This window comes from Nuphar pumila, chromosome 3 (genome assembly GCF_984573655.1).
Source record: "Nuphar pumila chromosome 3, dmNupPumi1.hap1.1, whole genome shotgun sequence".
In the NCBI taxonomy this organism is placed as follows: domain Eukaryota; kingdom Viridiplantae; phylum Streptophyta; class Magnoliopsida; order Nymphaeales; family Nymphaeaceae; genus Nuphar; species Nuphar pumila.
Window position 1 is genome coordinate 122855326 of NC_143251.1, and position 144179 is coordinate 122999504.

Genomic DNA, 144179 nt, shown 5'->3' on the forward strand with positions numbered 1-144179 from the left:
AGAATGGGTTTGGAAGTAGATATTCAGACTTTTCAAATTTGGATTCTGATTCAAATCAATATTTGTTTGTTGGATCCATATTTTGTCCAAATAGAATTTGAGGACTTTTGGTCCTATAAATTGTTCTCAAATATGGATCTTGAAATAATGTCCAAATGCAATCCGGATTTGGTTTGCCTGTAGATTATTAGAATTTTCAAACTAGATTCAGATTCAGATTGTTGTTTTTCTGTTATTTCCACACTTGAATCCAAAATGCCCTTGTTTTTAGATAAATCCAATTCTCATTTTTTCCTGGTCAATCCAATTTACTATATTCAAGTATAGGTTCAACTCTGCTACATTGGGTATATTTTAGGTTGGGATTCAGATTTCCCACTAAAAATTCAGATTCAAGTTAAGATCTACCATGATTCAGCACGCATCAGACCCATATTCTGTACCATTGTCATAAAGTGGCAAAACAAAAACCATTACAGAATTTGTAGAGCACTTTAAACAGCAACCCATCATTCACCCTATATTCCTGAAACAAACCCATGTTCTCAAATAATCACATGACAGAACCCAGCTTTTTGAGAAAAGTTACAAAGGGATGTTAAGTTAATTTAATGGCTAAGATGCATATGAAATGTATCCAACCAATTCACATGCGTGTCAATGACGATAATGATCGATGCAATGATGATAATTGGAGTAGGATTCAGGTCCAACGATTAAATCCAAAAAGAAATAATAGAGCTACTAATTATAGAAAGAGATCCGCCCTATGAAATTGGAACTTCAAAATTTAATTCTAGGAATTAGATTCTTGAAATTCAATTCCACTAAATTTCTTGAATCCATGTGCATTTTTTGGGTGTTAGGACGTAAGGGATTTGCTGAAATTGGACAAGGAGAATCAAATTCCAAAGTACACTAATTATTTTGCTTTGCAGTGTATTATGGTAGTAGAAATGAATTTCAATTCTTTTTTTTAGATAACTGAGAAAAACACCTCATTCACTTGTGAGAAAAAAAACACGTCATTCCAAAGTACACTCAGCTTTGTGCCGGCGAAAGGGGCATGCACTAACGAGTTTCGAACTTGTGAGGCCCCTTGCTGAAGTTCACAAATCGGCCCTACCAGATGAACAGAGACTTTCGTGGACAAACTTCAACTTTGCTTATACAAACAATTGGAATCTATATCCAGTCTCAAGGTTATGGTTATAGAGGTGCTGAAATTATTCAACTTTGTCCTCGTTGCTACCATGGCTATCTTATTATTATTATTTTTCAATCAACACTAACTAGGATTATGAATGAACTGGGTTTTACTGAACCAACTGAACTAGCTGGAACTCGGATCTTGAAAAGCAGTAGAATATGATAATTGTATCTGATTAAGAGGTTCCCAATACTGACTCGACAAAGACATGGTGTTTGAGAGAGAGAGACTACTCTTCTTCCAAACAAATTCACAGTAACAAACAGAGAAGCCAGAGCAACAAAATGGGCCTATCAACATTGCAATGAGGGAGAAAGACATACAGAGGAGATGGAGAGGCAAAATTGTACAATATAAGCATGGACCCACGTATATATCAGAAACGGGATGGAGGAGACTGATCTACAACCACACACATCTCCGGAATGGCTGGCCCTTGATTCTGGCCACTGTAAACAACTGGCTCCGCTCCAGCACCAATGGTGACACCCATTTCAGCATCTCCGTTGGAAGCCACATGCTCTGAGCGAACAGTTCGAAGCAAGCCATGCAAGCACATCTGATTACTCAGGGGCGTGGATTGCGCATGCACATAACGTGCAGTTGCAGCGATCACAGTGCTCCCAGAAGGTCGGCCAGAGTCAGCTCGGATGTTATTGAGTGCACTTAGATCAAGGTTAGGGAACACAGAACATCGACAGCGTGGGCATTTCACGTTCAGACGAAGCCATTCATCAATGCAGTCCACATGGAAATTGTGAGCACAGGGAAGTCCACGAACCTGCATACATGTCCGCACAATTCAACACACAGCATAATTGTCCAAAGTTTATGCTTATACACATCGTACAAAGCACCTCAAAGTTCATGTTCTCTCATAAACATGATGTATAGAGAGAGACTAATGGGTCCGTGCCAAATGAAATATGCTAAATGAAACATGTTAAATGAGTTTTTCAGGGTTTTTTTGTTTTATTTTTAAATTTTGATCGTACAAATGTGATCTATGTACTTGATTTTATAGGGATCAGCTCTTGAAGTGTTCGATTCTGACACATGGGTGGGGTTTTATAACGTTCAAAAAATCAACGGTCCAAAATCTTTGTAAATTTTTTAGGCTCCAAATATCATTTTTTCATCGAAAATACATGATCCAGGTGTAGATTCCTCGTAAATTGACCATACCCAACACATTTAAGAGGACGGAACAGCGAAAAAACACCGGAAGAGCAGATAAACCCATTCAGCACATTTTATTTAGCATATTTCATTTAGCACGGACCGATTACTAATATATATATATATATATAGTAGGTGGTAGCTGCTTAACAGTTTTCTAGCCTATCACCAGCTTACAGGGCCTTGAAAGGGTTTTTTCTATTTTTTCCAAAATCTGACCATACAGATGTGATCTACATGTTTGATTTTATAGGAATCGACTCTTGGATCACCTGATTCCGACGTGCAGGTAGGTTTTTATAAGATTTAAAAATTGATGGTCTACAATTTTCAAAAAAAATCAATGCTTAAAAAATCATGTTTTTTATCGGAAAAACATGATCCAGGTGTCATTTACTAGCAAATCGACCATGCCAAAGCAGCCAAACACATCTGGAGGGTCAGATTTGAGCAAAACAACCTGGAAACACCATTCACTGGTGGTAGGCTGGCAGTAGGCTCAAAAAGTAGTAGGCAGCTACCACTTTTCTTATATATATAAGAGAAATTACACAGGTGGTTTAGCTTGCTATTCTGAAGAAAAAAGATGACTTATCTGTGCAGTGGCAGATCACAGTAACACCACTTGGTCATCAATGAGAATAGTCTTTGGTTCATTTATCTTAAAAAGATGTAAGCAATCTCTATATTACTATCACAGATGCATTAAAAGATACCTCATTGCCAACACGAAACTCTTCGAGGCAGATTGGGCACTCACTGCAATCAGTGGGGACAGCCTTTAACTGGAACTTTGGGAGCTCCTGAATAAGTGCTTCTACAGCTTCCCTCTGCACAGAACCATACCCGTTACAATTTCTGATAGCAAGATGATAATGTCAATTGTGTCAGAGTCTTGTGTAAGTGCTTAACCAAATAGTGTTCCAGCTACTGATTTTCATGAAACTATGGAGTTAATACCTGCGTTGGGGTCAAGTAAAGTCCTGGATGATATGCAGCTGTCTCTTGGCCCATCCCCCGCAACTCCTGACCAGCAGCCTCAAATGCCCAGTCAGGAACCCGGATCATATCCACCAACACCTGTGAGAGAGCATTAAAGGGATCAGATAGGAAATAGAATGATTGAATTTTATACTTAAAACGCGGAAAGCAGTGTTATTAAAAACGCGCCTCAAGGCACAAAAAGCGCGCCTCGCCTCGAGGCGAGGGGCTTTTTGCCTTGAGGCGCACATATAAAGCGCAAAAGGCTCGAGGCGTGCGCCTCATACGCCTTGAGGCGCGCCTCAAGCCAAGGCGTATACGCTTCTAATTTTTTGGTCAAATGAGGGTCAAAGCCCCCATTTGACCAGAAATTAGGGGTTTTCACGCAGTTTTAAAAAGATATTTTCACGCTCCTCCTTCGCCTGCTCGATCTCCAGCTCGCGCTTCCCTCTCCTCTCCTGCTCGTGCTTCCCTCTCCTCACCTACACACGTCGCCACCACTGCCACCACTGAGCCGGCTCGCTCTCCCTCTCTCGGAGGTCAGGTGTGCTCTTCCCCCCCTCTCTCTCAATCGTTGATGCTCTTCCCCCCTTTCAATGAGTGTATCAGCAACTCTGCAACTGTTGTGCTGTTAGCGTGCTATCACAGGCATGTCTAGTGCAGTGTCCCATCTCCTTTAGATGAGCGTGGATGCTTTTAGCATGTCCAGCCCACACGTGAGTTCTTGCAGACCATTCGTTGCAACATTTGATGAATTTTGCAGCCCACGCGTGACCTCTACTTTCGATGGTACAGGTCAACCTGATGCCATTCATCCATGCGATGAACATCCCATATAGTGTCTGTTGAAAAAACTTAGCTGGTTTCTTGTGTCCTGATTTGTTTTTATATTGCTGAAATGAGTGTCGTTTGCATTTCATTTATAATGAATGGTTTTTATTAGCATGTGCAAACAGTAAATTGTTGTATTGTTCTACTTTCTGTTCCCTTGCTGTATTTGTATTAGCATTTTATTTTCATTGGATGTTCCCTTGTTGAAAAAAACAAAAATCTGTTCATTGGATGCTCTCTTGTTGCATTAAATTATAATGTGCTATGTCTTTATCCTCTTTCCTCCTTATACAGTATAATCTAAATGGTCTTTAAGATTTAGAATATTTGTTTGGACATTGATATCAACGTTTGGATGTTATTTATTGTTTGAATGAAAATCATTCTAAGGTGTTGTCAAATGACCTGAATTTTCTTCATAGATCACAATATTAATGACATGATATACTTTTAATATTGATTTTCACTTATCAGATTTTAATATTGATTTCTGCATAGATGCAATGTTCTCAATAGATGTTTTTTTAGCTCATTTTTTTTTTCTGCAAATGCGGCAAGAGATCATTTTAATTGAAGAGAATTTTGGTTTCTAATGTTTACATTTTCTAATTATGGCATGGTATTGTTAATGCTAAGATGCATTTACTTGTTAATGTTAATTTTTTATTTAATGAATGCCCATGTTTTATTTTTTAGATACTTACATACATTGTTGCATTAATGTTACTTTTACATGTTAATCTCATATTTTTCAGTATTTATTTACATGTTAATCTCATATTTTTTCAGTATTTATTTGAGATTTATTATTTCTTGTTGGTTGTTGCTTCATCAATAAAGAATTTTTTATTTATTTATAACTTTAGATATTTTTTATAGTTTTTTTAAGTTTAATTTTTTTTTTGAGGCTTACGCTTTACGCCTCGAGGCTTACGCCTCGCCTCAGATTTTGGTGGAGCGCCTCGCTACGCCTCAACGCTTTTCACAACACTGGCGGAAAGCAAGAATCTCGGGCTTCACAATGAGCATGCAGAAAAAGATCCACTGTCTAAAATAATTTTGGTTCTACTTACATTCTCTGGTAATTAAAATGGAATATTAACTGATGAACAAATTGTAACTGTTTCAATTTTTTTCTCTTTTTTTTAATCATAGCCAGAAGTTTGATCTGAAAAAGAATAAAATGCAAACTGACAATGCTTTTGTTTAGGAAGTTCTCTTTTAGTTTAAGCAGGGAGCTGCATAACTCTTAAGTTCTTAACACAACCTAAATAACCAATTGTAATTAGAGACATGTAGAGGAGTTGTGGGTAGGGAACTAGTAAACACGCATAAGTATCACATAAATTATACAAATTTGTATTTGCTAGTATCATCCAACAGGCTTGACAAGAAAGTGAGAGGGTGGCACGGCCCATCAGATCAGTTTCCAGCCAGGCTGGTCCTAGAAGAACACACAAAAGGGGGATATTGAGTGGCCAAATGAGCATAAGGCCAACCTAGCCACCAAAATTGGAGGCTATGTCACACGGACTCTTCTAACAGGGCACCGCACCCACGTCGCACCCGCACCTTGGCGGGTGCGACACTTGGACACAGCTTCCTTTGTGTTAGGTGAAGTCAACCACACAGAGGTTCATTTCTATCCAAAAGTAGATTCAGTTAACCCTAATCAAGTCCATTTTTATCTATCTATATATATATATATATACATAAATGCACACAAATACACGTAGTGTTAACTTAAAACTGTTAAAAATTATATATATATATATATATATATCCTCCCCGCACCCAAGTTTTTTTAAAGTGCCACATCGCCGCATCCACACCCGCACCTATGTGACATAGATTGTAGGTATGTAATGAAAAGAGGCGGAAGCACCAATAGAGCAAAAAGTCACTCTTTAAGAGTGACTACTAGAACCAAGAACACAAACACCCAATGTGCACACACAAAACTCACAAATATAGAAAATGACTTAAAGTCATAAGTTGGATGTTATTGAAGAAATGAAGAGAAGGGTGTAAAACCCATACATTTACAAGGGGGAACCTCCTCTTTATATAGAGGAGGGAAGCACTAAAGGGGAACCATAAAGGGGGCTCCCTTCTAGTCGTTGGGAGCCCCAACGGTCATAAATATGACTGTTGGGGCCCCAACGACTAGATGGGTGGGGCCCCTTTATGATTCCAAAAAGCAAAAAGATAAAAATAAAAAAGAAAAAGAAAAAAAGGGGAAAAAAGGAAAAAGGTAAAAAAGAAAAAGGTACATTTAGAATTACCAAAACACCCCTATCGGGTTTTTGGTTTATACAAAAAATAAAAAGGCTATATTATGTATATATACATATATGTGAGAAATCAGATGTGGGAGTCACCTTACTATCGTAGCAAGAGATAGAGAGAGAGGTAAGAGAGAAGAGAAAAAAAAAATGTTGGGCGGCAATGATGTCTTCTCCCCTTTCCATTGATATTTATATGTTGTACGAGTGGTACAATACAGTACAATAGTACAATACAGTACAGTATGCTGTACAATACAGTACAATACAATACAATAGTACAATACAGTACAGTATGCTGTACAATATAATACAATACAGTACAATAGTACAATACAGTACAGTATGATGTACAAGTGGTACAATACAGTACAGAAATATATTCATTTACATATACATATTTAACAGCCTCCCTCAAGTTGAGGATGATCTTCAATCATGCTCAACTTGCCCTTAAGTAACCAAAATTGATGACTAACCAATCCTTTGGTGAAGATGTCTGCTACTTGGTCTTCTGATCTGACATACGAAGCCTCAATTTCTTCTGTTTCAATCTTTTGTCTAACAAAATGCTGATCAATCTCAATGTGCTTCGTGCGACAATGATGAATAGGGTTAAAAGAAATATTAATGGCACTTTGATTATCACATAAAAGCAGAGAGGAAGAGATAGGTTCATTCAACTCTTGAAGAAGATGTCGTACCCAAGTGACATCAGCTGTCCCTGCTGCCATTGCCCTGTACTCTGCCTCAGTGCTGGATTTAGCAATGGCCTTTTGTTTCTTACTACTCCAAGTGACAATATTTGGGCCAATAAAAACACAATATCCTGAAACCGACCTACGCTCATCAGGGTCCCCACCCCAATCTGCATCACAATATGTAAGTAAACGGTGTCCTGTAGTGAAGCTTTCATCTTTGTGATAGAGCAATCCATCTCCAATAGTCCCTTTCAGATATCTGAGAATACGCTTAATACATTCCATATGACAATCAGTGGGAGCATGCATAAACTGAGATGCTTGATTTACAGCATAAGCAATGTCAGGTCTTGTAAATGTAAGATATTGCAACATACCAACAATGCGGCGATATAAAGTGGAATCATGATATAATTGGCCTTCTTTTGCACTAAACTTATGATTTAAGACAGATGGGGTGCTGAGAGGTTTACAATTAATCATACCAGTGGTGTGAAGAATGTCAAGAGTATACTTGTGTTGACTTAGAGTGAGTCGATCATCTTGTCTATTGACTTCAACTCCCAAGAAGTATCGCAATGGGCCTAAGTCCTTCATCTTGAATTTGGCCATGAGTAAAGACTTGACCAAGGCAATATGTGCATCATCACTCCCAGTGATAATGATGTCATCAACATATATAAGAACCCAAGTAGTAACATGATCATTCTTATACATAAATAAAGAATGATCAAGTATACTCTTAGAAAAGCCATGCTGCTGAATTTCCATGGAGAAACTCTCAAACCAAGACCGAGATGCCTGTTTTAAACCATAAAGAGACCTTCTCAATTTACAAACCCATGTAGCCGCATCATGTTCACTATATCCAGGAGGTTGCTCCATATACACCTCTTCCTTCAAGTCCCCATGTAGGAACGCATTCTTGACATCCAACTGGCTAAGAGACCAACCATGCTGAAGTGCCAAAGTGAGGATCACACGAATGGTGCCAATTTTGACAACAGGGCTAAAAGTTTCCTCATAATCTTGCCCATATTGTTGTGTGAATCCGCGTGCAACAAGGCGAGCTTTATATCTTTCAATGCTACCATCTGGTTTACGCTTGATCTTGTAAACCCATTTGGAACCAACAACATTTCTATCAACAGGTCGAGGAACAATATCCCATGTATGACATTCATGAAGTGCTGCCATTTCTTCGTTCATAGCTTCAACCCAAGCTCGAGAATGGGCTGCCTGATGGAAAGTAGACGGCTCTTTCTTTTTGTCCACATTGGTTAGAAACAACTGAAAGTCAAGAGAAAAATTGTTGTAACTAACCCAACGATGGATAGGATGCCTTTCACGTGTGGATCGTCGAAGAGGGGGAGCCTCGTGAGATGGAGTTGAAGGGGCTCCTCGACGGGCATAAACCAAACCTGAAAACCGTGAAGGTGCATCCTGGATGATGGAGTTGTCTGCTTCAAACTGAATTGGTTCATCAACAACAGGATCTCTGATAGAGTCATATAGCAAAGTATCACAAAGCCATGGATCATAAGTAGTTTGCTCATATACCTGAGAAGTATCACAAGTGCTGAAATGGTCATCATCAAAAACAACATTTCTAGACACCTTAATCTTACCCAAAATAGGATCATAACATCTATATCCTTTATACCCATCGGCATATCCCAGAAATCTGCACTGAACTGCTCTGTCCTGAAACTTGTTACGTAAAGAATGATCCACATGGACATAACAAATGCATCCGAAAGCATGCAAATCATCATAAGAAGGGTGAGAACCGTGAAGCAAATAATAAGGAGACTGATCTCCTAATAATTCCATAGGCAACCTGTTAATGATATGCACTGCAGTGTGAAAGGCCTCAGTCCAAAGAGAGAAAGAAATATCAATATTGTGCATCATACTTAACGCGGTTTCAACAATATGCCGATGCTTACGTTCTGCTACTCCATTCTGTTGTGGAGTGTAAGGACAAGAGGAGTTACGTGTGATGCCATGGTCCTTTAAATATTCACTAAAATCATGAGATATGTATTCTCCACCACCATCACACTGGAAATAAGTGATATTTGAATTGAAAAGGTTCTGAACAAGAGCATGGAATTGTTTGAAAAGTTTGAACACTTCAGATTTAGATTTCATAAAGTAAATCCAAGTGTAACGAGTGAAAGAGTCAAGAAATAACACATAATAACGAGAGCCAGATAGAGATGAAACAGGAGCTGGGCCCCAAACATCAGAGTGAATAATTTCAAATGGCTTGGAAGCTCTTTTATTGATACTTTGAAAGGGAAGTACATGACTCTTGCAGACATTACAACTAGGACACTTATAATCTAATTTGACTTTGGGAATAAAACCCTAAGAAGACAATTTGTCAAGGAACCCTTGACTACAATGACCTAACCGACGATGCCAAGAAACTGGCTTATTACATTGCATAACAGAAGAAGACTGACTCAAATAAGCAGGAAAAGATGGAGACACGGTAGATGACGTCTTCAAAGTCCCGGGGGCTGCTTCGAAGACGTACATGTTTCCGCGTCGTTCACCCTTAGCGAGCATCTTCTTGGTTCGAAGGTCCTTAAGACAAACAGAAGACGGAGTAAATTCCATGGATGAATTTGTTTCATCAACCAATTTAGAAACAGATAAAATGTTTTTCTCAATGGCAGGAGTGAGTAAGACATTTTTCAATGGTAGTGTAGATTGTGACAAAGAGAGAGATGCATTTCCAGTATGAGAAATAGGGTGGTGGGAACCATCTCCCGTGACAATAGTGCCAGTGCCAATATAAGGAACCATGTTGGAAAGTTTACCTGCATCAGAAGTAACATGTGCGGCTGCTCCAGAATCAATATACCAAACTCCATCATCATTCTGACGCAAATTCATGTTGTTAAATGCAGTCATCAGAATTTGTTGCACATCATGTGGCAACCCTGCACTCTGTCCCTGATCAGTACCCTGATGTGCTCGAAAATTTCCCTGCGGCTGCCCCTGAAACTGTCTAACATTCATCTGTCCAGCTCTTGGTCCTGGCCTCCCTGCCTTGTTGCGATTCTGTGGGTTGTGCCAACAATCTGCTTTCACATGGCCACGCTTGTTGCAATGGAAGCAAGTAGGGACACGGGTACCTCTAGTGGCAGGTGGAGCAGTAGGAGTAGGAAGGAGTCCTCCACGGCCCATATGAGCAGAGGTGGACGAAATGAGGTAGACCCAGATGTAAACATGACAGGATGAGGATCATCAATAAGATGATCTTGAGTCAAACTAACTTCATACTGTAGGAGTTTGGCCTGTAAATCCTCAAAGCATGGAAGTGTAGAGGCAACCTGTAATGCAGTGCAAAACATACGATATTGGGGCCCAAGGCTTCCCAATACCTGCTGAACAACATCTCTGTCAGAAACAGGATATCCAATAGCGGCCAACTGATCAATGATAATTTTGATATCCCCTAGAAATTCAGTAATGGTCTTAGTTCCCTTTCGCATAGATTGGAACTGCCATTTCAGTTGAAGTGCACGTGATTCAGAAACCTGTGAATAAGAGTGAGCAAGATGTCTCCATAGTTCTGCAGCAGTAAAATGGTCAGAGATAGTTTGTAATATACGATCAGATAACGTGGCAGTCAAATAGGCAACCACAGATTGGTCCTTCTGAAACCAAACATCATACGCAGGATTTGGAACAGAGTTACCGGAAACGCCTATAGAATAGGGGAAGCGCGCTTCCCCGGGACGCGTTTCGGAAGCGCGAAACGCAGCGCTTCCGAAACGCGAGGGGAAGCGCAAGTTCAATTGAGGAAGCGTGTCCCCCTTTAAAGGGAAGCGCGTCCCCCTTTAAAGGGGTACGCGTACCTCTTTAAAGGGGTACGCGTACCTCTTTAAAGTGGTACGCGTACCCCTTTAAAGGGAAGCGCGTCCCCCTTTAAAGGGGTACGCGTATCCCTTTAAAGGGGGACGCGTACCCCTTTAAAGGGGGACGCTATTATGGAAAGGTCGTGTTTGCCCTTAAAATTTTTTTTTTTTAAACATGAATATATTTTTTACCGAGGTTAAAATGGGTATTTTATAAAACCCGTGAAAAAATAAAATCAAAAGGGGCTTAGGGTTTTGTTTTTTCACGCGTTCCGACTCCTCTCTCTCTCTCTCTCTCTCTCTCTCTCTCTCTCTCTCTCTCTCTCAGTCTCTCTCGAGTTTTCGGCGAGCTCCGAGTTCCGGCGACCTCAAAAAATTCTGGTGGCCTCCACCGACTTCCGAAGATGAAGATGTTCACCTTCAGGTACGCTATCCCCCTCTCTCACGCTCTGTCACTCTCTCTATCTCTCTGTCGTGCGAGCTCCCCTCCAGTCAGCAACACTCTCGGTGTAGATCTATCGCAGGGTTTTTTTTTCAGGGTGTATATCAGGGTTCCTCTGTCTCCACCCGGCACCAGCACCAGCACCATGAAGAAGAAGTGCGAAACATGGGGGGTGCCCTTGCCTCAGCCACCAGCAGCCATGAGAGAGGGAGAGTCCACGGACAGAGGTCATGACCTTTGTCTTAGCCATTTAAAGACCACTGACCAACTTGGTGTGGGTCTGAACTCTGAAGACTCTGAACCAGACTGAGTCGACCAAGGCCACCTAGTCCAGGTCTGGCGGGTTTGCACCCAGACCAACTTGATCTGGGTGTGACCCAAACCGAGTGTGGTCAAAAGAAAAAAATAATAAAAATAAAAACAAAAAAATATGGAAAATTGAGGCAATGACTATTTTCTTCATGGTGCTGGTGCTGGTGCCGGGTGGAGACAGAGGAACACCCTCTATCTTCCGCCCCCTCTTTTCCTCACAGTGGGCGATAGGGACAGAGGGTGGCCCTATGTCCTCCCCCCTTTCTCCCTTTTTTCAGACGATGTTGACAACCACTGTGGTTTTTGACTCGTCTATTTCTCATAACTATCAAGGGTTTTTTTGTTCCTGTAGATCAAGGGTTTGTTTGTAGTTTTTTTAGTTTCTGATTCATTATCGCAGCCGTTTTTTTTATTCATTCTGCATGAAGCAGTGGGTTGTTTTTTATTGTCTCCATGATACTAGTCTATTGATAGCGTAAGAAATGTAATATTAACTTCTTATCTAAACAGATGGTATGCATTCGTCACAAAACTTTTCTGATATAGCTGGCTGCTGGATTGTTAATTTGCATTGGCCATTATGTGTTGTAGCTTCTTATTTAACTCTTCAGTTGTTTATGATATGATGGTGATAGTGTATGTGGAAGTTCATTTTATACTTCATCAGTTGGCAAAGAAAATCAGTGCACCGGATGGGGTGGAAGTATCATTAGAGATAACATGATATTGTTGATGGTTTTAATGATCTTAACTATTCTACACTGATGAATAATTTTTTTGCTAATTGGTGTATAACGGGTATAATATGCAATATTATTGTTTTATTGGAGAGCATTTGAGTGTGCTGTTCCCACATTTTAAAAGCTATTTCTTCAGTCCGACGTACAGTGAGAGGCTGAGAGCTGCTGGAGGATGTGAGCTGGTACAAATAGTAAATGAACATTATCATGAAGAAGATAACCGTAATGATTTAGAACCTCAGTTCTAAGTCTATTGTCTCAGAGATCAATGTTTGCCAAGGCTGGTAGCACTTTAATGTTCTCCATTTGTGCAAAATTAAGTTGATGGGTACTTGGAGAATTTCCCAATGAGTCGGGTATTGAACTTTAGTGGAGTCCTGAAAGAAAACTGGATTTATATGTTCTTGATCTGATTTAGCAGTTCAATCAAACTATTCTCTCTCTCTATATTCTCAGTTATTTATGTTGCTTGTTTCTTATTAGAACTTGAAGTGCCTGTTTGAGTATTTAGTTCAGTGATAGTCAGATTGCACGTAATTTCCCCCCCTTTTTTAGCTTAGTCTTTTGTTTACATCCCCATGCTTTGTGTTCTTCACTCTCCATTATTTACTGTTAATAATAGCTTTTTTTAAGTGTTTTAGGTTGATTCTGATACTTTTATGATGCAGATATATTTGCATGTTCTTTGCTTCATTAATGACCATCTCAAGCTATGATCACGATAATTCTGATGACGATGACGATTCTTTGTACAATTTGGAGCATGAATCATCTAGTGGTGTTGGGAAGGGCGAGAAGAGATCTTCTGCTTGTCCATATCAGTTTGAGGACCGAAACGAAAATTTTTTTGATGAGGAAGATGAAGAAGAATATGACTTGGATGACTACTATTTTGAAGATGACCAAGATGATGAACCGCCTAGCATGCATAAAACAACAGTGCTATGGCGCCATGTATTGAAACAAAAGAAGAGTGGGCAAGGAAAGCAAGGTGGAACCCAAGTTTTTATGTGCAGGCACTGCAAAAATATTTATCATGGGTCATATACTCGAGTTTTTGCACATCTCATGGGATCTCCAAAGGGACAAAGTGTTGGGATTGCCTTTTGCCCTGAAGTTGCAAAAAATGCAGAATTGGCAAAAAAAATTAAGAGGCAAGTTCGTCGAGTGGAGGTTTCATCAAGTGCATTTGAGTTGAGGAGATCAAGAATTGATACTCCGAAGAAGCCTATTAGTATGACTACATCATCTAGTGGAAGCCAAAAAACAGTTGATATTCGTGATACCTTTAAAAAGGTAGAAAGAGATGATGTAGATCACAAAATTATCAGATTTTTGTGTGCAAATGGCATACCTTTCAATGTGCTTCGATCACCATATTGGGAAGAGATGATATCTGCTGTTAGTAAAGTGCCTGGATATAAACCCCCATCATATGAAAAAGCGCGAACAACGTTGCTTGACAGTGAGAAAGAGTGTGTTCACAGGGAGTTAAATGAATTTCGAGAAAAGTTTGAGGAGTTTGGAGTTTCCATTGTCTCAGACGGTTGGACAAATATCAAGAACAAACACTTGATAAATATATTTGCCTCAAACTGTTTTGGTTCGATGTTCTTATATGCAAGCGATTTTTCTAATGTGCAACAGTCAGCTGCAAACATTGCCGAGTTTTTGAAGACGGGATTTAAACTTGTGGGGCCTTCTAATGTAGTGCAAGTGATTACAGACAATGCAGCAAATTGCAAGTTAGCAGGTGAAGAATTAAAACAAACGTACAAGTATATTTTTTGGTCACCTTGTGTTGTGCACACACTTAATTTGATCTTCAAGGATTTGGCACATGAGTTTCATTGGTTGGGAGAAACATATTTGCAGAGTAAAGAAATTGTGAAGTATATCACAAATCATTCAAAAGCACTAGCAATCTTTAGAAGCAATGAAAAATTAGAATTAATAAAGATTGCAAAAACAAGGTTTGCTTCACATTATACTACTTTGAAACGCTTGCTTGATGTGAGGGAGAGCTTAAGGCTCACAGTAATTTCAGATAGATGGAGTGATTGGAAGCAATCATGCACAGATGAAATTATGAAAAAAAGGGCTTTTACAACAGAAACAACTGTTCTTGATGAAGAATATTGGGATTCTGTACGTTTAGCATTATTGATTACAAAACCCATCTACAAGATGATTAAATTTTGTGATCAGGAAGGCCCTATAATTGGTGAAGTGTATGAAGGCATGGACAACATGTTGGAGGAAATCAAAGACAATCTAAAAGGACAACCAGATTTATATGAAAAGATTCATAAGATTGTCTCAAATAGATGGGACAGAATGAATGTGCCTCTCCATAGTCTAGCCCACATGCTTACTCCAAAATATTACGAGTCGGAGTATCTCAAAATCCCAGCAGCAGGAGGGGTCAAACGAGTTTCTCCTGGTAAAAAATTAATTCTATCTATTTAATAAAGTTTAAAGTTAAATGATTTAATTATTTTATTATTTCATTTGCATTTCTCTTGTTATAGTTACTAAACATTTTTTTTTGCAGAAAAGGATAATGATATCTTAGACGGTGCAATGCTTGCGCTTGAAGTCATATCTTCTGGAAATGAAGAGTTATCTACACTTTATAGGTCACAACTTATGGCTTTTTCATCAAGAAGTGGAAGATTTAGCCGAAATGCAGCACGAATAGATGCACTGAATCCTACAATGTCAGTGCTTAATTGGTGGCGTTTTTATGGTGGTGATACACCGGAGTTGAGAGCATTAGCCATTAAGGTTTTATCTCAACCTATTAGCACATCTTCTGCAGAAAGAGTGTGGAGCACCTATAGTTACATTCACAATGTTAAAAGAAATAGGCTCAATGAAGATCGTGCTGATACCTTAGTGTATATTCATTCCAATCTTCGATTGATTGACAGGTATAATTAAACTGTGTTGTACTTTTGTTTTGGTATTTTTTTTTCTCTTTTTTTATCATTGATTGTTTATTAGCATTCATATTTTATATTCTTGTTATAAAAGGTGCAACAATCGCTATAAAGAAGGGCCTAGTCGAAAATGGGATATCAATCCAGAACTTCCTATTGTAGAAGAAAATACGTTGAGATTAGAGGATATGCGATGGAGAGATTTGGATGATAGTGCACAACAATCAAGCACTATTTCCAAATCCAAACATAAAGATGCACAACCAAGAGCTCCATTACCTCCAATAATTATACGTACAAATGAAGTTCAAGAGGATACAAATCAATCCATCAGAGCTAGTAGAACTGCAGATATACAAGAGCGACCATCAGTTCCTCATGGTCGGATTGATCGTTTCTTTAGCCGGAGACCTAGGCAAGGTATGTTGATATTGTGTTTTTTATATTTTAAATTATGGTTTTTGAACATTTTAACTTTTTAACGTATTCATTATAGGAAATGAAGGAAGGAGCAGAAGACATGGACGTGGAGGACAAGATGCACGTGATGATGCAGAAAGTTCGCGATCTATTGCTGACTTGAAGGGGAAGAGAAAGATGACAGATTAATGAACTCTTGAATTATTTTTTTTTTTTTATGATGTAGTTGGAGTTGTCCAACTTAAAAACTTTTATGTTACTTTTTTGTCATGGTCTTATAATATTTTTTTGGTATACTTTTATTTTGAATCTTGCATGATGAAGTGAAGTAGTGGATTATGTTAATTTTAAGGTTAGACTTAGAGTTTAGAACATTGTAGCTTATAATTTATAATTTAGAAATTTATAGTTTCTTAGGTCGCTTCCGGTTCGCTTCCTATGTCGCTTCCGAGACGCTTCCTATGTCGCTTCCGAGACGCTTCCCGGTTCGCTCCTAAGTGGTCCCACGCTTCCCGCTTCCTAAATTTTTGAAAGTGCCTCGCTTCCCGCTTCCGCTTCCCGTATCGCTTCCCGCTCCCGCTTCCTCGACTGGCAACTCTGATTTGGAATAGCAATGCAACTCACCTTCCCATCATTACCAGTTACCTCTTGCGTAATAGTCATAGGTGGGGCGGGTGATCCCCCATCCAGATGCCCGGAAAGACCATGACTTCGGATAAACGGCAGAATTTGGCGTTTCCAAAGTAGTTATCATGAGTTAATTTGTGAGAAACAAGTTGAGAAAGAAATTCGGGGCTGATTTTAGAATCCATAAGGAAGAAGATCAAAGATGAATCAAACAGCACGACAGAAATTCGTAGGTTGTACGGACAGAACCGTACGGACAGAAATTTTTGAGTTTTGGAAATCACGATTTTTTAGTTAATCGTGCAGAATGTACGATTTATCAACTATATTGCAAGAAATAGATAAGAAATCACAAGAAGTTTGAGAAAAGAGGCACTTTTGAGAAATGAGGGTTCCCAAATTTGGGGAAAACAGAAATTAGGGTTGATAAAATTGGGGATAACAGAATATGTAAGAAGGAAAAGATGCACGATATGAGGAAATGAAGAAACGACGTCGAAATATAGTGATTCAACGGAGAAACAACAGAGAAAAGATGGAAAAAAAAAAACACTTTCCTTGAGAACGCCCAAAAACGCACGTCAAGGTCCTTAGGGGCCTTCCAGATGATCGTGATTACCACGCCCTTGGCTCTGATACCATGTGAGAAATCAGATGTGGGAGTCACCTTACTATCGTAGCAAGAGATAGAGAGAGAGGTAAGAGGGAAGAGAAAAAAAAATGTTGGGCGGCAATGATGTCTTCTCCCCTTTCCATTGATATTTATATGTTGTACGAGTGGTACAATACAGTACAATAGTACAATACAGTACAGTATGCTGTACAATACAGTACAATACAGTACAATAGTACAATACAGTACAATATGCTGTACAATATAGTACAATACAGTACAGTAGTACAATACAGTACAGTATGATGTACAAGTGGTACAATACAGTACAGAAATATATTCATTTACATATACATATTTAACAATATATACGTATATATACTTATATATATATATATACGAATGTATATATATAAGTATATGTATATATATATATTTATATATACATAATTTAACACGCCCCCACAAACTTTACGGGGAGAAGACCGAAAGTTTGCCAAGAAGAAACATGAATCGTGGAGTTGGGAGCGCCTTGGTGAAGAAGTGAGCCAGTTGATACTCTGAAGTGACATATGGCAATGTGATGGTCCCTTTGAGATACTTGTCTCGAACATAATGACAATCCATTTCGATATGTTTGGTCCGCTCATGAAAGGTGTGATTGCTGGCAATGTATATCGCACTCTTGTTATCACAACAGAGCTTGGTGGGAGTGGAAATGGGAACGCCCATGTCGCCAAGAAGACTTCTGAGCCACACAATTTTCATAGTTGTCATCGCCATAACCCGATATTCAGCTTCTGTAGATGATAATGAGACCTTCTGCTGCTTCTTGCATCTCCACGAGATGAGAGATTCACCTAAAAAAATGCACGGACCCGTAATTGAGATACGATCATTGGGATTACCTCCCCAGTCAGCATCAGTAAAAGCAGTCAATTCAAGAGATGAGGAAGAGGATAAGAAGAGTCCCTTAGAGATGGTATTTTTGATATATCGCACAATTCTCATTACAGCCACCATATGAACCGTAGTAGGTGCGTGCTGGAACTAGCTCGCTGCATGAACTGCATGAGCAATGTCTGGACGGGTAATGGATAGATAGGTGAGGGATCCAATTAATTGACGGTAGGGTGTTGGATCTTCAAGAAGAACACCATCTTCAAGTCTTAGTTTCGAATTGATAACTTCGGGAGTCTCAACTTTCTTTTCATCAGATATTCCTGATTTGGTACAAATTTCTGCAGCTAACTTCATTTGAGATAAGATGTATCCTCGCGCGGAATAAGCCACTTCAATTCCTAAAAAATATCTCAAATAACCAAGATCAGACATATCAAAAGTATCTTTTAACATAGACTTAATATCATTTACTCCCTTTTTATCATTTCCAGTGATGATCATATCATCAACATACAGCAGAAGCATAATAATGGAGTCACATGTCCTTTTAACAAAAAGTGCAGTGTCAGTATAGCAAGATAAAAAACCTAAATTGATTAATACATTACTAAACCTGTCATACCAAGCTTTAGGAGCTTGCTTAAGTCCATATAAAGCCTTTTTTAATTTTAAAACTTTTCCATTTAAATTCATACCTGGAGGCGGTTCCATATAAACTTCTTCATTTAAATTACCATTCAAGAAGGCATTCTTAACATCAAGTTGAAAGATTGACCATTTTTTAACAGAAGCTATAGCAATAAGTGCTCGAACACTAGTCATTCGAGCAACTGGGGCAAAAGTTTCATCATAGTCTACCCCATACTCTTGGGCATATCTTTTGGCTACTAACCTAGCCTTATATCTTTCTAATGAGTCATCACTCTTAGTTTTAACTTTAAACACCCATCTACATCCAATGGGTTTCTTGCCATTGGGAGGATCAATGATTTCCCAAGTTTGCGCCTTTATAAGAGCATTAAGTTCAAGTTCCATAGCTTCATTCCAATGAGCATATTGTTTAGCATCATTGTAATAAGATGGTTCATAAAAGGAGTGAAGAGTCATAAGAGACAAATCTATTTGGTATCTTGGGAATGCGATTTGATCTTCTTTGAGAGGTCTCTTCTATCGACTCACTTTGAGAAAATCTTTCAAGAGCACAAGGAGGATTTCTTTCATGCCTTCTAGAGTAGACTTGTATTTGTCTTGAAGCATTTTCTTCTACGTTTTGATCATTATTTGGATGTTCAACAAGATCTTCATTAAGAGGTTCACTAGGATCAACATGATCATCTATGATGTTTTCTTGAGGTAACAAGTCAAACAAGAAGGAATAGTCAACATTTTCACTTGGTTGATGCGAAAAACCGTTTTCTTCTTCAAGGAATGTGACATCTTTTGAAATATAAAGTTTATTTTTAAGTATGTCAAAACATCGATATCCTTTTTGTTTTTCGCCATATCCCAAGAAAATATATTCAATAGCCCTAGGAGAAAGTTTATCATTTTTGTGAGTTAAAACAAAGCATTTACATCAAAAAATTCTTAATATTTTATAATCGGGAGACATATTGTAAAGTTTTTCAAATGGAGAAAGATTTTTCAAGGAGGATGAAGGGATTCTATTGATGAGATATGTTGAAGTTAGAACCGCTTCGGCCCAAAAGGATTTTGGGATATTTTTTGAAATCAATAATGTTCTTATAGTTTCTATTATGTGCTTAACAAAAAGAGCAGTGTCAGTATAACAAGAATGAAATCCTAATTTCATCATGATATCACTAAAACGATCATACCAAGCCTTAGGAGCTTGTTTAAGACCATATAATGCCTTTAAAAGCCGAAGTGTTTGACCTTGCTTAATATTTATTCCGGGTGGTGGATCCATATAAACTTCTTCACTTAAACTTCCATTTAAAAAAGCATTTTTTACGTCAAGTTGATAAATAGGCCATTTTTTGGTTGATGCGACAGCTATTAAGGTTCTGACACTTGTCATACGAGCTACGGGGGCGAATGTTTCTTCGTAATCAATACCATATTCTTGAGAGTATCCCTTAGCAACCAATCTTGCTTTATATCGTTCCAACGAGCCATCGCTTTTAGTTTTAACTTTGAAGACCCAACGACAACCAATAGGTTTTTTGTGTGAGGGTAGATCAACTACTTCCCAAGTATTGGCCTTTTTTAAAGCATTTAATTCAACTTGCATTACTTCAACCCAATGAGGTATAGATTTAGCTTGATTATAGTGGGTTGGTTCAAAATAAGAGTGTAGAGTTATCAAACATGCCCGATAGTTGGGAGTTAAAGAGTCATAGGAGACAAACCTATTTGGGGGTATTGATATTCTAGAAGAATGCCTAACTTGTGGTTCCTCAATGGATTCGGAAATTTGAGAGTATTTTTCGAGGGCACTAATAGGTTTTTCTTGATTTCTTCTTGAGTAAACATTTATATTGGCATTGCTATCATGAACATTTGTATTTAAATTATTATCATTTGAGAGTGTTATGTCAAGAGGGGATACCTCGTGAGTGTCATCTATGTTTTCAAGAGAATCTTCTTGTATGTCATCAATAAGATCATATAAGAATACATAATCAATTTCATTTGTCTCTTCTATTTTATCAAAACCGTTTTCGTCTTCGAGAAATGTTACATCTTTTGAAACATATAGTTTATCATTCTTAAAATCATAACATCTATACCCTTTTTTATTTTCACCATATCCAAAAAATACACATTCAATTGCTTTGGGAGATAACTTATCCCTTTTATGTAGTAGGACAAAACATTTGCAACCAAAAATACGAAGTCGATTAAAATCGGGTGAAAACTTAAAGAGTTTCTCATAGGGAGAAGCATTTTTTAACTTAGAGGAGGGCATTCTATTGATTAGATAGGTTGAGGTAAGAACGGCTTCCGCCCAAAAATTTTTTGGAATATTTCTAGACACAAGCAATGTTCTAGCGGTTTCTATAATGTGCCTATGTTTCCTTTCCGCTAGGCCATTTTGTTGGGGAGTCCTAGGACATGACTTTTGATGACAAATGCCATTTTGGCTTAAATAATTTTGGAATTCGTGAGATAAGTATTCACCACCGGAATCGGATCTTAAAATAGATATGTTACTTTGAAATTGATTTTGAACCTTTTTATGAAAATCTTTAAAGAAAGTAAATACTTCTGACTTATGACTAAGGAAATAAATCCAAACATACCGAGTAAAGTCATCCACAAACGTAACATAATATGAATAACCCCCTTTAGACATAACCGGAGAAGGACCCCAAACATCCGAATGCACCAATTCAAAAGGCCTTGATGAGAAAAAAGATCTAGTTGGAAAAGGAATAGACTTCATTTTTCCAAAAATGCAATCTTTGCAATTAATTTCTTTTTCCTTACAAAATTTGTTTCCAAAAGGAAAGAGATACATTTTGGAATAACTTGGATGACCAAGTCTTTTATGCCAAGTTTCCATATTTTTTTCTTGGACATAAGAACAAAAAAAATTTGTAGGGAGATCAAGATGGTCCATATAATAGAGGTCTCCCTTTCTATGGCCTTGCCCAATCCGCTTCCCGGACCGGAGATCCTGCACAAAGCAACCATTAGATGAGAAAGATATTTCACATCCATGGTCGGCAATTTGAGAAACCGAAAAAAGGTTTAAATTTAATTTGGGAACAACTCTTACTTTTGGAACAAAAAAATTTTGAGAATCCTTAAAAGAGCCAATACTTGAAATTTTCAAAAAAGTTCCATCGGCCGTTGAGACACAAGAGTCTTTTGAATTGATGCAAACATCACTAAGTGCATTCTCATGAGGGGTCATATGAAAAGAAGCTCCGGAGTCAAGGATCCAAGAATACGTACCGGGTGATGATGTCGAAGCAATGGCCGCACCCGATGTGGAGGAAGAAACTTTAAGCATTTGTTGGAGAGCCATAGATATTTGTCCAAGAGTTTCTTTAATGTCATTGTTTTTGCCTTCATCTTCTTTGGAGGTGGTTTCTTCAAGAGAGGCTACTTTAGGCTTGAAGGCTCCCATAAGCTTTGGACAAACGGGTCTAATGTGACCCGGCTCATTGCAATAATGACAAACAATCATTTTTCTTCCTCCATTGTAGTTCCCTTGTTTCCCAAAATGAGGAGGCTTATAGGTTCTAACATTGTTACCCGGTTTGGATACGGCAAGGACTTCATCAACATGCTTACTCATGCCAAGCCTTGTCTCCTCTTGAGTGATTTCGGCAATAGCATCCTCAATAGGAGGAAAAATAGATCTATGGAGAAGTGAGGATCTCACTTGCTCAAATTCGGGGCGTAGCCCAAAAAGAAATTGAAACAATCGCTCTTGTTCCATTTGTTTTTGTCTTAAATCAACATCTTCCATAGAAACCCACTTTGGCTCTAAAAGAGCCAATTCATCCCATAGTGGGTTAAGGGCACTATAGTAATCTTGAATGCTAGAATCACCTTGCTTGGTGGTTCTAACTTTTTCTTGCAAGAAGTATGCTCTTGCAAGATCCTTTTGGGTATACATACCCCTCATAAAGGACCAAGCCTCATTGGCTCGACGAAATTTAGCTATATTAGCACATACCTTAAGCTCCACATTGTTCATAAACCACGCAAGGATTTTTGCGTGATTGCTTTCCCAATCTTCTACTTCCTTTTGATGATTTTCAATGGCCTTGAGACGAGCATCTCCCTCAAGAGCTTTTTCTTGATCTTCTTCCATTTTTGTGAGCATAAGCTTCGGTTCCGGAACGGTCCCCATGACATAACCCCAAAGCTTCTTCCCTTTGAGATTATTCTCCATTGCCGATGCCCACATCATATAGTTCTTTCCATTGAGTTTGAAAGAAAGATCAATCTTTGTCTCCATGATGTTGCCAAGAAGTGAGAAGATGTCCACCAAAATAAGAGATACACGAACCACACCTTTCCTTCAAGAATCGAGTGGCTCTGATACCATGTAATGAGATATTGCGGAAATATAAAGAGTGCATACAAGCACATACAACAATGAATAAAAGAGAAAATATCACAAGTCCACGAAGGGACAATACAAGCACAAGCCTTTAAGAAGGCAACAATATACAAAGCCTCTTATTGAAATGAGAGAGGAGCTCTCCAAGATGAAAATACACAAGGGGATCACCCCTATTTATACAAGAGAAGGAGGAGGAAAAAGGAGGGCCAAAGGGCCTCAAAAGGGGGCTCCCATAGAGTCGTTGGGAGCCCCCAACGGTCACATTTGTGACCGTTGGGGGCTCCAACGACTTCTATGTTGGAGCCCCTTTTGGTCCTCAAAAATAATAAAAATAAAAATAAAAAAATAAATAATAGAAATTACATTTGATCAAAAAGAAAAAAATAGTTGTTTTCTAAAACAACTGTGAAATTACAAAAATACCCCTATCGGGTATTGATGTAATAAACAGAATATATATATATATATATATATATATATATATATATATATATATATATATATATATATATATATATGTATATATATATATGTATATATATATATGTAATAGGTACATTTTAACAGGAACCTCCTCTTTATATAGAGGAGGAGAGCACTAAAGAGGGACCATAAAGGGGGCTCCCTTCTAGTCGTTGGGAGCCCCAACGGTCATAAATATGACTGTTGGGGCCCCAACGACTAGATGGGTGGGGCCCCTTTATGGTTCCAAAAAGTAAAAAACAGAAAATGAAAAAGGAAAAGGAAAAAAGGGAAAAAAGAAAGAAAGGTAGAAAACAAAAAATACATATGGAATTACCAAAACACCCTTATCGGGTTTTTGGTTTATACAAAACAGGAAAAAGGTATATAATTATGTATATATACATATATACATATATATACTTATATATATATATACGAATGTGTATATATATATATTTATATATACATAATTTAACATGCCCCCTCAAACTTTACGGGGAGAAGACCGAAAGTTTGCCAAGAAGAAACATGAATCGTGGAGTTGGGAGCGCCTTGGTGAAGAAGTCAGTCAGTTGATACTCTAAAGTGACATATGACAATGTGATGGTCCCTTTGAGATATTCGTCTTGAACATAATGGCAATCCATTTCGATATGCTTGGTCCGCTCATGAAAGGTGTGATTGCTGACAATGTATATCGCACTCTTGTTATCACAACAGAGCTTGGTGGGAGTGGAAATGGGAACGCCCATGTCACCAAGAAAACTTCTGAGCCACACAATCTCCATAGTTGTCATCGCCATAGCCCAATATTCAGCTTCAGTAGATGATAAGGAGACCTTCTGTTGCTTCTTGCATCTCCACGAGATGAGAGATTCACCTAAAAAAATGCAAAGACTCGTAATTGAGATCCGATCATTGGGATTCCCTCCCCAGTCAGCATCAGTAAAAGCAGTCAATTCAAGAGATGAGGAAGAGGATAAAAAGAGTCCCTTGGAGATGGTATTTTTGATATATCGCACAATTCTCATTACGGCCGCCATATGAACCGTAGTAGGTACGTGCTGAAATTGGCTCGCTGCATGAACCGCATGAGCTATGTCTGGACGTGTGATGGATAGATAAGTGAGGGATCCAATTAATTGACGGTAGGGGGTTGGATCTTCAAGAAGAACGCCATCTTCAAGTCTTAGTTTCGCATTGATAACTTCAGGAGTCTCCACTTTCTTTTCATCAGATATTCCTGATTTGGTACAAATTTCTGCAGCTAACTTCATTTGAGATAAGATGTATCCACGCGCGGAATAAGCCACTTCAATTCCTAAAAAATATCTCAAATAACCAAGGTCAGACATATCAAAAGTATCTTTTAACATAGACTTAACATCATTTACTCCCTTTTTGTCATTCTCAGTGATGATCATATCATCAACATACAGCAGAAGCATAATAATGGAGTCACCTGTCCTTTTGACAAAAAGAGAACTGTCAGTATAGCAAGAAGAAAAACCTAAATTGATTAATACATTACTAAACCTGTCATACCAAGCTTTAGGAGCTTGCTTAAGTCCATATAAATCCTTTTTTAATTTTAAAACTTTTCCATTTAAATTCATACCTGGAAGTGGTTCCATATAAACTTCTTCATTTAAATTACCATTCAAAAAAGCATTTTTAACATCAAGTTGAAAGATTGGCCATTTTTTAACAGAAGCTATAGCAATAAGGGCTCGGACACTAGTCATTCGAGCAACTGGGGCAAAAGTTTCATCATAGTCTACCCCATACTCTTGGGCATATCCTTTGGCTACCAACCTAGCCTTATATCTTTCTAATGAGCCATCGCTCTTAGTTTTAACTTTAAACACCCATCTACATCCAATGGATTTCTTGCCATTGGGAGGATCAATGATTTCCCAAGTGTGCGCCCTTTTAAGGGCATTAAGTTCAAGTTCCATAGCTTCATTCCAATGAGCATATTGTTTAGCATCATTGTAATGAGATGGTTCATGAAAGGAGTGAAGAGCAAGTAGGCATGCTCGATAGTTAGGAGAAAAAGAGTCATAAGAAACAAATCTATTTGGTATCTTGGGAATGCGATTTGATCTTCTTTGAGAGGTCTCTTCTATCGATTCACTTTGAGAAAATCTTTCAAGGGCACAAGGAGGATTTCTTTCATGCCTTCTAGAGTAGACTTGCATTTGTATTGAAGCATTTTCTTCTAAGTTTTGATCATTATTTGGATGTTCAACAAGATCTTCATTAAGAGGTTCACTAGGATCAACATGATCATTTATGATGTTTTCTTGAGGTAACAAGTCAAATAAGAAGGATAGTCAATATTTTCACTTGGTTGATGCGAAAAACCGTTTTCTTCTTCAAGGAATGTGACATCTTTTGAAATATAAAGTTTATTTTTAAGTATGTCAAAACATCGATATCCTTTTTGTTTTTCGCCATATCCCAAGAAAATATATTCAATAGCCCTAGGAGAAAGTTTATCATTTTTGTGAGTTAAAACAAAGCATTTACATCAAAAAATTCTTAATATTTTATAATCGGGAGACATATTGTAAAGTTTTTCAAATGGAGAAAGATTTTTCAAGGAGGATGAAGGGATTCTATTGATGAGATATGTTGAAGTTAGAACCGCTTCGGCCCAAAAGGATTTTGGGATATTTTTTGAAATCAATAATGTTCTTATAGTTTCTATTATGTGCTTATGCTTTCTTTCCGCAAGACCATTTTGTTGCAGAGTGTTGGGACAAGAACGTTGATGACAAATTCCATTTTCTTTTAAGTAGCTTTGAAAATCATTAGACATATATTCACCTCCCGAATCGGACCTAAGGATAGATAGATTTCTCAAAAATTGATTTTTAACCATTGCATGAAATTCTTTAAAGAAGGAGAAGACTTCGGATTTGCGATTTAGGAAGTATATCCACGTAAATCGAGTGAAGTCATCAATAAAGACCACGTAATACGAAAAACCTCTTTTAGATAAAATAGGGGAGGGTGACCATACATCAGAATGAACAAGTTCAAATGGCCGAGTGGTAAAGTAACTTCTTTGAGGAAATGGAGTAGCTTTAGATTTCCCAAAAATGCAATCTTTACAAGTCATGTGATTGTCTTTACAAGTATTGTTCAAAAAAGGGAAAAGAGACATTTTTACAAAATTTGGATGACCAAGTCTCTCATGCCAAATACCAATACTTTTGTCTTTAACAAGATTGCAAGAAGACTTAGATGGAAGCGTCAAAAAGTCCATAAAATAGAGATCACCCCTTCTATGGCCTTGCCTAATCAGCTTCCCTGACTGGAGATCCTGCACGGTGCAATCTTTAGGTGAGAAAGAGACTTGGCATCCATGATCAGTGATTTGGGAAACGGAAAAGAGATTTAAATTAATTTTCGGAACGATTCTTACTTTAGGAACGAAAAAGTTTTGAGAGTTTTTGAAGTCAAGTGTTCCAATACTTTCAATTTTTAATGACGTTCCATCGGCCGTTGAAACATAGGAGGATATAGATTCGGAAGAAACATTTGAAAGAGAGTTTTTATGAGATGTCATATGAAAAGAAGCACCAGAGTCTAGAATCCACATACCTGGAGGTGATGAAGAGTAGGCGATGGCGGCTCCGGATGTTGAAGGAGAAGACTTGAGCAGGTGTCGGAGAGCTTCGGAGATATGATTAAGAGTTTCTTTGATATCTCCTTTGGTACTTTCTTCCTTCTTTGGAGAACTTTCTCCAACCGCGGCAACCTTTCCTTTGAGCTTTGGACAAACCGGTCTAATGTGCCCCGGTTCATTACAATAGTGGCATATAATTCCCTTTCTAGGCCCATTGTTATTTTTGTTAAAGTGGGGAGGTCTATATGCTTTAACATTCAATCCGGGCCTAATAACGGCCAAAACTTCATCACTTCTAATGCTTAAGCCAAGTCGAGTTTCTTCTTGACATATCACGACAAGGGCATCTTCAATAGGAAGGGCTTTGCTTCTATGGAGAAGAGATGCCCTCACTTGTTCAAAATCCGGGCGAAGGCCATGAAGGAATTGAAAAAAGTGCTTCTTTTCAATTTGTTCCCTTCTTAGCTCAATATCTTGTGGAGCAACCCATTTAGGCTCAAGAAGGGCAAGCTCATCCCAAAGATGGGTTAGAGAGCTAAAATAGTCCCGGACACTCATATCCATTTGTTTGGTGGAACGGATTTTTTCTTGACAAAAAAATTGTCGAGCAAGATCCTTTTGGGTATACATACCCTTAAGGAAAAACCAAGCTTCATTGGCCCTTCTAAATTTGGCAATATTAGCACAATTTTTAAGGTCTAAATTGTTCATAAACCATGCCAAAATTTTGGCATGGTTACTTTCCCAATCCTCAATTTTGGATTGATGTTCATTAATGGCTTTGATGCGCTCATCGCCATCTAAAGCTTTTTCAACTTTATTTTCAATTTTTGTAAGAACAAGAGAGGGTTCGGGAGTAGTTCCCATAACAAAGCCCCAAAGTTTCTTACCTCTTAGATGATTTTCCATAGCGGAGGCCCACATGAGATAGTTGGACCCATTTAGCTTAAAAGAAAGCTCCACTCTAGAGTCACGTTCCATCGACACCAAATATACTTCCTTCCTTCAAAACTTTGAGAGGCACGTGTTCCAAGGTGACAAAAGTAAAAGCCCAATCACCAACCGAGCTCTGATACCATGTAATGAAAAGAGGCGGAAGCACCAATAGAGCAAAAAGTCACTCTTTAAGAGTGACTACTAGAACCAAGAACACAAACACCCAATGTGCACACACAAAACTCACAAATATAGAAAATGACTTAAAGTCATAAGTTGGATGTTATTGAAGAAAGGAAGAGAAGGGTGTAAAACCCATACATTTACAAGGGGGAACCTCCTCTTTATATAGAGGAGGGAAGCACTAAAGGGGAACCATAAAGGGGGCTCTCCCTTCTAGTCGTTGGGAGCCCCAACGGTCATAAATATGACTGTTGGGGCCCCAACGACTAGATGGGTGGGGCCCCTTTATGATTCCAAAAAGCAAAAAGACAAAAATAAAAAAGAAAAAGAAAAAAAAGGGAAAAAGGTAAAAAAGAAAAAGGTACATTTAGAATTACCAAAACACCCCTATCGGGTTTTTGGTTTATACAAAAAATAAAAAGGCTATATTATGTATATATACATATATACGTATATATACTTATATATATATATATATGAATGTATATATATATATAAGTATATGTATATATATATTTATATATACATAATTTAACAAGGTATTCATCTAAAATAACATCAATTGGGAGTTGCCTAAAAAGCCACAAAACTGGAAGAGTATCAGACGAGTGAATAAGAGAAAAAGATAACATAACTTAATTAATCAAGTTTAATGAAAATGGTTTTTTTATCAACCCAGAAGCTTTCCTTCAAAAAGTTTCTCCAGGCACCACTTTTTACAACTACCATTTACAAAATTCTTTAAAATTTAAAAAAAAAAAAAGCCCGAGTCTTAACTGACTCTGACCAGCAAAGGCAGCCAAACTTGCACGAGATTGGGCAAGTCTCTTGACAAAATATTGTGTCCACGTGCTAACTCAAGGCACCAACCAAGTTTCTCACAGTATGGATGTCACTCGTAAGTTTGGCTCAAGGTTGTACCATTCATGCACCTCTCTCTCTCTCACTCTGATGTTTCAAATGTTTCAATCAAATGGCCTTAAGGCTCTTTTACATTCTTTGTTGTCATATTGAGAAATCAACATGCCAAAATGTGTTGGAACATGACATATTGACGTTTGTTAGTGACTTTGACCAGTCTTAGGCCCAGGCATTTATTATTAGTTGAGCCATCAGATAATAAATGATGGCTACCACACAAGTTTAAAAGTAGATTAGCATTTTAAATGAGTGCATGCTTTGATGAATAACATATTCATATCCAAGCCAGAACTCCTCAGGACATCAGGCCTCAGATTTTTTTTTTTTGAAAGGCTAGCTGGGGTTAGGCAGACCCTTACCAGATATCTCTTAAGCCCCATGTGGCAGAGGGATTCGAACCTGGGCCTTTAGCCTGGCACAAGACCCCGCTTACCACATGGGATACCACCTCGGTTGTTCCATCAGAATTCTTACCCCACTATTTTCTCCAAATTATATAACATCAAGGATATATATGAGGGTCAACTCTGTGAGAATCTAATTGACAAATGACAATCTAAAGAGGTGCCCCAAGTGATTCACAAGTAAAAAGGGAAACATGGGCCCGCTTTTGTTACCTTTTTTCTCATCCCAAGAGGATTCTTCCCTCTAAAATTCAATTGTACTATCATCAAGCCTTTATCTAAACACAGTCCAAGTATTTTCTCCAAATTATATAACATCAAGGATATATATGAGGGTCAACTCTGTGAGAATCTAATTGACAAATGACAATCTAAAGAGGTGCCCCAAGTGATTCACAAGTAAAAAGGGAAACATGGGCCCGCTTTTGTTACCTTTTTTCTCATCCCAAGAGGATTCTTCCCTCTAGAATTCAATCGTACTATCATCAAGCCTTTATCTAAACACAGTCCAAGTATTTCAAATGTATACAGTTAAGAAGGCAACCACAATTACAAAGAATTTCCCTGCAATATGTATGTAGAATATTGTGTTTTGGACAGTCTATAGCAATGTCAGTTTTTTCACTAGCTAAATATAACTAATAGCAAAACTATATTTGATACTTTTCCTCATTCTGCAACAAGCAGTACATGTAACACAACACCCTAATTTTCTCTGACTATAGGACTTAAATCTACCTCAATCAAAGCAATTTATATAAATGTCAAACCAAGGTCTTTATCTGTCCAAGTGTTGTAAAGAGTGCCTATAGAAGGAACTTTTAGTAATTAAGTTAATGAGAATTTTTCTCTCTGACTTTTAAAACGAAGTAATAATATGTAAAAAGCCAATAACCCCCAATACGCAGAGTCGGCTGCTGTATGATCTCATTTATAATAACATACAAAGTATATGACTAGGGTACAAAAGTGCCCTTTTTAAAATAAGATAAATTACACACAGTGCCATTAATGACACGTTAATGATCACGGGTCTGGATCTCCAGACCCGTGACCCGTAACAGGAGAATACACTTCTTTTCACCCTCCCTCAAGTTGTGCATGATCTTGGACCATGAACAACTTGCCTTTTAACATCCAAAATCTGTCTTTCGTCAATCCTTTTGTAAATATATTTGCCACCTGATCTGTGGTTCGTACAAATTCAGGCTCAATTTCTTTCTCTTCTACCTTTTGTCTCACAAAATGTTGATCTATTTCAATATGTTTGGCACGACTGTGATGGATTGGATTAAAAGACATACTAATGGCACTCTGGTTGTCACACAAAAGAAGTGATCGAGAGATCGATTCCCCTACTTCTGTCAGTAAATGTCTAATCCAAGTAGCTTCAGCAGTGGCGGCTGCCATTGACCTATATTCAGCCTTTGTAGTGGATCTGGCAACAGCGTTTTGTTTCTTACTACTCCAAGAAACTAAATTCATCCCAACAAACACACAATAGCCGGATACCGATCTGCGTTCATCTGGATCTCCTGCCCAGTCCGCATCAGAGTAAACAGTGATCTCATGTGCATTTTGCCCATTTGTCTTTCTCTGATATATGAGGCCATCCCCAACAGTTCCCTTTAGGTATCGAAGTATCCGTTTAACTGCTTCCATATGCCCTTCACATGGTGCATGCATAAACTGAGAGACTTGATTCACCGAGTAGACTATATCTGGACGAGTAAAGGTGAGATATTGTAACATACCTACTATGCTACGATACTGTGTGAGATTATCAAATGGATCCCCATCTTGAGACCTAAGCTTTTGATGAAGGACACTAGGAGTGCCCAAGGGCTTGCAGTCTTTCATACCCGCTTTATTTAGAACATCAATGGTATACTTATGTTGGGTGAGAGTCATCTCTTCAGAAGTACTGTCGACTTCAACTCCAAGAAAGTATCGTAGCTTGCCAAGGTCCTTCATTTTGAACCTTTGATTCAAGAGATGTTTCACTTCTTTAATGTGCTCATTGGAATTACCAGTGATGATGATATCATCTACATATATCAACAACAGAGTAATTGTGTCTTGGTTCTTAAAGATAAATAAGGAGTGGTCAAGAAGGGATTTCTTAAAACCATATTTTTGAATTTCAACAGAGAAACTGTCGAACCAAGATCGAGATGCTTGCTTCAAACCATATATCGCCCTTTTTAGTTTGCATACATATTTGGTAGGATCACCTTCTGCGTAGCCAGTGGGTTGTTCCATGTATACTTCTTCTCTCAAATTTCCATGAAGAAAGGCATTCTTCACATCAAGTTGGCTAATAGTCCATTGATGTTCAATAGCTAAAGAAAGTATAATCCTGATTGTTCCCATCTTCACCACTGGACTAAAAGTTTCATCATAGTCCTGTCTTTGCTCCTGTGTAAAACCTTTGGCTACAAGTCTCGCCTTGTATCGCTCTATAGACCCATCTGGTTTATACTTTATTTTGTACACCCATTTCGAACCAACAACATTTCTGTCAGGTGGTCTTGATACGACATCCCACGTACCACATTCATGTAGAGCTTCCATCTCCTCATTCATTGCTTTAATCCATCTTCTGGAATTTGATGCTTGAGAGAACGTTGTGGGTTCATCTTCTTTATTCAATGCTATTAGAAAGAGTTGAAAATCCAATGAGAAATTTTCATAACTGACCCATCTTTCAATTGGATGACGAGTACGTGTGGATCTTCTATTATCAGCAATATTGGATGTAGAGGATGTGACCATGTCTGAATTAACTATGGTGGGCAGCTCTCTTTCTCGTCGAGCGTAGACAAGACCTTTATACCTTTGTGGATTCGAAGTTGGGTCTGTATTTTCATGAGCAATCACTTCATTAGCAAACATAGATTCTTTATTCTTTTGAGTACAGTTCGAGCAAACCTCACTAGTTCCGGGGAGAAGTTCATAATTCAACCAAGGATGATAAGCCTCAACTTCAGGTTTTGATTCTGAAGAACTAATATATCGACAATCAAAATTCAATTCATCGAAGATGACATTTCTTGATATTTTGATGCGCTTTCTCACTGGATCATAGCACCTGTACCCTTTATAGTCATCGGCATAACCCACAAACCTGCACTTCAGAGCCTTGTCCTGAAAGTTATGTCTCATTGAACTATCAACATGAACATAGCATAAACAACCAAACACATGCAAATCATGATAGTTGGGATGTACACCAAAAAGACACAAGGAGACTTGTTTTCCAAAATAGTCATGGGCAAACGATTTATCACGTGAACTGCAGAATGAAAAGCCTCTGTCCATAAAGTGATCGGGAGACTGCTGTCATGCATCATGCTCATCGCACTCTCAACAATATGGCGATGCTTTCTTTCAGCAATCCCATTCTGTTGAGGTGTGTGTGGGCAAGACACCTTTTTCCTTATCCCGTTGCTTTGGAGAAAGTTAGTAAAGTCAATGGAAGAAAATTCACCTCCTCCGTCACATTGGAAACTAAGGATGTTTTCAGAAAATTGGTTTTTGACAAAGGAATGGAAGTTTCGGAACAACTTGAAGGTCTCAGATTTGTGTTTCATGAAAAATATCCAAAAATAACGAGAATAACTGTCAACAAACAAAAGGTAATATCTTGTTCCAGATATGGAAGCAACTGGAGCAGGCCCCCAAACATCAAAACCAATAGTCTCAAAAGGTCTTGAAGCTCTTTTATTAATAGAATGAAACGGTAAGACATGACTCTTACATAAGAGACAACTAGAACATTTGGTGTCATCGACATTTATTCTTAAACTTGACTTGGGAATGAGGTTATTTGAAACAAGCTTTTCAATGAAACTACTACTGCAATGACCTAAACGACCATGCCAAAGATTTGGCTTATTGATTTCAGAGACACTGAAGACACAAGTAGAATTTTCAGAAGGCAACGATGATTGGAGCTTCAAGTTTGGATCTGCAGGGCGAATATGTGCTGAAAGATCTTCTTGAAAGACATACATATTGCCTTGTCGTTTTCCTCTAGCGAACGTCTCCTTCGTGCAGAGATCCTTGACAAGAACAGAAGAGAGAGTAAATTCAACTGAGGCTTTGATATCATCAACAAGTTTAGAAATTGAAACGATGTTTTTCTTGATTTCAGGAACATAAAGGACTTTTGAAAGATTGATAGAAGATTCAGACAGGGGTATAATGGAGTTTCCAATATGAGAGACAGAGTGGTGTGATCCATCTCCAGTAACTATAGTTACTATACTGCTTTTACCAATGTAAGGAACAAGTTTTAGGAGCTTACCTGCATCACCAGTAACGTGAGTCGCCGCGCCAGAGTCCACGTACCAAGTACCTTGCTCATTTTGTTTCAGATTCAATTCTGCTAAAGCTGACAACAATAACTCATTTACTTCTTCATTGGTCCTTGTACTGTCTGTGTTTCTTTTTGCTTCAGTTTGGATTGATTTTCCTTTATTTAAAGGATTGAACCAACAGTTAGCTTTGATATGTCCCCTTTTATTACATAGAAAGCATGTAGGGATTGGCCTCTGTGTTTGTGAGTTGGTATATGTGTTGGGTGTAGGTAATAATCCACGACCTCCTTGACCATTTCTTCCTTGTCCTCCTTTTCCCTTGATATCATAGCTTCCTCGTCCTCGTGCATAAGTAACCCCTGTAGCAAGAACTTCTTGTGCCCCAGTATGCATAGATGATTCTTCAGAAAACCCCTTTAGGTTCATCTCATATTGTAACAATTTTGCACGCAGATCTTCAAAGTTGGGGAGCTCAGGTAAACATAACAATGAAGTAACAATCATATGATAGTTGTGTCCCAATCCACTGAGAGTTTGTTGTACCAAATCTTTATCAGTTATTGTACTTCCAACAACTGCAAGTTGATCTGTGATAACCTTCATTTTGTTCAAGTATTCCATGATGGTCATGGAATCCTTTCTTAAGATTTGAAATTCTCTTTTAAGAAACATAATTCTGGCCTGAGAAACCTGTGAGTATGTCTGAACAAGTCTGTTCCAAAGTTGCATGGCAGTACAGTCATCTGGAATTGCTACAAGTACCTCTTGTGACAGTGTAGATGTGATATAAGCAACAAGCGCTTGGTCTCTTTTCATCCAAGCCACAAATTCAGGATTTCTAACATACACTGTAGTAGGTTCCCCTTTATTGTCCCTTTCTTCTTGTGATATGAATTCAGGAGGAACTGGAATAGATCCATCCAGATGTCCAGAAAGATCCTGACTCCTAATAAAAGGTATGATTTGTCTCTTCCAAGTCAAGAAGTTACCATTGTTTAATTTTTCAGACACAAGTTGACTGATGAAACTTGAAGAAAGAACCGACTGACTAGGAAATGAATCCATGGTTTACAATGTTAAGAATGTGTTTAGCACAGTCTGTCTACAGTTTCTGTAACCTTTTTTTTTTTGCAGAAACTAATTCAGATCAATGGCGGACGACAGTGGCTGAATTTGAAGCAGAAATTAAAAATCTGTCAGATTTCTGATTTTCACAAGTGATTGAATATTGGATTGTGAAACGAAAAGCAGAAATTAAAAAAAAACGTGAATATGAATTCACACTGTGAAACGAAAAGCAATGTGGCTGAATCAAAATAAAACCCGATTGTGTGATTAGGTCACGCTGTGATCAAAGACAACTAGCAAAATATAGGAAAGGCAAAATGAAGAGATATTCAACTGGGTAACTCAGACAAGGAGAAGAAATGAAGTTTCTTCTGTGGCACAAGCAATATCTAGTCAACCTTGTACTCTTGCACAAATAGAGGCAACAGAAGCTGATATAAGGGCACTTACTGAACTAACACGTGCTCTCGATAAAAAGGAAGCCTTGTTGATGGAGATGGAAAACAAGTGCAGACGATATTGGGGAAAACAAAAGATTGGGGAAACCACGAGATTGGGAAACCAGAAAACTACGAGATTGGGAAATACGAGATTGGGGAAAGACGAGATTGGGGAAACCACAAGATTGGGAAATGGGCAAACCACGAGATTGGGAAAGATGAGATTGGGGAAACCACGAGATTGGGGAAACCAGAAAAGAGATGCAGACGAGATTGGGGAAAACAAAAGTATTTTTCTTGACTTAAGAAGAAAAAAAATATCGAGGAGAAAAGGATCTTTCAGACGTACCTTTTTTTTGGATCGATTCCAGCTTCAGCTGCAGCGTAGCTCTGATACCATGTTAGATTTTAATCCACTCGTGAGAGCTGAGAGACAGGGAAAGAGAGAGAGAGAGAGAGAGAGAGAGAGAGAGAGAGAGAGAGAGCAGAGAATGAAAAAAGCCAATAACCCCCAATACGCAAAGTCGGCTGTTGTATGATCTCATTTATAATAACATACAAAGTATATGACTAGGGTACAAAAGTGCCCTTTTTACAATAAGATAAATTACACACAGTGCCATTAATGACACGTTAATGATCACGGGTCTAGATCTCCAGACCCGTGACCCGTAACAGGAGAATACACTTCTTTTCAAAGACAACATTTTTAAAAATATAAAAAAAAAATACTTAAGCTGTCAAGAGGAAGGAAGCTAGGAAGGCTAGGACCTAGGTGCGAAGGGGCCAAGGCGACCTGCAACTGTAGTTGTCAGCTAAGTAGTTAACTATAATTTTAATGGTTAGACTTTTTGAAATTAGTTTTGTAAGTAGTTAGCATATACCCATTTGCTAGTTTCTGAACAGAGCTTGGATACATCATTCTATTGTTCAGGGTTTACTAATTACAATTAGATTTCCAAAATTAGTTTGATAAATAACTATAATTTTGATAATTAGGATTAAGTAAACTTTCTCAACTTAGTTCTTGATAATGATGCTCATAGCTTTGATACATAAGTTATTGTAAGTACTTGAATTTAGTAACTCAGTTTTTGTTTTCAATAATAAAAAATTTTATCGCTACTTAATTAGGGAATTAGAAAGTAAATACCATAAACTAAATAATTGACCACAACTTTCATATTGTACTGTAAGCTGTTAGAAAATAATATATATATGTATATACTTGAATATATATATACTCTTCTTAATACAAGAGTATGTACATGTATAAGTATATATATAAATACATATTTAAAGTATATATGTATATATTTGTAATCTTTTTCCTTTTCTTTATTTTTTACTTTATTTTTCTGTTTCTTTTTACTTATTATGTCTGTCGGTTAATGACAGACTGTGTGCAGCTAACACAGTCTGCCAAACAGTAAGAGACGTTGGGACTGTAGAGACGTTGGGTACAGCCCAACGACTCCCTCTCTTTGGTTTTCCTCTATAAATAAGGGCATCAGCCCATTGTAAATGTAATCAAATAAAGGGTTTTTACTCCCTTATGTTCATTAATGAAATAGTGCATTTGAAGCACTTTTCTCACGTTTTCGGTGTGAATACTTGAATGCTATTTTGTGCTAGCATATGCTTGTAAATGTTTGAAGTATCAAGTTAGTTGGAAACTTGATTGCATGTTAGGCTCTTTTCATGGTATCAGAGCAAGGTCTATGATCAACGGTACATTGGTTGGCTATCTCGTAAAGTGCGCTTACTCTACTTCATGGTGGTGATTCCTTTTTCTCCTCCAATTCACCATGGGTGAAGCTTTTCCACACAATACAAGTAATTCCAACTTTATTCCGCCATTCAAACTTGAAGGAAGTAACTATAACATTTGGGCGGGACACTTGGAGACGTTCATCAAAGTTCAAAGGTTTGTGGGGATTCGTAAGAGGTACTATTCTTGAACCCACTCCCAAAATTTCATTAGGTGAAAATGGGGTTGAGACTAGTATTGAAGAAAGAAACAAAGCCATGAAAGAATATTATAAGAAATTGGATGAATGGGAAATGAGAAACGCAAAAATTCTTCCATGGATGCTAAGTGGAGTTGAGACAAAAATTGTCTCAAATCTATTATGCTACAAAAAGGCAAATGAAGCATGGGAATATCGTAAAGGTATGTTTACCAAAAAATATATGGCTCACAAATATTATCTCCAAGAAAATGTTAGAAATATCAAACAAGAAGATAAAAATGTAAGATATTACTTTATGGAATTATCTTCCATTTGGACCCAACTTGTCCAATTTGAACCCAAATGGGAAGGTAAGTGTATAGAAATACGAAGAATTCAAGTTGAAGAAGATAGACTCTTCGCCTTACTCTTTGGGTTGAGACCCGAATTTGAATAAACAAGGGCCTCCTTGCTATCATCTTCATCACCTCCTCCTATTTATGAGATTCTCACTAAACTTAGTGTATAAGAAACTAGGCTAAACATGAGTAAAAATATTAGTGTTCTTGCTACCTCTAGCAATAGTCAAGAAGAGGATTGCGCTCTTGCTCATCAAAACCAGGACATTACATTAAGTCATATAAACCGTCTCACTTTAATAGGAATAGAGAATCAAAAATCATTTACTATAACTATAATGAGCCCGGTCACATTAGGCCTCAATGTCCTAAATACAAATATAGGCCTCAATGTCCTAAATACAAATATAGGCCTCAAGAAAAACGTGTTGTCGCTGCACCATCAAAATAAGATTAGGAGACTTTGAATCTCAAGGACCTCACCAAATCTTTATCTCAACTGACGGAGGCATTGCAACCATAGCTTAAAGGATCTACCTCGGGAGCGGCCATTACATCATCTACCACTCTTGGTATGTGCTCTTGGCTCCTTAATTCAGGAGCTTCTTTTCATATGACTCCACATAAGTCTGCCTTAGAAATAGAAGGTATTGAAACTTTTAAAAATGATTTGTCAAAACATAGCAAATTTTATATTTCAAAAATAAAATTTATACCTAAACTTCATCTTAACCTACTTTCAGTTTCACAAATCTCGGATCATGGATGTGATGTCATTTTCTCATCAAAAAAATATTGAGTGCAGGATCGTCAGTCTAGAAAATTGATTGAGGAAAGTTCTAGGCAAGGAGATCTCTATTATATGGATTTTCTTTGTATTCCAAAGGAGGCATTTTATAACATTGCCCAAACAAAAGATATACGGACTTGGCATCATAGACTTGGGCATCCAAATATAAAGAAATTAAATTTTGTACATGTTACCAAGAATATTTGTAAAGAAAATTTTGAATGTAAAAAATATTTACTTGATAAAATGACAACCTTGCCTTTGGTCAAAGAACCTTTTATTCTTCAATGCCTTTTGAATTAGTTTATTCAAATGTGTGGGGTCCTGCACCCGTAGCATCTAAAGGAGGATTCTCCTACTATGTTGTGTTTATCGATGATTTCACTAGATATTGTTGGATTTGTTTTCTTAAATTTAAATTTGATGTATTTGCAATCTTCAAAACATTCCATAACATGATTAAAAATCAATTTGAAAGTAAACTCAAAATCATCCGAACTGACTCTGGAGGAGAATATTTGTCAAATGAATTTAAACAATTTTTAGAAAATGAAAGAATTTTATATCAAAGATCGTGTCCTAGAACTCCACAACAAAACAAAATTTCAGATTGAAAACACAGACATTATAAAAACTACAAGGACTCTCCTTATTGCTAAAAATGTTCCAAAAAATCTTTGGGTCGAAGCTGCGTTAACATCAATATTGTTAAAAAATGTAAAATACATATATATAATAATATTATTATTATATATTTTTGTATATAATCTTTTTTTTGTTTTCTTTTATTTTTTTTCTTTTTTTTTATTATCTAGTTTGATTAGAACTAGATAATAGAATTTGGTCAAGTTCCGGTTGGAACTTGACCAAACTTCTAGTCGTTGGAACTAGTCCAACGGCTAGAATTCTAGTCGTTAGACTAGTCCAACGACTAGAAGGAAGAGCTCCTTATGAGCTCTCCCTCTTGCTCTTGTATAAATAGGGGTGCAGCCCCTTATGTAAAACACTTCTCCAAAATACTTTTTAAGCATTTCATTTTATGAATAAATCCCTTTCATTATTGTCTTTTTCCATATTTACCCTTTTGTGGGTTTTGCTTAGAGTGTTTTTTAGACACTTCACTTGCGCGATTCTAGTGCTTTCTTGGAAGAGCATCATTTCATTACATGGTCAGAGCTACGAAATTATTAGATTTTGAAAAGCTTCTGCTTCGATTTTCGTGCTTGTGCAAAGGTGTGTTATCACCTTGTTCTTACAAAAAGTGTCTTGTCACTTGGAGAGAAGTGTTTTATCACTTGCTGAAAGAATGTTTTACCACTTCACTATCGGCTACGAGAGGATTCATTTGAAGGACTTTAACAACATCGTATTGTATTTCTTCCTCTTCTCCTCTATTCTTTTTCTTCTTTCTCTTCTATCTTTTCTACTTCATACCCTTATAAACGATGGATGACAATGATAAAGTCACTATCATACCCATAAAATTGAATGACACAAACTATGTAATGTGAGCTTCAATCATAAAGCACCACATATGGGGAAAATGTTTATGAGGAATCGTGGATGGTTCTGATTCAGAACCCAAGCTATCCCTCACCAAGAAAGAGGGTGATAAGGAAGTTCCGTTAACGGAAGAGGAGAAAATCAAAGCTCTAGCCTCTTACGAAAAGAAATGGAAAGAGTGAAGGATGGGACATGCTAAAATAATGTCATGGCTTATTAATAGCATAGACATTAAAAAATGTTCTAACCTTGCTAAGTTTGAACATGCCGACAAGGCCTGTGAATACCTTAGAAATATGTATTCTCTTAAAGATATTACACGTGTGCAATCTTCAAGAGAAAGTTCGGACAATGACTCAAAATGACAAATTCATTCGTCAATATTATAATGAGTTATCCAAATTTTGAAAAGAATTGGCTTTTTTAGAGCCAAAATGGCATTGTGCCGAAGATATCGAGCTTCACCAAATGCAACTCGATATGGAACACTTTTATTAGTTTGTAAATGGGTTAAGGCCAGAGTTTGAATCCACTAAATTGGCCCTCCTTTATCATGGAAAAATTTCCAATATTGTGGACACCATTGAAGAATTAACTATGGAGGAAAATCGTCTTAGAAAGAGTACTCCAAAATCTGATGACGATTCTGTTCTACCTGTATCTGATGAGGATTTTTTGGAACTACCAAAGAATGTTTTTTGTCTAAATGTTCAAAAATTGAAAACAGAATTATGGCACAAAAGACTTGTCATCCTCATATGTCTAAAATCCAATACTTCCCAAGTTTGGAAAAATTTTATAATCCTTAAAATTTTGCTTGTAAAGACTGCATTCTTGGTAAAATAAAAAGATTACCTTTTCCTAGTAGAACCTTTGTCTCTACAAAACCTCTTGAGTTAATATATTTGGATGTTTGGGGACATGCACCAGTTATCTCTAAAAGCGGCTATGCATATTATGACATCTTTGTTGATGGTGTTTCTAGACACACTTGGATTTATTTTCTTAAACATAAATCCTAAGTTTTTGCTCACTTTCAAATATTTCATAAGATGGTTACAAACAAATTTCAGAGTAATATCTTCATTTTTCGCACAGATCCAGGGGGAGAATTTATGTCTAGAGAATTTAAAAACTATCTTAATCTATATGACATTACTCATCAACGATCATACCTACACACCCCTCAACAAAATGGTTTTGTAGAACGCAAGCATCGCCACATTATGAAAACCACTCGGACTTTGCTAATTGCAAGTCAAGTTCCAAAAAGGTTTTGGGTTGAAGCAGCTCTAATTGTCATCTATCTCATCAATAGAATGACATCTTCTTCTTTAAAAAATATATCTCTAATTGAAAAACTTTATGATTCAGCACCAGACTACTCTAGATTAAGAGCTTTTTGTTGCAAGTGTTTTGTATTTACAAACAAAAATGATAAATTCTCCCCTCGTGCTATCCCATGTGTCTTTTTAGGATATACCGAAAATAAAAAAGGCTATCGGTGCTATGGTATTCAAAATGGCAAATTATATGTATCAAGAAATGTGTCTTTTCTAGAAAAAGAAAGTTCTTTTGAAAGTGAAAAATCTAAGGATATTACAGAATATTCCTTTTTAATTGATTTAACTTTAAAATTTGATGAAGAAGATTTTGAATGTAACTTTGACAACGATCAAAGTCCTATTATCTTTGAAACTGATAGTAAAGACCAAACCAGTAGAGATGTTGGTCTGCAATATTCAAGACGAAGAGTTGGAGAGCAACCCCCTCCATGTGCGTTAGAAAGGTTTTCTGAAGTTTCCCCTCGAAGGACTTCTAGAATTTCTAAACATCTCGACAAATTTATTTCATATGACACTTTTTTACCCTCGTATAGGGCAGCCCTTGCATTAATCCAATCCTATGTTGAACCTTCCTCCTATTCTGAAGCCAAAAATCATAAAGAATGGGTTGAAGCCATGAAAACGGAATTTGATGCATTAGAAAAGACCAACACTTGGTCCATTCAAGACCTTCCTCTTGGAAAGAAACCTATAGGCTGTAGATGGATCTACAAAGTCAAAACCAAAAGCGATGGGACCCTAGAAAGATATAAGGCACGACTCGTAGCCAAAGGTTATGCTCAAGAGTATAGAATTGATTAAGAAACCTTTGCTCTTGTGGCCCGTATGACTACTGTTAGAACTTTAATTGCTTTGGCTTCTATCAAAAAATGACCTATATTTCAAATGGATGTCAAAAATGCTTTCTTAAATGGGAGTCTTGTTGAAGAAGTCTACATGGACGCTCCGCTTGGTATTTTTATCCTAAGGGCAAAACTCTTCATTTTGAAAAGGTTCTTTATGGTCTCAAACATACACCAAAAGCCTGGTATGACAGATTTAGTCATGTTATGACTGATATTGGATTTCATTCTTGGTTGACTGACACTGCCTTGTTTACTAAGAAATTTGATGCAAGTATCACCATTGTTCTTCTTTATGTGGATGATATGATCATCACCGGAGACGACAAACAGGGAGTTGTCGATATCAAAACTCTTCTTAAAACTCATTTTGAAATGTCTGACTTAGGATTATTGAGATATTTTTTAGAAATTGAAGTTGCTTATTCTCCTCGTGGGTATTTGATGTCTAAATCTAAATTCGCATTTGATATTGTTTTCAGGTCTGGCATTACAGACAATAAGGTAGACACTCCATAAGTGGTCAATGTTAAAATAAAAATTGATGATGGAGAGCGTCTTGATGATCCTACTTCGTTTAGACAACTTGTTGGAACACTTTTTTATCTCTCCATCACTCGGCCAGACATTGCACATGTTGTACACACAGCTAGCCAGTTTCAGCATGCTCCCACTTTTGTTCACATGGGAACGGTTTTACGTATTATTAGATATTTAAAGAGTTGTCTTTCACGAGGACTCTTTTTGTCTGCTTTATCATCATTAGATTTAATTGCTTATATTGATGTTGATCGGGGAGGTGATCCTAATAATAGGCACTCAACCACTGGTTTCTGTGTGTTTTTAGGTGAATCTCTAATATCGTGGAGGTGCAAAAAGCAACATAAGGTTTCTCTATCCTCCACTGAAGCTGAATATAAAGTCATGGCAACCACCACAATGGAAGTCATATGGCACAGGCGACTGCTTGCTGATATGGGAGCTGCAACAACACAAGCTTTACGGATGTGTTGTGACAATAAGAGTGCAATCTGCATTGCAAGCAACCGGATGTTCTATGAACGCACCAAACACATTGAGATGGATTGTCACTGTGTCAGAGAGGAGTAATTTCATAGAACCATTGATCTGCCATATGTTACGTCAGAGTACCAGTTAGCATACTTCTTCACCAAACCTCTTGCAGCTCCCTGATTTCACTTCCTCTTAGACAAACTTTCGCTCATTGTACCGTAAGTTTGAGGGGGGAGTGTTAAAAATGTAAAATACATATATATAATAATAATATTATATATTATAATTATAAATTTTTGTATATAATATTTTTTTCTTTTATTTTTTTAGAAATAGATAATAGAATTTGGTCAAGTCCCGGTTGGAACTTGACCAAACTTCTAGTCGTTGGAACTAGTCCAACGACTAGAATTCTAGCCCCGTTGGACTAGTCCAATGACTAGAAGGGAGAGCTTCTTATGAGCTCTCCCTCTCGCTCTTATGTAAATAGGGGTGCAGCCCCTTATGTAAAACACTTCTCCAAAATGCTTTTTAAGCATTTCATTGTATGAATAAATTCATTTCATTATTGTCGTTTTCCATATTTACCCTTTTGTGGGTTTTGCTTAGAGTGTTTTTTAGACACTTCACATGCGTGATTCTAGTGCTTTCTTAGAAGAGCACTGTTTCATTACAAGTATATCTTATAAATAGAATGCCTTAAAAAACATTATCCAATGAAATTCTCTTTGAAAAATTATTTAAATATGAACCTGACTATCAAAGACTGAGAATCTTTGGTTGCAAATGTTATGTTTTAAATGATAAAGGAGATAAACTGGCCTCTAAGGCTATTCCCTGTGCGTTCATTGGTTATTCTGAAACACAAAAAGGATTTAAATGTTATGATATAAAAAATGATAAACTTCTCGTCTCAAGGAATGTTAATTTTGTTGAAAATGAAAGTGGATTTGAAGGAAACATGTCGCAAGATGTAAATTTTGATTACTCATTCTTGTTTAAATTGTTGTCTAATGATGAAAATATTTGTGTAGAACCTTCTATTGAGAATAATAACAACTGAACCAATAATATACACTAGAAGGAATCAAAATGCAACCAATGAAGATAGAAATCAAAGTAATCATAAAGCATTAGAAATATTGTCAGAACAAACGACTATTTGTAGATATGAACGAACCTCAAGGATCCCAAATAAATTTGTGTCTTGTGACTCATTCTCCCCTAAACATAGAGCTTGTCTTATAGCTATTCATTCTTACTTTGAACCCTCGTGTTACAATGAAGCAAAAAATTTACCCAAGTGGATAAAAGCTATGCATATAGAATTAAATGTTCTTAAAAAGCTAATACTTGGGAAATTCTAAATTTACCCATCGGAAAGAAGACCATAGGTTATAGATGGGTTTTTAAAGTAAAAACCAAAAGTGATGGATCCTTGGAAAGACATAAAGGCAGGCTAGTTGCCAACGGAGTTTATTACGAAGAAACTTTTGCTCTTGTTGCCAAGATAACCACAGTTCGGATGCTTGTAGCTATTTCAGCTATTAAAAATTGAAATATATTTCAAATGAATGTTAAAAATGCTTTTTTGAATGAGAATCTCAATGACGAAGTATACATGGATGTTCCACCGGGATTGATAATCCCTTCAGGTAAAATGCTTAAATTAAAAAAGGCATTGTATGGCCACAAACAAGCACCTAAAGCTTGGTTTGATACTTTTAATAATGTTATTACAAGATATGGTTTTAAACCATGCTATACTGATACAACTTTATTTATCAAGAATTCTTGTGCAGGTATTATAATTTTATTTTTGTATGTTGATGATATGTTGATTACAGGTAGTGACAAAGAAGGAATCAAGAAAGTAAAACAATTTTTGAAAAATTCTTTTGAAATGATAGATCTTGGGTTCCTAACATACTTTCATGGTATAATCCTACTCTAATAGAGGATACATATTGTCACAAACAAAGATTGTTTCAGATATTATTGACAGGTCAGGACTATCAGATAATAAAGTTGTTGACACCCCCAAGAATGAAGATATGAGCCGATGATGGAGTTCCCTTGGACAACCTAACCCCCTTCAGACAGCTCGTGGGATCTCTTATGTATCTAAGTATTACAAGACCTAACATAGTTCATGTTGTACATATAGCCAGCCAATTTCAATCCAACATCAACTCATATGAGTGCAGTCATGAGAATCATTAAATATGTCAGAAGTACAATAAATAAGGGAGTTTTTTTATCCTCTTCATCCTCCTTAGATCTTATTGCATGCTCTGATGCTGATTACGAAGGAGATCCAAATAATAAGCGCTCAACAATTGGTTTTTGTGTGTTTCTAGGTGAATCATTGATTTCATAGAGATCAAGAAACAACAAAATGTGTCACTATCATCTACAAAAGCGGAATATAGAGCAATGACAACTACTACCATAGAAATCGTGTGGCTCAAACAACTAATTTCAGGTATGAAAATTCATCTTTAGAATCCTACAAGATTATGTTGTGATAACAAGAGCTCTATATACATTGCTCGAAATCATACATTCCATGAAAGAACTAAGCATATAGAGATGAATTGTCATTTTGTTCGTGAATATTTAAAGAAGACTATTGATCTTCCTTATGTAACATCAGAATATAAACTTACAGATTTCTTCACCAAGGCACTGTGATCACCAAGATTCAACTTTTTACTTGACAAATTTTCGGTGATTTTACCATAAGTTTGAGGGAGACTGTTAGAAAATAATACATAAATGTATACACTTAAATATATATATATATACTCTTCTTAATACAAGAGTATATACATGTATAAGTGTGTATATATATATATATATATTTGTAATCTTTTTCCTTTTCTTTAATGTTTACTTTTTACTTTATTTTTTTGTTTCTTTTTACTTATTATGTCTGTCAGTTAATGACAGATTGTGTGCAGCTGACACAGACTGTGTACAGCTAAACTGTGTACAGCTAACAGAGTCTGCCAAACAGTAAGAGACGTTAGGACTGTCGTTGGGTACAACCCAACGACTCCCTCTGTTTGGTTTTCCTCCACAAATAAGGGCTTTAGCCCATTGTAAATGTAATCAAATAAAGGGTTTTTACTGTAACGCCCCGAAATTTTAACCCAAATTTTGAGGACTTTTTTTTTATAACAGCGGAAACAAGAAATACTATAGGGTTAAGCATTTCGAAACATTACAATAGAGAGAAAACCCAACACATTTATTTCATTCCCTTTATCAATGAAAATCATCAGAGTTTTAAATGATATGAACAATTAAAAATTACAATAAACCCAAGCGATCCCTAGAACAGTAAATCCAAAAATCTCGATCCGATGCCTCATCCCGTAGCCGCTCATAAACCTTATTCTTTACCTGAAAAATAGTAAATTGATTGGAATTATACTACAACTGTCTAAGTAGGAATTACTGTAAATTTGACAAATATACTAAGTAATAAGTATGCAAGGGATTTGTTTAATTACAGACAATAAAGCATAGCATGAGAATATGAACATGACTAAACTACTACATATTGTCAATTTAAGTTTAACTAGAATATATGAACACTACCAAGATCAAATCAACCTTCACAGGAATAAAGAATTCATTTCATGCTAAGGTAACATCATTAGCAATATTTAAATATATCATGGCCACCGATTCCATTGAATGCTTAAAAGTAAGTGAAGCAGACTATGCAACAACTATAACAGACATATACATAAGCAAGTAAAGCGGATTATACAACAACAGCAACATGCATAACTTTCGTGTAACAGTCACAACAAGTTTCGTGTAACAGTCGCAATATGAACTCAATTATCTCACCGTCACAATTTTTTTAGGCATACTGGAATTTAAAGAATACACATTCGGCAAGACAAAGACAAGACTAGCAATGTAGTAAGTCTACTCAATGTGATACCTAACTGTTCTAATTAGATGTTTATCTTTAATTATCCCGCGGGTACACGCGGGCCGAATTACCCGTAACGGAAGAGAATATTCGGGGGCTTATTATTCATGGGTGTCTTATTAACCAGAACGTTCTAACCGAAACTGTAAATCCTAAGGGAGCGGCCAGTGACCGAGAGAACCTCCCAAAGGCCGAAACCAAAACAGGATGCATCCTTAACTTCTGCAGAAGAACATGAAGCTACCACCTAGGACACATTTGGTAGTCCAGGTCCCCCAACTCTGAGGATTGGGGACCAACGAGTCACTTTAGCTCGAAACAGATAAACACATATCCCCGGAGTTTTGTACCACCTACCATCTCCAAGGTAAGCCCGAATCTGAGTGGGTTAATCTTTTCTTTTATTTAAATTACCCAAAGTACCTCCTACTATCATAGTAGTAGGTTCATAACCTTAGTCCTTTTACCAAGGCATCCACATCCCAATTTTCTTTTCATTTTGATTGCACAAACCCACTCAGAGTGCTCTAGTGCCTTTAAACCAGTCAAGCACGAATGCCCCGATGCCTTTAAATCAGTCAGGCTCACAAAAATTAAATTTAAGTTTTTCACTAGTGTTATTGACATTGGGTGCAAGCTCATCAACCCAAGTACCTGCATTAGTTACTCAACCCATATTGCCCAATTAGTCAAGATTTCTCAAACACCCTATCATTCATTTTGACTTCACAGTGGACAAAGAAGAGCAATTCACATAACTTGACTGCATGCAGCAAACATTTTCAATAAATGACATTTCTTTAATATGTCTCACAGCTCTCCTACAGAAAGCAGTCAAACTCAGACATTTCACATAATTTCATATATAAACAAATTGCACATACGCCCATTTCTATATCAAGTTACAATTCCTTCTATCACTAAAACGTAAAACATAGTGTTTCACAAATGTGTAGCATCACATATTTTCCACTACAATCAGGATGTCATATACATGTTCATAATGGCAATAAAGATTAAAACACACTTTGTTCTCCTCCTTTTTTCAAAGTAACTAGCACATAATAGTAGTTGATTTACTTAGGGAATATGCATTGCATAAATCAGACATGCAGTTTCAGAGATTTAGTAATGACCCTATATGACAACATTTCGGAAAATATGTGGGTTCTTTCATGTATAACACCAATATACTTCTGTGTACGCACCCCAATATGTGCAGTAAGAGTAATGTCGCGTAATGAGTGTGTGAGTACTGTGAAAATGCGCAGAAAATTTAAACACGAAGTGCATATCCATTTGGTTTGTGTACATAAAGTTATAGCCAAGGCTCAATGTACTCACAACTTATAACACATAGACCGTTCAGGTTATACAGCAATTAGCAAGGAAATACATAGGGCAATCTCTATTATAACTACCCAGATATACATGTAGATATTGTCATGCATATGGATAGGCATATACTTGTACAACCTAACAGATTGACAGGTGTGTACAGGTTATTGTTCTACCAAAGCTAAAAAAATTATCTATCAATCAATCAATATGTGCATGCTTCTATTCTAAACCACGCAGTAATCTGGCATAACAATTTTAGGTGCCTGAGAAAAACCAGGACATACAAAACACCCGGACATGTAGGCTCCAGTGCAGTGGCATGTTCAGTAAAATATGTCACTAGTTGAGTGGTTACGAACAAAAATAAAATAAAGTCAGCTACAGGAGTTTCAAACGCTCATTGGAGTTCTAGCCACTGTCACACACCTGCTACCAGATTTTCACGACTAAATTGAATAACAGATCAAAATAGTAGTAAGAAGAGAATATGAAATAAAGTAGCACACATTACAAAGTCTGTTTGCAGAATTCATATTTCACGAATTTTCACTACTGTGTTAACTCTACTGATGAGGAAAATAACAAAGATAAGTCTGGGAAGCAGTATAGGAGACGTCTACGGCAAAACAATTATAGATCTGGGTGGGTGCCAGGTTTCCTAATGACATTGAATTAACAAATATTGATTGTGCTCGTCCTAATGTATTCATTTTAAACACCAACTTGGACAAGGCAATTTGGAAGGTGACGAAAATCCAAGATTGAGTGTACTAACGATCCAGCAGATTTGGGTCTTTCTCCATACATAGATACATTTGGCATCCCAGTTTTTTTTTTGAAAACTCGTTTCGGTTGTTGTGACAGACCTATATTGCAGCTCCTGATATCAGAAAGGAATTAATCATAATGTGGCCAAGACAAAGGTGCAAAGCACGATAGAGGACAACACAACCATAGGTAAACAACATAAATAGAAACAAAAGAAATGACAAAGAGGATAAAGATTGACTTATACCCAACAACACGGACCTATACTCTAAATTCCCAAAACTTTTTATTTGGGAATTCACGGCAAAACCCCAAACCCCCAATTCTTGAAAACTTAGCAAATATGCAAACTCACAGTAAAACCTACCTTGTTTGTTGATTTCCCCTCTTGTTCTGCCGTGCATCTGGGTGCAGCCTAACTCCTGCTCACCGACGAGTGTGAGAATGGAAGGAAAGGAGAGGAGAGTCGTCGTCGGGTGGTGCTGCCGGAAAAAGGGGAAGCGAAGGTGGCAGCGATGTCACCAGAGCTCGCAAAGGGGAAAAGTTGCAGGGAGGTTGTCGTGCGAGGCCGCCGACGGCATTGGCCGGCGTCGAGCTATCGTCAAGGTGCGCCAGATAGCAGGAAGTGAGGGAGAGGCGAGCGTCTGGTTCACTGGGGTTTGCAGAGGGGAGGTCACCGAGAGTGGGAGCGAGGGCACAGCCGAGAGGGAGGCGAGACAACGAGTGCCAGAGAGCACGAGAGGGAAAGAGAGAGCGTGAGAGGAAGCGGGGTGTGGGAGGGGAGTAAATAGGGAGGGTGGCCCTAAAACGGAAGGAGGCGATTACCTTCCTCCCTTCGCCCGGCGGCTGCGCACCCAAAACCTTCTCTCAATGTGTTAGGGTTCAAAATGAACCCTAACATGTGATTTATCGTTGTTGTTTTTGTTTTGTTTTTTTTTTTTATTTTTTTTTGTTTTTTTTTCGTGACTGGGTTTTAACGCACCGACGGGTGCAAGTTTGGTTCGACTGAACCCGAACCCGTGACTCGCGACCCATCACAGCGGGGTCCAGGTTTTGGGCATATCCGGATCCACCAGAGGATCCGGACCCGTTTTTAAATGTTTAACTTATTAAATATTTAAGTTTTTAGAATGTAACCCTAATAAAATTCAGTGGATCCAGTTACATTATTATGGATCTCTACTAACTTATTATAGATCCAAAGTCCATTGTGCTTCGTAAGTCCCCTTACTAAATCTGGATCCAGGGATCCAAAGTTTTGATCATATGATTTGGAGTTGTGGATCCAAAAGAAATATTGTGGGTCTAAACTTCGCATAAGCTACTACGGATCCCATGAAAGTTTTATAGATCCGATATAGAAATTTTCCTCATGAAATCCGATTTCAACATCGTGGATCAACTCCATTCATCCTGGATCCAATATCCAATATGACCCTGATATGGAGGATCCAATATCAGAGATCCAATCCATTTGCTTAAAATCCCTTATTGGTTATCCAATTAAAATGTTCGAGATCTATTAACTAAGATTCAAATGGAAAAATCGAAGTTCTGAACAGGGCATTAAGGTTCCAACTTCCAACATTGAAGATCCAAATAGAATATTCGAGATCCATTTACAAATAAACAATTAAAACAATAAAATAACCTTGTACCCGCTTAACGGCCTAAATTTCAAGTTTATTTATCTCATAAAATTCACAGGTATTACATTTACTCCATTATGTTCATTAATAAAATAGTGCATTTGAAGCACTTTTCTCGAGTTTGTGGTGTGAATACTTGAATGCTATTTTGTGCTAGCATATGCTTGTGAATGTTTGAAGTACCAAGTTAGTTGGAAACTTGATTGCATGTTAGGCTCTTTTCATAAGCCATATAATTGAGTACAACATTCATATTTTAAAAATTAATAGGATTTCATAAATCACAAAGTTTTATTGTTATCAAATATGGTTTAACAACCTCCTTCAAGCTAAACTAAATTTCCATATTGTTTTAAAAAGTCATTTGATTTTCAAAATTGTTTTAAAAAGTAATTTACTACAACTTTTATGAATTTGATTATTCTTTTAATTCTATGCACTTGACATTTTTTGTTTTAATATTACCCTTTTTGAGATTATTGAAAATTGTATTTTTCAAAAAAGAGAATTTAGCATTGAAAATCAAATGAAAGTTTTGTTTCAAATGATCTAAAAAACTTTTATTATGAAAAAATGTTGTTTTTATTGAATTTATGTATTTAAATTTAAATAATGTTTTTAAAAAGTTATTTGATTTTCAAGATTGTTTTAAAAAGTAATTTACTACAACTTTTATGAATTTGATTATTTTTTAATTCTATGCACTTGCCATTTTGGTTTTAATACCACCCTTTTGAGATCATTGAAAATTTGTATTATTCAAAAAAGAGAATTTAGCATTGAAAATTAAATGAAAGTTTCATTTCAAATGATCTAAAAATCTTTCATTATGAAAGAATGTTGTTTTTATTGAATTTATGTATTTAAATTTAAATATGCATTCACATAAATGCAAGTAGACTGCTAACCAGATGGTATATTGACTCTCGACATAGTCAACGGGAAAGTTGAAGTCTCTAACCAGTTATTGGCACATTGAAGTTTCTAAGAGTGATGCAGAAATCTTCAAGCCTTTTTGGATATCCAATGGGCGATGAGACTTGTTACTAGTTATTGTTATAGACTCATTTCAAGTATGAAGAGATTTTATCAGTCTAAATAGATTTTTGGATTTAGTCCTTCAAAGCTTAGATGAGAATGTGAATTGGATATAAAGGAATGATTCTAAAAGTTTAACAAAACAAGTAATTGTATAATCCTACGCATTTCAAACATGTTTCATGAATTTACAAAGAGTTTTATGACCTATTTTGTTGTCTTTTATATGTACACATTTTGAAAAGTTGGTTCCGTAGTTGAATTTGATTTTGCAAAAAAGATTTAAGATATATTGTTGTCTTTTCATGAATACCTTTTCAACTATACAATTGTAATACATTCAAAAAGCAAGTTTCATAGTTCAACTAGAATTTCCAAAACTGATTTATAACAACAACAACAACTACGCCTTCATCCCAAAACAATTGGGGTCGGCGATATGAACCAAAAAAGAAAATCATTCTGGGTCCTCCACATGAATCCTTCTCCTCCAATCATTTCTATCCAATGCCATGTCCTCGATGAGGTTCAAAGTGGTTTAAAATGTAACACTCGTGATTTAAAAAAAAAAGTTTTGGATCCAAGTTGGATCCGACCGGATCCGGGTCCATCTCCCCCCCCCCCCCCCGTATTCTATTTAAACCCCCCACGGGGGGGGTTTCCTTTTTAAAAACACTGAGACCCCTGTCCTGACTCTTTACCTGCGCAACCCCGAACCCCGCCTACACCCGACTCCCATCCCTCTCTCCTGTTCACGGGAGCCCCCCCCCCTTTTCACGCTGGACACCGGCCTCCACAGGGGAGCTCTCCTGTCTTCCTCTCTCGCTCCGCCTCCACAGGGGACCTCTTGTCGGTGCACGAACCCTGCCAGACCCCCCCCCCCCCTCAGGTACGAATCTCTCCTTCTCTGTCTCATCGGTTGCAGGCAGGAGGGTGCCACCCTCCTGCCCCCTCCCTCTCGCTCGCCGGTTGCCGGCAGGAGGGCGCCGACCCTCCTGCCCTCTCTCTATCTCCCTGTAAATCAAGGCAGAGGAGGGGTGTCTCCCCTCCTGCCTTAATCTCTCCCTTCCCTCTGTTAGTAGGCAGGGGCGTTGCCCCTCCTGCCTCCTTCTCTCCCTTCCCTCTAATAGCAGGCAGGAGCGTAGCCCCCTCCTGCCCTCTTCTCTTTCGTCCCTTTGTTAACCCGACAGAGGAGGGGCGCTGCCCCACTCCTTCTCGCCCGCCTCCTTGTTAAGGCACGACAGGAGGGCGTCAGCCCTCCTGCCCCCTCTCGTCTCTCTTTTGACAGCAGCAGGAAGGCGTCAGCCCTCCTGCTCTCTTGTAGGTGACTAGCAGGAGGGTGTCACTCTCCCACTCCTTTTATCGTAGGCAGGTGGGACGGCCCACCTGCCCTCTCTTGTTCTCCTGTTTCCTTCAGCTGCAGCACAGGACAACGAGTTGTTCTCAGTTTGAACCGAGCCTAGGCTCGGTCCCGTCCAGATTAGGGGTTAGGCCAAGCCCGGCCTGACCGTCGAGCCCACCCCCTTTGTTTCCCCGCCTTCAGCCAGTCAGGCACAATCGAGCTAAGCCTGGCTCGATTCACCCTTGGCATGAGCCCAACTCAGCTCGGTCGGCTCGAACCAGGTTCGGGTTCGACCCCTGCAACGCAAGCATTGCTTACTTCAATGAATTTTAAAAAGGTTTCATCATTTACTTCGCAGCACAATAATATACCTCTTAACGCACTCCATCAGCGCAACGGATGTAGCGCGTGCACCAAGACATGCATCCTTGATAACCTACCCTTAGAATCGTCAGCGAATTCGATCGTCTCCGAGGTAGAAAAAAGTTGCATACGAGGGCCAATGACAGAATACCTCTAACTTATATATATATATATGCTTTTAAACTCAAGGACGCAGTTTTGTGTATTCTTGTCTATTTAAAATTTATGTCATTTACTTTGTCGCTGTGTTGTTACGTGCAGAGGCTATTGCTTACGCAATTTACTTAGCTGATGTACAGTTTCGTACATCGTGCACTGCTTACGCAATTTACTTAAACGATGTACGGTTTCGTACATCGTGCATGGCTTATACAGTTTATTTAGCTCGATGTGTGGTTTTGCACATCGAGTATGGTTTTATGTCATTTACTTTATTGTCGCGTTGTTACGTGCAAAGGCTACTGCTTATGCAATTTACTTAGCCGATGTACAATTTCGTACATCATGCATGACTCATGCATTTTATTTAGCTCGATGTGTGATTTCACATATCGAGTCTGGCTTTATGTCATTTACTTTGCCGCCTCGCTGTTACGTGTTCCGGCTACTACTTACACAATTTACTTAACCGATATACAATTTCGTACATCGTGCATTGTTTACGCAATTTATTTAGCTGATGTACGGTTTTTTATATCGTGCATGACTTACCCAGTTTATTTAGCTCGGTGTGGTTTCGCACATCGAGTCTGGCTTTATGTCATTTACGTTGCCACCACGCTGAAATGTATACAGACTTATGCTTGATATATATGTATCATATATACATATATATGACTTCATAAGGTACACAGTTTTGCATACTCCTCCCTACCTTGCATTACGCTTACATTTAAAGACGCAGATTTGCGCATACTCGCCAAGTCTTTAAAGAAAAAAAGAATTTCATATGTGAAATTCCAAAGCTCGTAATATTTATTATTTCAAAAAGCAAAAACGAATATTTGGCATTTGCATATTCGCAACCAAGTCTTTCCCTCAACTCTGCATAGCCCTAAGTGGTACGTACGGTCCTTTGTTTTGATATCCGAAATGACTCGGATATCCCCGGCCTAAAGCACGGAACTTTGATATTTCTAAGAAAATGTTGAGGTTTTTTTTTTTAGAAACCGATACCTGTCTCATCGTAACAATACCATCAGACATGCACAGCATGTTAGTACTACGATGATTGGATGAGAGGTTTAGGGTAACCTCGTAGCGTACAATTACATAATGATAAAAAGGTAATCACATAAATGGTGATAATCAGGATTTTGAGATTTCTAAATAAATGTTGGAGTTTCTTTCTTAGAAACAGATACCCCTCTCATCGTAAGGGTACTATAAGACATGCACGGTATGTTAGTATTATGATGATTGGATGAGAGGTTTATGATAACCTCGTAGCGTGCAAATGCAAAATGATAAAAAAAAAATCACATACATAGTGATGATCACCCTCACAAGCAAGAAGGTTGAGTTGGTTTAAAAGACCAGAGCATGTACAATAGGTTGTCAGTTAAAATAAAACTTGACATACTCATTCGTCTCTTTGGTTTCGTTAAGAAAAATGATGGGTTGGTACAAAAACTCTGATGGACATGTTAACAACTACGCTCCTCGAGTATCAATTGAACTCAGTGTCCCCGGTCATCGGAGTTAGGGGATTGGACTACCAAAAATTATCCTAGGTGGTAGGTCCCAATTACTTCTGCAGAAGTATGGATGCATCTCCTTAAACGAGTGGCCTATGGGAATTTCTCTCTCGGTCATTGGTCGTCCTCCTAGGAGCAGACTCAACTAGTTGTTCGGGGTATCAAAATACATAGAATAACAAACCCCCGGGCAGTCTCAGTTGTTTCTACGTTTCTCCTATGCGTACCCTCATGACAGTTAATATCGAAACAAGATTATTATGTTCATTTTGCTTATTCTGAACTGCACATCACGAAAGGAACAACGCATATATTAGTTTTGTTATGAATTTTGATATCTATGCACCTACCAGATTTTTATCAATCTGACCCGTTTCATGGGTACATGTGATGATTAGGTCAGAATGACAAGCGATGGCACGATGACATGATATCAAGATGAGATTATTTCCCTAACATTTCGCTCTTGAGGACATTTTTGTAATTTGGTATAAGGGTTTCTTGGAAATTTCACTTTTCGTATAAACTTTAAAACCTCGTTTTGAATCTATTTGGTTTCAATGAATGTACTGAGTTACAAATCCGTTGTGTAAAAGAAGGTTCGCCTGTAATGCACCCAAGGTTTGTTGACTTGTCATTTTAAACACATTTTCCGCTGAACTACTATTTTAAACTCTAAAAAAAGGAATGATTACAAAGCTTTCAAAATTTTCCTAAAAAGTTACAAGTCTAGGATTTTGGGGGCGTTATATAAAATCTATTTTTGTTTTTTTTAATATATTTTTAATTGACTCTTTTTGAAAATCTTTACAAACCTAATTAATTGGTTACCGAGCATTATAGATCATTTGGTTGCTTATTATTATTTCAGAGTGAGAATTTTGATAAAAGTAGCAAAAATTAGAGTCGCTAACAAGATACTTCGACAAGGATATCGACAAGGAAGTCAAGCATCTTAACCTACAGCTGAATCATTAACTATTAGTTTGAGCTTTTGGAGGTCAGTGTAATCACCTATAGTTGTATTTTGTCTTGTATTGGAGATTTTAATAAAGGTTTTGTTATTAGATATAGTTATATGAAATACTCCATAATGTTCATGTTCTTTTTTTTTAACAAGGTTGTTGGGTTTATTTGATTCATGGATATCCAATGATAGAAATGAACAGCCGGCTAGTCACATCCTAAGACAAGATGATAGGTCGGTTTCGAGGTGCGATAGTACAGTTATACACAAAGTGAAAACATTTGAAATGATAACTATATTAAAACATCAATGAAAACAGTATAAGAACTAGGAAAAGAACGATTAATAGACAATATACAATGCAATCACGACACTTATAAAAGACAAATGAATTGACTGAAGAGAAAGCAATGCCACATAAAGTCCCGTGTCCAGTAGCTTCAAGTTTTATAGCAACCAAAAAGTGACTTTGCTATGTTTCAAATTCCATCAACAACTGCATTTATATTATATAATTTGTATACATCTAAAATCGATACTTTGAAACGTTAAAATGATATATAGTGAAACTTACCCCATATTCTGAAATTGGGATTCCTTGTTGGGCACGTTGTAGATGAGCATGCCTTCGTGTCAGCCACTAAAAGGCAAACTTCAATCACTAAAGTGCATAAATGAAAGTTTACATCACAAGTCTCAATAGGAATTACAATGGATCAGAACTGAAGCATTCCTGCTGCATTGAGAAGGAACTAAAGATTCATAACTAACCACTAAGATCATCAATAAAAGCCTTGACCAAATCACATGATTATACTTTTGACTATGACTGTCAGAAACTGAGTGATCTACTGAACATATCATCGGCCTTGTATAAAAATTATGATTACATAGTAAAAAGGGAACAAAAGCTCAGGTAAACTTAGCAAAAACAGGAAGACCAGAAACTATTTATGCAATCAGCATGACATCAATTATAAAATCAAACTTTCTAAACATTCATGTGTACCCCAGACTGCCATTCTCAAAGATATCACTTCGAACTTAGTTGGCATCCCCAATTATTTTGAAAGAACAAAAGTAAAACAAAATTTAAAACCATCACATGATAGCACATTAGTCTAAGACCCTATGGGAAAGCACAAAAAATTGCAAATCAAGTGTTCAACCAAGTATTATGATCTTGGTAGCAAACACATAGTATGCACTGTATTAGAAATATCTTTGTACTGTCGGTAAACAAGGGAAGAAATAAATTTCACAAGCAAATCTATTTCTATAAGTATCTAATGAAGATATTGTCCAACGTTAAATCCTCAAAAAGGGCTTGATATTTGCTGCCAAAACTCTTCTCCTTCCCTCCATTATGTCTTCTTATCTTCTCCCTTATTCACATAGTATAGGGGTCCATATTCCAATGACAAAATTAGCCAATTGAAAGGCAATCCAAAGCTTTTTCTTCTATACCCCATCTAAAAAAAAGGTACAACATAGTTGAAAATGCACACGATTTACGATATGCTAGTGGGCTAAGGAAAGATCTTTGGTAAGAAAATTTTCATAAGGCAGTGTTTTAATTAATCACGTCTAAAACAGCCTTTGGACACAAAAATGCCACACCATATACTTATGAAAAAATCCAAATTATCTTTTATATAACCATGCCATTTCCCTTCAAAATAGACGTGCAACAGTGCCCTAAGAACATCCCCAAGAACAGATGCGTGAAAAAATAGTTGGACAAAGGAAAAGAGTATACATGTGTACGATATGTACTTGTTAAACCTCTGAGAGACCAATCTTGACAACAATAAACATAAACAGGGAAGATTTTACAATGGAACAAAAGGAAATGAGATTACACATATATAAGAAAACAAAGGAAAGACTAAGTAGATGAGAAAGAAGATAGAAGCAAAGGTTCTCCTAATCATATCACACCCAAATTTAACACCCCAACAAGCACCTGAACCTAGTTAATTTTCTTTTCTAATAAAGGAACCCTGCTGATGGTGATTTAACCTCAAGTCTTAACATAGGAAACATTAACAAACAAATATGCCATATTAAGACTCAGAATAATGTCTGAAACTCCAAATATCATCATGGTTTGTGCACACATGCAAGGTCACTTGCATTCAGCAAATTGTTTAAAAAATGGCGATTTTTGGAAAAACAGTGCCACAGATTTTATGTGATGGCAGAAATCATGCAACTTTCTTCTTCAACATGATTGTGAATTCGTGCATTAGTTCCCAAAGATCAATGTTGCCATGAGAGCCTTATCTTTTCTTTCCTCTTTTTTATTTTCCTACTTTTTCCTTTTTGTGTTATGAGGTTGAGTTGGTGTGGAGTGAGATGGATGGTGTGTGGAAGGTTTCCATGCTAGCTTACAAAACAAGGAACAATATCAGGAAAAAATGAAAACAATAGATACTTAAAACGGTAGGAGTTACAAGAAACAGAATTAAGAGAATGATAAACAAGAAAAGTACGGAAAGGGAAAAGAGAACACGAAAATGAGATATTCCCTCCCTTGGTTGAATATGAATTCCTTGCATACCTTGCTTTTAGTGCCATGTAAGAAAAGTATGCATGTTTTAAGAAAGCGAGAAGACAAGAAGTCAGGTGATACACTTAATACGGGCAATCATGAAACATTTATCTCAAACTTCAGTTCTTTATAGTTACAGAACTTCACCAAATAAATGTGGAATTACAGAAGTGCACCTGACAAATGTACTTACATCGTAAATTTAATCTGTTAACCTAAATCTTATATTTAACATATAGACAACTTATTTGAGTGTAATTGCATATTATCCTAACTTATGTGAATAGAATATCCAACAAAGATCTGACCTTAATCCATTCCCGCACAGCCACTAAATTGTTTATCATCAAAGATACAGGATAGGCACAAGCCCTCCACCTCATAAAACCAAGATAAAAGTGAACCTGTAATAAGCTAACTGCATTCTTCTGTATTAAGCACACATCCAATGATAACACAAACTATGAACTGCAAATGGTTATGCTTTTTCAACATTCTCAGTCATTTTCATCAGAGGTAATCTTGGAACATTTCATTGTCATTTTCAGTTTCATACATATAAAAGTTCGTGTGGTCTCTGAAGATTATTGTCCATGCCAATTTAACCTTTCTTTTACGTAGCACTCATATAAAAACTGAATATCCATTCACGAGGGAAATAGCATTGGCAAACCTTTCCCATTGACATGAAAGCAATGCAGATGAGTCCACAATAGCTGAAAAGCAGCCAAATCAGGAAGCCCCATTTCTGACCTTCCTCAGGCAACTGCAAATATTTCAGATTGGAGAAAACCATCATTAGAATAAAACATGTAAATCCAGGGAATAAATGAAGAGAAAAAGAGAGGGGAGGGAGAGGAAGAGATGGACTTACACAACTTCTAGCCCTAGTGAACCATAAGCTACCAATTACAGTCCACACCCATAAAAACGGGTAAAGAAGTAGTGATAGAATTGACAGCACCACAACTCTTCCACAAAAACGAGCATATCTTTGCTGCCAACCTAAATCCCTGAAAGAATCAGAGGGACTTAAGTATTGAAAGAAATTGGCATATAAGAATTTGAAGGTTGCAGCTAGTTGAGAAGAAATATTGCTAATTAAGGGATAAATAGTTAAAAGCAATAAGTTTCCCTTGAATGGATGACTATAAATCTAAAGCAAAAACCACAAGTTTTTTGCGAATTTGTGGGAATCTTGTTAAAATACGTAGTTCTATGTAAATATATATTAATATGTATACACATTAAATATGTATGTATATTAGGTCTTATGTATCTTTTTATTTTATCCTTGTATATCATTTTTTGCATTTTTCTTTTTATTTTATTATTATTTTTATGTGTAATAGGTTGTGCCCATTAGGGGCACTTTTGGCACTTGGTTATAGTCGTTGGAGCTAGTCCAACGGCTAGCTCAACCAGCCGTGGAACTAGCCCAATGGCTAGTTGAAATCCCTCTCCCCTTCACTGTATTTTTTTTATATGTGTGTGGGGGGGTAGGGGCTTTGCCCACATTATGCTAGGCTTCTCTTAAGCATTCTAATCAATAAATAAATACATATTTTTTTTGTGTTCTCTTGCCCATTAGTGGCTTGTGCTTGTTTATGCTATTGTGATCTCGTATTTGCCATTAGAGGCATCTTGTATTGCCTTAGTTGCTCTTGTATTTGTGCACACACATGTATTTGTAGCTCTTAGTAGCCTTTTGTGTTGTGCACATGTTTTTTTGTATTTGATAACAAATCCAACAATGAAGATATGCACTTAGCTTGGTGCTCTCTCTCTCTCTCTCTCTCTCTCTCTCTCTCTCTCTCTCTCTCTCTCTCTCTCTCTCTCTCTCTCTCTCTCACACACACACACACACACACACAAACACAATCATCAAATGGATGGAAGGAGGAGGGTTCTAAGAGATAGGCATTGGAGAGAGGCACACAAGACTACAAAATTGATCCAAACTCTCCATCCATGGCTTCCCTAGATTAAATCATGCATTCACCATGTTATTTCAATCGTTCACTATCCCTGAACCCCAAAATGGAGCCATTCTACACAGATCCATTTTCCATTTTGCAGCCCCAATGTATTTGTTTCCTCATCCATGGCCAAGGACCATCCACAAATGTTAAGGTTCATGAACTTGGCAAAGCATCCATTAAGTTATCTAAATCTTCCCTTATTTCCTTTGATGCTGAACACAAGTGTATTTCTTTCATCTATTAGTATCTAGCATGCATGTCATTTTGGTTCTTTGCTGGATACTCATGCACATATATCCAGCACATGTAATCTTATAATCCTTTACTTATGGTAGTGCATGTGAAGATCTATATAACACTTATAATAACCCCTATCCTAACAAAGTACCATTGGTACAAGCATGCACACGGTCTCATGCTACTAACTAGGACTGTTAAATCAGTGAGATAACCTGAGCTTGATGTGTTCAAGCTTGGCTCATTCTTGTGGCGAGCTGCACCAAGCTCAAGCTTATAACAGGCCCCAACTAAATGAGCTTGAGCTGTCTCATTTCCAAACAAAAAAAACAAGTATTGTTTCAAAGCTGGAACCAGTAAGATTTTATCTCCAAATGTATTGCTTGCAAGCCAAATACTTTAACCATTTGCTCTACACCACAATATGTGATGTAAAAAAATATCAAGAATATGTCTATTACTGCTTAATGGGCCTATATGAATTGAACATCTATTGCTTGTATTCAGGTTGCCGAGCCTATTTTACAAGTTCGAATGAGCTATATACGAGCTAAACACAAGCCAAGCCATAAGCAGCTTGTCTCATTTCTAAACCCTACTCCCATCTAGTTGGAATGCAAAAAGGGAGGTAAACTCTTGACCCAAGAAAAATAATCCAACCATTAAATTTAAAAGTATATAACCAATCCAAAGGTCTAAGAACTCCGAAAACATCTTTCACGTTTGAGTCTCAAAATCTTTCTGTCATTGTACTACTAACCAGTAGTCTATGTGTTCATAAGTCAAAGTTTGCTAAACTTATTCCAGACTACCTACAGGCATTCTTCTCAAAACTCAGGTTAGATCGAGAAAAAACACCTCTTTTATACTTCCCTTTCTAGTGTGTTGAGACATTCTCTGACACAACTCTTCTATCTAGTAAAATAGTAATGTTGTCTTTCTACAGAGAAATTCCTGATTTTATATACCTAGCTACCCTGTTTCTGATTCAGAACATGTTCAATTTCCTTGTCATCATAAATAATCCATATGACTGCCTCAAATTGATATTACAGATTACTATTGTTTATGCTTGCTTCAATGGTAGACCCATGGTCGGTCCCAATTTATTTCTTCAATAGGTATAAGGTGTATTTGTAGATAAGACAATATGTGTAATTATACAATAACTTTATAGAAGAAATTTTAAAACTGAGATTGATGATCACAAATATCTTCAATTAGAAACACAGGCTTGATTACTCAACATTATCCATGTTAAAGAAAATAGGAAAAAATGGAAACATATGTCACATGGATACGGCTGCAGATATGGGGATATGGCCATCTTTATGAAGTTTCCAGTATGACTTGTATATAAAGTGATAAGGAACTGCAGTCAAAATGGAGTATCCATGTGACATAGATGGAAACTGTTGAAAGTATGCATTGACCATTTCGATCATTCCAATTTCTTCACAAAGGAAGAGAAGATGATCTAAATACTCTAAGGAAACACATTTCTATAGCCTCTAAGTAACCTGAAGGAGGATCTCAGAAGGGATATACTTACAAACCCATTCCTGCAGCTAGACCATTGTCTACAAACATTAACACTCGAAAAACAAAAACAGTTGTGTAGTCAACCTGGAAAAAGACAGCAGATGGAAGCATAATTCAGTTCCTTTATGAAACATACATGCATTTTCTTAAATATGGTCAGCTCAAGTGAAAATAAGAAAAAAGGGCTTTGAGGCTTACCACAATCCATATGTGCAATGGATATGTACAAAAATGGTATCGCTTCCAATTTATGGAAACAATGATCCTAGATTCGTCAAAGAATACAGCATACTAATGTATCAAAAGAAAGCAACATATGCAAGCAAGCATCAGATAAGCACTCAGACAAAACATACATATACAATGTGCGGAAAGGTGTATGAAGCTTTTTAAGCAGAGGCATGCATGCCAACAGAGGGGTATAAGTCCTTAGAAAACTAGTTTGAATTATGAGAACACCAAGTAAAATATTCTGAATATTGTAAAAGTATCTCCAACAAGATACTAAGATCAAGACCTTAATATTCTTGATAATAAACTCGGCACACATGCACAATAAGAACACTTTAGAACACTTGTGCACAAAAGCACAACTCACAAAATCTCACAAATGCACAACGGCATAAAAAATATTGGAATCACTTTATTGAGCACTTGGACTTTGACTCAAAGCCATAAGAAAATACAAAGAGGAGAGCCCCTATTTATAACAACCAAAAGGGGCCTTGGAGGGGCTCCACTCATAGACGTTGGAGCCCCTCCAACGGTCACAAATGTGACCGTTGGAGGGGCCCAACGTCTATTTGAGTGGGCCCCCCAAGGTACCTTTTGGTACTTAAAAGAAAAGAAAGAAAAAATACAAAGAAAATAAAATAAAATTAAGTTACAATCACATTCATAAAAGTGAATGTGCGTAAAACAGTGAAAAAGACTAAACTACCCCTATGGCTAAACAAATAGAAATATATATTTTATATATATAATAAGTAGATACATATACATATATATTAATATATGTATATGTATTACCTTATATATATATATAATATATATTACATTACATGATTAATTACATAATTTAACACCCTCCCTCAAACTTAGGGCAGGATGACCGAGAGTTTGCTAAGAAGAAAGTTGAAGTGCGGAGCACACAAAGCTTTAGTGAAGAAATCCACCAACTGATATTCTGGCGTGACATATGAGAGGTCAATGTCTCTTTTGAGGTACGTCTCCCGAACATAGTGACAATCCATCTTTATGTGTTTGGTCCGCTCATGAAAAGTGTGATTCTTAGCAATATAAATCACACTTTTGTTGTCACAGCATAGCTTGGTAGGCTCTTCAGATCCCCATGTCTTCCAGCAACTGATGAATCCATACAATTTTAATGGTAGTAGTTGCCATAACACGATATTTGGCTTCAGTTGATGATAGGGACACTTTTTGTTGCTTCTTGCATCTCCATGAAATCAATGAGTCTCCTAAGAACACACAAAAACCAGTGGTGGAGTGACGGTTATTTGGGTCACCTCTCCAATCAGAGTCAGTATAAGCAATTAATTTTAAAACAGACGAAAAGGATAGAAAAACTCACTTATTTAGAGTACCCTTAATGTATCTTATGTCTCGTAAGATAGCACTCATGTGGACGGATGTTGGTGCATGTTGTAACTGACTTGCAGTATGCACTACATGAGAGATATCTGGTCTGGTAATACTCAGATACATCAACGATCCTACAAGCTGTCCGTAGGAAGTAGGATCAGAGAGAAGAACACCATCATCAATCTTCATTTTAGCTCCTACTATAGCAAGAGTTTCACAAACCTTATCATCTGTAATACCTGACCTGTCAATAATCTCAGATGCAAACTTAGTTCGAGACAAAAAATACCCTCTATAAGAGTATGCTACTTCAATACCCAAAAAATAAGTTAGAAATCCCAAGTCAGACATTTTAAACCTATCATTTAAAATTGTTTTTACGCTTTTAATCCCTTTAGAATCACTTCCGGTTATAAGCATGCCATCCACATAAAGAAGTAAAATAACAATCCCTGCATTGGATTTTCTAACAAACAAAGCAGTATCAGTAAAACAGGATGAAAAACCATTTTCTAACATTACGGAGTTAAACCTATCATATCAAGCCTTGGGGGCTTGTTTCAAACCATAAAGTGTTTTTCGAAGGCGCAACACTTTTCCTTTAGGAGACTCCATTCTAGGAGGAGCATCCATATACACTTCTTCATTTAGATCTCCGTTTAGAAATGCATTCTTAACATTTATTTGATAGATGTTCCACTTGTTGATCGAGACAACGGTTATAAGACATCTGACGGTGACCATTCGAGCTACCGGGGCAAAGGTTTCTTCATAATCAATCACATATTCTTGACTATATCATTTTGCAACTAAACGGGTCTTGTATCTCTCGAGGGACCCATCACTCTTAGTCTTAACCTTAAACATCCATCTATACCCTATTGTTTTCTCACCTTTAGGAAGGTCTTGAAATTCCCATGTCTTGGCTCTTCTTAGAGCTTCGAGTTCATTATCCATTGCGACTATCCATTCAGGACATTTTCGTGCTTCCTCGAAGTTTCTAGGTTCTATGTAAGAATGAATGACGCTTAGACAGGCTCTATGTTTAGGTGAAAAAGACTCATATGAGATGAACCTAGAAGGGGTTTTTCTATGTCTTTCAGTCCTACGAAGGTTTTCTTCACTTTAAGGAGCAGTCTCACTAGCATCATCATATCTTTTGAGGGCACTTCTGAAAGTATTTCTATCTCTATGAGTGTAGGTTATGGGATCTCTATGTGGTTCCTCATTGATATGTTGATGAAATAAAGAGGACACAGGACTGGTTTCATTATCACTTGAGTCATTCTGGTTCGACTCATCATCACTAGTTTCATCACCTTCAGTTAACAGATCAAACAGAAAAGAATAGTCTACATTCTCGTCATTAGATTCAAATTTTTCGAAACCACTGAGACTTTCCAAAAAGCTTACATTTCTGGAAACATATAGTTTATCATTTTTAATATCATAACATCGAAAACCCTTTTGAGTTTCGGAATAACCAAAAAAGGCACAAGGAATGGCCTTGGGGGAGAGTTTGTCATTTTTATCAGTAAGGACAAAACATTTGCAACGAAAAACCCTCAACCTGCTATAATCAGGTTCTTTTTCGTACAATCTTTCAAATGGGGAAACCTTGTTCAAAATTTTTGATGGGAGTCTATTTATGAGATAGACCGATGTAAGGGTTGCCTCAGCCCAAAGACTTTTCGGAATATTCTGTGAAATGAACAAGGTTCTAGTTGTTTCAATGATATGCTTATGTTTTCGTTCAACCAACCCATTTTGTTGCGGGGTTTTTGGACAAGATTTTTGATGGAGAATACCATGACTTTCAAGATAACTTTTGAATTCATTGGAAAGATATTCGCCACCAGAGTCGGTTCTAAGAATTTTTAAACTTTCATTGAATTGATTTAAAATCATCATATGAAATGTTTTAAAAATCGAAAAAACTTCATGTTTATGTTTAAGAAAATATATCCAACTAAATCTAGTATAATCGTCCACAAAGATAACATAGTATGAGAAACCTCCTTTAGATATCACCGGAGCCGGACCCCATACATCGGAGTGAACAATTTTAAAAGATTTTGTTGTAAACATGGATCTTTGAGTAAAAGGTAGGCTTTTCATTTTCCCAAGAATACATTCATTACATACAAAATTTTTATTACAAACATGCTTAATAAAAGGCAAATAAGAGATTTTAACAATGTTGGGATGCCCCAATCTCTTATGCCATACATGAATATCTTTGTTTTGAGCAATATTACAAAATTGGTTCTTGGGAATTTGGAAAAAATCAACATAGTAGAGGTCTCCTCTCCTAGAGCCTTCCCCAATCAACTTCTCAAACTGGCGATCCTGTATCCAACATTTATTAGAAGAGAATTTTATATCACAACCATAGTCCGAGAGTTGAGAAACTGAAAGTAAATTTAAGTTTAGTTTTGGTATAAGACGAATTTTTGGAATAAAGAAGTCTTGTTTTTCAAAATTGCCCATTTCTTTAATTTCAAGAGGTGTTCCATCCACCGTTGAGACAAAAGATAGAAGAGAATTTTTAGAAAAATCGAAAAGAGAACAAGCACTTGGAGTCATGTGAAATGATGCACCGGAATCTAGGAGCCAAGATGTCTTACCGATAGATGAGGAGGATGACATAGCGGCTCCGGAAATGCCTCCTTTGAGAAGAGGTTGTAGAGCATCCACAATTTGTTGAAGAGAAAGAGGCTCATTTGATGAAGAAGGTCGTTCCTTTGGTTGGGATGCCATAGCTGCGGCAAATATTTTCTTCCATTTGGGGCAAATGGGTTTGATATGCCCGGGTTCTTTACAAAAGTGGCAAGTTAATTTGCTATAGTCTCTTTTGCCATATCGATCATTTCCTCCTTGACCTTGATTTTTGAAATGAGGAGGTTTGTAGGCCTTCATATTATTCCCGGGTCTTGACACAATATTAACCTCTTCATAATCATTTTGAGAAGAAGGTGTAGCAAGGATGCTAGGATTATTCTTACTAATCCTCATACGGATTTCCTCACCACTTAGCTTAGTGATTACATCTTCGATAGAGGGAGATGTGAAGGCGAATAGAAGAGATGACCGAATTTGCTCAAATTCGGGTCCAAGACCATTTAGAAAATTAAAGAATCGATCTTCCTCTAGTTGTTTGTGTCTTAACTCAATTGCTTCTCCGCTCTATTTTGGTTCGAGCATAGCAAGCTCGTCCCAAATAGATGATAGTTCGGCAAAATATTCCCGAATAGACAAATCGTTTTGTTGAAGGGTCAATGCCTTCTTTTGGAGGTAATACTTGTGTGATAAATCCCTTGAAGTATACATTTTTTCAAGGTACAACCAAGTTTCAGAGGCCTTTTTGAACTTAATGATGTTGGCGTTGATCTTGGTTTCTACGGACGAAAAAATCCAAGACAAGATCTTGAAGTTCTTCATCGCCCACTCATCATGTTTTTTTTAATAATCTTCTAGGGCTTTTTGTCTATCTTCCCCCTCAAGAATCTTAATATTTCCTTTTTCAATGATTGTAAGTTTGGGTTCGGGTTCCGGTATTGAACCTTGAACGTACCTCCAAAGACCCTTTCCTTTGATATGGGCTTCCATATTGCCGGCCCAAACATGATAGTTTGAACCACTAAGTTTAAAACCAAGGGAGAAGTGAGAGTCTTTTTCACCCATTAGAGAGGGTAGAAGATAAAAAATAACACGTACCTCAAAAGATTTTCAAGTCTTTCTTAATAAAAGAGGCTTCTAAAATATTGCCCGAAGAAGATGATCCACTTCAAACTCCAATAGCTTGAAGGCACATTTTTCGAGGTACTTCAAAAATGAAGAGATGCACGATTTCCCCTCTTCAACGAGGCTCTGATACCATGTAAAAGTATCTCCGACAAGATACTAAGATCAAGACCTTAATATTCTTGATAATAAATTCGGCACACATGCACAATAAGAACACTTGTGCACAAAAGCACAACTCACAAAATCTCACAAATGCACAACGACATAAAAAATATTGGAATCAGTTTATTGAGCACTTGGGCTTTGACTCAAAGCCATAAGAAAATACAAAGGGGAGAGCCCCTATTTATAACAACCAAAAGGGGCCTTGGGGGGGCTCCACTCATAGACGTTGGAGGGGCCCAACGTCTATTTGAGTGGGCCCCCCAAGGTACCTTTTGGTACTTAAAAGAAAAGAAAGAAAAAATAAAATTAAGTTACAATCACATTCATAAAAGTGAATGTGCGTAAAGCAGTGGAAAAGACTAAACTACCCCTACGGCTAAACAAATAGAAATATATATTTTATATATATAATAAGTAGATACATATACATATATATTAATATATGTATATGTATTACCTTATATATATAAAATATATATATATATTACATTACATGATTAATTACATAATTTAACAAATATTTCATCTGAGAACTTGTATCAGGTTGATTATCTCAAAAAAAATTTGTATCAAGTTAAACAAATAAATCAAGATGGGAGCTAAGAAATTTTCAACAGTACAATAATGCTTGCAGACTGTAAAGTCAGAGCAACGGCAAAAGCAAAACCAGATGAATTCTTTAGATGAGAGAGGACGGTCTAAATTTTGCAACATTACAGTCATTAGAATACAAAGTCGTCTCACTAGGAACTAGTTGATCACCTAGGCCGATAGCTAAGTAAATTGAATCCATCAAACAGATCAACTCAAGCTGATCCAAAATACAAAAAAAAAATGTGCAACCCCTGAGCTCAATGTGAACTAGGTCAAGTAGCACGATGCCATCTTACAATAACTTCCATGTCTACAAACGGTAAGGCTGGCAAAATCCAAGTCATTCTATGAAGTTCTAAATCCTTATGTGAAACATTTTCCCAAGCATTTTCCTACCCTACCTACAAGCAATCGATTCTTACTGACTCTTGCTAGTTAATACTAGTCGCTAAATCATCCCATAGAACTTAAGCTCACTTCGATCGATATGAGTCACAATTCTTGAAGATCCATGAAGATCACAGAAGCACAGGCTAAGGAAGCAAACCCTCCTTCTAGATCAGTTTCTTGTTCAAGATTAACGTAAGTACCTCAAAATCCAGTCCACGGAAAGAATGATGGCATGACAAAACTCACTCAAATGCCTGGAAAACAACAAAGTTCAAACAACCAATAGAACCGATTCAAAAGTAACTTAAAAACAAAAGAAAGAAACGAAAAGAGAAGAAGTAGACGCAATAAACTTTATCATTCGTTTGCACAAAACCAAGATTAACAGAAAGCAATAACTCATATGCACTCACCCAACACAAAAAAAGATACAAGAAAGGGAAACCCAAAAGAAAAGCAGATTAAATCCAACTAAGAGAGAAGGATACGCGCTCGTCGCGAGCATCGACAAGAAAAAACCATCGTACCTGCCAAAAATCATCAAAACCTCACGGAAAAGAAAGTGAAGAAAAGCAGAAATCAGTCAAAATTGAAGGAAAGAAATTATCCAAGCGCAGCTCTCACCACTTGAAATCGACTCCTCTGATAGCCATCGAGTCGACCTAAATCCCCAGCCCCCTCGAGAAACTCATCGATTCCGAGCCTTCCAAGAAATTCAAACCCAAGAAACCCCCGAATTTTACGACCATAATCGATCCCCAAACCGGAAACGAACAAACATTCGGGAATGGAGAAAATCGTGAGAGGGTTAGGGCTCGAAATTGGGGAAAATTAAGGGTACGAATCGGAAGAAATTAGGGTTCCGGATTGGAGGAGAGGAGGGAGCAGAGAGAGTATTTGAGGAGGAGCCGACGGTTTCCGTTTGCGGAAAATAGCATGTTAGGCGTCTCTCCATTAACACCATAAAATCAAGCCCAGATCATAAGACGTTCGATTTGATGGGTATTCGTAGAAGAATTGATGCTTGTTTTCAAAACTCACTATCAGTTTTCTCTCATTAACGGCGTCTCGGGCGGTCATCCCGGTTAAACGGAGGCTGTGTCCTGTTCCTTTTGGTGCTCGATAACGACGTCACTCTGCCGTTGGTGGTGACTGTGAGTGATAGGAACTCACCGGGCCACGTCGGTGATTGAGCTGACGTGGCCATGTTGGGGTTCAGGGAGTGAGTCCCACCGAAAGTCTGGCCTGGCTCAGACATGAGTTTTGGTTGGCCCGTCCCGTTTGGGTCGAAGTCACAAATCCCTTTCTCGAGAAACCAACTTGTGCTCACAGTCAGCCTCTTCTTTATCCCTGAAGCCTTCCCATACTACGTTACGTACCTTAGTGACAAAATTTAAAAACGGCAAAAACTCGGGAGATTTTGAATTTTTTCATAAATCTTGCATTTTTTTGGCAATAAAAAATAAATTTAAAAATATAAAAAATTTATTTTTATAAGAAAATATAAATATAACACATTTAAAAATGAAAATCTCGAAATAAATATCTGATAAAACGGTAAATATTGCGATATTTGTCATGGTTTTAAAATCTCATGAGAAATTGCCGTTTTAAACTTTCAGGCAATTTCTCGTGATATTATCACGAGATTTTTTATAAATCTCACCATATTTGTTACAGAGGATACACCCTCACCCCTTCACCATATGACCAAATCACTTATATGAGGGTTCCACGATTAATGTTCAACAATTCCCTTCACCTCCGGTGGAAGGCAGAGGCCCTCCTCCTTAAGCCGGACTTAGGTGAAATAGTTGGCGTGAATAACATCATTAGTGCATATGTGAAGAAGATTTGAGTACATCACTGATTAAGTATTCGTTGGAATTATGGTGTTAAAAGCATGATATTTTAAAAAATATAGCAGATATTTTTTACCCTGGTTTGGGTTGTGTTTTGTTGGTCAAGAATAGTTAAGAACCTCCAAACAAAAAATAAATTGACAAGTTTTGGCACTTCGAGATTTTATTAAAAATGGCTTTGAGGGACTCCTTCCCCCCCTCTCTTTATCTTCCAATGGGACTATGAATTGTGTCCAAAGGCAAAGCAGACAACTTGGAGCCCATTAGAGTATCAAACTATAGTCACTAGAAGTCTAGAAGCTTCTTAAAAGTTTCTGAATCAAACTGGATTCAAAACCATGAAACTACTTTCTTCCTTTACGCTTCTTAAGCTATATACAAAAAGCTGCCTTTCCAAAAGGGAGAAAAGCATGCTTCTCAATATACAAAATGAACTTCCATGATATTGAAAATATCTTTTAATATCAAAAGAATTGTATTTTTTCAAAATTTATGTTTTCATTATAAATTGATAAAATGCATAATTAATTTTTTTTAAATGAAAAAATAGAGGTTCTAGGTTTTAACTATATTTTTTATGTTGTTTCCTGCTTTGAAAGATATAAAAACTCTCACCAGGGAGGAAGGGCCAGGATTGAATCCCTAGGACACATGCGGCGGTTGTTGTTCTAGTAGGGGTCCACCTAACCCCAGCTTGCCTTTCAAAAAAAAAAGATAGAAAAACTCTTATAGGAAAAGAAAGTTTTGCCCATGAGAGTTTTTTGAGAAGTTTTTCACTTGTTTGTGTAGCATGAGAAAAACTGATTGGAAAAATGTGAAAAAAAGAGAGAGCGGATGAGAAGGGTGGTGGTGAGATAGATGATAGTGCTGATAGTGAGATGGAGGAACCAAGTCTGGTACACGATTCGTTTTCCAAAAAGATTTATTCTGTTGGAAAAGTGCTCCAATTCATCCACTAACAATGACTAGTTGTTTCCAAACATAATGTTCGTGTGCATTATAAACTTGAAAAGGACATCCTCCTTAGTTTGCCCACCTGACCAACTCTTGGCATTGATCCATAAAGTTCAAACCTTGGCTAAGATTAAACCTTACAAATCTTAGTCCCAGATGCCTTAACCTTAGGTGCCATACTGCATGGTACCATGCTACTTTCTTGAGCCAAGGATTAGGGAAGCAGATCAGGTCATGCTGAAAATGAGCGTTTTCGCTCATGCTGACATCGTGGCCATCCGATTTGCATTTTAAAAAGCTCAAAAGTCAATAAAACCACGTGGCATTCATCCAAAATGCAAACAGACGGCCACGATGTCCGCATGAGAAAAAACACTCATTTTCAGCATGACCTGATCTGCTTCCAAGGATTAGTGCCTTATTAGCCATGAAAATTCTTAGGGCCAAATTTGCCTTACAACTATTTTTGTTACTTTTCTTTTTGATTGGCAAGTTGGGGGATAGCCTGTCTCCACAAGGTTGCCCAGTTGGTTAGGGCAAGCTTCTGCATTAGGTATGGAGCAACATTATGGGGCCAGTTCATAATACCCTCTTGGTTATGATAGTGCAACCTAACCATCCATCCATCTCATTTGGTTACTTTTTTATAAAAAATTGTGGGGTTTTGTTTATGATCATAGAGAAAACTCCCACAGAGAACTGGGTCACTTAATGAGCCCGCCTTCCTGCGAGGTAAAACTCCAAGTTCAGGACACAACTACCCAGCCTTACTTGCCGGAAAAAAATGTGGGTCATGAGCCCTAATTCAGCTAGCTCCCCGCACTGGCCTAGATTTGAAGGGCATCATGTGAAGAAATGCAATGATGGACCAAGTTCAATAAGCTTCTAAGTTCTAATGTATTGTTTGTATAAGATGCCACGCGAATAAGTCAATGCACCAAAAGGTGAGAGGGACAATACGCCAACCCAATTGATAACTTGTGGAGAAATAGATGGAAAAGCTGCAAAGAAGGGTGGCCCATATAGTCTCCAAGATATAGAGCATATGGAATATTCTGCCATAAGTTTGGCAACTAAACTCACATGAGCTTAGTCAAAGTCAAACTGAGCTCATAGGTTGCAACTGACACACTTTGCCCGGTTAGTTCGACCAGTCAAACTGAGCTCACAGTTTATGGCATGGGTGAATAATAAGGGACATAAATGGTTTGGATTTGGTTCAGATCTGGATCATGCTATAAAATCTAATTGGGAGTTGTCAGTGAAGAGGTCGTATCACAACCCGATTGAATTGGCTATTCAACCCAACTGATTCCAGTTATTTGGATCATGAACCCAATCAAATCAGGCTAGCTCTTCTTGGATTCGTTCATGGAAAAGCAAATCCCAGACCATTCCTATGGTCAGTTCTTGAAAGGGCCTAGAAACCAAACCCAGCTAATCAGGATGGGGGTCATGTATTATGAGAGCATATCAGGTGGGTCAGAGATATTGATATAACATATTCCTCAGTTATGTTCAATCCTCACTGCACATCTCGCATGATGGAAGAGATGTTTGTGGGCCCCAAATCCCAATCCCATGGCTCCCAAGAAAGAAGTGATGAATATTGAATAGAGGCCATTTTTTATACTGCGTCGCAGCATGCTTAGCATGCAGCTCTACTACTGTTGACCATCCATCTCAACATTTCTCGAGATCGACAACACACCCAGCTTGAGAAATGTCAAGATGAGGATGATTGTCAGGCAGGGGCATGCAGCGATGCTGCATATTATGTGAAGTCTATTAAATATAATCGACGATCAGATATGTACAATACTGTTTGTCCCAGTATAAAAGCAGTATAAACTACAAGAATTAGAATTCTTGTAGATATCAGAACTTATAGGGGAAGACACTGATTTTTTTTTTTTAGATAAGCAAGCTGGGGTTAGGCAGAACCCCACCAGTTATTCAACATAGTAACATACCGTTGGGTTTTGAACCTGCAACGTCGTGACGTGCGCTGAGAGCTCCTACAAACCAATCTGAGCCCCGTTGGTGAAGAAACTGGGGTTATGATAGCATGACCCAACACACACGTCCAAAATTTTTCTTTCTTTCTTTTTCCGGATAACCAGTGGTATTCGAATCCAAGACCCTTCAGTTATGAATCATGATGGTGCAACCCCACCATCTAGATAAAACATTCACACTTTATCCAATTGTTTACCTAAGAGAGTCACCTTTTCTTTTAAGAAAAATAATAAATCATGTTATGTGATGACCTAGAGCTTGGATTAAAGTGTTGAAGAAATGGATCGTGTCCAAGATATGGATCTAGTACAAGATCCATCTAGTTCAAGCTTACAGTCAATGTGGAGGAGACCTGTCAAATGATAAGATCAAGAGTATAAGTTTGTGCAACAAGAAAGAGATCGCATCTGGAAACCGTTAGCAGCAAAAGAGATAAGGTTGTTGAGATTAAAAACAAACCGTTATCCTCTTGTAACCTTCAACGTGGACTAATTGTATGGGATCTACCAATCATAGTGGATCTCCTATCATTGTGTAACTCTCTAATATAAGAAGGAGATCTCCTCTCTTAAAAAATCGTTGAGAGTCAGAATCGTGGAGGTAGGGGTCTTGACCTGAACCACGTAAAAAAATCATGTTTTTCTTCTTGCTTGTTCATTGTGTGATTGTTAAGACAAGAGAGATCCAATAAGTGTTTATTAGATCTTTACATGGTATTAAAGCCAATGGCATCCGCTTCGTCTGCTCCCTTCGGATCATTGGTCCCAAATCAAGCCATTTAGTGGATTTCAAGTTTGGTTTCCATCAAACTTGATTGAAATAACTATCCTCTATGAAAATCGCAGATAGAGTCACTGATGTACTCTCAGGATCTGGTCAAGTTTGTGGACGGGACATCCCAAGCTCCTGCTAAATTTGTTCAAGGTATCAACTCCCCTCAGTTCCTGAATCTTGAGTATGCTGTTTGGAAGAGGTCAAATCAGCTTACCCTGAGTTGAATTAAGGCTACAGTATATAAATTTGTTCTTTCTCAAATCATTTGCATACCTATTGCACGTGAGGTTTGGATTGCCTTAGAATGTGCATATACCTCTCATTCAAGCCTAAGAATCTTGCAGCTCAAGAGAGACTTGCAAAACATTAAGAAAAAATAAAAAAAATCATGACTGACTACTTGAATGAAATCAAGTTTTTGGTAGATTCATTAGGCGCAGTTGATTAAAAAGTGCCAGACAATTATTTAGTCAGCTATACTCTAAATCAGAGGCGGAGCTGCGGGGGGCGGGGGGCAGGACTGGGCCTCCCGAAACAGTTAATTTTTTTTTTTTTAAAGCCCAGTCCTAGCCCAGCCCTGATTCCATATGAAATAGATTTTTATCCATTTTTTTAGCCCAGCCCAAGCCCAGCCCTGACTGCAGCAAATAGTTTGATTTGTCCATATGAAAAAGATTTTTATTAATAATTGTAGTCATTTTTTATTTTATCTCAAAAAAAAAAATCGGGGCCGCTGCCCCCGAACCCTCGACTATCACACCAAATTTTTTTTTCCCTACACCCCTGTTTGCCCCCCCTCTCACATGAATCCTAGCTACGCCACTGCTCTAAATGGTCTGTCTCCTAAATATGGGAGTTTCCTGACTACAATCACCACTGCAACGTCTCTCTTGTGTTTTATTGATATTTGTGATAGGCTTTTGAACCAAGAAAAATGCTTTAAAATTTTGGCTCTTAAGTGGACCATGAATGATTAAAATTCAAACACGGCCTTCTTAGAGGAAGAGGTCGTGAGTAGCAGTTGACAAAATAGAAATTTTGGTCATGAAAATCAGAATTTCTATCAAAATGAAGGCATGGGCGACTCAAGAGAAGTTGAGGCCCAAGGTATATTTCATTGGAGGCCCATATTTTCTTTTCATTGGAAGCCCTCATCATGAGGCACATGCACGTGCCATGTTTCATAGAAGGCCCTTAACATGTGAAATATAAGCATTTTTTTTTTCATTTGAGGCCCTAGGTGGTGGCCTCAAATATCAACGAGGTCAACCCACATTGAATGAAGGTGAACATGATAAATCTAATGGTATGAATCATAGTGAAGTCATTCATCAGTTTTGTGAAAGAAAAAATCATACCGTTGGACAATGTTACGATATTCCTAAAGCATTTGGGACTACAACTATGACCCTAAACAATATGTCATATCCAATATCTAAATTGATACTCTGATAGTTGAGCATCCCATCACATGACTACAGATGATAGTAACATGACTAGCAAGAAAGAGTATAATGGTACAAATAGAATAATGGTGGCAGATGACAACAAAATACCAATAACTAGAATCGGTAATGTCCTCTTACCATCAAAAGATTATAAATTATTATTAAAGAATGTATTGTATGTGCCAATTGTTAAAAAAAAAATGATTTAAGGTTCTAAATTTGATAAGGATCACAATTGTTTCTTTGAGTTTCATTCTCATGGGTTTTATGTAAAGGACGATCATAAAAGGAGAATAGTGCAAAGCAGTGATTAAGGGAGGAATGTAAGTATGGCCAACACACATGGTGAACACAAGTTTTGATCTAGAAAAGATTTACTCTTCTAAAGTTTGGCATGCCAAGCTTGGTCATCCTGGACATAATACTCTATCTATTTTAAGGCACAATTATTATTTGAATTTTTTTTATAATAATGATGATTTATGTTCCATATGCATGATTGAAAAGATGCATAAAATTCTTTTTGATAGATCAGAACATGTTTCTAATGCACCTTTGAAAATCGTTCAAGCTGATTTGTGGGGGCCAACTCCAGTTGTATCAAGTGAGGGTTACAAATATTACTTGCTAATGATCGATGATTTTTTAAGGTTTTCTTGGTTATTTTCTTTTGTTAAAAAAATTAGATACTTTCAACTGTTTTAAAAACTTCAAAAATATAGTTGAAAAACAAGTTGGGTATTCTATTAAGCTCTTTCACAGTGATGGTGGAGGTGAGTTCGTCAATAAAGAATTTGATATGTTATTAAACCATCATGGAATCCGAAGATGGTTGTCTTGTCCACATACACCACAACAAAACGGTGTGGTGCAAAAAAGCACAGACATGTGACTGAAAGTGGTTTATGTTATGCTTTGTTAAAATTTGATCTTTGGGTGGATGCTTTTAGATATGTTGTAGACTTGAAAAATCACCTACCAAGTTCTAACACGAAAGAGAAGACTCCACATTAGTTACTTCTAAGAAAATGCCCTAGGTACAATCACATAAAAAATTTGAAAGTACATATTACCCATATCTTATTCCTTGCAATAGTTCGAAGATGAATCCTAAGTTTAGAGCCTACGTGTTTATAGGAGTTGGTTCTTCATATAAAGGATTTTTATGCTTAGATCTGGTTTCAAAAAAGTATTATATTTCGAGGCATGTAAAATTTGATGAAAATGATTTTTTGTATAATGCAATGTCCAATTATTAGTAAGGAGGTATCAAAGTGGTTGAAAAATTATTTTCCTTTTAAGTCTGATCTGAGTTCAAGTCACTCTCACAGTTTGGTCAACCCTAAAATAGGACCTATAGTAGTGGTCAGACAATCATCCTACACTATCCAAATGTAGGTATTCAATCTCGATTATTAGAACCAACTCAGAATGAGGAGTCATGACTTGTTAATATGAATCAAGATGAAGCTGTTTTTGAAAACACCAAACAGATCATAGAACCTTCATGTGAACATGATGATGGGGTTTCTAGCCAGATTAATGATAGTCTTTCCTTTGGAACCCATGAACAACTTCCACAAGGTCGAACTCACTAAATGGTGACTCGGTCTCAAGATGGAACACTCAAATCTAAGGACTCAGAGTCTTCTCCATATGGTTTAGGTTTTGGATTAGCAGGTCAACTTGTTCAAGATGATGAACCCACTGATTTTAATCAAGCCAACAAAGATCCAAAATGGCATCAGGCCATGAAAGAAGAATATGATGCCCTTATTAAGAATAATACTTGGACTTTGGCTCCACCAGAGAAAAGGTCTAATATCGTTGGATGTAAGTGGATATATAAAGTAAAAAAGCATGTTGATGAAACAATAGTCAGGTACAAGGCTCGCTTAGTGGCCAAGGGATATAGCCAATAGGAAGGGATTGATTATTTTGAGACCTACATATAGTCAAACCAACCACCATTTGTATGATTCTCTCAATCACTATAAGTAGAGGTTGGCATATACATCAACTTGATATGAATAATGCATTTCTTTATGAATATTTAATTGAATCGAGTTCTCTACGATCTTAAACAGGCTCCATGAGCTTGGTTTGAGAGACTCAAGCTATATCTAAAAAAAATGGGTTTTACGGGTTCCAAGGCCGATACATTATTTTTCAGAATCTTACTTGAAGAAACTCTATATGTTCTAGTTTATGTTGATGACATAATAATAATAATAAAGAATTTGTAGGACATGATTCAAAGACTCATCAGAGAGTTTGGTATAAAAAATTTCATTAAAGATTTGGGTGCCTTGCATTTCTTCTTGGGTGTAGAAGTTACTTAGTCCGCCTTTGAAATTTTATTAATTCTGAGAAAATATATATCTGACCTTCTTGTCATAACAGCAATGCAAAATTGAAAATCTCTTCTGACCCATGTAGCAGCTAATGTTAAGATATATCTAGATATGAAGGTGAAAAGCTTAAGGATCCAACTCAATATCCTAGCATTGTAGGAGTACCCCAATATGGAACAAATCCATGTATGAGGCCAGGCAAAAATGAACAATTTCCCCTTTCTTCTCATGTATGGGTAGGGGTGGCAAAACCTGACACGACCCGCCAACCCGCCTCTTAGGCGGGTTCGGGTTGGGCTTAAACTAACCCGTTTAATAAACGGGTCGACCCGCCTAACATGTTTATTAAACGGGTTGGGTTCGTGTTAGGGGTATGCCAACCCGGCTGACCCGTTTAATAAATGGGTTAGGCGGGCGGGTCAACCCGCCAACCCGACCCGTCAACCTGCCCGCTGACCCGCCAACCCGTTTATAAACGGGTTGGCCGGTTGTGTTGGATTACCTATTTAATAAACGGGTCGGGTTCGTGTTTGCCACAGTCGACCCATTTAATAAACGGGTAGGGTTCGGGTTGAGGTATGTTGACCCGCCAACCCGACCCGATTGCCACCCCTATGTATGGGCAATGTCCAATAGGGTAGCCTCGTTCTTTTCTTTTGTGATTTTCATTCTTCCATTCTCCCTCCAAAAGTGGTTGAACAATTAATAATAATGGTGTACAATGTGCAATGGTGCTCTTCAATACTTTTGAAAGTGGCTCCAATTATGGAGTCCTTTTCACCTTGCACTTTTGCAACCTTTGAAACACATGCTCTTTGAAAACTTGGCCGCCATAAAGGCTTTATTTTCAGATGATTGGTTGAATCATTATTGATCTTCATGTGGTTTCATCGTTACAAAATGCCATTAATTGCCCACTTCAATGGCCCACAAGTTTTAGTAGTTTATTAAAATTTAGATGATTTAATAAGGGTAGTGACTATAAAGTAGGGAACAGTAAATTCTTTATCAATTGGAAAAGTTGCCTTTTCGGAAGATCATGACAGGATATAAAGAATCAAGGCAACATAGTATGCACCCGTGAATAAAAGAGCAGAAAGAGGTGCGGTCTTGTACTCCCTGGTGCTGGGGAGGGTCGGACTGGGGATGGTCCTAATCTTCTGCCCTTTGCAAGAAGTGGCCGCAGGACTTGAACCCATGATCTCTCACTGGCAGTCCAACTAAGACTTGTATAAGCATCAGTTGAAATTTCAAGAAACAAACTTGGTGTTATATAACAAATGTCTGTCCAATTCCATTAAAAATGACTACACCAAACATTAGTTCATGATCAACTCAAAATAAAGCCGACTCCCTCAGCACAGATAGGACCACCACCCAGCCATCACATTTTGTACAGGAAAGATGATGTTATGATATCAAGCATTTGTCCTTTCCCTTTAATTTCTGAAAGCTATGTCGGCTTCAAATCCCACAAGCAGTTTCCCTTGAGCTTGGCTATCAAAAAAAGAACAGAAGCAACTCCCCCAACACATTGCAGCTTTTCTCCCAAAACATCTGATGCGCCATCGAACCCGAAGAAGTGGAAAATGTCCGCATTACAGTATCATGCGAAGGAAAGCAGGAAAATACAAAACAATTACATAAAATTCAGAAAAAAATTGTTTTAATCATCCATTCATCCCTAATCCCCCACATAACAAGTATTTATAGAAAAATAAAACTCCAACTCTATGATGAATCTTGGATAAGATCCAAATACTAAAGCAAACCCAAAACAAAATTCCAAATACTAAATACTGACTACGGATCCAATTGAATCCTGGACCCCAATCCCATCACTCATTCTTCTTCTTCTTGTTTGTTTGACTTGGATCTGATTCCAAATCCACTACTGCATCAACAATCCATCACTCTACGAGTAACACTTCCATAAATTTCTCGAATATTCAAGAGATGCGATGAAAATCATAACTGAAGGGGGTGTTTGCGCCACAGAAACAACCACATTTGTAAGAGCCCCACATTGCATACAAAAATGTGAGATCCGCTTTCCATGGTTAACTCTCAACAAGACATTGGGAGCGCCCAACTTTTGAGAAAGTTGGGGTTAGGGAGACCCCAACCAGTTATACAATCATATACCATTGGGATTCAAACATGCAACGTCCCAACACAAGGTGACAGGCACTAAATTCTCCTGCCAGACAAGCGGAGACCCCCTTAGTGCGAAGCATGTTATATGTCATCTCCCCCCCCCCCCCGAAGATGGTCGTTAGCTACAGTGTGTGTTTGGGGGTCCCAATGAGTACCATGTATATAAGCTTGTGGGACTCGTATCCCCGTATGTGTAGGCATCACTTAGCATCGTAATCCAGTGCAATTGCAAAGACTTAAGTACCCTTCCCCGCCATTCTTGCCATGAAACGATGATTTGGGAAAATGACAAAAATGTCCTCCATTTAAAAAAAGGGAAACGACAGTTCGAGATCCTCCATCTAGAAAAGTGAAACGCTGGTTCGAGAATGATGTTAACTCTTTAAAGTCCAAACGTTCTATTTTTGCCCCAAGCAGTAAACTTTTGCACCATCTGCTGTAACAGGAACTTCCTTTGACGATGCACCATTTGTCGTCGTCTGTTGCCACCAGACCCTCCTTTGTCGTCGTCTGCTATCGTCGGAGCATCCTTTGCTGTTGTCTGTGACGAAGCACCCTTTGTCGTCGTCTGCTACCACCAGAGCACCCTTTGTTGTCGTCTGCTACCGCTGGAGCACCCTTTTTCGTCGTTTGCTGCCGTCAGAGCATCCTTTGTCGTCGTCTGCACAGTGGCAACATCGTTGCCACCATTGGCTGTGTCTACCTTCTAGGTGTTTCTTCTCCATTGTCGGATTACCAAGGTTTCATTATGCAAACAAATCGATTTGTAAATCTAAATGCTAAATCTTACAACTGGTTTTACTATTCATGCTAAATAACACCTATTTTCATACTGAAACCAATCAATTTATACCTATCCACCTTCTGGGCGTCGAAAAACAGTTAGCACAATTTGTTCTTATGAAGGCCAAACATTTCAACGATATGTACTTATGAAGGCTAAATTTCTATAACGATTTGTAGGTTTGAAGCATGAACGATTTATACATTTAAATCAGTAGCGATTTGTATGTTCGATGTAGCAACAATTTATACATTTGAAACAATAACAATTTAATGAAATTACCACGATTTGTACTTAAGTTTGATAAATCGTAAAATAATGTTTACGTATGAAGCCAAACGTTACAACAATATGTACTTATGAAGGTTGTGATTTATACAACGATTTATAAGTTTGAAGCAACAATGATTTATATATTTAAAGCACTAGCGATGTATATTTATGAAGTTACCTCGATTTGTACTTAAGTTTGCTAAATCTTACAACGATGTTTACTTATGAAGCCAAATATTGCGATGATTTGTAATGTTGGTGATTGTGTAACGAATGAAATAATTTATATTATTATATACTTAAGGAGGCGGTTGTAACATATAATGATGCGGTTAAATTTATGTGTTGTGTAGGTTAGCAATGTCTACAGCTCGTCAGATAAGAAATCCTTTGTTGTTCTATGGAATGATTATTAGAGAAGTTATCCGACAATCTCATCTATATGAGCATTATGAAAGGTACCAAAATATAATAAAGATTGAGAATGATAAAAACACAGACAAAGCATTAGAATTGTATTATGTGGAGGATTATCCATCAGATATTGAGGCTGAAGAGAAAAGAAAGAATGAGAAATAACTAAAAATAAAGAAGAAGAAGGATGACGAAGAGAAGAAAAAGCAAAGGAAGAAGGAGAAGGAGAAGGAGAATGAAAAGCAAAGGCAAAGGAAAAAGGCGGAGGAGAGGGAAAGGCAAAGGAAGAAGAAGGAGATGGCGAATGAAAAGTAAAGGAAGAAAAGACAAATGAAGGAGGAGGAGGAGATGAAAAGGCAAAGAAAGAATAAGAAGGAGGAGGAGGTGAGGGAAAGGCAATTGAAGAAGGAGGAGAAAGAGAAAGAAAGGCAAATGATGAAGCATGAATATTTTAAAAAATAAATGAGGATAAGGCAAATGAATAAGGAGGCGGAGGAGAGGAAAAGACAAAAAAAGAATAAGGAGGAGGAAGAGAGAGAAAGGCAATTGAAGAAGGAGGAGGAGGAAGAGAAGGAAAGGCAAATGATGAAAATGAGGAATTTGGGAGGGAGAATAAGGACTTATGGAAGGAGGTGAGGAATTTGAGAAGACAAATGCAGTCACTGGTACACATGATGACCAATGTTTATAATAAGATCGAGGGAACCAAAAGGCCACCGAGGATAGGGAGTCCACCAAGAAAAAGAAAGAGACGATTTGTATGTTGTCATAGTCCATCTGAGTCATCAAGTGCCACTAAATAAACGATAGCGATTCTTTTTATCCCGATAATTATTTATTGTAATTCTATAATTCTTTGTTGCAATTATATAATTATTTTTTGTAACGTGACATTTTTTAATTGTTTAATTTTTTTTTAATATGTGTAACACACAAGTGCCACTGAACAGATCGTTGTAATGTTTGACCTTCATAAATAAAAGTGATCACATTTGTTCTTTATAAGAGATCATAATTGGTTTGCAACCAGTTGTATATAAGAGATCACGATTTATTTTTTATAGAAGGTGTTCTATCACGATCTATACAGCCATCCCACCTAAACCCATCAAATAATCGAACCAAATCTGTTTGAATATCCTATTGTGATTTTCCTTCATGAGCTTTAACCTAGGGAACGATATGTTTCATCACGATTTACATAATGACATTCGAAAATGGCGAAAAAGAAAAAATAAACAAATCGACACAATGTTTATACTTAGTAAAGAACAAATCAAGTTAACTTCACTGATATAAACATCATTATGTACATCGCTTTAGGATAATATCTGGTATAATGATTCAGATATAATATATGCACAATAATTTGTCTTATCGTGATTTACACAACGACTGATAAAAAACAAAAAGTAGAAAGAAAAAACAAATCGACACAATGATTATTAAAGTCCAAATCTAAGTAACTTGATAAATACAAATCGAGTTAACTTCAATGATACATTACAACCACATTCATTTATATGAGTATTTAGTTACAATACATCATGACCAATGGTTTAGCATAGATATAATACATGAACATCATCATCAAAGAAAACAGACATCAACATCAGCATCAACCCCACGTCCAAATAGTGATGTACTTCAAAACATACATCATCAACATCATCATCAGCACCTTCAGTCTACTGAGTAGCCTTCGCTAGTCATTGGGAATGATAAAAGGCAAATCTATCTACCAATGAAGGTCCTTATCTCTTTACAAGTTTTTTTTCATGAAGTATATTGGGAACAGATAAAGGTATGGATCCCAAAAAGCAGAGAAGATGCAACCCGCACGACTAACATATTGGTCATGAAGTATATCAAAGATTAGGCAGATATTTTTTCAACTACAAAGTATGGTTTGCGAACGATTGAGGGTCCAACAGTAGGAATAGATCAAATAGATAGTCATCAACATCTTCCTGTCTATCGTGCAAAATATATGTGCTTGCTCCGGTATGGCGGCAAATATTAAGGATGATTATGGTCGTTATATTCTGTGTAAGCTTCGATATACTTCACGACAAATACGCCAGAGTCGTATATGTCATGAATATATCGATGTATCCACAAAAGATAACCACTATGATTATCATCAAAGTTTATACAAATCTTTCCTCACGACATAAAACAACTACGGTATCAACATCAAACCCCATCCATCAAGCACAGGTAGAAAGAATACAGAAGAACAAAGAAGAAAGAAAAACACAAGAAAGAAGAAGGAAAATAAGAAGAAGAAGACGAAGGCGGAGGAGAAAAAAGAAGAAGTTACTCTGCCACAGAAAAGAAAGAGGAAGAGAGGTTAAATAGATTAGGGTTTCAGACCTGTACAATGGGTCGGGTCGGGTCACTCCCCCACCTAAACCTATCAAAGAAATCGAGACATTGTTCAGACTAGATAAAGTAAAAATCGAGGTAACTTCATAAATACAAATTGATTTACAAATTACCATGATGTTTATTGTAAACTACAAATCTATGTAACATAATAAATACAAATCGGCTTATAACCATAATACTTTAAGTTTCATAATTTAACAATATTTGTCCTATTGCGATTTGTTGTTACGAGCTTTGTCAATGTGAACGATATGTCCTATCATGATTTACACAATGACTGATTCATAAATGGCAGAAAAGAAAAATAATAAATAAATCGAGCCGATGTTCAGACTAGATAAAGTAATATCGAGGTAACTTCATAAATACAAATCATTTTACAACTTTATAACGATTTAAGTAAGAGTTGCAAATTGATTTATGCCATCATGATTTTCGTTGACAAGATTTGTCTGTGTGAATGATTTATCCTATCGCAATTTACACAATTACAGATTCATAAAATTCAGGAAAGAAAAATATTGTCTAAACAAACTGATATGATGTTTAGACTTAGTAAACTACAAATAGAGACTTAGTTGCAAATCAATTTCACTGTAACCATAAGTGCTATTGTGATTTGCTTGATACATCCTATCGCGTTGACTAGTTTTATAAAAGGCAGATAAAATGATATTTTTTTATTTAATTAATATGCAATGCAATTAATTTGCGCATGGTTTTTTAAAATGGACGGTAGGTAAAATGGATGGTTTTTTGAAATATGGTATTGTCCCTCAGTATACCATGCTAGGCACTTCTAGCATGAATGATGTTATTGAGAGACAAAACAGGACCTTAAAGGATATGGTAAGGAGTATGATTTCTCATTCTACCACAGTCCCTCTAGGGAGAGGCATTAAAGATTGCATCTTATATATTAAACATGATACCAACTAAAGCATTAATTAAGACCCCATATAAAATATAGACATGCAAAAATCCTAGTATAAAGCATTTTCATATTTGGGGATGTCCAGTTGAGGCTAAGCCTTACAAGCCATATGAAAAGAAACTGGATTAAAAAATGGTTAGCTGCTATTTTGTTGGGTATTCTGAAAAATCTAAGTGTTATAAATTTTATGACCCTGTGAATAAGTCATTTTTTGATACAAAAAATACTTGTTTATTTGAGGATGCTGAGTTTGGAGGAAGTAATAAAGTAAAAGACATTGCTTTTTAAGAAGAGTTTGTTTATCTTTCTACAGTTATTGTTGACAATGATCAGATTTCTGTTTCTGATATTATCCCAACAAATTTAAAACAAGGCAATGCTTTAAATTTTCTTATCCAAAATCAAGATTTTACTCTTTGAGTATAAACTCAACAACCTCAAAAAATACCTCAAGTAACTCAAGAACAAGTGTCATTAAGAAAATCCTATAGAGAGAGGAGGATGGCAATTCCAGATGATTATATTGTTTTTCTTCAAGAACATGAGGGTGATACTAGCTTGAAGGAAGATGATCCAATCAACTTTCATCAAGCTATGCAGAGTTCTAACTCTCAAAAGTAGATTGATGCAATGCATGAAGAGATTAAATCCATGAAAGACAATGATGTATAGGATCTTGTCTCATTACCTGAAGATATGAAACTCATTGGTTGTAAATGGATATTTAAAATAAAGAGAGATTTGATAGGTAATTTGAAAATATATAAGGCACGTCTTGTTGCAAAAGGGTTTACTCAAATGTTAGGCATTGATTATAAAAAGACTTTCTCTTCAGTTTCTATGAAAGACTTTTTCAGAATTATGATGGCATTTGTTGCTAATTATGATTTGGAGTTGCATCAGATGGATATAAATATTGCATTCCTTAATGGTGACATTGATGAAATAATATATATGATGCAACCAGAATATTTTATCTCAAGCAATGCAAAGAAAATTGTTTATAAATTAAAGAAATCCATTTATGGACTTAAGCAGGCTTCCCGTCAATGGTATCATAAATTTCATTAAGTTGTCCTCTCATTTAGTTTTGATATGAATGTGGTTGACGAATGCATATACCATAAGTTCAGTGGGGGTAAATATGTTTTCCTGATTTTATATGTCAATGACATATTACTTGCCAGTAATAATATGGGCATATTGCACAAAACCAAGAGATTTCTGACAAAAAATTTTGAAATGAAAGATCTTGGTGACACCTCTTTTATATTAGCGATCTAGATACATCGAGATCGTTCTCAGAGTATTCTTGGATTATCGCAAAAGAGATATATCAAAAGGATTCTTTATAGATTTGGCATAAAGAATTGTAAACTAGGTGACACCCCTGTTGCTAAGGGAGACAAGTTTAGTCTCGCTTAGTGACCCAAACACCAGTTTAAAGTTAAAGATATGGAAAAGATTTCCTATGCATTTGCTGTAGGGAGTCTTATGTATGATCAAGTGTGTACACGTTCAGATATAACATACATTGTTGGAATGTTAGGCAGATATCTTACTAACCCTGGTATGGATCATTGAAAAATAGCCAAACGGGTTATGCGATACTTGCAAATAACAAAAGGTTACATGCTCACATACAAGAAGTTAGAGCAGTTGGAGATCATTGGGTATTCTGATTCTGACTTTGCTGGATGCCAAGACAGTCGCATATCCATGTCAAGTTATGTTTTTCTGTTGGTCGAATGAGCTATTTTCTGGAGGAGTGTCAAGCAAACACTCATTGCTTCTTCCACTATAGCAGTAGAGTTCGTAGCCCGTTATGAGGCATCTAATCATGGAATATGGTTACACAATTTTATCACAGGGCTGTGAATTTTGGATAATGTTGAAAGACCGCTAAAGTTATTTTATGACAATAATTCAATAATACTATATTCCAATAATAACAAGTGCTCATCGAAGTCAAAGCATATTGCCATTAAGTTCCTTGTTGTTAAAGGCAGAGTGCATAATGGTCAGATATCAATAGAATATATTGACACAAACTCCATGATTGCGGATCTGCTTACCAAAGGTTTGCCACCCAAGGTCTTTCACGAGCATACTGATCGAATGGGTGTTTCATCATTTTATGATATGCAGGTTTAGTGGGAGTTTGTATTTGAACATTCTAGAATATAATAAAGTTTTCTTTACCACTTCAGTATAAAGTTAAAGTTTCAGTTTCATTTTGTACTCATATGTTGTGATCTCACTAAAGATTAAGGAAGGACCAGTTGAAAATATGCATGTTTGGATCACATTACATGTAATTTTCATGCTTCACATCCATACTTGATCTATGTCATTTGGTTATGTCAATATACATGATCATTGATGGGTCCAATTACATTATTTATAATGAAGACTAGTTTGGTTCTATGTTGACACGATCAATGAACCAGATTGATAGTAATATTAATTGATAAGACAGTATTTTTGAGCTCATAAGGATATAATGTGTGATTATAAGGTAACATATGTAGCCCAAGAGAAAATATTGTTGGAAAAAATTATATGGGCCTACACATGTACAATCACATGTTATATATTGTCTAATGTTTAGGCCCATAGTATATGATCTAATATGGTTGGGCCATGTAATATCTCATATGATATGACTTTATTATGTGCATATATCTCATGTGTCAATTTTCAATTTTATGATGAGCTGAATTGAAAATAAATTATAAGGTGGTTACAATTAGGTTATGGTCCCAAAACCACATATAGTGGCTATTCTCTCAGGCTCTCCATCAATATCAAGAGAAAATTGTCTATCTCTCATTAGGTTTAGAGAAAGGCAAGCCCACATATAAAGGTTCTGAAAGATCATACTCGTAAAAGATCTATCGGAACACCAATGGATTTAGGTACGCTTTTGTATCAAGTTATGTTTATGATTTTTTCAATGATTTAGCATGAACAAGTTAATGATCAAATAAAGTTTTTCGATGGATTTAAAATCCAACATATCACACTCTCCTCCAAGTTTCTAATCCCAAGGGTCAGTTTGCATGTGATAAAAAAGGTGCCACAACTATTTTTTCGTGACATGAAAACGGGCCATAAGGAGACGTTTGATCCTGTAGTCAGTGCTGTCTGTAGAATAACTGTAGAATACTACATGGGGCTCACACTCATACGTCCACACAAACGCAGGAAGGGTGGACATTGTCCGGCATCAATTTGGGATGGGTTTGGATATCCCAAAATGTTCTACCCTCCCCTTGGGACAAGAGAGGAAAGGACTTGAAAAAAAAATGCATTGTCATGTCTTTATCCTGCACTATTCATGGACAGGATAGGAAAGGACATGGTATCTTTGTCCTCCCCTGTCCGTGAATCAAATGCCTACTAATTAGTTTTTAATCTTTGATCTAAATTCAACTCTCTTATAACTTGATGCAAATAGATTATGGTCTTTTAGTAAAAAAAAAAAAATTATAACTTCAGCTTGCTCTTAGCGGTTAGAGTGAATTGTTAATTTTGAAATAGTGAACAAAAATGCATGAATAGTGCATTTTTCAATGTACCTATTTGGGACTATTTCATAGGAAAACGTTAAACCCGAAATCAGGCCTGGAAAAGAAAATCGCAAGCTTTATCTTCAAACCAAGAAAGACTTGAGAATTGAAAATGATATCACACATTCCCACGTCCGTACAGGGACCGATGTGAGGAGGGAACAGGCATATTTTGAAGGCTCCAATAATTTGCTTATCGAACACGTCTCTTGTCCATGGATGTCCTGGCCGCCACCGATAGGTGTACTCATCAGATAAGCACAAATTATTATAATGGGTCCCGCTATTGAATAAAAAAACAAATATGGGATATTACGGTTGTGTACCAGCAACCTTCTTCGTAGACACAAAAAGGCTGTCTGGGCGAGCGAGTCTACGCATCTGGATTCGAATAATAGACCCGAACCATTCAGTTCAGGTTGTTCATGATGAACTTTGCCAAGCAAGATTTGGAAATTGTCTACGTTACCACCAGGGATGGCAGTGGACCAGGGGAAAGCGGGGCCCCTCCCAGCCTCGCCCCATTTGGACCAGGGATGAAGGGTATGAAACAGGGATGGAGGCGGGGACGAAGGTTAAAATCCATCCCCATCCGGGGGTGGAGGCGGGGATGGACATGCACTTTTCCCCGCCCCGCCATGATCCCCGCCCCAACCACTTTTCCCCTCAATATCCCCGCCCCGCCTCATCCCCGTTTGAACCGGGGATGGAGGACATGAAACGGGGATGAAGGATAAAATCTTGAGGCGGGGCGGGGGTGGAGACCTTGTCCCCCGCCCCGCCCCACTGCCATCCCTAGTTACCACAAGGGCTCTCTATTCATCCGGTAGTAACAACGGAGGGAGGGGAGCAGTTAGTTGCAAGTTCAAAACCCAATGGTATCATTTTTTTAACTAGTGGAAAAAAAAAAAAAAAAAAAACTAATGAATGTCATCAAGTTGACTGGAGGTCTTAAGTTCGAAACCAACATATGGCACCCCTTGGCCAAGATGGAAGATGGGCGTATTTTCCATTGGGCAGGGGCACATCAAGGGAGGCTAGCTAATGTGCAATTACTGATGTTTGTTTTTTTCTTGAAATAAAAAAAGAGAGAGATGCAAATGGTTCAAATTTCGGATAAAAAAATACGTTAAAGTCGGATCTGGGACAGCCAAAATTCCTGAATCTCACCCGTTTGCAACCTACTACAATCAGTTGGTCCACATGTTTGGATCCAGTTTTGTTTAGTATCCGAATCCAGCATCGAGGTTCTACACAAACAAACAGGCTCATCTCCAGTGGCTAAAAAGTCAATAATGACCGAACAGACAAAGGGACAGAGACAATAGTACACAGAAATACATCCACGAAGTAGGAAATGGAAGTCATTTTGGACTCGAAGACTTCCCTTTTGGGCGTTGGCCGTCGCCGTCTGCGGTCCGCCTCTGCTCTCTGGTCCTAAGCTCCACTAAATTTTTTGCTCTTTCTTTCTTCTCCTACTCATCTTGCTTTCTTGTATTTTCTCGTTGCTTCTCAAGAAACAAAAAAAATTGAGGGATGGCGATGAAGAGACGAGTCACGGGCGCGATTCGAACCCTGGCCTCCCGATTCTCGGCCTCGCCTGCTGCTTCCTTTAGGGAACTTCACGTAAGATCAGCTCTTCCTTCTCGTTTTTTCCTTTTCTTTTCCTCTTTTTAAACAACATTTTTTTGGTTTGTGCGTTCCGGTTACTGATTGAGAGAAGCAACGTATTTAGGGGGGCGTTTGAATGTCACGGAAAATGGAAGCTTTCTGTGGAAACGCACGCAATCCCGTATATTTTCGCAGGCCCCACCACTCTGATGCAAATGCAATATAAAAAAATAAACTTTTTAGGAAAACTCAGAGAAAAATTCTCTGTGGTCGAAAAAAATCGTACATTTTTTCTTCCTACAAATTTTCGAGCTCTTTTCTTGCAGAAAAAGAAGCTCGTTTTCAAGATTCCACGCCCCTTTTCGCGGTAATGGTTGTCCTGGGAGGTGGTCGGACTCCTCTTCCGCGATACTCGCTTCCATTTTCTTCTTAGCTTTTGGATTTCGAAATCGCTCCTGGTGATGGTTTTGGTTTTGTTACGCAAAAAAAGTGGAAAAATAAACATCGAATTGGGAAAGTGTTTTCTTATCGGTCCTCTAAATAGTTGACATAGGGTGCGCCGATCCTAGCCGTCTAGCTGATGCATCTGGACGGCTAGAAACAGTCCCTGTCCCCCCGAGTCAGTCTGATTAGAAGAACGCAGCAGACCGGGCGGTTTTCTAAGCCCAAGGTCATATCCCAAATGACGAAAATGCCCTTATGCATTATGAGGCAGGACGCAGATTTTTTTTGGAGCGATCGCTTTCTTTTTGTCTGAACCTGCCGATTATCTTCCGTCCCGGATTTTTCGTGATTCTGTACGGAAATTGGCGTAAGTTATCATAATAACCTCGAGATATCGGTCAAGTACGGGAAACAGTTGGCTGCTGCTCTTTTATTTTTTCCGGAGAGAATTTCATTTAGGCCCAACCTTTTCCAAGGCTTTCTCCGATTTTTTTGTTATGGGCTTCTGGTGTTCTAAAAGCTGCCGAAGAGGCAAGCCTTTCATAATAAAATGATAAATATTTTTTTTCAATTCTAATCGACACTATGGGAAGCAAAAAAACTGTGTGTACTGAGTTTTCAATTCATTCTCCTTGCAATTTATTCCTTGTATCCCTCTTCAACTAGAGGTTTTTCAGTTTTCTACTTGAAACTGTGTGTGTACTGAGTTGCAATTTGTGAACAGGCTGGTGCTGGAAGCAAGAAAATTGTGGGAGTGTTTTATAAAGCCAATGAATATGCATCAAAAAATCTCAATTTCCTTGGGTGTGCGGAGAATGCTTTGGGAATAAGAGAGTGGCTGGAGTCACAGGGTCACCAATACATAGTCACAGACGATAAAGAAGGCCCTGATTGTGGTTAGTACGCTAGTCATGTTCAGAGTGATGCTCCACAGAAATTCCTGCTTTCAACCTTTCCTGTTCCCAAATCATTCGCTTTTATCAGTTATATTCTTTGTATTGTTGTTATTGGTGTTATTATTATAGTTTTATTAATATTCCTTAGCAGTTGTGGTAGTACTAGTAGACAGATGAGCAGTGATGATAATAACTATAGTAACATGGTTACTTCAGTGTTATTTTTCTACTACTATACTGCTGCTATTCACCACACACCTAGATCTTCTTCTTTTTCTCACAAAACAAAAATACTCCCTCTTCTTTTCCTAGGGTTTCTTTTTCGAGAGAAAGGGCCCTTGTAGTGTTGCCGCCTCCTTAGGCTCAATGGGATAAATCCACCCAACTTTGGTCCAATGGAGGGAAGCTAGACCCATCCACCTCATTTTTGAGCCAATGGGTCTCCTTGGTTCCCAAATGTCACCCAAGGAGATCCATAATTTTAAATTCAAAAGATCCAAACTCACATTTAAGAAGATCCAAACCTTATTAAAAATAAAAACTACCCAAAAACCGCATACACCCTCTAATAGCCTTAAAAGAGATCCTAGCAGGCTATTGGACCTTGATCTGGATTCAATTATTTAATCGGATTCGGAAAATCATAAAAGATAAAATTCAAAATAATTCTTAATTTCTAATGAATCACATTTTCTAATAAAAATTTATACCAAAAAATTTTCGGAAGCTCAAAAATACCAAAATTGTCTATATGATATTTGAGATGGACAGAGTTCGTGCGTTAGGGTCTGATGAAATATTTTTTTTCCGAACGCGTCCTCCAGATGCGCTGCATCAGAGAGAGAGAGAGAGAGAGAGAGAGAGAGAGAGCATCAACATCATCACTATTCCTATGATGTTGGCCAAAACACTACTGAGATAAAATGTGTTAATCATTGTACTTTTTCAGTTTCATTTAATGTATTTATAATGTAAATTTGAAGTCATAAAATCACCAATTAGATAGTAAATTTTCCAATATGCCGAAGATATTTATTATCCAAAACCATGGCAGCAAACTTGTTATAACTTCTGCCAAGCTCGGAACTTTTTAGCAACTTTGCCAGGGAGTAGGGGTGGGGGTTTCTGGGAACTTTAACAGCCACTGTGTCGAGGTACGCAACTCCTATATTGGCCTAACTTTTTGACAAATTTATGCTAGTCTTGTACTGATGTATTATGTCGGTAGTCAATTGTAGCCTTAACACTACCTTCATGAAATTATTCTTACTGTTTTCTTTTGAACATTCTTGTATTGCAGAGCTGGAGAAGCACATCCCTGACCTTCATGTTCTGATAACCACTCCTTTCCATCCAGCATACGTGACAGCAGAGAGGATCAAGAGGGCAAAAAATTTGCAGCTGCTTCTAACTGCTGGCATTGGCTCTGATCACGTTGATCTAAATGCAGCAGCAGCTGCTGGCCTCACAGTTGCGGAGGTCACTGGAAGCAATGTTGTATCTGTTGCAGAAGATGAGCTCATGCGAATCCTCATTCTCGTTCGCAACTTCCTACCTGGATATCATCAGATTGTTAGTGGCGATTGGAACGTATCAGCCATTGCATATAGAGCTTATGACCTTGAGGGAAAGACAGTTGGCACTGTAGGTGCTGGTCGCATTGGACGGCGTTTGCTTCAGCGCCTGAAGCCATTTAACTGTAATCTACTCTACCATGATCGCCTCAAGATGGATCCAGAGTTGGAGAGTCAAATTGGTGCCAAATTTGAAGAAGATCTTGATGCCATGCTTCCAAAATGTGATGTAATTGTGATTAATACACCTCTTACTGATAAGACCAGGTACGTGTTGACTCCTAGATTTAATGCAATACATGTCTTTTGACTACTTTGGCAAATATGGGCATAAGTTAAATGAAAACGAGGAAAAAAAAGGATATTTATCTTTTTGAATAGAACTTTTCTACTCAGATTTGTGAACTGAATTCTATAACAGAGGAATGTTTAACAAGGAAAGGATTGCAAAATTGAAGAAGGGAGTTCTAATTGTTAATAATGCTCGAGGGGCGATCATGGATGCTCAAGCAGTGGCAGATGCTTGCTCAAGTGGACATATTGGAGGTAACATACAAACTTACGTGTTACATATCATAACAATATCAAGATTTGGACTTAATTATGTGTCTTGCATGGACAGATAATTTGAGTGGTATGTAACTTGGTGTGGAGCTGGTTAGATATGTAGAATTTGTATTAGTTTGTAATAATCCATGTTTAGATTATTACAGAATAGACTATCCAACAAAATTAGTTAGATGCATTACTTTAGGGTAATGGTATTGGTGACATCCATTCTGGGATATTATCTCTGGTGGGGTTTCACTTTGACCTCTGTGAATTTAGCACATTTTAAATGATATTTTCTCTCTTCAATTTTTTTTTTCTTATTAACAACATGAAAACTTTCCCATGCAAAGCTCCAAGAAATAATTTTATCCCTTATCTAGATGACATATTATTCTCTCATTTTCTTTTTGATATATATTTTCAATTTAAAATTTAAAATTTTAGTTTTAGCTTCCTATTTTTACTTCACCCCGAAGCTCTTAAAAACAAGGTTGTGGAAACCTTATACTTTCTTGGGAAGCATGCTTGGAAAACATGAAGCATAGCTTTTTCGAAATGCTAGGGTGACCATGTGTACATGACATTTTTCATATGCCTTCCATGTGCTTGCTGCCATGCTTTACATCGTGCTTTTGTCTCTCTTCCCACAAGATTCACTCTTTGTTTCTCACATGCTTCCTATGATTTAGTGCAAATTTTTGTGTGAGAAACATGTTTTTCCAAATCCCGAAGAAGTGACCTTGATTTGCTTCCTTCTTCCTGCTTGAAAAGTCTGCCCCGACAACTTTTTAAAAAATTTGCTGCTTTTCCAGATTCAATAAACTGAAAAGACACTTTCTCATAAAAGCTCTTCTGTTGTTTCCATCTTTTCTTAAAGAATGTGAATTTGTTTTTTTCCTTCATCTTATTTTCCCCCCCATAGCCTATCTTTTATCAGCATGGGTTTTGACATGGAAACTCTTTAAAATTCACTGACATAGAAGGTAGAATGTGTCTCACCCAGGGGTGTACTAAGGTGCTGACTTGCCTCCAATGCATACATCTATTATTTCTGAAAGCACACAAAATTTTCTTTTCATTTGAAGGAAGATACTTGTATTTTATTTTTATTGATCTTCTGATAAACCTAAAATTAGAAAAGAACAAAAAAGCAGATTTCCATTGTGAAATGGTTTTTTGCCCCAAACCTTTTTCATAGCAAAAGTATCTTTGAGGCATCCTCTTGGAGGCATAAGCTTCACAAGGTGCAGCTTAGACCTGCATCCGGTGGGAGGACACTTTACTGAAAACCTAGGGACACAAACCTTGCTAAAAACTTATAGCAGCTTCCATGCAGGCTACAAGTCATAAGCCTCTGGAAAGGATAAAAAAAAAAATTGCACTTGGGGCATGATGCCTTTGGCTTATGGTACTAGAGACATGGATTTCCAAAGCCAGAAATTCAAAAAAGTCCTTAAGGGCAGCTTTGAATTGCATACCATTGCGTCCCATGGTGGCAGGCCCCATGTCCCACGACAAACACGTCACTCCTGTAACCTGCCCAAAATAAGATGCAAAGTACCTTGCGTCCCATGTGACCCGGATACAAGAGTCCGAGCCCCTCCCCCACCATCCCCCCCTTCCAACTCTTGTGTTTCGGACTACCGTGCAGTGGATGCACTCTGCCCTGGACGAGTGTGTTTGCAATGCAAATGCTCCCTAAAAGATTGTTAGATAGACACAGTTGCATGCTTTATTCTTCTTAGATGATGGAATTCTAAATTGGAACTGATTGCGATAGGATCATCAAAATAACTGATCAAATAATATGAGGTGTCTGTATTATATAAGGGCTAAATATTTGCTACTAATGAAGATAACAAACTAATGAATAGAAATCAGTCTTTTCTTCAAAATTTTCCAATTTTTTGTAGAACAAATGTTATGGATGTGATCTACATGGTTTGTTTAGTAGAAAACTTGTTTTGAATCATGTAATTATGACAAGTACTTAGGTTTTTAAAGGGGTCAAAAAATCAACTGCCCACAATGTGCCAAAATTTCATAACTCAAAATATCACTTTTTTACATCAGAAGAGCATGATCCAAAGCTTATTCCTTAGCAAACAAACCACGTTGAACGCATCTATGTGGTTAGACTGAGTCTATACAACTTGCAACTATGATTTCTAGCTCATTAGCTTTTTTTTTGAAAGGCAAGCTAGGTTAGGCAGACCCCTACCAGTTGATATCATTGGGATTTGAACTTGCAATGTCCCCACACAAGGTGACGTGCACCAGCTGCTCCAACAAGACAAGCGGAGCCCTTAGTTCCTTACCTTCATTAGTAGCAAATATTTTCCCTTAGGTAAGCCCTCTTCTTTTGGTCATTGGATGAGTCGATTGAAGTTTCATTTGATATACAGGCTATAGCGGTGATGTATGGTATCCACAGCCAGCACCAAAAGATCACCCATGGCGCTACATGCCAAACCATGCGATGACACCCCATATTTCAGGAACTACCATTGATGCCCAGGTATGATGACTTGTTTTCTTTTGTATCTTCTGCTACTATTCTTTTGTCTCTTATGACTGTAACTGTTATGCATGACCCCCAGTTCAAATTATGACAAAACATGTATATAGGAATTTAACATGTGATCTGTTTGGGCATTGGGAACTATCAAATATGACCAAGATAATGAAGACCAGAACATCCCCAGATCTGTTCTTCTTGGCCATGTTTTTGTCATAACGTCAGATGTTATATGGTGTTGTAGTGCCATGACTTTGAACTCCTAACCTCATGGCTGGGAGGCACCTATGTAACATGGGTACTTCTACCAGGCCCCATACCTGTGTCATACACATTTCGTACCCATATTGTTAGTCAGTACTCCTTGATATGGATCAACTGGGTTTCAAACTTGACCCCTTTTAATCATTGTGTTCCAATCAATGTAGTGTTCACTTGACATCAAAAGTGTCTACTATTAAGTATTAACTTGTATTTATCGATCGTTATTTGCTAGTTAACTATATACCTTTGACATGCTTAGACTTTTAGTTTGTCTATACCATTATATCCAGAGATAATTCTGCATTTTTCATGTGTCTTTTTATATGCTTATATAAAACGTGCACACACACACACACACACACACACTTATCTGTAATCTGCATACCCATCGTTTTTGAAATTTTTTGGTCATACCTTGCATACCCTTGTTGCACCTGTACCTGCACGCATACCTAGGACAGAGGAAGCAGAAATATGATATACCAATTGGTTTAACCACCTCAATCCACAGTTCCTATGGTTATATGATTTTCCTTTTCTGTTAAAAAATTTCATGAAGAATTTAGATGAATTAGGCTGTGATAGAGGTGGCTACATTCCTCTGCTTGTGCATGGAAACACATGATAATAGTTAAGAATGCTTGAAAAACTTCACAATTTAATGTGTGAGTCATAATTTTGATCCAGCTTGATGAAATTCTTCACCTATAGAGACACATGGGTAAGCGGTGAACTGGTCCTTTATTTTGTTGCCTGCCTGCTTGCACGCATCATTCATGGTTGAAGACTGATTATCAATCATGAGTGCCTATTTAGAAGCCCTTGTTGCTTTTATGTCATATGAATGCTTGTGCATGTTTCTTTTATGTTTCCCTGAAGCTGAATGATATAATTGTTGCAGTTGCGGTATGCCACTGGAACCAAGGACATGCTTGAAAGGTGGTTCAAGGGAGAGGATTTTCCACCACAAAATTACATAGTTAAGGAGGGTAAGCTGGCCAGCCAGTACCTGTAGAATGTTTTGTCCAAATCTGGAGTTGCTTTTGATGGAACCTTTGTAAGGCTTTCTACATACACAGAATCCACTTAATTTAGTCTTTCTATGTGGGGTTCTAAATGTGCTTCTATCTTCTTCCTGGTACAATGAACTGTAGTTTTGCTTGTACAAATGAGAGAAGTGCTTTGCGCACACACCGTATTAAGGATGCCTACCTAAGTTTGTGTTCCATGTGGGAGTTGTCTCTATACTATTGGGCAATGAACTATGCTTTGGTTAGACAAATGAGAAAGGTGTCTATGATCATGTATATTCTCATGATTTGGTCATTTTTTTCGGATAATGGGGATAAGCCTCTGGTGTGTGGTTTGGATGTCCTATTATGGGCTGAGAGGTGCCACATTGACTGTGGTCCTGTTGCGGTGTCTGCCTTATAAAACTTCATGAATACTCCCCCTCTACTCACTATAGATAGTTTTAGGTTGGCTTCGACCTTGTGACAAGTGATCCATACTCCAAGGGCTCATATAAAACTTTTCATTCCCATGGAAAGGATTGGCCTTTCATAGGAATAGACACAAATTTATGAGAAATGCGGTCAGCTCAGCCTTTTTATGCTTTCGTAGGGGAGGGGAGGTATGAAAGGATTTGCACATGAAAAGTGTTAGGCCATGAGAAAAAACTGGAGTCCACTTATGCCATCATGGCACTTTCCCACCATGATGATTTGATGTTTGTTTTTTATAACGAGAAAGGAAGGAAAATGGATGTCAGCTCAGCAATTTTTCAAGAAAATTATATAAAATAAAAAATCCAAAGTATCAAACTTTTGATGTCCTTCAGTTTGAATGCTTCAGGTGTGTGAAGCTCTTATGAGCTATGATTTGTATTTCTTGCCTCTATGAAATAGTCCATGTCGAACAGCTACGCTAGAGAGCTGGGGGTGGGTGGATTGGGGGGTTCTATTTTGAATGTTTTGACACTTCGGACCCTATTAATGCAGTGTCATGCTCTCTTGGTAAAGGGCATGCTTGAAAGATGAATTTTGGATTGTTAACTGTTTATTTGATGGGAGGAATGTCAGTCAAATCGGGAACATGAATTTTTTCTTATGTAATTTTTATAGTAGTATCTGATCATGCAAGTCAAATAACAAGCTTACTGGATACGTCAAATATGAGGGTGTTTTGATTTTGACCACCATAAAAAAAAACAGGAAGATACTCACTGAGATAGAATAACATCAGAGGCACCATCAGAGCTGCCTTGGATGTAGTTATTAAAAGGTGTAAGACACCCATCAAAACAATGAACAAGCTCATTGTGAGCTATTCATTTTAAACCATTTTGATGTCATCCAATGGGCATTTTTTTTATACAACTATACTATTGGGTTTTGAACCTGCAACGTCCCAACACAAGGTGAAGTGCACTAGCTTCTCATACCAGACAAGTGATGGGCATTTCACTCGTACAAGTTTGGGATGCCGTTTATCTTGAGATCAACAACATCCAGAAGTGCTCTGACGGAATATCTGACCTGATCCCGTCTCGCCTTCACTCGACATAAGCCTTAGTTGATTGGAAGTGGATATCCAAGCTTAATAAATTTATCAAATAAAAAATAAAACGATTAAAAGTGATTAGGAAAAGTTAAATCCAGGCCCTTGCTCAAATTTCACCAATCCATTAAAAAAAAAAACAACAAAAAAGGCACTGTCCAAGTTGTCTTGATCGTCTGCTACTCAAATCATCTGTACATAACAAGACACCCGATACACGGCGCTTGTATCAATTTAGTATAGGAAAATCCATTTGAAGATCCACCTTTTGCCTAATATTTAAAAAAGAATCTCATATTTTCTGAAAGAACTTCAGAACACTACCCGACGTTCCACTAAAATTATCCAGGAAGGGGGTGCTTGACTCGCGGGATGCGCTCAGGTGGGGACCGACCGGTCCCTGCCCGGGCTCTGTTGGATACACGATACAGGGTGCGTTCCAGACAGGACAAATGGTGTCCCACCTGACTGTTTTCAACAGGGCATGTTGAAACCTGTGAGTCGCATCCCAAGGGGTGTGACTCAGGGGTCCTGAACAAACGCCAGCCCGAAGTGTCCAAGCAGCATTGGTTCACTTATTCAAACATGCCCTAAAGGACTCAATGGGGGAATTCAGGTTAACTGTGACTTGTGCAGTTCGTTACACTCATCCCTACCGCATTGATGCAAGTTGTTTTGATCAAATCTGAGAGATAATTTGATTGGAATTAACCTTTGGATTGCATTTTTTGACAAAAAAAAATATGATTGTTTAAATCAACAAAATTTGGCATATTTATAACAGTTGATTTTTAAATCGTGATAAAATCGCATATAATGATTGGATTTTAGCGATTCAAATATTTTATTCACTAAATGAACCACATGTAGATCATGTCTATGTGGTCAGATTTGTTCAAAACAATTTGCATCAGTGAGATCCTAAGATGGGGTATGAAGTGCAGCATCCAGACCATTTATCTCCCAGACCATTCCAGCCGAGTCCAGATAGAGTGCAATCACATGATACAATTTGTGTGCATTAAGCACCTGATCGCCCTCCATCAGGTATTGGGCTCACACCTGACAGGCCCTGTGCCAAGATGGAGGGTGATCATATGCTTAATGCACACATTTTTGTGTCATGTGATTGCACCTGATATTTTCACATTCCAGACCCACTTAAAAAACAAACTTGCATGTGTTTTAGCTTAATCTGAACTGATAGATGCGATCTCTATGCTTTGTTTTGTAGAAAACATGTAAATTTTTTGAGATGATCATCTCCTGATAATGGGATGTAACATATTGTGTGTGTTTTTTTATATATTTTTAAAATGAAAATATTAAAAGCTGGACTAGACAGAGTCATGAGTTGAACTCCAAACGATTCTTGTCCGACTTACTGGGTTGGCCAACTGTGCCCTGCTCCTCCCTTATATGGTTTAGAGTTTAGATCTCTTTCTCACTGTTGTTTCTGCACATGCAGGTGTGGATGGATGGCAATGGAGTTTCATGCATGCACTCTGCGGCTGACCCGCTCTCCTCTGCTAAGGCATATCTGATCAGCTACTGGGATCGCATGATCCCCAACAACCAAATGGTTCATTCTCAACAAGTTCTCTCCTCTCAGTGCGGTCAACTCGGCAACTTTCCAAATATATGCCGAGGAACATACCCTTCAGGCTTACCTGCAGCCGTTCTGCGAGTCAGCCCACCTCTTATGCTTCCCTTAACCCTCCTGGCACCTAGAGGAGGAGCACCATGCTAGCTGTAGTCATGGTAAGGGTGACAAGGGGACAATTATGCCACTCAAGTGTTGGATATAGGAAGGAAAGATGAGGGAATCCAAATAATGAAAAACATTGGGGACCACTCCTTTTGGAATGTGTTTGGACTTGATGATGTGGAATAGTCCCATATTGAAGAGTTTCAAGAATGTTATGGGCTTTATAACCTATATGGAGACTCTAACACTTGTTCCAAAGAACAAGGGGTTGAGATGATTACCACATACATATGTGCATGCGCCCCTCCTGCCGTGCTAAGCCGGGTCAGACCGGGTTTAGGTAATTGGCCCTTTAGGGCCATATCCTATTAGAGTCCAATGATTTTTTTGCCCCGATTTTCTGTTTTTATTTGAATCAGATTGTGGGTTATGAAAATGGATAACGGATAAATCCGTTAACGGGTCACAACCCTTCGTATTCCGTAATGGGTTCCTTCCACGTTTTGTAACCGTTCGTAGGTTATAAAACAGGGTTAGGGTTGGGGTTACGTATACACAGAGGAAGTCGCCTGCCTTTGGTTTTTCTCTCTCCCTGCTGCTCTCTCTCTCTCCTGTGTTTTTCCCAGAAAGGGGTTTTCTATAATAGCGGTCCCGAGTGGTTGTTTTCGAAGGACTATCTACCCACCGATCCGGATCATCGAGACTATTGTATTCTGGGGGAAGGACGTCGGACCCTATTTGCGCCGTATGTGGGGGTGAATCTTCTCTAAGGAAAGTACTTTCGTATGCCTTAGCCTAATACATAATATTAACATGTTACTGTTGTTTTTATTATGTTCTTTGCATCTGTTTGTTCATTTGCATGTGTCTGGATTTTGGTATATTGTGAATTTTGACATGTTTGCTCCCTGCTCATGTTTCATTCGACTGTTAATCTTGATTACCATGTTGATTCATATCCAGTTGTGTGTCATGATGTCAGTTGTGAAACACTATGATCTAAAATATGATCCAACAGTCTTAGAGAAGATTCTAAGCATGTCGATTGCATCCGTGTTTATACCGAAAGTGGACATGTCCGGTATGCCTGAAAAATTTGCCAGTCAGAATTTCAAGCGTTGGCAACAACGCATGAAAATTTGGTTCACGACGATAGGTCTGTTATCTGTTCTGGAACTTGACTGCCTTTCAGCTTCTGAAACCAACCATGATCCTGCTACGATTAATGCGGTTATAGAGTGGAAAGAGAAGGACAATATATGTCGTGGTTGCATTCTGTTGGCTCTGTCCAACACCTTGTTTGATGTATATTGTTCCTCGTCTACTACTGCTAAAGCCCTTTGAGATCAACTTGACAAAAAAAGTACAATACCAAAAACCAAGGTCTTGAAAAATACTCGGTTGCAAGGTTTCTGAAATATCAGATGGTAGAGGGCAAGTCGGTCACTGAACAGGCACACGAGTTTCTGTTGTTGCTCCACAGTTTGGCTGAGGCTGATATGAAACTTCGTGAGAAGTTTCAAGTTATGACCATCATGGAGAAATTTCCTAAGTCTTGGATAGACTTTGGTATGTCTCTCAAGCACCGTAGAGGAAAGATCTCCCTAGATGATCTTATGGTAGCTATAGCCATTGAAGAAGAGCATAGGAGTCAGAAACAGGTTGTAATGCCAATTGAACAACCTAAAGTGAACATGATGACCGGATCTTTTAAAGGCAAGGGACAAAAACCAAAACCTGCAATGAAAAAACCAATTTAAACTTAAGGTCAAAATCCAGAAGAAGGCAAAGAACAAACCTTGCTGGAACTATGGACAGGTTGGGCACTGGGCTAAGGAATGTCCTTCTAAGAAGGCCAAGGCTCATGGGACCACAGATGAAATGCCTCAAGTCAATATGGTGACTGAGGTAGTTGGGACCAGTACTGTGTATGTTTCTGTTAATCCACAAATCTATCATGTTTATGAGCCGACTGAGTGGTTGGTTGATACTGGGGCTAATGTGCATGTTTGTGCTGATAAGTCTGTCTTTGTCTCATACCAGGCTGTTGTAGGCAGATCCGTGACTATGGGCAACTCAATGATTGCAAAAGTGTTAGGGATTGAATGGGTGGATCTGAAGTTTCCTTTAGGATGAATTCTTTCTCTAGACAGAGTGCACCATGTTCCTGTAGTTAGAAGGAACATTTTAAGTGGTTCATGTCTAGTTAGAGATGGTTAAGAATTCAATTTTAAATGTAATAAAGTTATTATTTTACATTTTGGAACCTTTATTAGCAAGGGGTATTTAGATGATGGTTTATTTAAACTTCGTGTTGAAAATGATTGCAGTGATAAATTAGAGAATGATGTTTTTTTTGATTCATTGTCTAATGTTGCTTATAATATAGAATCATTTGATTTGTGGCATAATAGATTAGGTCATATGAATTTCAATTTTGTGAAACGCATGATGAACTTGAAGATGATTCCTGAGCATTCCATAGATAAAACTAAGAAATGTGAAATTCGTGTGCAAGCAAAATAATGTAGGAAACCATTTCATATGATTGTTAGAGATTCTGAAATATTGGATCTGGTGCACACAGATATCTGTGAGTTTAATGGAGTGTTAACCAGAAATCATAAAAAGTATTTTATCACTTTTATAGATGATGACACTAAATACTATTATGTGTATCCGCTAAAATCAAAAGATTAAGCTTTTGATAAGTTTCTTGTTTTTAAGAATGAAGCAGAAACACAAACTGGTAGAAAACTTAAAAGATTGAGGTCTGATAGAGAAAAAGAATATACCTCTAACAAACTCAATGAATATTGTAAATCTGTTGGCATAATTCATGAGTTTACTGCTCCAGATTCTCCTCAATCTAATGGGATTGCAGAAAGAAAGAATAGAACCCTAACTGACATGATAAATGCTCTACTAGGGAGTTTCGGATTACCTACCTATATGTGGGGGGATACTCTGAATATGGCTTGTCATATTTTGAATAGAGTTCTTCAGAAGCATAAGGACAGTAACCCTTTTGAACTTTGGAGAATAGGAAATCTAGCTTGAAATACCTTAAAGTGTGGAGGTGCCTTGCAAAGGTATTTGTCTCAGAGCACAACAGGAAGAAGCTGAGTCCTAAAACCATAGATGATGTCTTTTTGGGTTATGTAGAGAACAACTATGCCTACAAGTTCTTAGTAATTAAGTCTAAGATATCTGACATAGATGTAAACTCTATTGTTGAGCTTTGAGAAGCTACATTCTTTGGGGATGTATTTCCCATGAAAGTTGGTGTACCTCAGAATCTTTCTTCTTTAGATATATCTTTAACTTTTGGTTTCATTCCCGAACATGTAGAAATGATGACAAATGTGGGGGTTGAGCCATCTTGTTCCCACCCTAGACCAATCGAGTCTGAGAAAGTGGTTGAACCAAGAAGGAGCAAGAGACCACGGATTACCAAGGATTTAAGAAGTGATTTTATCACTTACCTTATCGAGGATGATCCTCTCACTTTTCGAGATACAATGGCTTCATCTGAAGTAAGGCATTGGAAAGAAGCCATAAAAAGTAAAATGGACTCCATTGTCTCTAATGATACTTGAGAACTGGTTGACCTCCCTCGCTGTAGTTCCACTATTGGGTGCAAATGGATTTTTAATAAAAAGTTGACACTAGATGGATCTATTGATAAATACAAGGCGAGACTGGTTGCCAAGGGGTTCAAACAAAATGAGGGAATAGATTATTTTGACACCTATTCTCATATTGGCTTTCATTTATGATCTCTCGGTCCATCAAATGGACGTGAAGACTGCCTTTAAACATGACGATCTTAAAGAAGAGATCTATATGAATCAATTTGAGGGTTATGTGGCTCCTAGTAATGAAAATAAAGTTTGTAGACTTGTTAAGTCATTATATGGACTAAAACAAGCCCCTAAACAATAGCATGAGAAGTTTGATAATATTATTTTATCATTTGACTTTGTTGTCAATGAATCTGATAAATGTGTTTATTGCAAAGTTAAAAGTGATGCATGCATCATTTTATGCCTATATGTAGATGATATTCTATTGTTTGGTTTCAATATGAGAATTGTGAATGAGACAAAATTGTTTCTTAGCAGTAAATTTGATATGAAGGATATGGGTGTTGCAAATATGATCTTAAGCTTAAAGATGACTCATTCAGCTGATGGTATAACTATTTCTCAATCTCATTATGTTGAGAAAGTACTTGAGAAATTTGGCTATAATCAAGGAAGATCTGTAGAAACTTCATATGACCATTCTACTTCTCTTTACAAGAATACAACTGGTATTTCTGTGTCTCAATTAAGGTATTCCCATATTATTGGAAGTTTGATGTATCTTGCAAATTGCACGAGACCGAATATTTCGTTCTCGGTGATAAAATTAAGTAGATACACAAGTTGTCTAAATCGCACTCATTGGAAGGCATTGGATAGGGCACTTAGATACCTGAAAGGAACGATTTCCTTGAGTTTGCATTATAAAAGATTCTCTATCGTACTTGAGGGATATAGTGATGCAAGCTGGATAGCCATGAACTCTGGGAGTTATGGCGTGATAGGGTATGTATTTACCTTGGGTGGCGACGTAGTCGCCTGGAGATCAGTAAAGCAGACCATCTTGTCACGGTCTACTTTTGAGGTTGAACTCTGTGCTTTAGATGTCACAGGAATGGAAGTTGAGTGATTAAAGGAACTTCCTTTAATGAGCAAACCAATTCCTGCAATATTTGTGCATTGTGACAATATGGTCACAATTGCAAAAATCAAAAGCACAAAATATAATCAAAAGCATAGAAGACACATCCAAGTCAGAATAAAACCTGTAAGGGAACTGGTGTCTCAGTTAGTGGTTGTTGTGGATTATGTTGGATCTAAAGAGAATACAACCGATCCATTAACGGAAGGACTAGATAAGTCATTAGTCCTGAAATTCAGAGAGGGGATGGGACTGAAACCCATCAGTAGTACATCTATAGTAGCAACCCAACCTATCTGAGTGGAGATCCCACAAAGTAGGTTTAATGTGGTAATAACAAGCTGTAGGGTGAACTGGATAGCACCTTATTTATGTGATACTATGTATCTGTGTTTGTTCCCCTGGTTACTTTGAAAAGGTGTTGTAACTGCAAGTTAAGGAAGAGTTAAAACTCCGAATGAGTTCAAAGCCTTCTAGGCAAGATGTTAGCAGTGCATCTCTAGAGAAGCCCACCTATGTGAGTGTGACTGTGTGGCCGCAGTTTAAGGAATTGGGTTATTCCTGAAGTCACTCATGAAACAGGATTCGGGCACATAGCCTTTAACGCGCCGCCCCTAAAGATTACAACCAGAACCTTTATTGTGTTGTTGCTAATGGACACTCCTACACCAAAGGTTCAAGTTCAAGACTTCAGTTCACTTCGTTCATGTGGGGGTAAAGTTAGTCAACTAAGGTAGTGGTTCAAACCGGAAGGTACCATTACTGAAAGCATGATATGTCCTGTTGTAGATTACTCTATCTTGCATCTTGATTTCCTTCTATTTTCATTCTTTAAATTTGTGGGGGAATGTTGGATGTAGGAAGAAAAGATAAGGGAATCCAAATAATGAAAAACATTGGGGACCACTCTTTTTGGAGTGTGTTTGGACTTGATGACGTGTAATAGTCTCATATTGAAGAGTTTCAAGAATGTTATGGGCTTTATAACCTATATGGAGACTCTAACACTTGTTCCAAAGAACAAGGGTTTGAGATTACTACCACACACACACATGCGCACCCCGCCTGTCGTGACGAGCCGGGCCAGGTCAGGTTCAGGTTTGGGTAATTGGCCCTTTAGGGCCATATCCTATCAGAGTCCAATGATCTTTTTGCCTCGATTTTTTGTTTTTATTTGGATCAGATTATGGGTTATGAAAAATGGATAACAGATAAATCCGTTAACGAGTCACGACCCCTCGTATTCTGTAACGGGTCCCTTCCATGTTTTGTAACTGTTTGTGGGTTATAAAACGGGGTTAGGGCTGGGGTTACGTATACACAGAGGAAGTCACCTGCATTTGTTTTTTCTCTCTCCCTGTTGTTCTCTCTCTCTCTCTCCTGCATTTTTTCCAGAAACGGGTTTTCTACAACAGCGTTTCCGAGAGGTTGTTTTTGAAGGATGATCTACCATCGGAGTGCACCGATCCGGATCGTCGAGGCTATTGTATCTTGGGAAAAGGACGTCATACCCTATTTGCACTGTATGTGGGGGCGAATCTTCTCTAAGAGGAGTACTTTCGTACGCCTTAGCCTAATACATAATATTAACATGTTACTGTTGTTTTTATTATGTTCTTTGCATCTGTTTGTTCATTTGCATGTGTCTGAATTTTGGTATATTGTGAATTTCGACATGTTTGCTCCCTGTTCACGTTTCATTCGATTGTTAATCTTGATTACCATGTTGATTCATATCCTGTTGTGTGTCATGATGTCGGTTGTGAAACACTATGATCTGAAATATGATCCAACATCAAGTTCAATGCTTATACTGCGACCAAATCTCCACTTAAGCCTTATCATCCACTTCCTACTCATATTGCAAGTGCAGGTGAAGTTCATGGTATGGGTAATTGGGGAGACATCTCCACTTAAATTTAAGCCATACCATCTTCTTCCTAATAAGAATGCATGATAGTGAGGTTATTGATGAAGTACCCCCACTCCACACACTTAGCGTCCTCTTCCTAGTGAGGGTGAAGTTAGATCAGGTGCGACCATAGATCCACTTAAGTTTAAGCCTTGTCGTCCACTTCTACTGATATTGCAAGAGCAGGTGAGGTTCAAAATATGGGTAATGGGGAGACATCTTCACTTAAATTTAATTAAGCCATACCATCCTCTTCCTAATGAAGTTCCTAACAAGTGGGTTCATGAGACAGGGAAGTTCTTTAGAGAGAAAGTATTGAAGGCCAGATACCGTCATTCTGATGCCCAATATTCATGACTTTATGCCAGCGAGGACGTTCTTGCGGCGGCCAATAGCTATTCTTGAGTTCAAACTTTGATGAGTTGCAGAGTGTGTTCCATGTGAGTGAAGGCTCTAGCATGGAGAAGGTGATGAGGAAGACTTTAGTAGAATGTGAGATGAAGCCTAGCAAGGGGGAGACAAAGAGGTGTGTGACTTCAATAGAAGACATGGTTGATTTTGTGGTGTCTATGTTAGGGAAGGATGTTGAGGTGAAGGCCACCAACTCTTCAAGAGGGTGGGTGGAAAATATTGAAGTTGGGAACATTAAGAGGATTGACAGTGGAAGGATAACCACAACGGTCGCATGCCACCAGAGTATGTTCCCTTGGTGTATTATTGACATAAAGTTCTAAATGTTAGGGTTTATGAGGTCACCATATTGGATCCCAAGAGCAAGGATAAAATTAACAAGGGGATGGTAATGTCACCTGGACACAGGTGTGTGGAAAGAAAGCCATGAAGCTTTCAAGATGGCTTTAGGCTCAGAGACTGGTGAAGTTGAGTTGTGTCACTGGGACTTTGAGAATGATATAATTTGGGTATGTGCTGGTTGAACTAATCACTATTACTGGTGATATGTGGGGTGGTGTATGTTCTCCCTCGATGATTCACTGAATCCCACGTATGTGTTCGGGGGTCTGAATGAGCACCACGTATACAAGCATATGGGGCTTGTATTCCCGTGTATGTTGACATCACTTAGCATTGGAGTCTGGTGTGATTGCAAAGACTTAAGTACCCTTTGCTATTCTTCTCATAAAATGACGGTTTGAGAAAATGACAAAAATGCCCTTTATTCAAAAAAGAAAAAACAAACGGTTCAAAAAAAGGACAAACATGTCCTTCATCCAGAAAGTCAAGGATGATGTTGAGTCTTCAAAGTCTACACAGTGAAACGAACCTTAATCGTTTCGCCGATGGTGATCCGGCGAAACGATGGTGAGCCGACGATTCGATGGTCATCCAGCGAAACGAACCTGAGCCATCAAAAATGTCTGTTTGAACTTTTCATCGTCATCTTCTTCTTCTTCCTTCTTCGTAAAACACTGTAAAACCCTCTCTCTCTCTCTAGAGAAGAAATCAAGGGAGGCAATAAGTTCCCCCTGGAGAAGGCCATGAACATCAACCCTCTCACACTCTCTCCCTTCTCTTTCTACTTTTTTGCACATCTAGCAGACGATCCTACATTGCTCCATCAAACACCGACTGACCTGCACACTGACTATAACATCGTTCAACTTGATGAGTTGTGGAGCTTGGTTCATAGTTTTTGCCCTTACAGGAGGGGGTTTGGGGGCTCCTCCCAGCGTGGGTAGCATTATTCAACTTGATGAGTTGTGGAGCCTTAATTAGAGTTTTTGCCCTTACAGGAGGGGGGTTCAGGGGCTCCCCTCCCCCCGGTGTGGGTCCCAAAAAAGAGCAATAAAGCATTTTGTTTAATCGTGGGGCTCATGTTTCCTTCGGTTGTTTCTTGCTCGAGGTTTTCGTAACACCCCTTCCCACAATTTTTCTATTTTTCTTTTTTTGATTCTTTCCCATGATTTTTTCAATGACTCCTCTACAACGATTGTTAGTGTTGTCGGGTCTTTAACGAGCCTCACAACGATTTATAGTGTTGTCCGGTCTTCCAACAATGATTTATAGTATTGTCGGGCCTTTCTACAGCGATTTATAGTATTTTCGGGTCTCCAACGAGCCCAACAACGATTTATAGTGTTATCTGGCCTTCCAACAACAATTTATGGTATTGTCGAGCCTTTCTACAACAATTTGTAGTGTTTTTGGGTCTCCAACAAGCTCCACAGCGATTTATAGTGTTATCTGGTCTTTCAACAACGATTTGTAGTATTGTCGGGCATTCCTACAGTGATTTGTAGTGTTTTCGGGTCTCCAACGAGCCCAACAACGATTTATAGTGTTATATGGTCTTCCAACAACGATTTATAGTATTGACGGGCCTTCCTACTGTGATTTGTCGTGTTTTCGAGTCTCTAACAAGCCTCATAATGATTTATAGTGTTATCCGATCTTCCAACAATGATTTGTAGTGTTTTTCACAAATCACTATAGTGATTTATAGTGTTTTTGGGTTGCACAACACAGAATAATAGGGGTCTGGTTTTTAGTTAAAATGGAGAATGAAATGACCATAGAAATCGCTGAAAATTTACAGGAATAAACTAAACTCAATAACGAAGACACCACTTTGGTCCAGAGGTTGCTGCCCCCGAGCCCCGCCAGTGGCGGCCCCCCCTGGACCCCCGCCCGCCGCCGGGGGGGGGGAACCCCAGACCCCCTCCTGTAAGGGCAAAAACTCTAAATCAGGCTCCATAACTCATCAAGTTGAATGATGCTACCCACGCTAGGAGGAGCTCCCAAACCCCCTCCTGTAAGGGCAAAAACTATGAATCAGACTCCACAACTCATCAAGTTGAACGATGCTACCCACGCTGGGAGGAGCCCCCAAACCCCCCTTCTGTAAGGGCAAAAACTCTGAATCAGGCTAGACAACTCATCAAGTTGAATGATGCTATCCACGCTGGCAGGAGCCCCCAAACCCTCCTCCTGTAAGGGCAAAAACTCTGAATCAAGCTCCACAACTCATCAAGTTGAATGATGCTACCCACGCTGGGAGGAGCCCTCAGACCCCTCTTCTGTAAGGGTAAAAACTCTGAATTAGTCTCCACAACTCTTCAAGTTGAATGATGTTACCCACGCTGGGAGGAGCCCTTAGACCCCTCTCCTGTAAGGGTAAAAACTCTAAATCAGGATCCACAACTCATTTAGTTGAATGATGCTACCCAAGCTAGGAGGAGCCCCCAAACCCTCATCCTGTAAGGGTAAAAACTCTGAATCAGGCTCCACAACAGTCAATGTGCAGGTCAGTTGGTGCTTGATGGAGCAATGTAGGATCTTCTGCTGGATGTGCACAGAAGCAGAAAGAGAAGTGAGAGAGAGAGTGAGAGGGTTGATGTTCATGGCCTCCTCCAGGGGAGATTTCTTTCTCGGATAATCTTGCAGTGCAGAAATTGGGTCTTAAATAATCATCTTCGGGGTACTTAAGTCTTTACAACCACTCCTTTTCTAGAATCGTCATTTTTTTTGCACCAATGGAGGAGAGGGTACTTAAGTCTTTGCAATCGCATCAAACTCCAACGCTAATTAATGCTGACAAACATGGGGATACGAGATGCACATGCTTAAATACGTGGTGCTTTTTGGGACCCCCGAGCATGAGATGTTCTGTTCGGGGGGTAACATATAACCTGCTTCGGTGACTATGAAGCTTTAAAATAGTGAGATATGATCCGAGTGTTATAATGGCGTGGTTAAGCTGTAAGAGTCGTGTTGTGCATAAGTAATCAAGTTTTTCAGTGTGAATGTGAATTTGTTAAAACTTTATAATAGTAAAGGCTCTCTTCTAAGTGTTGTACATTGCTACTGAATGGTGAAAAAGTATTATAAAATAAACTGAACATTGGCCTGGAGGGTAATCATGTGTGTTTGCACTTTGTATTATGGAAGTTCATGTAAATGCTTCCGCTTTTGCCTGGAGAGTAATCATGTGTGTTTGCACTTTGTATCATGGAAGTTCATGTAAACGCTGATAAGGTAAGTGTGAACACCCCAAATTTTCAAAAATCTTTTTATATTCCCCTTTTGCCCCTAATATCATTTTCTGAGCAATTGAGTCTCTTTTAAATCTAAATTCCAATACATTTCTCAAGTTTTACTGAAATTAAATTCATTTTATATGTTTAAATTGATTTCGGATTCGGATCCATTGTCCGGATCCAAATCTGAGTCTCATTGTCCAACTTTTAATTAAAATTACAGAAAATATCAAAATTAGTTTTTTTTAAAATAGATCGGACAGTCCATCCGACCTCCGTATGGATCCATTGCGTTGTATTTCTTGATTCGAGTTTCAAAACTCGAACATTTTTTCAAAACTTGGGACCAAACCCATTATTTTAAAGATTTTTCCTCAAAATAAACCTGATTTATCATAAAAACCTTTCTCTTGTAAATATCTTAAAATTGTGTAAAATCAGTTTAAATTCCTTAGTTTTTTTAGAACTTTGTTTTCAAAAAATACAAAAAAATATAGAAAATTCAAGAAAAGAACAAAAAATAAGAAAATCGAAAAGAGAAAACAATAGAAAAATTCCAAAAATCCAGAGAAATAGGCAATCAAAATTCTTTTTGAAAAATTGTTTTGTCAAAACCTCTCTTGAAAACCCTCTTATGATTTTTTTTTAAAAGGAGCCCCCTCCTGGGAATTTGAGAAAAATTTCAACGGCCATCTCCCGCGCACATTTTCCCCTCTGTTTCCACCTTCGATCTCCAACCATCGCCTGGGTTCTCCTCCATCCATCTCCAACAATTTTTCTCCCGAACTATCCTCTTCTTCTTTAAAAGGAAAGCACACAGATGAATGATGCATCCATTCCCCACCTCTTCATTGCGCTTCACGCATCAATCACCTTCTTCCTCTACTTCTTTCTTCTTCCCCTCTCCACTTCTTCTTCTTCTTCTTTTCTTCCGATCTCTCTGGTTTTCTCCACTTAACGAAAGGAAGCCGATCATCTTCAAGCGAATTAAGGATCCATGAACTCCATCGAGCATCCATTACAATCCGTCTTCTACCACGCCATCACATTTCTACTTATCCCTCGGTAGTTGCCACCGACTCCTCCTTCACGGTGCTTCTTCCCCAGAGTTCCTGCAACTCCAAGTAAGTGCTTTTTCCTCCTTCCTCATTCAGAACCTCCGCGGCATCTTGGTAAGTCCTCCTTCCCCCCTACAAAGCGAAGCAATCCGGTAAGTCGCCGTTCTCCTTTCTCTGGTTTCCTCTTCTTTAATTCCCTTTGAAAATTTTTTCTATTATCGCCCCCTTTACGCACCAAAGATGGTGTTGGATTGCCTATAGCAATCTCAACTCACCTGTGTGCAACATCGATAGGAATCCTTAGATTCCAACACTTTCATTCCTTCGTTAATTTTTTTTTTCTTTTTCCAATTTCTTACTTTATTATACATCATCCTTTCAATTTCGTTTCCCTTTTTCGTTCTTTCTTTATGTATATTTTTTTTTACGGATTGCATTTCCATTTTGCTTTTACCAACATGATCGGCCTCCCTTAACAGTTAGCTTCATCATGGTCTTCATCTGGGTCTAATCCATGGAGAAATCTACCTATATTCTTTTTACATTTGGAATGATCTCCACGATGATATCCGATCTGATTCCGTATCAGATCAGATTCATTTTGTAGAAGTTTTCAATCGATTACATTGGATTCCCTTCCTTCCTAGGGTTATGATCACATTGTTGGCTCATTCTATGATTTAAGTCCTTTCAATGCAAAGACACGCTCTGTGTTTCGATTATCATTTCCCTGTCGTCGTTCACATTTTTTGTATCTTCTTGGGAGCCACTTTATATTTAGCCTCTCATCCTGTTGTCTCTAAAGCATTGTCTCACCATTAGCATATTCACAATAGCGTATAAGAGATTAGCCTCTCATTTCGTCAATACTATTTAAGAATTATTGTTTTTCACCATTAGGAATTATTGTTTTAATACAATCTAGGAATTGGATCGACAATGCAAAGCTCCAGGTGCGGCTCAAACTTTGTTAACTTCCCTGTTTATTATCTATTCTGGAGTTCCCTAGCTTTTTAACGTCATCATGCTTGATCTTTTATTTGAATGAGCATGCTAATATGTGGAAAATTCCTTTTACTCACCATCAGCGATTATCTGAATCGGTGAATCCCTGTGGAAATTACTTGCATCCCACATAGTTTTGAATCGTCCAAGCATTTTTCTTATTAACATTATCTGCAATATGTAATCCCAGGCTTTAGTCCATTTTAAATGCCATTTTAGATGATCGTAATTGATATTTCATAAATCAGGCACTTTGGGTGCGGCATTGCTCCCGTACCTTTTCTTTGCAACCCATTCATTCTTTGTCTCAGCTTCACATCCCTTTTGAGTTCATTCGGTTGGCATCTACTCTGTTATTCCTGTGTATCACAAGCAAATCGCCTCGAGGAAAATCTCATAAGAAAATCAAAGCCCATGAATCGATGAGCACATTTTGCATAAGTTGCCAATTTTAGACGTCAACTCTGCCAAGAGCTGGATGAGATTAGGCTCACCTATGCATTAAATCTAGACTGAGTTCATTTTTTTCCCTTCATCTATGTTTTGAATGTCGTCTTCTCTATTTTTGTATCTTCAGATATGTTGTGCTTTTGTATTATTGCCTCGTTAGCATGTAAATTTTTTGAGTTACCGCAGGATTGCTTAAGACTCCCATATTTGTACAGATCATCTCTTTTCTCGTGAGCATTGGCTGAAGATAATGCAAAATGAGTTCGCATCTCTTTGTGTGTTTTGTATCATCTCAAGCATCTTGCATTTTTCTGTTGCAAAAGTATTGTGCATTTTACATACTTGGTTCAACATGTTCTCCCTCAATCATCTCTTGAATAGGGTCTGTCTGTATAAGTAATCAGGTATCTTCCAAAACCTATGGGTGTTGCTATACCCCAACTTGCTACTTGTAAGAATATTTTACTGTGGGAGAGGGTGAACCTTGACTTGGATGCATCTGAAATCTAATAGCAGAGTTTGTCTCATCTTATTGGAAGGAAATTACGAGATGCCGACAACGATGTAGAGAACCAAGATATTGGATGTAAAAAAAAAAGGAAGTAAATCAACTACAGAACACTCAAAAGTTACATCCCTGATTTTATGAGAATTGATGGGTACTACATGTGAAGACTTGTGTTTGATGGTATAAGGGAACACTTAGCTCTGGAATTTGGCAGTCATAGTAGAGTTGGGTACCGAGACCCCAGGTAGTCATTCCACCACCTGTGTTAGGTCCATCCCCTCTGTAGAGTCTGTACACATGTTATACTCTGCCCATTTTTTTTTCAACCTCCTGCAAAATGCACTGTTCATAGCATTTCGCACACACAACACTCTGCGTCCCATTTTCCTGCTCTTTCAACATTGCATATCTTCACCATCATTGTTGCCATATCAACACCATGCAGATATTTTAGCTTATACCTACATGTTTAATAAAATTTGGTAATGACATTTTTATCATGTAAATACTTCAGAATCTTTGACATCTTTGTTTCCCATCTATAATAAAGACTGTTATGCACCCCTTTGAATTTTGTTATAACCCACATTCATGGGTTGCTACATCATAAAAGGCTGTTTTCCATTTCCTGGATCCCATCTGAGTGTGAGTATATTCTCTAAGGTGGCATAAAAAGTTTTTTTTTTTGCATCAGGCGAGCCTCTAAGAGTCATGAAGAGCCCACACACAAGAAACTTATTTCCTGTTGGAAGAAATGCAAGAGAGGAGATCAATGCATAATGTTGTGTTTATACATCTCTGTTAGACGAGTGAGTCAGGGTTGAGAGTATGGTGTAAGCGTCTCATTTGTTTGATGAGATGTGGTAAGGTTGATGAAGCTGTCTGCTCTGGTCTTATTCACGTTCTTTACCTAGAAGCCAACTTATCATGTTGTACCTGTACTTCTCGAACTTGAATCATTGCTGCTAATTGGAGATTTTGATGCTAGACTGCCCCAGGATGATCGGCCTCTTGCTTCGGTCTTATGGGATCAAAAGACTAAGCTGCAGTGGACATAATATCAAATTACAATGTGTTAGAAATGTTGCATACCCTTTTCAATTTAAATCATTTACTACACATTGGTATCATCACTGTATGTTCTGATTTGTCTTCCCACACATCACTGTATCCATGTTTTTCTACTTACTGTTGCATATACCAACATCACACCATGTTCACTTACACTTCACAAATGTGCACCCCCACTATACCATAGCACTTTCAAGATTCTGTATGTTGTCATCCACAGTACACATGCATATCTCATATGCTGTATTTGTGTTCTTTTTCTTTTAGCACTTAGCAATGGTATGTATATCATTCACTGCAGTCACCTCTAACCATTTCCTGCAAAATCCACTGTAGCAACACTTAGGTCCGGTTATCATATACCTCCTTAGGATCACACCATCACTTATACACAACACACATATCTGTTGTTAGTCATTTCCTGCATTCATCGTGGCGTGTTTCATCATTCCATCTATATGCCTATACTCATTAGTTTAGGGAACAATTGATACATATGTTTTATCATTAGTTTAACCTATCATATAGGCATGAGCATATCATTTCTGTATTTTAGGCAATCATTCCTTCATTTAATGCATTCCAAGGCATATATTTTCTTACCTATGATATACTGAAACCCCATTAGCTTAAGAGCATCGTACATTAAACATTCCATCTTTTTCCTATATTCACATCTCATTAACTCTTTTTTTAGAGAAAAGTTATAAATCGTTGAATTTCTTTTCTAGATTAGGAATTTGAATTCTAATTCAATTCAAATGTAATAGCTAGATCATAATGAAAATTTTACATTTCAAGCATTAGATTAAAATGTATGAGCATGGTAAATATCATAAATTGCTTATTTTCATGCTTTTTGCCTTTATTTTCCAAAATCTCACAATGGTGAAACACGGATGGCACGTGCACCATTTCGTAAGAGGTAAATCAATCCTAAGTTGATCATTTACATCAATGGCCATAGTTAGGATGTAAACAAGACTTAGTATTTTTATCTTTTATAAAATAACACTGGATCCACAATAGATCCTTTTTCAAAATTCATCATATTTTCTTTAAATATTTTTCTCTTTCATCAGAGTTTAGTCTAAAATTGATTCAATACATATACCAATGACCATAGTCAGGGTATATTGAGAGTTAATTTCATTTTAAACTCTATAAAAGCACAAAAATATGTTTTATTCTTTACCTGAATTTAAATACAGGTTATTATATAATACATTCAATGACCATAGTCAAGGATGTATTATATTTTTAATCTTATTTTAATTCATTTAAAGAATGAAATATGCTTTTCAAAATCCAATTTTAAATTCTTTAAATTCATTCATCATTTAGGATAGAACTGCATCATATTTTCAAAATTCCCTTTTTCAAAACTCCAAGTGATGTTAATATCTTCTTCAATCAATCTTCAATTCTTGTAAAATCCAAATTCATCTTTTCATTTTCAATTCTATTTCATTTTTATTCTCAAAGTCCAATTTAACTTTGAGATTTCAAATCCATTTTATAAAAAATCCAATTTATAAAAAATCCAATTCAAATCAGATTTCAAAGTTCAAATTGACTTTGAAATTCCAAATTCATTTTATATTCAAAACTCCAATCAAATTCAAAGTTTAAATTAACTTTGAAATTTCTGATTCGTCTTCAAATTCAAAACCAAGTTTATCTTTTTTCTTCAAATTCAAATTCAAAATCAAAGTTTGAGATTGATTATGAATCTCAAAGCTTGACCCTTCCTAAATTTTAAATTCAATCTGGGTTTTCAAAACCTAGATCCATTTTCAAAAGTCCCATTTGGACTTTCAAAATCCAAAATCCATTCTAGGATCCAGAATCCAATTTCACCTTGGATCTTAGACTTCAGATCCAAAATTCCCTTTAGGATCCAGAATCCAATCTCCACCTTGGATCTCAGACTTCAGATCCAATTCCATTTTAGGATCCAGAACCCAATTCTACTTTGGATCTCAGACTTCAAATCCAAATCCATTTTAGGATCCAGAACTCAGCTCCACTTTGGATCTCAAACTTCAGATCCAAAATTCCATCTTAGGGTCTAGAGTCCAACTCTATCTTAGATCTCAGATTTCAGATCCTAAAGCCATTTTTAGATCCAAGACCCGTCTTAGGATCCAGAACTCAATTCCATTTTGGATCTCAGACTTCAGATCCAAATCCATTTTAGGATCCACAATCTAATTCTACTTTGGATCTCAGATTTCAAATCTAAATCCATCTTAAGATCCAGACTTCGGATTTGAATTCCAGATTTCAAATCAAATTCTATTTTCAAATCCAACTTTCAAATCCAATTCTATTCCCAATTTTAGATTTCAAACCCAAGTTCCATTTTTAGATCTCATCTGAATCCATTTCTATTTCCTATACCATTTAGGATTTCTCAAGTCCATTCTGATTTCAAATTTGAAATTCAAAATCCATTTCAAGTATTCATTTCCTTTCCTAAAATCCAAGTTTAAAAATTCAAATTCAACTTCAAAATCCATTTTCTGACATTGAAGCTTCATTTTCTTTTTCACTCATCTCCAAATCATTCTTTTCAAAATTCAAAAATTTATTTTTCCCAACTCTGATTATTTCAAAGACTTAGAATTTCAAATCTCTGATCTATCTCAAGTTCTAAGTTAGATTCAATCATTTCTTCACTCCATTATCAAGTCCATCTCAGAATACTTGGAAGTTTTCAAAAATATCTTTCAAAGAGCATACATCCTTGCATTGCACAAGCATGATTTCTTGTGCATTTAGACTTAGGATAAATCCTTAGATAGTATTTAGGCAAAGCAAAAAGGCATAAATTCGATCCTTGGTTCGATTACCCCTGGTAAAGGCGCCAGGAACGGTCGAACCTCGTACCGACGAGCGAATCCCGTCTCTCTATTTTTTTCCGCAAATATTTTCAAAACGGAGGCGAGTTATTTGCTAAATATTTTCAAATCCAGGTCAAGTGAGACCCCGCAAAAGAGTTCCTCTTCTCTTTTCTTTTTCTTTTCTCTTCTCTCTTCTTTTTCTGTCTTTTATTTTTCTCCCTTCAAAAAGGAGGAAAATAGAGGTTAGAAAAGGAAAAGAGAAGGAAGAGAGAGAAAACCACAAGAGAGGAAAAATTTTGCGATGATCACAGTAAGTCTATCGATTTACCAGGTTACCATAGGATAGAGTCCAACGAGTTGGACTCTATCCTTCCCCACGATAGAGGAAAGATTTCAACAAGAAAAGCAAATGGAAAGAGTTGAAGTTCTCTAATGTATTGAAGGTCTCTGAAAAATGTTGTAACTGCTTAATGCATCTCGTGTATCTCACGGCTTGGAGAGGGTGTTGTGTGTTCTCCCCGGAACATAAATTTGCGTGTTTCGGTGTGCACCGAGGAATATCTTGGGACCCGCGATAATTCATATGCCAATGTTGCCCACGATGACTTTATAATAAACTAACATATAAAAAAGGTAGATATGCTTTTGACGAAAATGTCCTTCCATAAGATAGATATGCATTGGACGAAAATGTCCTCCCGCTCCCCGTAAATAGATTTTCATGTTTCGCCTTTATTTTTAGCTTGTGTTACAACACATGGCCGCCTTCTCGTTCCTGCCTTATGTTAGATAGAAAACATTTTCGTGTTTGTTCCTACCTCGTGGAGATAACTATAAATCGAACGACTGGTTCGATCATTGGTGGGCATCATAGAAAGATTTGTCGACCATCTCTTTTTACAGTCTTCTCTTCTTCTTCATTTTTGTTAGGCAGTATGGAAACAAGCAATGACGCACAAACATTCCAACAAGTGTCATTAAAGTGTCGTGAGTACCTTTCCATGTCATCATGCTATTATTGAAGAACGTATGTCATCGTGAGTGTCATTAAGGGATTGTTTTGTTATTGCAGGTAGATTTTATCATTTCGACGGTTAGAAACTTGAAGATATTTGTAAGGCGGTAGGATCTGTTGACAAGAATGCTTGGTTATAGATGCGAGCAAGGGCCTCTACCCCATCCGATATCGTCCATTCACCCAGTATATGCAATATAACGCAAATCGCGGTTTTAGTAACATGTATATCAATTTGTGAGATATTGTTTTATTTGTTAATATCGATTTATAATATATTATGCTGAATTGCCGTATATCGATTTGTAAGATATTATGTATTTTCTAATGTCGATTTATAAGATATTGTTTTTTTTGTTAATATCGATTTATAATATATTATGTTGAACTGTTGTATATCGATTTGTAAGATATTATGTGTTTTCTAGTATCGATTTGTGAGATATTGTTTTGTTTATTAATATCGATTTGTAATATATTATGTTGAATTATCGTATATCGATTTGTAAGATATTATGTGTTTTCTAGTATCAATTTGTGAGATATTATTTTGTTTGTTAATATTGATTTGTAATATATTATGCTGAAATGTCGTATATCGATTTGTAAGATATTATGTGTTTTCTGGTGTCGATTTGTGAGATATTGTTTTGTTTGTTAATATTGATTTGTAATATATTATGCTGAATTGCCGTATATCAATTTGTAAGATATTATGATGAATTGCCGTATATTGATTTGTAATATATTATGTTGAATTATTGTATACCAATTTGTAAGATATTATGTGTTTTCTAGTGTCGATTTGCGAGATATGGTTTTGTTTGTTATTATTGATTTGTAAGCTATTATGTTGTTGCTTTGATATTGTGATTCATTTAATCGTTTCTTTGACTTTCTTAACTAATCGGTAGCCATTGTTATATGCATCTTGAATAAATCGTAGTAAACATATATGTTGACTAACACAAATTGATATTTTGCTCATGACAGTGTTGAGCTTATCAACTAGTTGCAGTGAAGATGATGTATCTCAATCATTGGAAAGTTATGAAACAACGAACAATCATACTATTGACATACCTGAAGAAGTGAATATGTGCACTAATGATGCACATGATAAGAAGAGTGCAAGCATTGGATTCACTCTTGACTTGAATATTTCAGCAGACGAAATGCAATTCGATAATGAGGTAGACGATCATGACAGTGTACTTGACAAAGGTGCAGGCACCCCAAGTCTACATGATAGTACACTTGACTCTGTTCCCGTAGAGAGAATGTAGTTTAATAATGAGGAAGTTGCATACAAATTTTACAATGATTATGCCTTAAAACTTGGCTTCAGTGTTAGAAGGTATTTTTGGGCAAAAATGCACAGAGTGTCATGGTGAGAAAGACATATGTTTGTTCTAAGCAAGGTTGGAAGAAGTCAAGTGGAAATCCAACAAGGAGCAAGCCAGATTCAAGATGTGGCTGTCCAGCGAGAATGGTATTAAGAAGACTTTTGAATGAAAAATATGTAGTTCGTACTTTAATCAATGATCATAACTATGAATTAGCCGCTTCATTTATGACTCCTATGTTAAGGTCACATCATAAAGTAACTGAAGCACATGCTGCAATTGCTGAAATAGCTGATAGCACTGGCATTGCATCAAAACAAACAATTTGTATGCGCAAATAGATGGTGGTCACGAGAATATACCATTCACACCTATGGATCTAAGAAACCACTTGAGAAGGAAGAGGTTAGACAATATGAAGAATGAAAGAATATGTTCTTTGGTTGATTACCTACAGAAGAATTCAAGCAATGACCCTAGTTTCTTTAGTGCAATGCAACTGAACGAAGATGGGTGTACTATGAATATGTTTTGGGTAGATTCAAAGTCAAGAGTAGATTATAAATGCTTCAATGATGTGCTTGTTTTTTATACGACAATGAAGATTAATACGGAACAATGGTCATTTGCGCAGTTTGTCGAAGTGAACCATCACTCACGGAGTTGCATATTAGGCGACACTTTTTGTATGATCAGACCAAGGAAACCTTTGAGTGGTGGTTGTTCAGAGTATTTACACAGACAATGAATGAGAAGCACCCTGAAGTTGTACTTACAGATGGTGATCATGCAATCGCGGCTGCAATGTCTCATGTATGGCCATATGCACATCATCACCTATGTTTGTGGCATATCTTTCAAAATCCAGCAAAGAACATAGGACACATTTTTAATCAGAAGACAAGGTTTGATAAAAAATTTAGAAAGTGTGTACTTGAGAGCATAAATGAGGTCACCTTTACGTCTAATTGGGAGAAAATGATTGAGATGTATGACCTTGAAGACTGTGTGTGGTTACAACATTTATATGCAGACAAAGAGAAGTGGACATTGGCATATGAAAGATAATACTTTTGTGCATGTATGATAAGCACACAAAGAGCTGAATCTATGCATGCCACACTGAAAAAAACCTTGTATTCATGTTTAATAATGTTTCGCTTCATGGAACAATATGAATTATTTGTAAACGGTCTTAGATAGAATGAGCTTAAACAAGGTGTGAAATACCTCAACACCCACCCTATACATTTGGGCATGAAAATATTGACGTGACCTACAGATTTGTATACACTAACAATATTTGAATAGACTAAGAAGGAGGTTATACAGGTCATGAATTGTAACATAGAAGGACGTATGCAAACTGGGAATATGCACAAATACCATGTTGTATGGGAGGGCGAAGAGCATCCAAAAATGAAAGAAGCACATGTTACGTACAATGTTGACAATGAAACAGTTGAATGTACATGCAAAATGTTTGAATTCAAAGGTATTTTATGTCGTCATGTATTAAATGTACTTTATCAAGAGAAGATACAAGAAATACCTGAGTCATATTTAATGTGAAGATGGACAAGACAAGCAAAGATTGAACTACTGGATACAAATAATGTCAGTCCATCTGTTGTCGATGAGAAGTACCATATAGCATCCCGTTACCAACAACTATGTAGATGACTTATGCATGTTGCAGATTTGGCATCGAAAAACAAAGAAGCCTATGTATGTATAAGAAAAGTGTCAAGGGAATTACTTTAAAAAGTATAGTTAATTTAACATCAGTCTGTTGCAACTCCTGAAGACCAATCTAAGAAAACGGGATCGAACAACATAGGTGAAAATCACATTTCTCTTGACCCTTATGAGAAGTTGCGTCAAAGCATAGATATCATCTTCGACAAGTCAGGAGTAAACATTGTAGATTATGATGAAAATATTCACCTAGCGAAGGGTATCAAAAGAAAACCTGCCTCTGATCACAGTCGTCAGAGGACAAAGGGTGCACTAGAATTGGTTGACAAGAAAATATATAAGAAACAACCAACCCCTAAGCAACCTAGTCCTTTGCATGAACATGTATGTAATACAGTATATTGCTTCCCATGTAAATTGTATTACGTACAACTTATCAATATCTAACTTGTATAATTTCCAACATGCAGCAATACTCTACAGACGTGCACTACAACGTTGTAACCTGCAATCCTCCTGACCTGTTTGAGTGGAACAATGGCATGAGTTTTATAAGTCTTTTAGTATGTAACAATTTTGGGAGGATGTTTGTATTTCTTGTTGAACTTAATGTAGTGCCTGATATTGTCCTGTTTCATGTCAGACTCAGTTCAATTCAAAAAAAATGGATGAAACACAGGAATCGCGTGTGGATTCTTCAACTACAAAATAGTTGTAACATTTAACTTTCATTAGTGTAAATCCATGTAATGTTTAGCATTCTATAATTCTTTGTTGTAATTCTATAATTCTTTATTGTAAATCGATAATTCTTTGTTGTAATTCTATAATTATTTATTATAAATAGATAATTCTTTATTATAATGTTATAATTCTACAATAGAAATCATACTACAAATATCTTAAAAATCGATACCAGAAAACACATAATATCTTACAAATCGATATACAACAATTGAACATAATATATTACAAATCGATACGGCAATTCAACATAATAGCTTACAAATCGATATTAACAAACAAAATAATATTTCACAAAAATTGGTAGAAACGATTTGTCCTATCATGATTTACACAATGATCGATAAAAGGCGAAAAAAGGAAAGAAACAACAAATCGACACGATGTTTATTGATAGCAATATCTTAAATCATATCCTATAAATCTGCAAATCGATAACTTATCTTACAAATCGATATGAAAATTCCTATTGATAGCTAAGAAATCGATATTAAGAATCAGCATACAAAACAATATTAAGAATCAAAGCAATATCTTAAATCGATATAATATCCTATAAATTTATAGTAGATATCGTGTTAGAAAGCAATATATGCAAATCGATGATAAAATATCATAAAAATCAAGAAGAAAAATTCTATTAATAGCTTAGAAATCGATATTAAGAATAAGCATAAAAATCGATATTAAGAATTGATTTGTAATATATTATGCAGTATTATATCAATTTGTAAGATGTTATGTGTTTACTAGTGTCGATTTGCAAGATATTTGTATTATGATTTTGAAATATGTGCCTGTGAAATTTACATTGTTGTGATTTGCGTGCTTGAGGTGGTGATTTGCGTAATCAACACACGTGTGATAGGTGCATAATCTTGGTTTTTTGATCAATGTGAATTTTATACACAGTCTTACAAAATTTGTATACACAGTCTACAAAATTTGTTACAAACATCTGTACACAAAAAATTTGTCATGTTCGGCAAATTGAATGTTGAACCAAAAATTGCTATCTATCTATCTCAATAGTAGAACATAACCCTCTTCATGTTATCCTTGAGAATAGGTAGACGTTTAAAATGACTTTCTCTTACTCCTGAGGGCCTCGCGTCCTTTGTTGCTTTCTAGGTAATCTTGCAGTCTGGGTTTTTGTGTCTTCCATAATTAGAAAAGTCATCATTTTTTTGCATAGTTCTGTGCGGAATCCAAGTATATCATCCTGCAAAAAACAAAACCGAAATTCAGACCAATATAGAAATATAGTCACCAATAATATAGTATAATAAAACATATTTAAGTGTACAACATATAGCAGTGAATTCTGGTTCTCATTCATAGTATATTACTTCGATATACTTCATTACAAAGACACCATAATCGATGCCATTATTTTATAAAGGAGCATCCTCTATGACATGAAGCCTCCACGGGCGAATGACGACACCCAAAATGTCTCTGAAAAATCCAACCTGTAGTTTATGCAAAAGCAAGTAAATTCTGGGTCACGGTACAAGATACAATAATCTTATAGATTGAAACTTACCAAATGCATAATGTCACGGTCTACACCACTGTTAAAGTCCAAGGAGTTGTAGAACCATATTTGTTGTTTTCGTACATCCAACACGTATAAGACCCAATGCTTTTCTGATTGCCACAATATAGGAATCAATATCTGCAAATCGATTATAAAATATCTCACAAATTTGATATAGCAATGTGTATTGATAGCATAAAAATCGATGTTAAGAATCAACATATAAATTGATATTAAGAATTAAAATAATATCTTAAATCGATATTAGGAATCAGCATAGAAATCAATATTAAGAATCAGAACAATATCTTAAATTGATATGAAAATTCGTATTGATATCTTAAAAATCGATATTTAGAATCAAAACAATATCTTAAATCAATATTAAGAATCAAAGCAACATCTTAAATCGATATAGAAATTCCTATTGATAGCTTAAATATCGATATTTAGAATCAAAACATCTTAAATCGATATTAAAAATCAAAACAATATCTTAAATCGATATTAAGAATCAGCATAGAAATCGATATTAAGATTCAGAACAATATCTCAAATCGATATGGAAATGTGTATTGATAGCATAAAAATTGATATTTAGAATCAGTATAGAAATCGATATTAAGAATCAAAATAATATCTTAAATCGATATTAAGAATCAACATAGAATTCAATATTAAGATTCAAAACAATATCTTAAATTGATATTAGAAATCAGCAGAGAAATCGATATTAAGAATCAGAACAATATCTTAAATCGATATAAAAATTCCTATTGATAGCTTAAAAATAGATATTAAGAATCAACATAGAAATTGATATTAAGAATCAAAACAATATGATTTTATCATTGTATGTTCTTTGTTGGGATGCCAGAATTTCATCAGATTTGGTCTTTCCTTTTCGACTGTTGATAATATATAAAATGCATATCATATTATCATAAAATCATGCATTTATGTAAACTTTTATAGCTTAAATATCCTTGTTTATGTTGTTTTAGGTGTGAATGAGCTACAGTTCGAATTTCATCAGAATCCGAGTTAAAATGAGAAAATTAGAGCAATTTCTGCAAAATCAGATTTGTACTGATGAGAAGTAGATCCAAATCCGATCCAAATCACATCAAATGGATATCAAATCTGGTCCACACATCCTCCAGACTCAAAATTCATGATCCACATTAAAAAAATTTCAAAAAGTTCTCCTAAAATTGGTGCAGGTGTTTTTGAGTAAAATTTAGAAGTTGCAGGTAATAAATTGTAAATAGTTGTAAATAAGACTTATTTTGTAATTTTGTAAAATATGTTTCTACATATAAGGGACATCCAACCCTGATTCCATTGGCTTTGCCTAGTGTTTCACACCATCCACTCCATCCTCTTTCTTCTCTTTTGCTTTCTAAATTTCTTCTTCTTCCCCCTTGTTCATACTCGCCTGCGATTTTTAGCTTTCTTCCTCTCCATCATATTACGTGTTTCTTTTCATTGTTAGGTTTCATTTTTACTGCAGGTACCCACGTTGGAGACTTCCAACTTGAATTTAGTATGAACCATCATCTACCTTCATGATCGGCCGACCGAGAACCCTCCCTTTGTAACCGATTGATCTCTTTTCTTCCACCACTGATCTCCCTCTTTGTTAAATCGGTTTCTAATGTGCTGCAACCAAAAATGAATTTTAGCAACAAAAAGGATGTTAATGGCATGAAAATCAAGGTATAAGTCCGCTCTTTTCTACCCCCACATTCGTCGGGCAGTCCTTGAGATGCGTCTTCCTCCCCTTCTCTACTTTTTGGTCTTTAACCCCTTATTTTTTTAAAAGAACTTGAGTCTTGGCCTATTTTTTTTCATTTTGTTTTTGGTTTTTGATATTAGATGTTATTTGTTGTCTAGAGTTAGTATTTAAGGTTTGATCATTTTCTTGATGTCATTTTGGTCGAGTCTTGAGTCGTCCGGGTTAAAGAACTTAACCGAAAAGGCCCATCGAAAAAGTTTTGATTTGTAAAAATTGTCTGTATGAATTCGTAGATTAGTTTATTTTTATATTTACATTGATTAAAATAGTTTTAGGTTAGTTTTAGATTAGATATGGTTTTCTTTTAATTAGATTCACATTTTTCCAAAATAGAAATTAGGCATAATTTAGATTTTAGCGATTTTCATGATTTTCAGGCATAGTTTTATATTTTGATTAAAATTGTTAGGTATAGTTTAGATTTTTTTAATATTCACATGATTTCCAGTCCATATTAGGTTTAGATTAATTTAAATTAGGTTTTTAATATTCGGTATTCATTAAAATTAATTATTTAGAATATTTTAGGTTAGCTGATTAGGGGTTTACTTGCTTTTTAATTCTTTCGTAATTTTTGGTAGTTAGATCTAGTTTTTTATTTATTTATTTTTGTTCATTAATTAATTAGTTCATGAATTTTTATTGTTTTCCAGCAATTTAGATAATGGTTATTTCGTCTGATCATCGTTATTGAATTAGTATTTATGTGTTATTCTTTTTTGGTTAAATCGATAGTGATAGAATAGATAGATAAAATTATTTTTCTGATTTTCATTAAATAAATTAGTTTAATTACTATTTATTCATGTTATTTAGTTCTTTTCCAGAATATTAGTTAGTTTATATTACTTTAATTGTCATTAATTAATATTTCTTTTGTTAATAGTTTAGAATAGATTAATCGATAGAATAAATAATTAGTTATTTTGTTTTTCTCAATTCAGCCGAATATAATAGATGCATTTATTGTTTTTATTAGTTAGTTATCTGTCATTTGAATTCCAAAAATTAAATTTCCAACACTTAGATTAGAAAATAGTTGTTTTAGTTTAATTATCATTTATTCAGTAGAAAATTTAATTAATAGTCAAATTTAGATAAATAGCAATTCCTATTTTATCATGTTAGAAAGTAGTTTAGATTAGTTTGTTAAATTAGATTATTTAGAATTAGTTAGTTGATTATCATTTTCTTTTAATTAGAATAGTTAATAATATTTTTCCTTAATTCATATTAGTTGTAGAATATCCTATTTTTAATTAATTAGTTATATTTACAGTTGATTAATTCATGTTAATTTTAGTTCAGATTTAGATTTTAATATTGCATAGATTACTTATTTATTAAGCTAGCTGATTCTTTTTTTTCTTGTAATTCATTAATTTAATTATTTAGATTAGAAATAGTTTAGTTTAGTTATTTCTAGAATTCATTAGGTAGTTAAATTAGTCTTAGATTCACGTCAGTTTTAGTCAGCTTTAATTTTTATCTTGCAAATAGATTTATTGTTAGTTGATTCCTTGCTTTTGGTTTTAATTCATAATTAATTAATTAGATTAGATAGTTCTAGTTAGTTTTTATTTTATTTCATATTGATATTAGTTAGATTGAATTCAATTCCAGCATGTTTAGTTAGTTATCAATTTAGTTTGTTAGTTGATTAGACACTTCTTGTTTAGTTAGATTAATTAATTGATTTTAAGTCTTGAATTCAGTTAGTTAATGCTTTTTTGTTTCTTGAAGCAGTTTAACTGTCTTTTGATTAGTTTAGATTTGATAGATAAGTCAATTATTCATTAGCTTAATTATTTTCTTTATTCAATTAGTTAGCTTCTTGTTAGTTTTAGTCAGAATATTGAATTTGGTTAGTGCTTTCTTGAGTAGTTAGTTAAATCTTGCAAACTTCGGTTAGGTTCTTGATTAATTGTTAATTAGTTAGATTAGTTAATATAAATTGTTAATTGCATAGTTCTTAATTTAGTTCCCTCAATTGTTAGTCCCTTTATTTTGTTTATTTATTTAGAATAGGGTAGTAATCCCTTGCTATATTTTTTTTACAGATCCATATACTGTGTCAGAATAAGAAGGTGGGTGGGCTGAGGTGAATGTAAAAGAATATGGTCATAAAGCTCCCTGAATTTTGTTAGAGGGCTCGAGCTTAGTTTAGAATTCTTATTATTTTGTCCCTTTTTTATTTTAGTTAAAATTGTAATTAAGGATAGTGTAATTTTTCTTTTTTAGTTATTAATAAAGTACAGTTTAGTGAATTATTATGCTTAAGTTCCATTCCCTGAGGAGACGATCCGACTTGCTACTCTGCAATGAGTGTAAGAAGTAGTTTTAAATTATCATTTGGTGCATAGTTCTTGGTTTAAAAATATTGTTTTAAAAAATCGCATCAAATTTTTGGCATCATTGTCGAGGAATGGCAGAAGGCAATACTTTCACTACTTGCTTTATTAGTATCTGTGTTAGTTTAATTTATACATAGATAGTTAATATATGTTTTAGCATAGTTATTACATATAGGTTCACTTTCTTTTTGTGTAGTTACAATCTTTTGTTTTATTAGATTAGGTTTTTGTGCATACCTAATCCAGGCACCAGTGTAGGTATGGGTGTAGGACTTTGGGTAACCCGTTGCATCCCTTTGTCGAAGATCCTAAGAGAATTATTCATTCTCCTTGAGGTCCAAGAGAAGTGGGTGACATGTAACCCGCTACTCCTACACGCCCTCTAAGGGAGTACTTCTTACCCACAAAGTACACCCAGGTGTCCTGTATCAGAAGACCTGTTGTAGGGGCACCACAATATGAGGTTAAGGCCAACATAATTAAGATGTTACTCTCTTTTTATGGCCTTAGTCATGAGCATCCCTATAGGCACTTAGACGAGTTTCTTAAAATATGCTCTACCGTAAAAATCCAAAATTTCGGGGACGATGCTTTAAAGTTGACTCTTTTCCGATTTTCATTGAAGGACAAGGCCAAGTATTGGTTAAAGTCCTTAGATACCAAAGAATAAGAATTAAGTAGGATCATGTATCATATGTATAGAGTAAGAGTAGGATTAGATTGTTATTTTCTTTTCGTTTATGCTTTACTTTTGATTAGATTGTTTCGTTTCGTTTCATTTTTATTTTCTTTTGATTTGATTTTGTCATGTATATATGCCTTGATCTTTTGTGCTTTAGTGTTATGAGTTACAGGTTACAGGACACGCAAGGCACTTTTACAAGAGCATATCATTTGCCTGACCAGTAGGATCATGCATTCGAATATGCATGATGGTGGTGCAAGGACATGACAACAATCAACTCAAGAGGCTTTGCGTATAAACAGGTTGTATCTCCCCTTCCTCCCATATTTATTTTCCTTTATGTTCTTAGGTGTGCATCAACATCTGCATGTTTACATTATTGTATGCCACTAGGTACAATGTCATTCAGGCACAGGAGAGGGGATGCACACCCAAATTTTTTTGTCCATATCTGGTTTTGATAAAAACTCATAAAATTAGGCTTTTAAGAAACAAGTTTTAGGCATATATGAATGTTTTTATATAATCTGACATTTTAGAACTCTTTTAAACTCCATATATTTTTTTTTCTGAAACTAATCTGGAAAGAGTGGTTATTTATGTGTATTTCAAAGAAAAGATTGTACATGAATGTTAGAGTTTGTTTTAAATCACAAGTCTGAATATACACAGTCTTGTTTTAAAAAATTGAGCAAATGAAAAATATAAAGAAATAACAGCTTTAGAAATAAAAAGAGCATTCATTTAGTTTGTTTGATATCGTGTTTCTTCCTAGCAGTTGGGTTCAAACATAAGTTGAAGTGTTTGCTTTCCATGTTGAAAAGGACAACTAAAGAAATCACTTCTTTGTCTAGTCGACATTTGTGGCCTATTTGGTTCGAGCAAGTAGAGCTTGTGGAGTGTTTACACCTGGTGTCCTAAAGCCATCTGGTTTGGGAGCCACCAGCCTAAAAGCCCATTACATGAACTTTATATAAAGTCTAAGAGATGTAGACATTGCACATGACAGGAAGAAAATTATACGTAATTATGAAAAGTCTAAGGTCTAGTGACTCGAGCAATTAAGTGTGAGGGATACTTTGTATCTAGTGCCCTAAGGTCGTCTTGCTTGGGAGTTATTGACTCAAAGCTCATTACATGAGTCATGAAAACCTGAAAATTAACATAGTGTTCAACTGAAAAAAAAAGTAAAAAATTAAAAACTAAAAAAAAAATAAGAATAAAAGCTTAAAGAAAATTCATTACTTAGAAATAATTATGAAAAATTATGTAGAAAACATGCAAGTGATGATAAATGAGTAATAGCATTATTGTACTTGATTTTTTGCGAAAAAAGCATGTATAATTATAAATTTTAGAAAAGTGAAAGAAAAAGTTTTTCATCTGTGGAGGCATGTTAAACTCTAAATATGTTGTGAGAATGTAACTGCATGAAATATTTATTTAAGCTAATTTCTTAATTGCTTAATGCTTTTTTAAAAGAATTTTTATTCATGCATGACAGAGATGTTTGTGTGTAGCATCACTGCAAACCCTCACAAGACCTTACTCATCCACTGGGCTAACCCAGGTGTTTAAAGGGCTTGTTCATGTGCCATGCAATCGTGATTTCTACAAAAGTGAGTTAGGATTTATATATTATTTGCTTTTGAATTCATGCATTGTGGATTTCTAGTTTCTTAGAAAAGTAGTTTAGATTTAGTTTGCTCGGGGACTAGCAAACACTTGCCGGCATTAGGAGCTAATAAAAAAAACTTTTTTTCTATTTGCTGCGGTCGACGACATCGTTGGAGGACTGATGGGACCGGTGTCTGGCAACTTGTTAGACACTGTCCAACCCTTGGCGAAGGCACCGTCGGGTGCCTGCATAGTTTTTGAGGAAGAGAGAGGACCAGACTATCCTCCCTGACCCACTTGCTGGTTTGATGAGGCCCAAACCCCCTCGTTTTATTTTTTTAATTTTCCATTAGGGCCCTGGCGGAGGAGGGACGATCGGCTGTGCCCGGACAGAGGGAGGGCTGATCTAGCCCTCCCACTCTAGATTCGTTCGATTTTGGTTAGAGGAAGGGTTGATCGACCCTTTCGCTTTTCAGGCAATCGGGGGGGTGGGGGGGGGGGGGGGGTGCTGGCAGGCCACCCTACTGTTCACCCATGCCAGACGCTGGATGGCGCCTGACGACGGTGGTTGGGGCTTTCGGTTTGCCCCAGCCACTGGTGGGTTACCTGGTAATGGCACGCAACGGTTGGGGTATTCGGTTCACCCCAGCCACCGCTCGATGACTTGGGGTCGGCTATGTTCGACAATGGCAGTGGGGCATTCGGTTTGCCCCAGCCACCATCACTGGGTGGTTCAGGATCGACAATAATCTAGGGTCAGCTTCGGCCATCGTTGGATGAATTGGGTTCAGTGGTATCCAGGGTCAGTTCTGGCCATCGCCTCATGAACCGTGTTCGACGACATCCATGGTCAATTTTGGCCATCATCGTATGTACCGGGTTTGACGACATCCATGTTTAGTTTCGACCATCATTGGATGAACCAGATTCGGTGGCATCCTGGGCCGACGACAGTCGACACTTGGTTCAGCCTTCAGTCGACCGAGCTAGAGTTGATTCGGCTTTCAGCCGTCGGGGCTAGGTCAAGTTTGGCCTCCAGGGGCCATGCCGGGTTCACCTATGGGCCGACCCGGTTTGGTCCCCGTTAGGTTGAGGGGACCGAACTAGCTCGGGTGGGGCTTGACTTGTGCCGGGTCAGGCTTGGTCAGACCCGACTTGTTGGGCCAGCCACATTGTCAACACCCCAAATTTTCCTCATCCATTCTCAAACACACCTCTCGTGTGAATGCCAACCCTGATAGGACAATATAGGAGTCCAACCCTGAGTCTGTTTTGGAAAATTATCATTTACTTATTTCTACTTGGAAAATTAGCATTTTACCCCTATGTCATCCTGAACCCATGACAGTTAGAGTCAACCAAGCTCATTTGTAAGCTAAGAACAGTTAGAATATCAGTCATTTTAAGCTCGCTTGAGCTTACAATGAGCACACCATATTCATTTCTGACCATTCCTGCCAAAATGGGACCATTTCTTCAGAAATGAGCTCATTTCTCACTCAAATCCAAGCCAATTGTCTTTGAGTCAGTAATTCTCAATCAATCTTAGTCTTCTGAATCTAGCTTGAGCTCACCAGGAGTTCAAGTGTTCCAATTTCAGTTCAAAACCACTTTCAAGTGTCTAGGAACCTATTTTAGCCCATTTCAGCTCTTTCAGCTGAAATTGAGTTGAGTCCAGCCAGTTGAGCTAGTGTTTGAGCTCCAGTTTTAGTTCATCTCAGTATTATTGATCTTTGTTCCAGCTTAAATCCAACTCGTATTCGTAACTCACTTCACTCCAATGACCATTTCGTACCATTTCTCTAAAAACAACAGCTTTTCTTGAAAATTCAGTCTAGGAGTTCAGTTGAGTCAGTGTATTCTCAGTCTATTTGAGTTCTGAAACCCTAAAACCCAGCTTAATCCAGTTCATTTCAGTTCAATCCAACTCAAACTCTAATTTTCAGTGTCACTCTGGCCTGGTAGAGACCAAAAATCATTTCTCGAACCATTTTACCCATTTTTGTCAAAATTGTCACTTTTTGAACTGGTACAACTGTCAATCGGGGTCTAATATCCAAAATTCTTCATCCAGGGTTAGTATTTTGCATGGCATTTCATATCATTTCTCACCATTTTCCATCATTTCATAACATTTCATCACATTTCATTTTCGAGATCAAGAACTCCAGTTTTGAAAATTTCAATTCAGAATTGATTTTCTCAAAAAGTCTGAGTTTTCCAATGATATTTCAAGCATTTCCCAAGTTCAAATCATAATTTCTCAAGGTTTTTAACATTCTCAATTTCACTTTCAAATCCCAAAATCGATTTTCCCAAAGTCCTTGAATTATCTCTGAAACTTATTTTCCCAGAATTCCCAAATCTACTTTAGAAATCGATTTTCTTAGAAAAGTAGTCCAAATCTCAAAATCGATTTTCTCAAAGTCCAAGTTTTCCTGAGAATCAATTTTCCCTTCAAGAGTCATTTTTCAATGCAATTCCTGATTTCCAATGAAATTCATGATTTTCCCAGGAATCCCTTTTCCAAACATATTCCAATTTTTCAAGCAAACATCATATTTCTCAAACTTGCATCTTTTCAAAACTCCATAGCACATGCCTTATTCTCTGCGCATTTTAGAAAAATAGAGCATGATTTAGATAATTAAACTTAGTCAAATCACACATTTGATCCTTCGTTTGATTACCCTTGGTAAAGGCGCCAAGAACAATTGAACCTCGTACCGACAGGCAGATCCCATTCCATGAAATTTTTCCGCAAATTTTCAAATCGGAGGCGAGTAATTTTCAAAACCATTTTCAAAACTTTGGTCGAGTTTGACTCACAAAATCATTTTTCTCTCTCTCGTAGAGGGAGGAAAAATTTTTGCTATGATAACACCCATCCCCGGTGGTGGTTAGTTGAGGTCTGACCTGTGCTGGGTCAGGTCTGTTTTGACCCACTAGCTGGGTCCGGCCTAATCCCATGGGCCAAACCCTTGCATGTGCCTTGAAACTCATAATAATAATAAAAAAATTATATAAAGACTTTTATTATTGAATTTGGGCCATTAAGTATTATTATGGGTCGCTTTAGAGGGTCCAGTTTGGTTACTTTTCAACCCTATGCGGATTATGATTATGATTTATTTTTGTTCATATGCATATATTTACATATTTGAACCATGTTATTCTTTGTAAAATAAGAATTCGATATTCTAATTAAGTTGATTGAAACAATGTTACCAAAATAACCTCTCTTGTGTAGATTGACTCGTTTCAAATATTGAGATGATTATATATTTGGGGTTCATGCGAATAGTGATCAGCCCAAAGGAAGATTACTATTTGGCTGAGCCTAAATATATATTTTTCAGTAATAAATATGGGATAATTGTATAATTTTTCATGTGAATAATGAGTCGGTCCAAAGAAAAGCTTGTTGTTTGACAAGATTAATTGTCCATGTTTGATTATTGTAATGAGAGTACCACTTACAAGTTGACATTTCTGTCCAAAGACTAAATGTCAATGTTGTGCTGGGTATCTTGTGATGGGGTTCACCACAATTTAAATATGTTATTTTATGTTAATGTATGTGAATATGCATATTAATTGTGAGCTTGTTTTATTTTTTATTCAGTTAATACTTCTGCTTCTACAATAACTGCAAATATAAATTCGATCACTGTTTTGAGTGGTTCTAACTTCAAAAAATAGAAAGAGAACATTATTATTGTTCTCGTATGTATGGATTTGAATCTTGCACTTCGAGAGGATCAACCACCTGCTCTTACAGATAAGAGTTCCGTTGAGGATAAAAGAAACTCTGAGTAGTGGGATCGATCAAATTGCATGAGTCTTATGATAATGAAATGTGCAATTTCAGAATCCTTCAGGAGCACTATGTTTGAAGATGTTAATGCCAAGAGGTTCCTTAAGGAAATCGAAAAGCGTTTTGATAAAAACAAAAAGGCTGAGATAAGCACTCTCCTTTTGAGTCTTGTTTCAATGAGATATAAAGGTAAATGGAACATTAGGGGGTATATTATGGAAATATCCTATCTTGCTTCAAAACTAAATGCACTAAAATTGGAGTTATCTGAGGACTTACTTGTGCACTTAGTTTTGATATCTTTTCCTGCACAATACAGTCAGTTTAAGGCCAGTTATAACTGTCAAAATGATAAATGGACTCTTAATGAGCTTATTTCACACTGTGTGCAAGAAGAGGACATGATGAAACAAGAAATGACAAGTTTAAGAAAAAAAAAAGAAATAAGGAAGCTGCAGTGGACCCTCAATCGCAGAAGAAACAAAAGAGACATCATGATCCAAAGTCCAGTTGTTTCTTTTGCAAAGGGGAGGGTCACATGAAAAAGGACTATACCAAATATCATGCTTTGACATGAAAAAAAGGTACACTCCTTGCTTTGGTTTATTCTAAAGTTAATTTAACTTTTGTACCCAAACACACTTGTGAATAGATTCTGGTATTATCACTCACATAATTGTGTCCATGCAAGGTTGACCAAGTTGTCGAACGTCAATTGATGCTGAAAGATTCATCCAGATGGGCGATGACAAATCAGTTTAAGTTGAGACAATAGAGACATTTAGGTTACTATTAAAGACTGATAGTTATTTAGATTTGAAAGAAACATACATTGTACTGTCTTTTAGACAAAATTTGGTTTTTATTTCCGCTTTAGACAAATCTGATTATTCTTTTTTATTTGGATATAGTCAATTTAAATTGTTTTTTTGATTCAAATCTTATTGGGACCGGTTCTTTATATGTGGCTGATAACCTATATTTACGTAATATTGTTGTCTCATATAATAAAACCATGTATTTAATTTCTTGTGGTATAAAACAAAAATTAACAAATAAAAATTTTACTTTATTGTAACACAAACGCTTAGGTCATATTTCTAAACAAAAAATTGAAAAGCTTGTGACGAGTGAAATTCTTGATTTTCTTGATTTCACTGACTTTCAGGTTTGTGTTGAGTGTATAAAAGAAAAGCAAACAAACATAAGGAAATTAGATGCCGAAAGAAGAACAAACATCTTAGAACTAATTCATGCAGATATTTATTGGCTATTCTTTACGGTTTATTAGAATGGTCAACAATATTTTATTACGTTCATAGATGAATATTCTCGTTATGAGTACCTATATTTAATTTATGAAAAGTCTCAATCCCTGGATGTGTTCAAATCATTTAAGGCTGAATTTGAAACCCAACTTGGCAAAATGATTAAGGCTGTCAGATCTGACCGTGGTGGTGAATACTATGGTAAATATGATGGATAAGGTGAACAACGTTTAGGGCCCTTTGCTAAATTCCTAGAGAAATGTAGTATCGTCCCATACCATGTCAGGCACTTCTAGCATGAATGGTGTTGCTGAGAGATGAAATATGACATTAAAGGATATGGTAAAGAGTATGATTTTTCATTCTACTTTACCAGAGTCCCTAAGGGGATAAGCATTAAAAACTGCAGCTTATGTATTGAACATGGTATCATCTAAAACAATAACCAAGACCCCATATGAAATGTGGATGGGCAAAAAACTTAGTACGAAGCATTTTCATATTCAGAGATGTCCAGCTGAGGTTAGGCCATACATGCCATATGAAAAGAAATTGGACTCTAGAACGGTTAGTTGTTATTTTGTTGGGTATTCTGAAAGATTTAAGGGTTATAAATTTTATGACCTTGTGAATAAGTCTTTTTTTGAGATGAAAAACACTTGTCTCTTTAATGATGCTGAGTTTGAGGGGGTGGGAGACGATAAGGTAAAAGACATTGCTTTTGAAGAAGAGTTTGTTTCTCTTCCTACAGTTGTTGTTGACAATGATCAGATTTCTGTTTTTGACATTATCCCAATAAATTCGGAACAAGACAATGTTCTAGGTCTACCTATCCAAAATCATTTTTTTCTTCCTAGAGTACAAACTCAACAACCTTAAGAAACACCTCAAGTAACTCAAGAACAAGTGCTATTAAGGAAATCCACTAGAGAGAGGAGAAGGGCAATTCCAGATGATTATATTGTTTTTCTCCAAGAACATGAGGGTGATAATGGTTTAAGGGAAGATGATCCAATCAACTATTATTAAGCTATATAGTTTTCTAACTCTTAAAAGTGGATTGATGTCATGCATGAGGAGATTAAATTCATGAAGGATAATGACGTGTGAGATCTTGTCCCATTACCTGAAGGTGTGAAACCCATTGGTTGAAAATGAATATTTAAAACCAAGGGAGATTCAATAGGTAATGTGAAAAGATATAAGACATGTCTTGTTGCAAAAGGATTTACTCAAAGGGTAGGCATTGACTATACAAAGACTTTCTCTTCGGTTTCTATGAAAGACTCTTTTAGAATTATAATGGCACTTGCGACTCATTATGATTTGAAGCTGCATCAGATGGATGTAAAGACTGCATTCTTTAATGGTGACATTGCTGAAACAATATATATGGTGCAACCAGAATATTTTGGCTCAGGTGATGCAAAGAAAATGGTTTGCAAATTAAATAAATCCATCTATGGACTTAAGCAAGCTTCCCGTCAAATGGTATAATAAATTTCATCAGGTTGTCCTCTCATTTGATTTTGAGATGAATGTGGTTGATGAATGTATATACCATAAGTTCAATGGGGGTAAATATATTTTTCTGGTTTTATATGTCGATGACATATTACTTACCAGTAATGATATAGGCATATTACATGAAACTAAGAGATTTCTGACAAAGAAATTTGAAATAAAAGATCTTGTTGACGTCACTTTTGTATTAGGGATCCAGATACATCGAGACCATTCTCGAAGTATTTTTGAGTTATCACAAAAAAGCTATATCAAAAGAATTCTGAATAGATTTGGCATGAAGGATTGTAAACCAGGTGATACTCCCTTGCTAAGGGAGATAAGGTTAGTTTTGCTTAGTTCCCCAAACACTAGTTTGAAGTTAAGGATATAAAAAAGATTCTCTATGCATCTGCTGTAGGGAGTGTTATGCATGCTCATGTGTGTATACATCCGGATATAGCACACATTCTTGGGATATTAGACAAATATCTTAGTAACCTAGGTATGGATCATTGGAAAGCAACCAAACAGGTTATACAGTATTCATAAAGAACAAAAGGTTACATGATCACATACAGGAAGTTAGATTAGTTGAAAATCATTGAGTATTCTGATTCTAACTTTATTGGATGCCAAGACAGTCACAGATCCACATCAGGTTATGTTTTTCTGTTGGTCAGAGGAGCTATTTCTTAAAGGAGTGCTAAGCAGATACTCATTGCTTCTTTCACTACAACAGTAGAGTTCGTAGCCTATTATGAGACATCCAATCATGGAATATGGTTATATAACTTTATCACGCTGTAGATTTTGGATAATATTGAGAGACCACTAAAGTTATTTTGTGACAATAATTTGGCAGTGCTATATTCTAATAACAACAAGAGCTCATCAAAGTCCAAGCATATTGATATTATGTTCGTTATTGTTAAAGAAAGAGTGCAGAATGGTCAGATATTGATAGAACATATTACCACAAACTTCATGATTGCATATCTCTTACCAAAGATTTGGCACCCAAGGTCTTTCATGAGCAAACTGCTCAAATGAGTGTTTTATCATTTAATGATATGCTCGTTTAATGAGAGTTTGTATTTGGACGTTTTATGATATAATAAAGTTTCTTTTACCACTTCAGTATAAAGTTCAGGTTTTGGTTTCATTTTGTACTCATTTGTTGTGATCTTACTAAAGATTAAGGCAGGACTAGTTAAAAATAAACATGTTTGGATCACATTACATGTATTTTTCATGATTCACATCTATATTTGATCTATGTCATTTGGTTGTGTCAATATACGTGATCATTGATGAGTCTAATTATGATATTTGTAATAAAGACCTTTTTAGTTCTATGTTGACATGATCAATGAACTAGATTGTTAGAAATATCATTTGATAAGACCGTATTTTTGAGCTCATAAGGTTATAATGTGTGATTGTAAAGTGACATATGTGGCCCAAGTGAGAGATTGTTAGATAAATCATGTGGGCCTACATATGTTTAATCACACATTATATGTTGTCTAAGGTTAATGCTCATATTATGTGATCTCATACGGTTGGGTCATATGATATCTCATATGGTATGATCTTATTATGTGTAGAGTCCCCATATGTCCTTATTTATCAATTTTTAATTTTATGATGGGCTAAATTGAAAATAAACCCTAAGGTGGTTACAATTAGGTTATGGTCCCAAAATCACATATAGTGGCTATTCTCTTTTGACTCCCATCATCATCAAGAGAAAATTGTTCTTCTTTCATTAGGTCTAGAGAAGAAGGCAAAGCCACGTATAAAAGTTCTGAAAGATCATACCCGTGAAGATCTATCGAAGTACCAATGGATTCAAGTACGCTTCCGCAGCAAGGTTAGATTTTGTTCTTTTTAATGATTTAGTGCGAACAAAATTACCAATCTATTTAGTTTTTCAGTGAATTCAAAATCCAACATATGATAATCCCTTTTAACTTTGGCTAAAGCATCAATTTCATCATAACTATATTTTGGTGCTATGGATTACCTTGAGGTAAACGTCTGGCTGAGATTGGTTTATAGGTACTTTGATTCTTTGTTGTGTTATATGCTTGGTTATAAGCTCATGCTGTTGTTATTATCTGCTATGCATAACATTTGCGTGCAAGGAGCTAACAAATTGAACAAAATTAATAACAATTGGAAAAAAAATTAAAGAGGGCTCGTGCATCACTGTCAGGTTTTTCCAAGAAAGGTTGTTGGGAAGAGTTTTAAATGCAACACACTAATGTAGACTATGAAGGTTGGAGTCATTTCTATGCCTATGTATATCGATGCATGCTTTTCACATTAACCAAAACAAAACCCAAAATAATACAAAAATTTCAGCTGAAATAAACATATAAAATTTTTCGATTAAACAGAGCATAAATTAACTACGTAGGAGCTCAAGAGTTCATATGCCAAATGAGATTTTTTTTCAGAAGAGAAAGCCCTCAAACAAAACGGGCAGTGCTTATTCACCAACCGTTCTACTCACAAAGAAAAACCCACCAACAATAGGAGAAAATGACCTAAAACCCTCATATACAAAATAGAACTCGCAAAAGAGGTAGGAGCAAGGGAACCGTTGTGCTTTCTCTTTCTTCTTACTTTGGAGTTCCTCTTTATTTTAGGCTTGAGCTGCTGAGCTCCGCCCCAATGGAAAGAGGGCTGGGTAGGCTCAGCTGCTATAGGGGTGTCAATTGGTCAGGTTTTGTTCAGACCCAGGTAAAATCAGATTTGGACCAGATTTACAGGTATGGTTTCAGGTTCGGACCCCAGTCTAATCAGATCCATTATAAGAAAAACCATACCTGGACCCGATAAGAACTACATGAACCAAATCTGGGTAAAACATATTTTTTTATCATTTTTACATTGAAAAATTGTGGGTCTTAATTGAAACTCAGGATGGGTCTGGGTCTGTATAAAATTTCACAAACTATACTCGCATTCATGTATTAATCAGACCTTCAGATCCAGATCCAGGTCTTAATTGGGTCTTCTTATTTATCACCATACTTGGATCCTATAGGGTTTGGTTCAGGTCCTGTTTAAGTAAACCAGAACTGTTGACACCCCTAAACCACAGTACACCGAAAAACCCATTTGGCAGGTGGTTTAGCACCAAATTGGTTTAGCACGTACTCTCTCTCTCTCTCTCTCTCTCTCTCTCTATATATATATATATATATATATATATATATATAACGTTTGGGAACCATGGTTTTTATCAAAACATTGGTGATGTGGAGGGTTTTGACACCCACTATCAGAGGTGGTCTTAACCCGGCCCGCCGGAAGCTTGGCTCGGGACTTATTGAGCTGGGTTCGGGTCAATTAAGGTCGGGCCAATTGAAACACGAATGTTATTGGGTCGAGCCCAGGAGGGTCCATTGAGGCGTTTTTCATACCCATACCCGTTTCCTAAACAGGCCGGGAGCGTGATCCGCTCTATCGAGAACCGCCCCCCCTGCAGGTGAAGCGCGAAACGCGAACCCGACCGCCTCTTCTGCTCGCATCCATAAACCCTAGGTGAGAGAGAGAGCGCGCGCGCGAGAGAGAGTAGACTCGCTATTTGTAGCGATAACCGAGTGCTGAGAAAGGGTTTCCTTTCTTTGGTGGGATTTGAGAAAATTCTCTTTAGTTTGGTTGTTTTCGGTTGTAAGTTGAAGCAGGAGGGAAGGCCAACGCTCGCGCGCAGAGATGGCTCGGAACGAGGAGAAGGCACAGTCGATGCTCAACCGCTACCTCGCCCACAAGAACGAGGAGAAGAAGAAGCCCAAGGAGCGGCGCCCCTACCTCGCCTCCGAGTGCCGCGACCTCGCCGACGCCGACAAATGGCGCCAGCAGATCATCCGCGAGATCGGCCGCAAGGTCATGGAGATCCAGAACCCCGGCCTCGGGGAGCACCGCCTCCGCGACCTCAACGACGAGATCAACAAGCTCATCCGCGAGAAGTCCCATTGGGAGCACCGGATAGTCGAGCTCGGCGGCCCCAATTACGCTAAATCTGGAGCCAAGATGACCGACCTGGAGGGCAACATCGTCGACGTCCCCAACCCTAGCGGCAGGGGCCCCGGCTACCGCTACTTTGGCGCGGCGAAGCAACTCCCAGGGGTGAGGGAGCTGTTCGAGAAGCCGGCGGAGATGAAGAAGAAGCGGAATCGGTACGAGATCTTTAAGCGGATCGACGCGAGCTACTACGGATTCAGGGACGACGAGGACGGGATACTCGAGAAGGTGGAGGGCCCGGCGGAGGAGAAGTTGCGGGAGATCAAGTTGAGAGAATGGCAGAGGGTTGAGGCCGTCAAGGCCGAGGCGAAGAGGGCGGTCAAGAGCGGGGAGGTCGCCAGCGCCTCGGCAATACTGTTCGAGGAGGAGGAGGACGTCGTCGAAGAGGAGAGGAGGGAGAAGGAGAAGAAAGAGAAGGAAAAAGAGACCGAATTCGTGGTCCATGTGCCGCTTCCGGACGAGAAGGAGATCGAGCGTATGGTTCTCGAGAAGAAGAAGAAGGAGTTGCTGAGCAAGTATATGAGCGAAAGCCTTTTGGAGGAGCAAGACGAAGCGAAGGCGATGCTGAACGTTCATCGCTAGCCACTCTCAACACTTAATTCACTGAAAGTAGGGAGAATAGCGGTTCTATCTTTGTCTTGCTTGATCATTTATGCTATCTAAACACAGATGTATGATTTTCTCCTTTTGTCGTTGCTGAATATGTGGTTGTTGCATCATATAATTCAGTTCTGTGGGACGTGCTCCTTCTTCTCATTAAGTTCGCATCATTTAGTTAGGTTTTGCTATTTATGAAGTTGAACAAGTAACAACTACTTATAAACTGTATGAGCTGAATTTTGATCTTGCTGTTTCGAGAGTTTAACATCTCTACCTCAGATGAGGCCATTGCACAAGCATGCTGGAAATTCAAAACTTTCCTTGTATGTTATGTATAAAACTAACGAAAAACGTGAAATTAGTGAACGCGTAGAAGTGTGATTCGGACAGGGGTTGCATTGGACTTGTTGCAAACGATGATGAGGAAAATTGAAGAGTGTCTGCAAATAATGACTGATGTTGGGTTTCATGAGCTGTAGCTATTATGTAGGTGAGGAAATGAGGGAAGAAATAACCTATTCTACTAATTCTTGCTACAGTTAGAATCATTTACAGAGAACAATATGGTGTTGAAGAACACAGTGTGGTTGGGTTGTTGGGCAAGCAACTTATGAAAGATTAGCTGCAATGATGTGGACCGACTATGGGAAATATGTAGGAAAAGATTAAACAAAGGAAAACAATGATGGAAGAAGATGAGGAAGAAGAACACAAAATATAAAAAATATTGATGGTATTGAGCATGAATGCATAAGAGAAGCATTAACATAAATGGTGACAAGTAATCCCTTTATATACAAAAGCGGTCCAAGGTTTAAAGCCATTGGGAGCTCCCAACGACTCTATGATCCCAATGACCATAGAACTCTTACATTATAAAAAAGTGCAGAAAATAAGAAAAACAAAAATACAAAACTGTCCCTAGTAGACAACATTTATTACAATAAGAGGAAAAGATGAAAATACCCAGAGGGTATTTTCCTATTACAATGATCTCTCTCTCTCTCTCTCTCTCTCTCTCTATATATATATATATATATATATATATATATATATATATATACATACATACATCCTATCAGTGATGTAGCCTGGAATTGACATACAGCTTATTTGGGGACTTGTATCTTTTGTGTGCTAGCGAGCTCTCTTCAGACTTCACCCTTGCATGGCCAAAATACATGGCAGTACCAAATCAAAGATTCTAGTTGAACCTGGAAGGGAGTTAATTTTCTCAACTTGCAGTTGAGGTTGGTAAAGGGATCTTCAGTTAAAACTAATTGATAAGGGTAGTAGTA

General features: G+C 37.2%; 5 protein-coding genes across 9 annotated transcripts in view; 4 read left to right on the forward strand and 1 right to left on the reverse strand.

Annotated features, from left to right (window-relative positions):
• Window positions 1–1301: 1301 nt before the first annotated feature.
• LOC149843578 (E3 ubiquitin-protein ligase SIS3-like) lies at window positions 1302–70093 on the reverse strand. Of its 2 annotated transcripts, XM_089999929.1 has the most exons (10): window positions 69848–70093; window positions 69712–69750; window positions 62921–62987; window positions 62733–62806; window positions 59836–59974; window positions 59635–59727; window positions 56982–57047; window positions 3350–3469; window positions 3106–3219; window positions 1302–1991 (listed from the first exon to the last, which is right to left on the reverse strand). In XM_089999929.1, exons 1-10 carry the CDS (start codon window positions 69874–69876, stop codon window positions 1587–1589), a joined length of 1146 nt encoding a protein of 381 aa, XP_089856055.1. In that variant the 5' UTR covers window positions 69877–70093; the 3' UTR covers window positions 1302–1586. The 2 variants fall into 2 exon arrangements, with proteins under 2 accessions (XP_089856055.1, XP_089856056.1); XM_089999930.1 differs by lacking the exon at window positions 56982–57047 and having other exon boundaries at window positions 69848–70092.
• Window positions 14124–16496, forward strand: LOC149843579 (uncharacterized). The gene is made up of 2 exons (XM_089999927.1): window positions 14124–14999; window positions 15111–16496. The coding sequence occupies exons 1-2, from the start codon at window positions 14165–14167 to the stop codon at window positions 15497–15499; spliced, it is 1224 nt and encodes a 407-aa protein (XP_089856053.1). The 5' UTR covers window positions 14124–14164; the 3' UTR covers window positions 15500–16496.
• Window positions 70094–90460: 20367 nt separating the features above from the next.
• On the forward strand, window positions 90461–98246 carry LOC149843580 (formate dehydrogenase, mitochondrial-like). Of its 2 annotated transcripts, XM_089999932.1 has the most exons (7): window positions 90461–90575; window positions 90677–90785; window positions 91939–92110; window positions 93411–93951; window positions 94106–94230; window positions 96642–96754; window positions 97920–98246. In XM_089999932.1, exons 2-7 carry the CDS (start codon window positions 90696–90698, stop codon window positions 98031–98033), a joined length of 1155 nt encoding a protein of 384 aa, XP_089856058.1. In that variant the 5' UTR covers window positions 90461–90575; window positions 90677–90695; the 3' UTR covers window positions 98034–98246. The 2 variants fall into 2 exon arrangements, with proteins under 2 accessions (XP_089856058.1, XP_089856057.1); XM_089999931.1 differs by having other exon boundaries at window positions 90516–90785.
• A 9716-nt stretch (window positions 98247–107962) lies between these two features.
• LOC149843581 (polygalacturonase-1 non-catalytic subunit beta-like) lies at window positions 107963–108860 on the forward strand. The gene is made up of 3 exons (XM_090000932.1): window positions 107963–108046; window positions 108354–108621; window positions 108745–108860. Exons 1-3 carry the CDS (start codon window positions 107963–107965, stop codon window positions 108858–108860), a joined length of 468 nt encoding a protein of 155 aa, XP_089857058.1.
• Window positions 108861–141786: 32926 nt separating this feature from the next.
• The window catches only part of LOC149843582 (uncharacterized), a 16357-nt gene continuing 13964 nt past the window's right edge, over window positions 141787–144179 (forward strand). For 2 of the 3 annotated variants that reach the window (XR_016430902.1, XM_089999922.1), the window contains exon 1: window positions 141787–142890. Coding sequence is in view for 1 of the 3 variants with exons in the window: in XM_089999922.1 (XP_089856048.1) it covers window positions 141973–142863 (891 nt within the window). In the remaining 2 variants the exon portion in view is untranslated. The remainder of the gene's footprint in view (window positions 142891–144179) is intronic. The other variant, XR_016430901.1, reaches the window with a different exon arrangement.

Excerpts from the sequence above, each read along its gene's own strand:
- LOC149843579 (XM_089999927.1), top strand. The coding sequence starts at position 14,165 with ATGTTCTTATATGCAAGCGATTTTTCTAATGTGCAACAGTCAGCTGCA. Across the intron at positions 15,000-15,110 it reads GGTCAAACGAGTTTCTCCTG|AAAAGGATAATGATATCTTA; the intron begins GTAAAAAATTAA and ends TTTTTTTTGCAG.
- LOC149843578 (XM_089999929.1), bottom strand. The coding sequence starts at position 69,876 with ATGGCTATCAGAGGAGTCGATTTCAAGTG. Across the intron at positions 59,728-59,835 it reads TCACTAGGGCTAGAAGTTGT|TTGCCTGAGGAAGGTCAGAA; the intron begins GTAAGTCCATCT and ends AAATATTTGCAG. Across the intron at positions 57,048-59,634 it reads CTTTCATGTCAATGGGAAAG|TGGCTGACACGAAGGCATGC; the intron begins GTTTGCCAATGC and ends TTTGCCTTTTAG.
- LOC149843580 (XM_089999932.1), top strand. The coding sequence starts at position 90,696 with ATGGCGATGAAGAGACGAGTCACGGGCGCGATTCGAACCCTGGCCTCC. Across the intron at positions 93,952-94,105 it reads CCTCTTACTGATAAGACCAG|AGGAATGTTTAACAAGGAAA; the intron begins GTACGTGTTGAC and ends ATTCTATAACAG. Across the intron at positions 94,231-96,641 it reads CTCAAGTGGACATATTGGAG|GCTATAGCGGTGATGTATGG; the intron begins GTAACATACAAA and ends TTTGATATACAG.
- LOC149843581 (XM_090000932.1), top strand. The coding sequence starts at position 107,963 with ATGCATGATAGTGAGGTTATTGATGAAGTACCCCCACTCCACACACTT. Across the intron at positions 108,047-108,353 it reads TGAGGGTGAAGTTAGATCAG|AGTGTGTTCCATGTGAGTGA; the intron begins GTGCGACCATAG and ends GATGAGTTGCAG. Across the intron at positions 108,622-108,744 it reads AACGGTCGCATGCCACCAGA|GTGTGTGGAAAGAAAGCCAT; the intron begins GTATGTTCCCTT and ends ACCTGGACACAG.